This window comes from Giraffa tippelskirchi, chromosome 4 (genome assembly GCF_054371585.1).
Source record: "Giraffa tippelskirchi isolate mGirTip1 chromosome 4, T2T-mGirTip1v1.2.pri, whole genome shotgun sequence".
In the NCBI taxonomy this organism is placed as follows: Eukaryota; Metazoa; Chordata; class Mammalia; order Artiodactyla; family Giraffidae; genus Giraffa; species Giraffa tippelskirchi.
In genome coordinates, this window is record NC_137278.1 from 1,102,530 (window position 1) to 1,232,349 (window position 129,820).

The following is a 129,820-nucleotide window of genomic DNA, read 5'->3' on the forward strand; positions in this document are numbered from 1 at the left end:
GGCCCGAGCAGAGGTCTGCCGGGAGTAGCTCACGGCCCCGCCCCTCCCGGGCAGAGCGCTGCCCGGCAGTCTCACTGCCCAAGACTGCAGAGGGCACCGGGACAGCTGGGCCCCAGGACCGCACCTCTCCCCAGCACCCACCTTTGATTTCTGGGTCTGCAGCACGGCCGCCAGACCACTGAGGGGACGGGAAAGGGGGCTCGCGAAGCGGACTGGGTGTGACCCAGGGGGCTCTGTGGCCCCAGGTGTGGCGGCCTGAGGAGAGACCTGACAGCCAGGCCACAAGCGCCAGGTTTCAGGCTGGGGGCCAGACGTGGTGCTGGCAACCAGATCAAAGGGAGCAGCTTGAGAAACAGCCTGTGAAGGGCTTGTGAGGCCCAGGACCCCCTCAGCTGCAGGATTGCTCCCGAGGATCTGACCCAAGGCCTCGTGAGCTCACAGAGCAGCGCCTGCATTCAGAGAGAAGGGTCTGTGTCCCTGCCCAGGGTGGTGGCGCACATTCGGCCTGTCCAGAGAGGAGGGTCTGCGTCCCCGCCCAGGGCTGGTGGTGCACACTCGGCCGGTCCAGAGAGGAGGGTCTCCGTCCCCGCCCAGGGCTGGTGGTTCACACGCGGGCCCGTCCAAAGAGGAGGGCGTGGGGGGTGCAACAGATGTGGGGTCCAGCACACAGATCTCAGAGGGGCCGTGGGCCTGAGCCTCACCAGACCCAGACCAGATGAAGTCCACGTCCAGAGTCTAACGCACAGCTCGGCGGCTCACACAGAACTGGGGGAAAGACGCTCAGAGGTGCCGAGCGTGTCAACGTTACCAGATGGGGACTGTGGCGGCTGCCCTGACACCTGAGCGAGCATCGCACTCGTCGTGCCACGGGTGTTAAAGTAGCAACGTCTCAGCAAAAAGACAGAAACTCACTAGGCAGACTCAGCAGCAGGACGGGGAAGTCAGAGCAGAGCTGGCGAACCTGACTGAGGACAGCGAGCAGCGAGGGGACCGGGGAAAGGCGAGCGAGGGTCTGAGGGTGGTGCTGCTGGCGGCCCGAGGAGAGAAGGACGCGGTCTGAAGAAATAGCAGCTGAAAACATCCCCAGATTTGCTGGAAGATACAAACCTACAGATTCAAGAAGCTGAGCAGGACGACAGACCTGGGGACAAGCACACACATGCGGACACGTCTGATCAGAGATGAAAACTGAAGACAGGAGAAAGCTGACAGCGGAGAGGAGACGCACCTCACCCCAGGGGACGGCGTGCGGGGCTGCACGTCCCTCCCAGAGCCCTGGGGCCGCAGGGAGCAGCACTCGGGGTGGGCGCGCCTCGGCTGGACCTCCGCTTCCGACGGGGATTGAACTCGGGCCACGGCAGTAAAGAGTGGAATCCTAGCCACTGGCCCGCCAGGAAGTCCCAGAAGCAGTGAATCTTCTGAGTGCTGGGCAGGGGGCAGCACAGAACTGGGTCTCCAGCAAGGACCTGCTCTGTCGGGTCTGGTGGAGGAGCTCTCCTGACAGGAAGGAAACGTGAGCGGGAGGCGGCGGCGGCAGCAACAGGAAACCCTCTCCTGCGTTCTCCAAACACGTCTGACAACCGACTGCAGAGAAGTCAGTCACCACGTCTGACGAGGCAGCTGACTCACCAGGTAGACAGAGCCTTCCCACACGTGTGCACCTAACAGCGGAGCCTCAGACACACGCGGCAGAAAGAGACGCGGCAGAAGTGACCCTCGGAGAGACCAGGCGCTCCTCTCAGTGAGAGGGAAAGCCAGTCGGTGGAGGCGGCCCCAAGAGGCACAACTGAGCCCTCCCTGGCGGACTCCCAGGGCACTGAGCCGCACACCGGCAAGTCTGAAGCAGAATCGATCCTCTCCGAGTCCTGGAGACTCAGGTCCGAGCTCTCAGCGCTGCCCCTGGGGAGGCGCCCTCCCGGGCTCTTCCTGGGCTTGCCCGCTGTCTCCGGCGCTCTGGACGCAGACACGCCTCCGCCACCCCCCCCCGGCCTCCACGTGGCCTCCCCTCTGTGTGTCCACAGACTGCAGGCGTGCTGGATGGAGCCCAGCCTAATGCCTCACTTCAACTTCTGTAAAGGCTGTCATTCCAAACAAGGTCACATCCTGTTACTGAGAAACAGTACTTCCTAGGTTTTGGGGGACACAATTCAACCCATGACGACTATCAGCCACGCACCTGACACATACAGGATGCTCCCCTCACCCACCGCGGCAGCACAAACAGGTATGGGGTCCTGGGCACTTCCTCCAGCCAGGAGGGATCCCGCCGAAGCTGCGAACCTGTGCTCAGGGCTGGACGGGACGCAGGGCAGCAGGGACGCCCCGGCAGCCCCGGAGATGGGCGTGGGCAGGCGTGTGCCTGTGGGAGCGGACTGGGGAGGCGACAGACGGGGGCCTGGCGTTCAGACCCCCGCCGTGCTCAGCACACCAGGCTCTCCACCCTGGGGCAGCGGACGAGGCCCCGCGGGGGACCCGGTGCACACATCTCACGTGTGGGAGACCAAACAGAGAGACAGAAATTACACGCGTGGCGGAGGACCCGAACCGGCCAGGGCAGCGCCTCGGCCAGCTGAGGCAGCGCGAGGGAAAGGAAGCAGGACTCCACTCTTCTGCAACGTCTCTTTTTAATTAAAATACATACTTCAAAACGTGTGCATGTGTTAGTGAACTCTGGGCACCCAGAGCTTATTACTCTCCATGCTTTTCTGTTTAACTTCTCCAACCAGAGAAGTGAGAGGGACGACGTGGAGGACACCCACTGCGTCACGAGGTCTGTGAGGACCTGGCCCTCGCGTCTCCCAGTCCCGGTCACGAGCACAGCCAGGTGGGGACAGCCAGCGGCCAGGACCTGTGCCCGGCCGGGGGCCCCCAGGGCTGAGGCCCCAACAGGGTCCATCAGGTGCACACCGCGCTCAGGCCGCCTGGGCTCCGTCACTGTCGAGGGGACCCCAAGGGCGGGTGAAGCTGCTCCTGGGGTGACACCATGTCAGGTCCCCACCAAAGACAAAGCCACCAGCACTCTTCAGGCCTGGGGGCCCTGCTCTCCACGGCAGCCCCTGGTGAGACCTGAGGGAGGGAAGCCGCCCAGCAAGCCGTCTCCCAGGAGAACAGCAGACTTCCCTGAGGTCCACGGTGTCTGGGAGCCACAGGACACTCAGGGTGACGTCCAGGGTCACTGCCACCAGGGCCAGAGCCAGGACAGCCCTCGGCACAGAGCTCTGAGGGTTTAATAACGCCTCCCCGCGCTGCCGGGGAGGTCGACGTGTCTCTCAGCAGGGCTGGACCCACTCCCACACCGCAGGGCGGGGCACACGGCATCCCCCGCGTGCAGCCTGGTCAGGCTGGCCCAACAGGGCTCTCCTCTGAGCGGCAGCCAGGCCCGAGGCTGACCCTGCTCTCCTGGGCTCCTCACCGTGGCCACCCTGCTGCAGGCTGAGGGCTCCAGGCCTGCAGGGCACACCCACCAGGGACACACAGCCCCACAGGCCACTCCCGCTCAGGACGGGCCCCTTCAAGACTGAGCTCAGTAGGAGCCCACCCAGCACGGGGCCCCGCTGTGGCGAGAGGCGGCTAGAGCCCCGTCAGGTCCACGATGGCCTTGATGAAGATGGCGTCGTCACGCACGTAGGAGTTCTTGGCCTCCATCTTGGAGACGGGGCAGAAGAGCGGGCAGCCGCTGGCGATGTTCATGTCGCTGACCGGCCTCTGGAAGGAGGAGGAGGTCACGTCGGGCCTGAAGGCGTCGATGACGTGCTCCCGGTTGTTCTGGTCCAGCAGCATCAGGGTCACCTGGGGGAGAGCGCCGGGGGGAGTCACAGCACGCGGGTCGGCGGGTGTGTGCACCTGTGCCCGTCCCGGCCTTTCCTGCCCGCTGACAGAGGCCCGAGGCTAAAGCCGGCACGGGGCCCGTGCCCTTGGTGCTTCTCTCTGACAACACTCGTCTAACGGACCTTTCTCACCAGGAGCTCTCGGCTGCCCCGGCCGAGGAGCAGCGCTCGCCAGGGGGAAGCACCACCCCGTCCCGCGCGCGGGGACGCCACCTCCTCCGCGAGGGCCACGGGGCTCTGCGTCGCCTCACCTCCGTCCTGACCTAGACCCGGGTCCCCAGTTCAGCCCGAGAGGCCCGGCTGCTCGCGCCCCTGGGGCACAAGCTGAAGCAGCCCTCCACGCACCGCGGTGCCGAGCAGCCGTGGACCAGCGGCCTGAGCAGCGCGGCCGAGAAACCACGGACGCCACCCGCTGCCCCAGAGCCCCGCGGCCAGGAGGGCCTCACGCACCTTCTGGTTGAAGGGCCAGCGCAGGAGGGCGTCGTGCGGGCCCCGCATCAGCACGAAGAAGAGGGACAGGTGCGTCCCGCGCCCGGTGCCGTCCCCGTTGAGGTAGGCGCGCAGGCACATCTTGTAGCCGTACCTGCTGGTGTAGAAGGCTGCGGGGCGGGGCGGGGCGGGGCAGGTGAGCCCAGGGCCGGCCTCCCCACCGGCCTCCCCACAGGCGCGCGCCGCTCAGCCCGGGCTCGAGGAGGGTGTCGGCCGCTGGCGCAGACAGACACGGAGCTCTCAGAAACGGGGCCCTGAACAAGCCCACGCTGGCCCTGCCAGCCGGGACGCTCGGGCTGGATCAACGTGCAGCTCGCAGGCCTCCGGGCCGAGGGCCAAGGTCAGCCACCCCCAGTCTGGGCGAGCCTCCCGTCCAACAAGGAGTGGAGGGGTGAGCACTGCACGCAGTGGGGGGCGGCCGTATCAAGAACAAGGTGTGACCCGCAGTGAGGCTGCTGAGGAGCCGGGAGGCGGCCTGGAGCAGACCCCAGCCCGGGGGTGGGGGGACAGGAAGGCCCAGAAGAGCACCTGGGGAGAAGATGGCGGGCGTGCGGCCGGCCACGGCTTCTTGGCGCTTCCTGGAGAAGTCCGAGATCTTCCAGATGAACACGCCATCGAAGGTGGATGCCTCCATCTCGAGGACCTTCTGCTCCAGGTCGGCCATGGCCAGGTCCTTCAGGCCAATGCTCCTCTCCAGCTGCTGCACCTGTGGGTGTGGGGCCGTGAGGATGGGCCTCCGGGCCGCCAGGCCCGTGGAGACCAACTTCCGTCTGGCACGAACGAGCTTCTGACAGACCTCCACGCCCGTCTCCCCATCTCCAGGAGGACGGCCCCTTGCCCAGCGCCTCCGCCTTCCTGGGCTCAGCTGCGCGCAGGTGGGCTCCGGGCCCCCGAGACGCCCCACCCCAGGAGGAAACAAGTGTGTGGATCCACACGAGCACCAGGCGTGTTCCCCACGGCCACCTCCGCTCCCAACCGAAGAAGGGGCTCAGAGGAGCTCTGCTCAGGCTCAGGCAGAGCAGGGAGCCTGCCGGACATCCAGGCGCCACCTCCAAACCCCTGGCTCTGCCACGCCGTGGCCCCCGGCCCGTCTGAAGAGGCCTGGGCACTGTGGGCAAGCACCCCGCCCCCAGCACGAACCTTGTTGCTCAGGGCCTCGATCCTGTCTTGGTCCAGCCGGTGCTGCCGGCCACAGGCCTCCGCCGTCATGGCGACCCGCTCCACCTCCCGGTTCAGCACACAAACGATGTTCTCGAAGGTGGCCGTCTTCCGCTCCAGGGCCTCGCACCTCTGCAGCAGCTCCGCCGCCCTGGACGGTTTGCTGATCTCCCAGGTGCCCTCGCCCTGGCCGAGGAGTGGGCGGCCGTCCCCCGGGGGCCGCCCAGCCTCCAGCAGGACGCCCAGCAGCAGGGCCAGGTGCTCCCGGAGCCTCTGCGCCTCGTGCTCCTGCTGCTTCTCGGTCTCCACCTGCCGAGGACAACAGCGCGCTCAGCCCCGCCGGGCCCCGGGCCGCAGACGTAGGCAGGCGCTGGCGCCTGGAGCGCTAGGCGGCGGGAGGGCAAGTCCCGACACCGAGCTGCCAGTGCCGCGCCCGACACTGCACCCACCCTGTCCTCGAGACACAGACCTTCCTACGCGCCTCACTCGTGTTTTAGGGGTCGGAGGAACTGTTAAAGACACTGCCACACGGCTGGGGGCGGGGGCAAAGTTCACCTTCAGGTAGTCCCCCCGCACGGGTCTGACTCTGCAGCCACGTCCCTTCCACAGCTCCACAGCGTGTGGAGGGTCAAAAGGGCTAGGAAAGTCTAAAACACAAGTAAAGGAATGAAGGTCCACGTGAGGCCCAGCACCTGGGAACCTGGGACGCCTGACATGGAGCCTGTGCCGAGGCCACTGTTGGAGCCACACGGTCAACAGGACATGACCCTCAGCGGGCGGAGAAGAGGCCCTTCGTGCCCTGGGCGCCCCCGTGAGCCGCTAGCAGCCCCTGGGCCCACATGGGGAATAACTAGCACCACATTGCCCAGAAGCAGGAGGGCAAACACAGACCGAGGGGACGGAGGGGGCCCTACCCCCATTTACCCGCAGAAAAACAAAGCAGGTGCTGAGACCCAGCATCGTCAAGTCACCAGGTAACAGCACTGCCAGCAGGCCGCCCCCGCCAAGAGCAGAAGGCTGGGGTGCCCATCTCTACGGGCCAGGCCTGCACGTGCCCAGCCCCTGGGGACACAGAACAGGTGAGAGAGGAGGGCCAGGGCCACGCAGACAGGGAGCTGCCCAGGCCCGAGGGAGCCGCAGAGAAGCTGGCAGGTGCGGCTGCAGAGAGGAGGCAGGTTCAAGGTCCAGAGAAAGTCAGCATGCTGGAGAACAGCTGGGCCGGTGGTTGGAGCGAGATCACAGCAGGGCCACGCAGGCCACAGGAGTGAGGTGGGGAGGGCTAGGGGCCGTCTGGGCAGAACAGAAGCTCGTCCGGAGACTGGACGTGACACGAGAGACAGGAGGGGGATCCAAGACCACAGGGCTTTTGGTCGGAAGAGCCAGGTGAAGCGAGATGAACGGATGGGCAGGGGCGTGGCCAGACGTCGGGGGTGCAGCATGCTGGGCATCCTTTCCACTGGGTGGCCAAGGCTGGGCACCGGGGATCACCGAGAGGACAATGGACAGAGCCGGGACACCAGCGGGCCGGGCTGGAGCAAGAGTGGGGACGTGTCCAGAAGGGCCTCTGCTTGAGAACCAGAAGCCGGGCCACCCACAGACCTAGACTCACCATCTCGGGGCAGCCGACGGCATGGAATCGGCACGGGACTCGGCATCTGCCGCACGTCCGGACGTGGTCCTGAAACTGATGGGCCTGGGGTCAACATCGCTGCACCTCTGCTCCAGCCACTCACCCCTGCCGCCCCAACCAGGTGAGAGTCCGAGCAAGGGTCACTGGACCCACCTGACCAGCCTCTGAAGACTCAGGCCAGACAAGGCCCAGCAAGGTGCTCCCAAAGCTGCAGTGCACACTCGTGCACACGCACACTCACGCTCACACGCACACATACAAACTTGGCCGTGTGTGCGCTTGAAGCCAGCCCAGGATGAGGGACGTCTGAGATCACCTGCGGAGCCTCTGTTCCACGTGCAGGCCTCCGAGTCCCAGAAAGCAGCCCTGCCGGCCTCCCCCTTCACAGCCACTCTAAGGCCCCGGGGCTCTAAGGCCGGCGGTGCATTGGCGGTAGTCGCTCAGTCCTATCTGACCCTTTGGGACCCCACGGACTGTAGCCCTCCAGGCTCCTCTGTCCATGAGATTCTCCAGGCAAGAATACTGGAGTGGGATGCCATGCCCTCCTCCAGGAATCAAACTACACCCCAATATAAAAAAAGGGGGGGATGCTGGTGAAACTCAGGGCAGAAAAGCTCTTGGTCACGTTCACAACCCGAGCGTCGCCACCTGAAACAGTGGATGCAGTTCTCCCCCCGTCTGCGGCCAGGCCTGAGGGACGGAGGCTGGCAGGTCGAGGCGGGGCCCCCTCCCGGCCGGGGAGGGACTCAACCCCCGACACACCCAGACCACACTCTCCTCCCAGTCCTCGCCCTGGAGCACCGTGACGGCTCAACACACCTACGCACAAGTTCTCTCTACAGAGTGACCCCAGATGCTCAAAGAAAAAGGAGACAGACGGACACTGTCAGACGCACCGCGGCTGCCTCCCCGAGAGCAGGCCACAGGGCTCTCGCCCTCCCCCCAGAGCACAAAGGGCTGGAGAGACAACCGGCCACACCGGTCACCCCCAGCAGAGCCAGCAGGGCCGTGAGAGCGGAGCCTGTGAGACCACAGGCTGCAGGAGCAGACGCCGCCCGCCGCCCCGCCCCATCCTCAGAGACAGAGATCCCCAGGGCACAAGGAGCTCCGACACAGGTCGGAACAGCCGAAGCACCAGGTCCCCACTTCTCACGGGCCAAGGGTGCAGACACCGGGCAGTGCCATGGGAGGGGGAGGCGGGAGAGGACACGGAGCCCACCCTCCACCCCCAGAGCGCCCACCTTCTCACGGGTGATCTTCTTCTTGCCGCAGCCGTCGCATGTCAAGGGGAACTTGGGGCAGACCTGCTGGTGTGCCTGCAAGGGGCAAGGTGGACGTCAGAGTCCCAGCCGAGGCGGTGTGCGGTGGGGGGTCTGCAGGCTCAGGACCAGCCCCCGTCTGGCCACCAGGGCCCGGCCAGGAGGACGAGGGAGGGAGATGCGGCCTTGCGTGCCGCCCCTGGCGCCCTCACCTTCATGTCGGCTGGGCAGCAGGGCGCCCTGCAGTGCCGGCAGCTGAGGCTCCGCTCCGGGCACTCGTGCTCCAGGTGGTGCTCCCTCTCGCCCAGGCGCACGAGGCCTTTACATGCCGGGCACTCGGTCAGCATAAACGGGCAGTGTCCTTCGTGGGAGCTCTGGCAATAAAGGGAGCGGGTGTCGCCAGGGTGTTGGCGGGATTCTGGCCGCAGCCACAGCTCTGTCCAGGCCACGGGACCCCCGCACTCACTCCGGCGCCCCTGCTCCAGGGCAGGGATCAGGACCTGGGACCAGCTGGCTGACCCCACCTTCCAGACACAGAGGGACAGTGACGGGGCGCGGAGGCAGGGGGACAGGTTCTTAGAGGCCGAAAGGCAGAAGAGAGGCACCGCGGGCGGGGCAGCGGCCAGAGACCCTCCCCTCGTCCCTCCGGGGCTGAGGCCACGGGTGACGCGGCCGGGGACGTGGGGTCCCAGCCTGGGGCTCCGGAGGATCAGCCAGGCCCAGGCTGTCCCAGGAGAGGCGACAGCGCAGGTGGGTGAGCGGTGGCCAGGCCTTCCCCGCGAGAGCCGGGCCTGCCGGGCACTGGGGTGGCCACGGGGTGAGTGGGGAGGTGGAGGCGGCTGGAGAGGTGAGAAAGGGTGGGCCGGGGGGACAGGCAGAGACCGGGAGAGCCGTCAGGAAACCTGGCGGGACGGGGCACCGGAGGAGGCAGTAAGCAGAAAACGGACATGATGGTTTCTGTGTGACTGCAGTCAAATCCGCATCACATGAACGTGACCACTCCCAGGAGCATAGCTGGGGCCCCAGCCTCCGGGAGATGCAGGCTGACCAAGACCGGAGAGGAAGGCCTGTCCTGGCCCAACCCAGGCCCACTCCACGGCAGCCGCCCCGGGCTCAGGGTTCCAGGCCTGGGGCACGGGCACGCTCAGGGGCTGGGCCGGGGCGACTCCCTCAGCTCCCACTCCTCTCAGATGGTATGGAGAAATCAACAAACACGCCGTCAGCCAGAGTTCAAACCAAATGCTCAGGAGTTTCAGCTCTGGATGCCCCGGCAGGGGCCAGGGCTCAGCACCCCAGCTCTGCGCCCCTTTCAGCATCGACGGCCCCATAGCCTGGCTCCCCCAGGTCCACCCGGACCCTCCTCTGAAACCCCTTTCTCCCTGCTGTTCCCTCCACCGTTCCCTGCCTCTTGCTTCTGGACAGCAGCCCCCAGCCACCCCCACCTGCATTTGGCAGGCGCTCCACCATCTTCTGACTGAACTGGAACATTATCTCACTGGGTTCTTAGAAAATGCTAGACATCACTGCAAGGGAAAAGCTTATTCAAAGGCTACACAGGATTTTCCCCATCTTTCCACACTCTCAGGAGCTCAGCTACAGCCACAGCATTTCCCAGCACGGCCCCAGTTCTGAGCAACCCAGAGAGCAGATGTCTTGGCTCAGGGCTGAGGGCAGGGCCACCATGCAGCAAGGGGGCTGCCCGCACACCGAGGTGGGCCTTGCCCACGGTGGCCTCTCAAGCCAGTGACAGGTTAAGCCTGCACCAAAGGCTGCACTCAGAGACCAGACAGGCCTGCCTCCCACATGACCACCCCCTCAGGGACTTTCCTGAGCTCCCAGGCCCAGCCAGGGACTTTCCAGCCCGCGTGCCTGCAGGGCCGACGGGCCCACGGCTGGCTGTGGTCCCAGGCTCTCGGCCAGAGGCCCTCGAAGCTGCCACCTGCACTGCCCACCGGAGGCAGAAGACACCCGCAAGGACTCGGGGGCTGGGGTTACTCCCCTCCCCCGGGGACCTCTGGTCCCCTCAGAAGGCATCACGGCATCCCCCACCCTCGCAGAGGAGACCCTACCCCAAGGCCTCCTCTCTGGACAGCCCGGGGCAGCAACAGTGCAGGCCTGTCTACAGACGGGGACCCTGTTTGTGCCCCCGCCCCACGGCGGCCCATGGACCAGAGTCCCGCTCCCAGGAGGGGCACAGAGAGGCCTGTGCATCCAGGCCTGAGTGCCTAATCAGAGCAGAGCATACCTGCTGGCCACCTGACCACAGGCTCCTCCACAGACGTGGACAAGCTGTTCTGGCAAAATGCAGACCCCGAGAGCCTGAAGCCCACTAAGCTGAGTCAGGCAGGAGAACAGGAAACACCGCTGGGCGGTGGCCAGGGCCAGGAGCAGGAAGGGAGTTGCCGCTGGGGACCCAGAATCCCAACTCCAGAGCCGACGGCCCCGCCCTCAGGTGGAAACTCAGGAAGCCGGCACTCGCCCCCCGCTGGGAGGCTGCTCTGGGCAGCCCTGGGCAGAGAACAGGTGCCCTACAGACAGCCCTGCAGCCTCGCCATGGGGGCTGTGCGGGCGCCGAGGCCTCCCCCGAGGGCCCCACCTGGGGCCCCGCACACACACGAGCCCCGACTCCTTGGGCTGGGCCCGGCCACTCTGCCCTCGGTCGTGCTCACCTCCCTCAGACCCCGCGTCACAGACCCCACGGCTGAGAGTGGCCTCGGCGTGATGGCCCAAAGTCCCTCCCCGCTGCAGCCTGGCGCGGACTCCTGTTATCAGGACTAGGCCTGCGCCGGGGTATGACCAGCCACAGCGTGGGCACCCCACCCTCAGCAGGTAGTACTGCGAGAGGAGAGCCTCCAGCGGCACTCAAGCCCCAGGAAGAGCACTGGCCCGGCTCCCGAGGCGGCGGCGGGGTGGCAGGCCCAGATGCCAGAGGAAAGTTGGCACACAGGTGCCCCAACCTGCCAGATGGGCCCACAAGAGACGCACCCGGCCACTGCCCTTGTCGCTGGCACCTTGTCAAGACGCCTTCCTGTGACCCCAGGAGTGACAAGCAGGCCGCTCCTGCGTCCTCCAGTGTGAACACCGCTCAGTGGGGAGAGGCAACAATCCCAGCAGCGAGAAAGCTGGCTTCCTGCCCGCAGGGTGCTCAGGGCTGGACCAGGGCCCCGCACCCCGGACACACCAGGACACGGTCTACAGACGGCGAGCTCCCCGGCTCCCGGCCACGCGTCCGGCTCCGGGCGGCCACCCCAGCGGCAGCTGCCCCTCTTCAGTGGAGGCAGACACTGCCCTGGGGGAGGCTGAGCCAGTGCCAGGCAGCCCCTACCTCGTACTCCTTCAGGGTCCCCTTCCAGGAGCAGCCCTCGCTGGGACACATGGCCGGCAGGCTCTCCACCTCCCTGCGGGCAGCATTGTCCGGGAAAGCCTGGGGAGAGAGCGGCCCTCGGGTGAGCCCCTCGCCGCCCGCCCCAGGCCCGGGGCCGAGGCTCGGGCCAGGCTGCCTGTCCTCCGCAGCGGCTGTCCCCAGGCTCCCTCTCCTGCCACGGCCAGCGCAGCACCGACGGCTCACTCACCGAGCTGCTCTCCAGGATCGAGACGCCCTCCTCGTAAATACCCTCGTGCACGCAGGCGGCACAGTTCTGGGGCCCGGAGCTGGAGGAGGGGCTGCGCTGTGAGCCTGCCGCGGAGTGCGGGCAGCCCCCGCCGGCCACACAGACCCCCCCACGGCCCTGGCGCTCTCACGGCCACCAAGCGGGGCGGCCAGCAGGCACAGGGCAGTGTGTGCGAACACACCCCACCGATGGACGCGGGGACCAGGGCACACTGTCCTCCTGAGGACCGGCCACAGCCCCCGCCGCCCAACCCCTCGGGGGCACGGGCACCCAGCGCAAAGGGACTGGGAGCCTGCGGCCACGGTAACCTGACCGCTTCCCACTAGAGACATGGAGGAGCAGAGAGACTGCCCCCAGGAGGCGACCACCTCACCCCCCCCCGTGGGCCCCCCAGGAGGCGACCACCTCACCCCCCCCACGGGCCCCCAGGAGACGACCACCTCACCCTCCCCACGGGCCCCCAGGAGGCGACCACCTCACACCTCCCCCCGCGGGCCCCCAGGAGGCGACCACCTCACCCCCCCCCGCGGGCCCCCAGGAGGCGACCACCTCACACCCCCCCGCGGGCCCCCAGGAGACGACCACCTCACCTCCCCCCGCGGGCCCCCAGGAGACGACCACCTCACCCCCCCCGCGGGCCCCCAGGAGACGACCACCTCACCCCCCCCGCGGGCCCCCAGGAGACGACCACCTCACCCCCCCCCCGCGGGCCCCCAGCTCAGGATGATGTCTGCCCCACCCCCGCCACGGGCCCCCAGCTCAGGACGTCGGCCACCCCACCCCCGCCACGGGCCCCCACCTCAGGATGCCATCTGCCTCACCCCCACCACCTTGGGGCCCCCACCTCAGGATGCCATCTGCCTCACCCCCACCATGGGCCCCCACCTCAGAATGCTGCTCAGGCAGAAGGAGCAGTAGCGATGGCCACACTGCGCCTGGAAGGGTCTGCGCAGCACGTTCTTGCAGGCCGAGCACAGGTACTTGTCCTCTAGCTTGGTCCCCAGGAGGGTCTTGGAGAAGCCGGGCTGCAGCAGGTCCAGGGAGCCGGGAGGGGTCACACTGGCTGCAGCCATGAGCACCGCAGCCCCACCAAGCCCAAGCCCTAAGGGAGAGCACAGCGCGTCAGGCTGGGTCCGGGGACACGTGCAGCCACCAGGGGCCGAGGCCACTGGGCTGTGGGGGTCAAGCCTGAGAGGCGGGATGCTGGTCTCATGCATGCGGGGGCTGAGGCTGAGACAGTGGGCACCCCCGCCCAGGGGCGGTCCTCGTGGCCAGCCGGCCCAGGACCCCTCTCCCAGGCCAGCTGGCCCAACCTGCGTCCGACTGAGAGCACAGCCCTCAATCCTCGGGCCTGGTCACCTCCTTGAGGCAGTGATCGTTAAGTGTGTTTGGGAAACACGGGACAGCTCTTACAAACTCGTCTGCAGGAGGCGCCCCCCGGGCAGCCCAGGAGCTGGCCGCACTGACCTCCAGCCCCAAGACGGCGCGGTCTGCCTGCAGCGGCTTTCCACCCAAACGTGGCTGGCTGACCACACCTCCCGTGGCAGACTGAGCCCATTTCATTAATTCATGGACTTTTACTCCTGTTGGACGCTAAAGAACCACAAAACAGTCTGTTTTTTGAGCAATAAAGAGGGAAAAGGCCCCAACACGTTGCAGGCCTCGACCTCCCCCTCAGCGGTCACAGCTCCCTGGCCCAGAGCGACAGCGCCTGGGAGGTCTCAGTGCTTAAAGCCTTAAAAATCTCATTCCAGTCACATCTATAAACGCACTTTAACCCTTAACCATCATGGAGTGAAGAAGGAAGTGGCAGCCCACTCCACCATTCTTGCCTGGAAAAATCCATGGGCAGAGGGGCCTGGGGGCTGCAGTCCATGGGGTTCCGCGACGGAGCACAGACGCATGAGGGTGGGGAGATGGGCTGGCAGCCACAAACTGGCAGAACGAAAAGAAGAAGAGCCCCAACGGGGACACCACCGAGGCCCCGGCACTCCATCCGAACCACCTGCTGCCGCAGCGCCGCCCGCCCAGACAGCCCCGGCCCCTTCGGACCCCCGCACCCACAGGTGGGCGGCCAACGGCCTTTGTACTCAAGAGTGACAGATGTGAGGGGTCAAATGACAGGAGCCTCCAAGCAGAAGCCAAGCCCCTCCTGGGCCTTCCAAGCTTCCCGTTTATTTTCCAAATCTGACTTCTCTCGAGCAAGGTGGTAAAACACCAGGGGTGCTCCCAGGCCTCGCGCTTAACTCACCCCCCAAAATATGCTCCAAACAGGAATGCGTTACCTTTACACAACAAAGTGACGTTCTGTTAAATGGCATTTCTAGTAAACAAAAAAAATTACTTACAGAATAACTCCAGTTACAGGCAGTTGGAGGACAGGCAAAGCTAACAGGAGACGAAGGAGCTGGGAGGCGGCTGCCCTGGGCCAATTCTGAGGCACCAGGAGGGGTCATGCAAAACCTCAATTTACAGTCAGTGGGTGAGAAGCACAGGAGGCCTTGCCCGCCCACTGCCATCGGAGGTTGGGTGGGGGTAGCCATGTGGGGCCAAGCCCTGAACATGAGGGGCCTGTGCTGACTCCAGGCAGCCAGGACACCGGTCGGTGTCCATCAAGAAACGGAGGGCTCCCCTGGTGGCTCAGTGGTGAAGAGCCTGCCTGTCAATGCAGGAGACACGGATTCAGTCCCCGGTCCAGGAAGAGCCCAACGTGTCGTGCGGCAGCAAAGCCTGAGTGAGCCACAACTACGGAGCCTGCGCGCCTGGGAGCCACAAGAGAGCAGCCACTGCCCTCCGCACTAGAGAAGAGCTCCCACAGCAACAAAGACCCACACAGCCAAAAATAAGTAAATTAATTAATTTAAAAAAGAGAAAGGAATGGAGAATTGCTTGGTGTGGAAAAAAACCACACATTTGGAGTCAGAAACCTTGTGAGTAGCGGAACAGAGTTTTCCATGTAGGAGGGTCAGCGCTACGGGAGGGGAGGACTTCCAGAAGGCAAGCAGTGGCAGTGCGCGTGCACACAGGTGTGTCTGGCTGTACACTCAGGAATCTCATTTTAAAAATAGAGACGGAGCTTGTATTCCCAAAAAATCCAAAAAAGATGGTGAAATTCTTAGTTACGGCACACTCACGCACATTTATCCAGAACCCTGCTTCATCACATTAATGATGGCAGGGCAACCTTACAAATGGGTTTTAACACAAAAGAAGCCCTCAGGTGGGCTGCAACCCCCAGGAGCGGGGGGGGGGGGCACCTGGCACCTACTGCTTTTCGCCATTTCCTTCGCTGCAGGCCCCCTTTGCAAGCCCAGGCCCCACCTGCGTGCAGAGCAGGAGGGCCCGTGGAAGGGGCCGTCCCTGTGGGGAATCACCCAGACCCCAGCTGAGCCCAAGGCCACTGGGCAGCTGGCCCCCGTCTTCCCCCGGGGCGTGGATGTCAGTGAGTCGTCTCAGAAGAGTGAGCTCTGCCCAAACCAACGTCACATCAAGAGTCGAGCGCGCGGCTGCTGAGGCCACCTGTTGCCGGCAGACACCCAGGCTCAACTCAAGAGCCTCCCTCCAGGATGTGCCAAGGCAGGGACTGAACTCCCCCAAATCCCTGCTCCACTGACAGCCGCCCCTGCTGCTGGCAATGCTTGGGCTGCCACCCCCCGGGTCTAAGCTGCCTGCACAACAAACCTCCCGAGGCTAGTTAGGGACTGACATCTCCACACGGTTTGCAAGCTTGGCCCCAGGACCACAGCCCCAAGGGAGCAGTACCATTTACATGACGCCCACCTTCTTTCAAGCTCAACGTGATGCCAAGTGATAGGGCACCAACTCAGCACCCAACAACTGCTGACACTGGAGCACAGGAGTAGACAGCGCACCAGCCCTTCTCGTGGCGCCCGCTCGCAGCTGCTCGTGCTGCCAAGGCACCCAGATTCTTATTAAAAACTGAGGCCATCGATGGGGGGACGCTAGTGACGTTCAGCAATTCTGCCCCTTCGAGGCCTCAGCCCCACCTCCAATGGGTCAGGAAACCCACTAACTCTGTCCACTACCCACTTCCAGAAGCGGGACTTCCCTGGTGTCCAGTGGCTAAGGATCCACCTGCCAATGCAGGGGACACGGGTTCAACTGAGCCCCTGAGCTACAACTACTGAGCCTGAGTCTAGCAGAGGAGCCACCGCAGTGAGAAGCCCCCACCCTAGAGCCCACAGCCAGAGTACCCCTGCTGGCCGCAACTACAGAAAGCCCACTTGCAGAAATGAAGACCCAACAATCCCCCCCCCCACAAAAAAAACAGCATCTGGAACCTGACCACACTGCTACTGCTGGGCCAGGCCACCGTCCACCGCGACGTAAATTACCGCAGGGCCTCCCCAGGCCCTTAAACACGTGATGGGGAGACAGCTCCTCCCTCAGACTCCCAGGCTGCCCAAGCAGGCTCTCGGATTCCCAGAGAGCCCTCACCTGCTCTCCTTGGCACAGGGGCATCGCGGGCCTGGAGGCAAAGAGGAGGGACCCAGGCATGTGCAGGGGTATCAGTGCCCACCCTGTTCCCCAGGCTCCCGCTGGTCACCGGCTCCCACGCCTGGGTCCGGCCCTTCCTCTGTGCTGACCCCCACTAGCCCAGCCATGCCCTCTCCAAAGCAGGGCACCCCAATCCTGGAACCCGCATCGCATCACCCCTGCTACTCACCTCCCTAAACCACAGCCAGGCTACAAGAACACCTGCCCCGAACGCCTCTCCACCACCTGCTGCTCAGAGCCAGGGGAGGGCTTCTGCGGAGCCCGCCTCTGTCCCCCCCGCCGAGACACAGCCCCCTCCATGGAACAGTGACGTGCCCTCCCCCTGGACACACAGACCTTTAGCAAGAGTCCTAGCAGCCCTCGAGGACAGGGCATCGAGCCCAAGTCTGGACTCGAGGATAGACGGATTGTGTGCACCCCATTCCTGGCATGATCCATGGAGCCTGCAGGTCATTTTTTTCCTGGGTTTTCTTCTCTTCACCTTCCTCCCCTTGCCTGTGTGTGTGCCATCCTGCTGTGGAAACCCACCTGCCAGGCTGTGTGTCAGCGCGCACTGGTGCGCTGACCGTGCTGGCAGGTAGGCTGGCATTTCCCACTGCTGAGAGGTGCCCACACCGGACTCAAATAAAAAGGTCTATTCTTCCCCCAAGAAAATACTGTCCCCAGCACCTAGTGATGGCTGTAAATTCTCCGCTCCAGCCCCAGGTTACAAGCACTGCTGGAACAGCCTGCTCCTTCAGTTCCCCAGAGTGAGCGAGTCAGTGATGCACACACATGACCTTCACCTTATCCTGCCACGCACCACGCACGGCGCTGGGCACCCTGAGTGGCACCACCCCCACCGATGCAGTCGACAGGCCAGGGCCACAGGGCACAATGCAGCCTGGGACAGCAGAGGTCCAGAACGCAGGGGGATGCCCGAAGGGCCTGTGGTGCAGCCTGGGTGTCTCAGGAGGTGCCCAAGCAGCTGTCCCCCGCAACAGGACCAGAAAGCACAGAGGCTCCACTCGCAGCGCTGGCCTTCAGGGGCTGCAGCCTCAGGGTGCTGGGCTTCGGTCCCCAGGCGGGTGGGCTGAGGTGGGAGCTGGGCCAGGCTGAGGGGCCGGAATCAAAGAGTAGGACTCCCAAACATGTGAAGAGGCTACTGTCCCTCAGAAAAGGCTTCACAAAAGCACTTCTCAGGAGTTTGTTTGAAATTCAAGCAATAACGAGTTTTATGACACGCAAACTACACCGCAATAAAGCTGTTACAAAACACAAAAACAACTCAAACCACACTTTTGGGCCGGCTGGGACCTCCACCTAAAGCCAGTGACTGAGCTGCTAAAGGCTGTCGCCGGCCCCGCCGCCGGGGACATGTGGCCCCTGAGTCACGCAGGGCCAGGCGCGAGGCCCGGCACGCCCCCTGCCCCGCCAGACTCTGGATCGGCCGAGCGGCGGCCGTCAAGGGGGCAGCGGTCCCCACCGCCGGGTCCAGCGGGAGCCCGCTCGGCGTCCACTGAACCTGTGGCCCCGCACACACGGCAGAGCTGGGTCCCCGGGCTCCGCCCGCCCGGGCAGCTGCCTCCGCTCTGGACCCCCGCACCCGCCCCATCCGCCCCGGGGCCCGGGGTCACCGTCGGGCAAGGCCAGAGCGCAGCGGGGCCGGGGCAGGCGGAGGGGCCCGCGGCGGCCCCGAGGTCGGGGCGCCCGGCCGCACCCCAGGCGGGGCAGGAAGGAGTGCGGGCCGCGGCCGAGGCTCGCGGGCGGCTCGAGGCGCGGGGACCCCGCCGGACCCGGGCCCGCCCCCGCGGACGCCCCGCCGTTCGCGAACCTTCCTGCGCGGGGCCCGCTCCGACTTTCAGTTTCCGGCCCCGAGAAATCCCCTCAGGCGCGCGCCCCGCGGCGTCCGCGCCTCCCGCCGGGCCTCCCGGGTCCGCGCGCCCAGCCACCCCGCGTCCCCGCCCCTAGACCTCGACCCCCGACCCCACCGCGACCCCGACCCCGACGTCAACACTCACCAGCGGTCGCCTCGCGCCCGGAACTGCCTGCCAGCCAGCCGCCGCGGCTGCCGCCGACCCGCCCCCGAGCCCTCCTGACGGCCTAGTGTGGGGACCTACCACGAGCGCCCAGGAAGCCATAGCGAGCGCCGATTGGCTATATTTCTCCCCGCCCCCTAATTCGGACCCGCCCACCTGACGGACTGACACAAGAGCCTACCAGGGGCCTGCAGAGAGCCACAGCAGGGCCTGATTGGCCAGCCCTTTCCGCGCCCCTCCCGCCTCCTGACGGACTGACACTGGAGCCTACCAGAAGCGCGCAGGGAGCCGCAGCGGGCGCCGATTGGGCGGAGCTGCCGCGCCTTGGCTACTTAAGTCTCCCGCGGGCTTAGTCCTGGCAGAAGTCCGCGGTTTCTTATGCTGGTGGCAGTTGTTCACCCCCGAAGGGTCAACTCCAAGCCCAGGGTCCCGGCGCAGAGCTGGGCCCGAGAGTGGGTTACATTCATGAGAAAAAGTACAAACGGACCCCGCCCATCTAAAGGGTGCTGGTGATCAGTCTCAGTCGTGTCCGACTCTGCGACCCCAAAGAGTGAAGCCCACAAGGCCCCTCTGTCCATGAGATTCTGCAGGCAAGAATATTGGAGTGGGTTGCCATGCCCTCCTCCGCCTCCCTGTCTAAAGGGTAGGAGGACCTAAAGGGAGGTCTCCTTTCAGAGCAGTGAAGAGTTCTATATCTAGGTAGCGGCGACGGTTGCCAGACCTTACAAAAATACAGACACTGAAATGTAAGCTTGAAAGCGGTTTAAACGGTGAATTTTATATTAGGTGACTTTTACCACAAAACCAAACCAAATATACATACCTTTGGCATACAACACTCAAGTGGAAACATTTAGAAAGAAGCCGCAGTCTTGACCAGAACACATGACCGCGCCGGGAGGGGCAGGGCACTGCCTCTGAGTGTGCGACCCCAGAACAAGCGTTTCTTATCTGCTGAAGGAGGGTGGGGACGATTCGGATTCTCTCCCGTGGGACACAGCCTTCTAAATACCTGAGAACAGTCTCCTCTGACACCAGCACGGGGGAAAGGGGACGGCTCTCCCCATCTTGCAGGAAGAGACAGGCAAGATTCCTTTGGCAGGTCACACAGCACATTGGGCACCGCCGCTCCAGGGGGAGCATCGGAAGCCAAGCAAAGTGCTCGAGGATGGAGTGAACAAAACCAGGCAGGCTATGAAGCCATGTAATGTAAATGATCCACACGGCATCCAGAAGTACTTTCATCACTCTGCATAAATCATGACTTGTAGTCGGAATTCCCCAGTCCCAAACACCACAGCCCTGCATGCAACAGCGAGGCCACCCTGTGTCCAGCAGGAGTTCTGTGAACCTCGAGGCTGAGTTTGCCACATCCCTGGTGGCTCAGATGGCCAAGAATCTGCTCGCAATGCGGGGGACCTGGGTTCAATCCCCGGGTGGAGAAGGTCCCCTGGAAGAGGGCAGGGCAAGCCACACCAGTATTCTTACCTGGAGAATCCTATGGACAGAGGAGTCTGGTAGTCTACAGTCTGGGGGTTGCATAGAGTCGGACGGGACTGAGCAACTAACACTTGCCACAGGCATCCCTGCCCCCCGCCCCCCACCCTGTCCCCTCCTATGGGTTTCATGAGCCTTTCTCTCAAGGCTAACTTGAGAGTTCTCAGTTAACTCATGGAGCTAACTCATGGAGCTCTCAGGGGTAACGTCTCTTCTCCTAGGGTCTGGGGGGCCGAGGCTGTCATGTGAACCCACGGGCAGCAAAGGGAGGAGGTTCCCCACAGCAGAACTCCTCTTTCTTCAGGGTAAAATCTGGAAGTCGTTCACCTGCCTCTGCAGTGAGTCCCTAGGGAGGCTCAGACCTCACTCACCCTTCCAGCATTGGGACAGCACAGAGACACTGGGCTCAGGGCCCCATCAGCCCATCCTGCCTCCCGAGGAGGTTTCCTGGACGGAAGTCCTGCTTCCCCAGAAGGCAACTGCCTACAGCCCTTGGTGCTGACAGGGCTGAGCTAATCTTGAAGGTCCTGGAGAGGCCTCCAGCATGAGAACGCTTTCTTATCTTTCAGGCTGCCGGTTCAGAGGGTCTTCCTGCATACACTGATCGATACACTCAGCGTGTGTGTGTGTGTGTGTGTGTGTGTGTGTGTATGTGTGTGTGTGTGTGTGTGTGTGTGTGGTTCTGGCAGCAGGCCCTGGAGAGACCTTGGCAGGGAGGGGCTGCTGACGGAGAAGTGGCCAGCCCACACCCACCACCAGCTCGCAAGGTGACACCTCGGTCCTGGCAGGCTGGGAAGGGATGACTCACTCTGGTCATCCAGCGACACAGGGGATTCCCACACAGGTTCCTTCCTGCCAAAAAGAAAGCAAAACTCAGCCTCTGAGGCAGCCATCCGGGAGGTGGCCGGGACAGCCCCAGCAGACCCTGCCAGGGCCTGCATCATCTGCCTGCTCCCTGAGGGCTGGGGCCTGGGGCCTCTGTCCTGCACCTCAGTGCCCCCCAAAGAGGCGTGGGCCCGACTACAGAGCCAGGTCGATGCTGCCGTGGCTCCTGGCTTTGTTCAGCTCTCCCAAGCAGGCAGGACAGGCCCCATCCGCCGTTCACTGGGCCTGCAGACCCCAGGCAGGGTGCTACCTCTGCATCTCACTCTGCCCAAGGCCCCCTCCCTGGCCCCTGGTGCCTGCTTGGCCACCTGGGCTTTCCTCTCCCGGGTCCTCATCGGCACCTCAGGACACTTCCTAATGCCTGTGGCACCTCCGCTCCTCACTGGCACAGCTGGTCCCCTTGGACATCTCACCTTCTGTCCTTTACACCTGGGCCTCTGGGAGAACAGCACTCAGCCCTGAGGCAGGAGGGTCAACATGGGCCCCCACTTGGGACCCTGGACGTGGGCTGCCCCCCTGTGCCTGAAGCTGTCCCCGGAGCAGAGGCCGGAGCTGGTAGAGCCAGCCTCCCGACACAACCCACTCCCTGTCCTGAGAGCTCGGCCCTGAAGGTCACCCCGGAGCTGCAGCTTCTGAAAGGAGCCAGTTTCTCTCTCACTGTGCAGTCACCTGATGGAGGGGGTTCCAGAAAGGCCGGCCTCCAGCCCTGCCCAGAATTCCCCGCCCCAGCGCCAGCCACAAGGGGCTCCCCCGCTTCCCCGCCTGGAAGCGCACTGCCCACGCTGTCCCTCCTCCGAAAAAGGAGAAAGAAGGGGGTGGTGCGGTCCGGCAGCTGACTTCACAGCAGCCAGTCTGGGAGCAGGGCCGCCCACGCCCAGGCGCAGACAAGGTGCAGAGGGCACCGAGGTAACGGTGTGCGCAGCATCCTCCATAAACCAAGGTGGGAGAGAAGGGTCTCCATGTCCGCTTGTAGTTTGTATTCTCCGTAGACTTGGGAGGGATGCAGGAGGAAGTAATTGATATGGTGGGAGGCGGGGAGGGGCCAATTTCTCTGAACACCCACCGTTTTTAAACCACTTCATGGTGGTTTAAACCACCTATTCAAAAACATTTGGTTTTAAACAACAGAAGGTCATTTTGGAAGCTCTGGAAAACACATAAAATTACCAAGAAGTCAAAGAGCTCCCCAAATTCCCCCACTTAGAGACAAGTTCTGCCCAGATTCCCCACTCAACACCCACCTCCCTTCAGCCAGTGTTAGAAAATGGACCCCACCCCACATGCAGAACCGCAGACCTGGGAGACAACCTCACGTGCAGAATCAAAGGTGCTCTGGCTGCCCTGACCATCCCCGGCCTCCGATCACCAGGCCAATCTGGCCCCAGGGCCTTTGCACCAGCCCACAGGTGGCCGGGTGGAGCTACCTTCCTCCCCAGGTGCTGGACACAGCCTGGGTCCTCTAGGGTCTCCAGGCAGAGAGGGTCTCTCTCCTGGCGGCCCTGTGTTAAGTGGGCCCCTCCCCCACGCGTGGTGGGACTAGCCTCGTGTGCTCCTGTCCTCCCCCAGACGTGGGTCCCTGGAGGGCAGCGGCCCCTTCCGGCTCAGTGGGGAGCAGTGGTCGGTCTGCGCGCGCCCTCTGCCAGCCTCATCCGGAACTGCGGCCCCGGCCCCTTGACGCCGGTGGGACCTCCCGCCCAGGGGCCTGCACTCGCTTGCTACCTGTAGGGAACTCGCACCACTGCCTCACTTCGAACCCCGCAAACCCTAGGATGACTCTGCTCACGCTCAGACCCAGCAGCTCCATGTTGGAGAGGCTGGGGCTGGCCCTCAGGGATCTCCCAGGACCCCTCCGCAGCAGACATTTCCCGCCCCACCACGGCCACCCTCCTCCATGGGGCTCCCTCCTGTCCAGGACCCAGCAGACTACAGCCCAACTGGGACCTGAGACCCTGGTTCTGCCAGCTGTCCACCATCCCTCCTAGCTTCCACAGACCCCAGGCCCATCCCCGGCAGCCCCACTCTCTCCAGCTGGCCCCCTCCCCTCCCCGGACCTCCTGCAGAGGCCCTGCACCTGGCTCAGCCTAGGTGGGCCTACGTTCTGCAGCTGAAGGAGGTGGCCGCCAGTGCGCTGGAGAAGTTGGTGGCCTCCTCCACTCCTGGTCCAGCCACTTGCCCTCCAGAGACCACAGCCCACCCTCTCCTCCCACACACCTGGGCTTTGCAGTCCTCACTGGGGATGCCCAACGGACCTTTCAGCCCCCCTTCTCCACAGGACCGAGCGTGTTCAGTGACGACAGTGGCCTGAAAAGAAGAGCTAGTGGTGGGAATGCTGTCTTGCTGAACTTCATCTACACAGTCATGTAAGAAGTGAAAAGCAAATACACTCAATAAACAGAACAGAAAAGGGGGAAGTGATGGATCAAAACTTTCTTTACATTAACATGTTTTCTCAAAAGAGAGGGGAATGCATATTCCAACACAGTCATTTTTCACAGTAGTAAATAACATCATAGACCAGTTTCTCTTTTCGAGTCTTAATATCCACAAATTTGACAATGCTTTTGTCACAATCAACCTTTTTCGTCTTGTCATGTTCAATAGACAATCCAGCCACATTTGTCCATCTATTCTCACTCAGAGGTGACCAAAGAATGCCTTTCATGAATCTTAACAAACTTACGGTAATTTTCTTTCACTTCTCCAGTATTTTTGCTTGGAGAATTGCATGGACAGAGGAGCCTGGCAGGCTACAGTCCATGGGGTCACAAGAGTTGGAGGTGACTTAGTGACTAAACCACCGCCACCACCACCAGCCAAAGCTGGAGTGGGGACTGGCCTGTAGGAGAAGTCCTCATGCCTGTCACGTACATCAATTACCCCAAAGAGTAAGAGGCCTCCAACTACATCTTGGACAGAAGGTACCTCTTCCTAACATCAGGCAGGAGGAAGGAAACTGCCCTAGGCACCCACCCCCACAGTCCAGCCAATAAAAATAGGGGCCCGGCCAATGGGAAGCCTCCACTGGAACCCTACTTCCTCCAATCACCTTTTTGGTCATCACAGCCCCTGCCAACTCCCCCTTTTTCCTATAAAAGCAAGTTCCCCTCCTTGTCGTTCTCTGGATTTGCCTATGGTCTGTCACACTTCTAACACCCTGAATTGCAACTCCTAGGCTTTTCCACATACACTCGCTTTTGCTGGTAACTAAAGTGGACAGCAAGAACCCGTTCGAACCTTGGCTGAGTAATGTCAGTGCCTCTGAGCTAGTCAAGGAATTCATAGGTTCCATCACTCGTGTGGGGGCTTTATGTACATATGCCCCCTGCGTGCACCTTCACATGTGGAAGTTTGGAGAACGGCTATTATGCTCGGGCAGCCTCCTGTCTTGATGGTTGGAGAAGACAGGACAGTGTGCCCTGCTACATTCAATGTCCTGTTCTCCCTGCGTAACTGAAGAGAAGCCTCACATGGATCTGTCCCATTAAACCTCTGTAACGGCCTTAAGTGAGAATTTTGCAGGAGGCGTTGCGTTTCTGGCTTTGCCTCTGTAGGAAGACTCTTCCTCCCATGGATGGGAGTGAGCGCCAGGGAACCTGTGATCACCCACTTGCTGAGCAAGCAGGTGTCTGCAGTAGTAAACTCCTCTTCCGTCAATGCTTAAAAGCCTCTGGGGAAGTAGAGACCCAGTGACAGAAAATTAAAGAGCACGCACGTTGGCTACAGCACTATCGCCTGACAACCAGCTGTCTTTTTTATTTGGCTGGATACCTGCAGTTCTGGGCTCCTGGTTTGGAACCGTCTTGCAAATTGGGTTTATTGTATTTTTTTTTAATAACTTATTTATGTGTTGGTTGTGCTCGGCCTTTGTTGCTGAGGGCAGGGTTTCTCCAGCTGCGGGGAGCCAGGGCTGCTCCTGGCCGTGGTGTCCAGGCTCCTCGCTGCAGTGGCTTGTCTCCTTGCCGAGCACAGGCCCGAGGGCTCAGGAGTTGCGGTGCACCGGTTCTAGCTGCTCTGTGGCACGTGGAATCTCCGCAGACCAGGGATTGAACCTGTGTCCCCTGCACTGCAGGCAGGTGCTTCTCCACCGCACCACCAGGGAGGTCCCAGCTATGTCGTTTTTAATCCTGCTCAATATACTTGAGTTCTGCATCTATTGTTGGTTGAACCTTTATAAAAAAATGACGCTTCTAATAAGATGATGGCTTCCCTGATATTCGGAGAAGGCAATGGCACCCCACTCCAGTACTCTTGCCTGGAAAATCCCATGGACGGAGGAGCCTGGTAGGCTACAGTCCATGGGGTCGCTAAGAGTCGGACACGACTGAGCGACTTCACTTTCACTTTTCCCTTTCATGCACTGGAGAAAGAAATGGCAACCCACTCCAGTATTCTTGCCTGGAGAATCCTAGGGATGGCAGAGCCTGGTGAGCTGCCGTCTATGGGGTCGCACAGAGTCGGACACGACTGAAGCGACTTAGCATAGCGTAGCATAGCATCCCTGATAGCCCAGTTGGTAAAGAATCCACCTGCAATGCAGGAGACCCCGGTTCAATTCCTGGGTCGGGAAGATCCGCTGGCAAAGGGAAAGGCTACCCACTCCAGTATTCTTGGGCTTCTCTTGTGGCTCAGCTGGTAAAGAATCCGCCCACAATGCGGGAGACGCAGGTTTGATTCCTGGGTTGGGAAGATCCCTTGGAGAAGGGAAAGGCTACCCACTCCAGTATTCTGGCCTGGAGAAGTCCAAGGACTATATAGTCCATGGGGTCACAAAGAGTCGGACACGACTGAGCAACTTTCACTTTCAGTATGATGCTAGCTCAGCCCTTCGAGATAATTCCTAGTGCTCCTAACCTTGACTAAGCACAGACTTGCAAAAGGAAAGCTGCTCGTTCTTCCTGCGATGCTGCTCCTTACTCAAATGCTGTCTACGTCATTCGCTTACTTTCCCTCCAATATGGGAGGTGATGTGGGGCTTCCTTGGTGACTCAGTTGGTAAAGAACCCACCTGTAATGCAAGAGACGGCCTGAAATACAGGAGACCCGGGCTCAATCCCTGGGTCAGGAAATTCCCCTGGAGAAGGAAATGGCAACCCACTCGTCTTCTTGCCTGGAAAACCCCAAGGACAGAGGAGCCTGGCAGGTTCTAGTCCACAGGGTCGTGAAAGTCAGACATAACTGAGTGACTAAACCACCACCAATACGGGAGGGACATGACGACCAGGGAAGCTCCTTGGCACGGAGGGAGAAGCCACCACTATACAGAGATCCTCTTCTTTTCATTTTTTAATATTTATTTATTTGACTACACCAGGGGTTAGTTGCAGCATGAGGACTCTTAGCTGTGGCACGTAGGACCCAGTTCCCTGACCAGGGATTGAACCCGGGCTCCCCGCCTTAGAAGCACAGAGTCTTAGCCACTGGACCACCAGGGAAGTCTTCTCATCTTTCTTAAGATTAATTTCTTCGGCTGTGCTGGGTCTTAGTTGCGGCATGTGAGATCTACTTTCCTCACCAGGGATCCAACCTGGGCACTTTGTACTGGCAACTCGGAGTCTTAGCCCCTGGATGACCAGGAAGTCCCAAGATCCCAACTCTTGATCACTGATTCTATGACAAAAGATCTTGATGAAAGGGGGAAACGTGGAATTAACTACAGAAACCACACCTGAAGGTGGATTCAGGCTAGGGGGAAGCGCCCATGCCCACCAGGGGTGTCAGTTACTCTAGACAGGAAGAGGTCTCTGCCGACCTCTCCCACTGGGAAGGCGCCTCTACTTACCAGGCGGGAGGAAGGACACTCCCCTGGGTCCCCCACCCCAAGTGCAGCTCGTCCGTCAGAGGTTTCAGCAGTCCAGCCAACGGGAAGCCTCCACCAGACCCCCAGCTCCTCCTGACTCCTCCTTTTCCCTATAAAAGGAAGTTCCTCCCATGCTCTCCATTTGCCTGTGGGCTGCCACAGTGTTGTCTACACGTTTATTAGAATTTCTCTGTTGTGGAGCATAAACCTACCGGAATGCTACAAACAGAGCATGTCTATGCAAAGCCAGGAGTGCTACCCAAACCAAGGTCAACATTAACTTTGATCCAACAGGTTAAAGAAACGTCTGAACTGTTCTTTCCAGAAAACAATTCTGCAAAGTCATGATGTGGCATTCAATGAGAATACAGCCAAAAATGCAAGCAAAAGCATCAAAGAGGCATTCGTTAACTCATAAAGGTTATTTTTCTGAATTTTGTGATGCTTGTGGCACTTATCAATTTTTGACTTATTTTCTTATGATCCAAGATTACCATAAAATAACTGTAAGCATTAGTTATTGTAAAATAGCATTCATTACATTATGTATACATTCATTTTATACTGTAAAATTATGTATACATTATCCAAAATATACATGTTACACAAAAGTATTTGTGTAACTAATTTGTTTTTTTATAATTTTACGTATTTCCTTGGCGTCCTCCCACAAAACATATTTGCTTCAGGCCCCACCTAAACCGCATCCTCCCTGGCCCCCACCATGTTTTTATAGCTTGATAGTAACTCCAGAGAAACAGAACTTCAGTTGGCGCGCAAGGTGACCAAAAGAGCACGAAACAGAAGTTAATATCAACCACAGGGAAATCGGCGAGGCCACCGCTCCCCTGCATCAAGTTCGCGCGCCCACCTTGCCCGCGAGGGGCCAGGCTGCGTCCCCGACGGCGGGGCGCAAGAAGCCGGGTGTTGGCGCCTTCCTTCCCGCACCGGCGCCCCCCGCCCGCCTCTCACCCAGGAGCCCCCGCTCGCGTTCCCGCTCCCCTGAGTACTCCTCCCCACGTCCCGGCCCCCACCCGGTTTCGAGGGCCACCCTGCACCGCCTCCCCGAGCCGGGGTGCCCTTGGCCCCACCCGCCTGCTCTGGCCTCCGCGCCCGCGGCCCGGGTGCCCCTCGCCGCCCCACGCCCCCCTCAGCACCCCGGCGGCTCGCGTCCCCCCTCAGCCACCCCCGGCCCCCCAGGGCTCCCTGCCCGTCTCTTCGCCGCCCAGAGCTCCCGGGCGCGCCCTCAGCCACCCCAGCTCCCCACGCCCGCTCAGCACCCCGGCGGCTCGCGTCCCCCCTCAGCCACCCCCGGCCCCTGCAGCGCCCCCCAGCGGACACGCGCCGGGGCCGTGCCGTCTCCCGCCCCACGTCGCGCACCGCGGGGGCTTGCTTAGACGAGCCGGGCGCGGATTGGCTCCGAGCCGAGGGAAGTACCCGCCCCTCGAGTCGCCGGCCAATGGGAGGAGGGGCGGGCCCGCAGCGGGCGCCGGAAGCGGCCCAGCGAAGAGGGGACGTCGCGTCGCCGGGTCTCGAGCAGCTGCTGCGGAGCCGCCGGTCGGAGCGCCTTCCCTGCCCGCCCCGCCATGGCTGAGAGCGACTGGGACACGGTGACGGTGCTGCGCAAAAAGGGCCCCACAGCCGCCCAGGCCAAGTCCAAGCAGGTGCGGGCGCGGCGCGGGCCTCGCGACCCAAGGGAGGCCGGGGGCGGGGAGTGGGGCCGGCGCCCGACAGGGCACTGGCTGGGCACGGAGAGGGGCCCCGGGGCGGGCCGCGGGCGTCGAGGCGGTTTCGGGCAGTGACACAGGCCCGCGGGACAGGGCCTGCGGGACCCGGGTGGAGGTGGGGAGCGGGCCGAGGCTGTCAGCGAGGACGGTCAGTGGCGGGCCCTGGGAAGCGATCGGACGCGGGTAGGGTTGGCGGGCACTCCCGCCCCGGCGTGTTCTTCCCCTGTCCGCCGGCTGCCTGGTGCCCGGCCAGTCCGAGGCCGCCCGCGGAGCCCACTGAAGCACACTGCCGGCAGGAGGGAGTCCCTGGTCCCGGGCTGAGTGGCCTGGGACCCAGCATGCTGGTGACCCTGGTGTCCCCTTCTTGTCAGAGTAGCTGGCATGCCCCGAGGGGCACTTGGGGCAGACGGTTCTCCGCGAATTCATCCGGGTTCCCCTGTGAGTCGCTGTAAGGGAAGGGGGGAAGGGCAGGTCAGTCTCCAGCCCTGCCCGTTTCTACTCTGGGCAGCCTTGGGCCAGCCTTAGACACGCAGTGCCAGATCTGGGCCAGGACTGGCTTTGGCTCTGCTGACTTGCATTCATCGACCTGCCCAGGACTTTTCAGTTGGTCAAAACCAAATTCACTCTCTTTCTTTTTTTTTTTTCCTAAAGGAACCTTAATAGCCACAAGCTAGGAATCACGTGAACAGCTCTAAAAAACATCTTTGAACATGTCACACTTAGAATGTCCCACAGCCATAGTCTCTAAGGTGTCAGAAGCTTTAAGAAATACATTACATTCACATTCTACAACTGTGGATCAAGGGGTATCGCTGTCTTTGCCAGCGTTTGGGGCGAGGGCTACAGGCTTTGTGCGATGTGCTGTATTTTATTAGGAGCCAGTTTGAGTGAGGAAGGCCAAACCAGGTCCTCACTTGACGTTCCTTCTGGCTTTTGCAGGAGAGTCTTGTAGAGAAATCTATTTCAAGTGTGGGTTTCTAAACGGACTCACTTGCCCGTCTTTTTCAACAGCAAAGTTATGAGCTCTTTTTGTTTTCTTGAGCAGAAGTTTCTTGAGAGTTGCCTGGACAGTTGGATGTAGAGGGATTTGTATGACAAGCTTTGGCTTAAACCCAGCACTTGCTTGTCAGCCCTTGAAAAAGCTTCGGGTACTAGGCGTGTAGTAGGGCGCTTCAGGGCGTGAGTTCAGAGCCTGACTGCCAGGGCTCGAAAAGCATGAGGCATTATCAGTTGGCTGACAGGCTGACAGTAGCCTAAACTGGGGTTGGCCAGGTACCGGAAAGCTAATTTTGACCAAAACACACTTTCTAATTTTCCAGGCCATCTTAGCAGCTCAGAGACGAGGAGAAGATGTGGAGACTTCTAAGAAATGTAGGTACTCATATGTCCACGTGCAGAACCAGGCAGTGGCCAGGTTCCCCGGACATCGGGGCGGCTGCTGGCAATCAATGCGGCTGCAGAGCTGGGGGGTGTGAGAGTCTTGTCGGAGCAGCAGTGGTTGGCATGAGGCAGGAGGGATCCTTCCACCCACTTCCTGTCGCTGGGAGGAAATCCTGGGCTTAGTGCTCTTAGGTCTGTGAAGTTGTCTCCACTTCGGGTGGCCTGGCTGAGCCTGTCTTCCAGGCTCAGGGCGCCTGTGGGGCCTGGTTCCATTCCGAACCGGCTCCTGTGGCATTGCTGCAGACCCTCTCCTCTGCTCTTGCCTTGCACGGTCCAGGGGCCGCCGGCCAGAACAAGCAGCATTCGATCACCAAGAACACAGCCAAGCTGGACCGGGAGACTGAGGAGCTGCACCACGACCGGGTGACCCTGGAGGTGGGCAAAGTGATCCAGCAGGGCCGGCAGAGCAAGGGGCTGACACAGAAGGACCTGGCCACGGTGAGCACGCGGGCCCCTCCGCCAGGCCACGGTCGGGCAGGCGGGGGGCGTGGGCCCTGCTCACCCAGTGACTCGGGGCTTCAGTTCGCTCTTGCCCCGAGACCTCTGAGGGGCCACACGAGTCAGCTGTGACTTGCTGAGCTGCGTCTGCTCCGGCCCTGGGCCCGCGCACGGCCGCACGGAGCCTGAGGCCCTCCCCTGGCTGTGTCCGCCTCCCACCACTGCCTGGAGCTAACAGACAAACACACGTTCTCTCTAGAAAATCAATGAGAAGCCGCAAGTCATCGCGGACTACGAGAGTGGCCGGGCCATTCCCAACAACCAGGTTCTGGGCAAGATTGAGAGAGCTATCGGTAAGTGGCCTGCTGACCTTCGCTGCCTGACCAGGCGCAGGGTGGCCGCCCCTCCTGGGTGCAGTTGGTGAGGAGGGTGCAGGAAGGCCCCTGGAGCCCCAGAATTCTCCAGAGCCTGAAGAACATTTGCAGGAGCATGCAGTGTCTGGGCAACCCCCCCCCGCCCCCGTGCCGCCCACCCAGCATTGGCAGCAGCGTGGCTCCTGGAGCGGAGGCCTGGTCCTGGGAGGGGCCGTCCTCTCCCCTCGAGGAGGGGCAGGCACATGCTCTTTACAATCAGAGTGAGACCTAGTCCTGGGGTGGGTGAGAGCCCAGGGCTAGGATGGCACTCCCCGCCCCCTCCAGAGGAAGGGAGCCAGTGCCCCAGGGTCAGTGGGGGCGCTGCCGTCTGCGAGGTGGTGGGTTCGGAGGCTGAGGAGCTGCCCTGTGCCTTGAAGTCCAGAGTGGGAGCTGCAGTGGTCAGTGGGGGCCCATGGCTCTTTCAGGCCTCAAGCTCCGGGGGAAGGACATTGGGAAGCCGATTGAGAAGGGGCCAAGGGCGAAATGAACATAAAGCCTCGAAATCAGTGCGTTCCGGCTGATCTCACCCGGCTGGTCCCCTTGACCACCGGCACGGCTCTCTCCACGCGGCCGAGCGGAACACGGGCGGGAGTCCTGCCCGGGAACCCCTCTCCTCGTACCTGCTGTCTAACTACAAACAAAACCTTGCAAAGTGTTTGCTTCTGATTTTTTCCCTCCCTATCCGCAGCCCTCAGTGGGGTGCGGAACACTGCCTTCCTCTCCCCCGGGGTCCATCCCACTGCGGGTGTGGCTCCGGGGAGCTGGCGGGGGGAGGGTGGGGGGACACCACCTCGCACGGGGTGGGTGGTCACTGGGAGAGGAGCTGTTTCTCCAGCCTGGCTCGTAGAGAAGCTAATAAAGTTTGTTCCCTTCCTGCTGGTGGTGGATCCTTGCCCCCCACTCTCCGCTCTGGTGCCTGCAGCGCCCCCTCCCTCCGGCCCCAGTGCAGCAAAGGGCTGTCTTCATGAGGCACCGCGAGGGAACTTGAGCGCCTGGGACGGTGCCTCTGCAAGCTGTTTCTTGTCACCTCTGCTGGGACAGTGGGCATCGGTCAGCTTCTGGGCATCAGACCTTGGTGCCCCCGGTCACATCCTTGCCTGTGGATCCCAGTGGGCTCCGGTGGCAAGGTGGCGCCCCCTGGGCTGGAGGTGTGGCCTTCACACCCTCCAGGACGGCCATGCCTGGGGGCCTCCCCAGAGTTGGGTGGGTGGTGTCTGAGTCTCCTGTGTGTAAGATCAGAACCTGGGACTGTCCCTGGGTTAGAAAGACTCTGCTCCATTTTATTACGCGAGGGTGGCTTGTGGGTAGGGATTTTGACCGGGGAAGGGTGGACACAGGGACCTTGACCCTGGGAGGGCGGACTCGGGGATCTTTATTTGGGACTCTGGACAGATTAGAGCATTCCGCCACTAGTCCAGCTCTGGGCCACCTTGGATCCTGACAAGTGTCTGCCCGAGTCTGTCTCCTGAACCTGTGGGGGTTTCCTATTATCAGCTACAGAATCGCCCAGTGAGGTGGGGCCTGGGTGGGTCCCTCTGGCCTGGGCTGGGGCAGTGGCTTCTTGGGGCCCCACTGCATCTGCCTCCTTCTGCCTCAAGCCCCTGGCTATCTCCTGAGCCACTGAACCCCATAGGATCGGCCTCTCTGGCAGATTGGATTGGGTCTGGGGAACTGCCCTTCCTGCTGAGGGGCAGACCCCGGCCGGCGGGGGGATGTTCCTTGTGGGCTGCAGCTTTTTTTGCTGGGGTAAGGACCACACTTGGGCCTGTGGGTACAGCCCCTCTGAGGGTGATGGACGCAGGGGCTCAGTGTATTGGGGGGGACAGGTGTTGGTCCCTGGGCCGGGGTCCCTGTGGCGGGTGAGCTCGTGTGAGGAGCTGGGGTCTTCTCTGGGTCGTCTACTGGTCGTTGGTGACCAATGCTGGCAGGGTGACACGGTCCTAGGAGGAAGGGGAGGAGCTTAGTGGCTGCTGGGGCCCTGTGCACTGCCAGGCTGAGTGCGGGGCTCAGCACACAGCGACCCCGGCTCCAGCCTGCCACCCCAACCCAGGGTTCCTACCGCATTGAAGAGAATGTTGTCGAAGCCAGGGGCCACGGTGTCCATCTCACCCCAGGAGGGGCAGCCCCCCTTCTTCTGCAGCCAGCGCCGGCCCGCGACCCCGAGTAGCAGCAGCAGCACGAGGAGGAGGAGGGCGCCAGTGACCACGGCCGGCACCGGTGCGGCCACTGCCCTGTCCCCTGTGGGCCGCAGGGCGCGTGACCTGGGACCCCAGTCCTTTCTCAGCCCCGCCCAGGGTCGAGGAGGGTGCCGGCACGGCTGTCCCCACGGCCTGAGGTTTCCAGGTCCCCTCTGAAGTCACCCGTCACGGGCTGAGGCTGGGCCCTGGCAGGCAGGGGGCTGCACACCCGGGGGTCATGGCCCCAGGCTGGACGCCCCCTTTGTCATGAAGTCATAGGCATCAGTGAGTGCTCTGGCAGGAGGGTGGCTGTGGTCTCTGGCCTGACTGGGAGCAGGAGCACAGCGGGCAGAGGCCAGGGGGGCACCCCGCTCCTAGGGGGACAGCTGGGGCCCCGCAGCGAGGGTGGGGTGGTGCCAGCCAGCCCGGTGGCTCTCCTGGTCCCTCAGGCGAGGGCGTGACACCCCCCCACCCCCCGAGGTTGGCAGAGGCTCTGCCCTGGAGCAGGGCCGGCCCACTGGGCAGGGCTTACCCTGGCTGGGTGTAGGCAGCTGGCACCGCTGCCCAGCCAGATACTCAACGTCGTCCAGGGCGATGGGCCCCAGGGCTGGCTGGCCGCCCAGCGTGGCTTCAAACACGATCTGACGGGAGGGAGAGGAGGCTGCGTGGGCCGGGGAGGGGGTGGAGCTGCCCGAGGGCTCCCGGGTCTGTGCGCCGCCTCACCTGGAACTCCGCGGCGCTGGCCACGTCCACCTGGCCCTCCAGCCACTGATGCCGCCGGCGCCCGCCCGCACGCCACACGGCCAGCTGCCCCTGCGCGCTGCTCAGGAGGACCCTCAGCTCGCCTTGGTCTGGGAGCAGGGTGTCAGGGCGGTCAGGCACAGGGGGGGCACCCTTGCACCCCCCTCCACCCACACCCCCGCACCGGGGCTCCGGCCACTCACAGAAGTGGCTTGTCAGGCACAAAATGGGATGCCCGTCTCCCCGGCCTGCCCCGGGGCTCCGGCCACTCACAGAAGTGGCTTGTCAGGCACAAAATGGGGTGCCCTTCTCCCCGGCCCGCCCCGGGGCTCCGGCCACTCACAGAAGTGCTCAGGGAAGCCCATGTGGTACCAGAAGCGCAGGCAGGAGGCCGCAGTGGGGGGCAGAGGCTGGCTGACGAGCCCGGCCGCTCGGCCCCCCGGGCCCAGCACGCTGGTCTCAAAGAGCGCAAAGTGGCCTGGGAACGAGAGGGCGGGTGCCTGCGGACCTGATGGAGCCTGCGCCCCGACCTGCGGCCTCTGACCCCGCCGGGCATCTGCGCTGGCTGGGCTGGGGTGAGGCGTGCATGGCTCTGGGGCCCCTTCCCGCCTCAGACCCACCTGCCGCTGTGCCCAGGGTGTGGTCCACGGGGGGCTGGGGGTAGCGGGAGGGCGAGGCCCCGCTGCTCCAGTCCCAGCTGTACCCGCCCAGGCCGGGCCGGGGCACATGGTTCCAGCCACACAGACCAGCCTCGAAGTCACAGGAAGCTGTAAGGGGCTGGCCGTGAGGGTGCTGCCCCACGCCCTCCACCCCTGGGGCACCGCCGCCGCAGGGCGTGGAGGTCAGGCCAGCCGTCGTGGGGGCGGCAGGGAGCTGGGACCACCAGGAGCCGGGCCACGGGCTCCCACCTGGCAGAGGGCAGGGCCCGTCCTGGAGGAGCAGGTCGTCCAGCGCCAGGTAGGAGTGGTCCACGCCGGCGGCCACTGCCTCGAACACCACCTGGGGGTACCGGGCGGGGATCGTGCCTGCTGCGCCCTGCACAGCCCTTGGGGTGAGGAGGGCCCCCTACTGCACTCACCCTCCAGGCCCGCCCGGCCTGCACGTCCACGCTGCCCAGGCGCCAGGCGGCCCCTCCGCGGGAGCTGACGCTGAGCACCTGCTGCCTGCCGGCCTCCTCCACGTGGACCCTCAGGGTGCCTGTCACCAAGCAGCCAGCCCCATAAGCACGGCAGGGGGCTGCCCGCTCAGGCCCTGTGGTGGGGGGGGGTCCCAAAGGCCTCTGAGGGGACCTCACGGCCCCGGTTCCCAGCCGCCCCTCACCTGGGTTGCGGAGGCTCAGGTGATACCAGAAGGTCAGACAGGTGGGCTGCAGCAGGGGCCGGTGCTCCTCCGAGGTCAGCAAGGCCACGTGGCCACGGGGCAAGGCCTGTGGGCTCATGTCCACCACCATGTAGTGCCCTGGGGGGTGGCAGGGTCAGCCTGCCAGCTGCTGCCCCTCCCCTCCCCACCCGCACCCATGTGCTCGCCGCCCCACCCCAGCGGGCACCCTGAGCCGTCTCCGTGGTGTGGTCAGCGTGGGGGCCCCACGAGGCGTTGGCCTGGCGTGTCCAGAGGCCCCGGCCCCCCGTGGAGAAGCCGCAGGCCGAGTCCTCGAAGGAGCAGCGCCGGGGGGCCCAGCAGGGCCCAGGCCGCAGGGCCACGTCATCCAGTGCCATGCTGCCGAGGTACCCATCCCGGAGGCCCTCAAACAGCAGCTGGGGGGCAGAGAGCAGTCAGCCGGCTGGGGCCTCGCCTTGCCCAACGCGCCCACGCCCGGGGCCTCACTTGGTACTTGGCGCCCGCATCCGGCTGGTGGTGGAGGGTGGCCCAGGCCTCGTGCCAGTGGTTGCCGTGGGTGCCAGACCGTGACCACAAGGGCGTTTCTGCCGCCCCTTCTCGCCTCATCGCCAGGCGCAGAGTCCCTAGAGGCAGGGGGTTGGGAGGGGACGAGGCCCTAAACCCTGCCTCTCATCCCCTCCTGGGCCCCCCAGGGGGCAAGAGGCAGGACTTGGGGCCGCCGTGAGGCTCCCGTGAGGCCCTGTCCAGCTGGGGGCCTCACCGATCTGGGGACCGTAGAGGTGGAACCAGAAGGAGAGGCACTCCTGAGGGGCTGTGGGCGCCTGGGGCTGGGTGAGCAGGTGGGCAGCGGGGCCCCGGGCGGGGGGGTCCGTGGGGTCCAGGAGCATGAAGTGGCCTGTGGGGGCATGAGGGGCTGGGCTGCGGGCCCAGGCTGGGGGGGCTCAGCCCTGCACTCCCCTCTGCCCCCGGGAGGCAGGGTCTAGCAGCCGCCCCCAGGGCACCCCGCCTTACCTTGGCCTGTGGTGTGGTCGTACCTCGGGCCACGGCTCTCGACCCGGTTCCAGTGGGCATCTGTGAGGTGGCCGGTGTGCCAGCCACAGGTCCCCCGCTCAAAGTTACAGGAGACCTCTGGGGGTGGGCAGAGGTGGGTCAGCACCCCCGACAGCCCTCCTGAGTGCCAAGAGGGTGGGGGAGACTGGCTCCTGGAGAGGGGCTCCCGGGGGCCCCTCGAGGAGGCCTGGGTGGGGGCCGGGTTCCCGGGGAAAGCACCTGAGTCTTCCTCAGCAACCGCCGCGGGACTGCAGTCCGTCAGGGTCATGTCGTCCACCCCTGCGCTCTGCTGACCGGGGCCGTCCGGCTCCACCAGCCCGACAAACTCCAGCTTCACGGGGCACGAAGGAGGAGGCCATCAGGCCAGGGCCGGCTCCGCGGGAGCCCCTCTCTGCCCCAGGCCACGCTCCTCACCCGGAACGGCCGGCGGCGAGCCCCGAGAAGGACCCTGTCCACCTTCCAGCCCCCAGCGTTGCTGCCCGGGGCCTGCCACACCAGCTCGCGGCGGCTGCCCTCCACCACGAACAGCTCCAGGAAACCTGGCGAGGGGTCACTGTGGGCAGCCCGACCTGCCCCCATCCCTCGCCCGGGGGCTCTGACCCCCACGCCCCCCCAGGATGGGGCAGAGGGCCCAAAGGGACGGTGGTACCTTGGGGGTGACTCTGAAAATAGTAAGCCAGGTGGAGCTCACAGCGGGGGCCCGAGGGGCCCAGGGTGGGTGTGAGAACCCGGGCCTCCTCGGTCAGCTGCCCCCAGGCCCTCTGCACTGCCAGGAAGTGCCCTGGGGAGAGCAGGCCTCAGAGCCGGTTCCTCCCAGGGACCCTGACTCAGCGCCCTCCCTAGGGAGAGGGGGCAGCCCCCAGGCGAAGCCTCACCAGCAGTCCTGCGGGCATCCGGGCCGGGCCACCTCCTGTCCGGGGCCGGGAGGCGCGCCCACTGCAGCCGCCCCACGCTGTGGTCCTCCCAGCCTCCGCCCGAGGGCAACTCGAAGTCCGTGGTGCCTGCAAGGGCAGGGGGCACAGATGGGCCCAGGGCCTCGCCAGCTGCTCCCAGAGGAGAGAGCCGAAGGAAAGTGAGGCCCCCGGCCCGCTCACCGCACTCCTGCTCGTCCTCGCCCCCCGGGCACTGCTGCTGGAAGTCACACAGCTGCTCCAGGGGGACACACAGGTCCCCACAGAAGAAATGTCCGGGCTCACAGAAGTTCCGAGGCCGCAGGCTGGACGGCTGGGGCCAGGGGCCTGGGGGCCAGAGCCCCGGAGGTGGACCGGCCAGCTCTGTGGGCCGGCGCGGGGGTCAGGTGGGTTGGCGGGGGCTGTGCTTCTCCCGGGGTTGGGGGTGGGGGCGTCCAGCAGGCTCACCTGGGACCAGCTTGCAGTGGTCAGACAGGATGAGGTCGTCCAGGCCCATGACGCCCCCCGGGCCTGTCTGCCCAGCCAGGAGGATCTGGGGACGGACGGGGTCGGGGGCGCCCCAGCACCCCTCTGTGATTCCCAGGCCGGCCTGCCCCCCCCCGAGTCCTCTCCCCAGAATCCACACCTCATCCTTGCCTCCTGCAGGACACCCAGCCCTTCAGGGGCATCTCTGCAGGGAGCCCCTCCCCTCCTCTGGCCTGCCCTCCTTCTGAGACGGTGGAGGAGCCCACATGGGACTCCCCAAAGGGCCCCGGACCTCCCCGCCTCCCCCCACGATGCTGCCTTCGCCAGCCTCACCCGAAAGGGGTGCTTGCTCTGGATGTCAACTCGGTCTCGGACCCAGGCGGCCCCCAGGTCCCCATGGCGCCTGCGCAGCAGGACGGGGGTCTGGGGGGCCGCAGGGCTCCCCATCTGTAGGAACACCTGGAGGCAGCCAGCCTCAGACCCGTGCAGGTAGTGATAGAAGACGAGCTGGGAGGGGACCGCGCACAGTCAGCAGAGACGCCGCGGGGCCTGGGCAGGCAGGACGGCGCCCCGCGACCCCCACCCGCTCACCGAGCAGTTGTAGGGGGCCGAGGCCTGGAGCTCGGGGCTGGAGAGGACCGCTGGGGCGCTGGGCTCAGCCACGGACGCGAGGAAGGAGCCTGGGGAGACGGCAGGCGTGGGCTAGGGCTGCGGGCGGCGGGCGGGACGGGGCGTGGTGGCGGGTGGGCGGGCGGGGCGTGGCGGGGTCTCCAGGCCTCACCCTGAGCACTGTTGCTGGTGTGGTCACCACGCGGCCAGGCAGGGGGGCCGGGGCCGCCAGCACTGCGGTTCCGGGTCCAGCCCTCCAAATGGTTCCACAGGCCGAGGCCCATCTCAAAATCGGTGGCTATGTAGTGTCCTGGGGGGCAAGGGGGCTCCGGCTGCCGAGCAGGGCCCCCTCCCTGGCCCGCCGCCACCCAGGCCTGCGCTCACGGCCCCCGCTCCGCGGACGTCAGCTGTCTCAGCCCCTGAGGGACGGTGCCAAGGGCCAGCCCCCCGTCCCACTCACTGCAGGGGGCTGCGTCCTCATCCGAGCGGTCCCCACAGTTGTCCTCCCCATCGCACAGCTGGGGGGGCTCCACACAGGCCTCATTCCAGCAACGGTGGTGCCCCAAGGGGCAGTGCACCTGGGGGGCTGGGGGCAGGGTTAACCCCTCACCTGCCCCAAGTCTCCGGGCGGGGCCGCTGACCAGGGCCTCCTGCTGACCCCCTCCCTCCTCCAGGCGTGGGCCCACGGCCAGGGGACCTTACTGGGCAGCCCGCAGCGCCAGAAGGCCACGTCGTCCAAGGCCACGCTGCCCCTGTGGGTGGCATTTCGTGTGGCAGAGAAGGTCACCTGGAGAGAGCAAGGTCCCTGGTGTCTAAGTCGGGGCTCAGACCCGCCCCGCCATACCCACCATCCCAAGTGCCCATCTCACCCTGAAGTCACCCGGGATGCGGCCCGTGGGCACCACCAGCTCCTGCCAGTATGGGCCCCAGGGCCCTGCACTCTGCCACAGGGTCAGCGTCTCCGCACCGTGGGTCAGCTCCAGCCGTAGCTCGGCCACATCTGCAGTGAGGGGTCCCGGGGCAGCTCAGGCCCCAGGCCTCCCCCAGGCCAGTGGCTGTGCCCACCCCAGAACCTCTGCCCACCCTGGGGGCGCCTTGCCGTCTCTGCACCCCTCCCCTTGGGTCACCTGCCTCGGGTCACAGGGTACGGGGCACACACCTCCTGAGGCCGCATGGTACCAGAGCCTCAGCTCGCAGGTGGGGGCGGCCTCGTGCAGGAGGGGGGAGCGCAGGGCCGCGGTGGCCGTCTCTCTTCCACGGTGTGTGCCGACTGCCGCGTACCAGCCTGGCCAGCCGAGAGGTCAGGAGATGGGGCGGGAGGCACAGAGGGGTGGGGACAGCGTGGAGCCCCGCTCAGGCCTCACCGAGGTCAGTGCCCAGAGTGTGGTCCGCGCGCGGCCCCGGCCCCTCCGGCGAGGCCCCCGCCCGGTCCCGGAGCCAGCGGTAGCCTGCGGTGCTGATGTCCTGCCAGCCACAGGAGTCCTGCTCGAAGTCGCAGGTGAAGGGGGTGCCCAGGCTGGGCGAGACCCCGTGGTAACCTGGGAGGCAGGGCGTCAGGCGGGGTGGCCACGAGGGCCGGCCCCGCCGCTGCCCCTCTGCCCCGGCTCACCACACTGTGCCTCGTCGGGGCAGCCCCTACAGTCACACACGAAGTTGCACACGGCCTCGTGGGGGGTCCTGCAGTGGTTGGGGACCCAGGCCCAGCCGGGGCACCCTGCTGCCAGCAGAGACAGCCAGGTGGCCCGGGATAGTGAGGCCCCGCTGTTCCCCAGCCCAGAGACCCCTCAGAGTGGGGCATCCTGGGACATTTGGGGGTCAGGCCAGGAGGTCATGCAGGGAGGGGGCCAGAAACCCATGGAGAACTGCCCCGGGGGGAGGGGTCCCTGTCAGGGCCCAGGAGGGCATGTCTGGCCCTAGAGAGGCCGGCTGTGTCAGGACGGGGTGCGTGGGTGTGCGAGGGACTGGGGATCCCTGACGTGGGTCCCTCCCTGGGGAGGAGAACCGGAGTCCAGTACGACTCCACAGGGGCTGCGGCAGGGCGGCCCAGGCCCCCTCAGGCTCCACCCAGGTGGAGCAGCCAATGAGGGTCTGTCTTCAGGGACCTCTTGCCTTAGAGCCTGGGTGGAGACTGGGCCAGGGCGGGCTGGACTCCGGCCCCGACCCCAGCGGGGCCATCCCCAGGACCCCAAGGGCTTGCCCGGCGTCCCCACGGCAGCCGTCCTGGGCCCGCGTCCCTCCTTCCTTGCAGACCCAGCAGCCGGGCCCCGGACAGTCCTGCTTCAGGAGCCGGGCCCGGCGACTCACCCAGCAGCAGGACCACGGCAGGCAGGAGGTGGCCATGCAGAGGCATGGTCAGTCCCGAGGCAGGGAGGCCTGGGGCCATGTGTACCCTGGCCAGCTGGTGGGGACTCTGCCTGGTTATCAGCCCGAGGCCCCGCAGGCCGATTCTGCTCTGACTTCGACCCGGCTAAGCCCTTTCTGTATCTGCAGCCCCTCCCCTGGCCCCACCCCGTGCTGACAAGGACAAACATCTGGCTGTAAATGCACCCAGGAAGAGAGGCCCCCGCCCAGGGGGGCTCCCACCTGCCTGGCCCCTTTTGGCCGAAGGTCGGGCCTCGGCCACGGTGCCTGCTGCTGCCCAGCCCCGTCTGGTGGCGGCCCCGCTGGAGACGGCACTGAGTGACACAGGCCTCGGCCGCTACTTCTGGGGTCTCTGGTTCCGCAGAGTTCAACTCAGCCGGGCAGGTGCCCAGCTTGTGGAAACCTTGCACCTGGCTTGAGTTCTCTGCACGGGGAGGGGGCAACCCTAGCAACCAGGGGCATCGTCCCCCCCCGTAACTCAGCCTGTGGGTTCCTCTTCACTTGCTCACTTAAAAACGATGACTTTTCTCGTCGACAAGTCTCCGAGCAGTGTGGTGTGGGCTGGGCGCAGCCAGGCACAGGCGCCAGAGGAGCCGAGGGGCTCTGGGCCGTGTGGCACTGACCCCAGCGGAGGATCTGGAGCCAGGTGCTGCCCAGTTTATCACCGTCCAGCCTTGGGAGCTTGCCTAACCTGAGCCTCAGTTTCCTCATCTTTAAAAGCGTGACAATGGCTCCTGCCTGGAGAGGCTTCTGTGAGGGCCCTGGAGCCCAGAGGAGGAGGGCACAGCGAGATGGATGCCTCTGCTCCCCACAGCACCAGGAGGAGGGTCCTGGGAGAGGGGCTCCAAGTGTGACGCCTGGTTTACTTGAAGCAGGAGCCTGTGGCAGTGGGGCCTGATTCTGGAGTCGAGGGGCTGTAGACCACCCTACTTGTGACCTCAGTCAGCAGTGGCCAAGATGGGGGTTGCTGGTCCCCCCCCCCATACTGGGAGGGGCCCCCGCCTCCTCAGGCTGGAGGGACTCGGCCCTAGCTCCTTGCGTAAGGGCTTGTCAGGCCTCTTCCCAGATGACCGTGAGGACAGCAGGTGCATGGAGAAGCAATCAGGCCATAAACGGGGGCAGCGGCCAGGGCCCCCTTATCAGACCCCAAAGGGCTGAGTGTGCACCGCCGCTCCCTGGGCTCCCGGGGTAGATCTGGGTGAGGGGCAGCCTCCAGCTCTCGGCCACCCACCCACTGTAGCTGCAAGTACTGAGAGGCGAGCTGAGAACAGAGATGCCAAGACACAGTGCTCAGGGAGCAGCGGAGCTGACGATGCTTTTAATTCTGAGAGGGAACCCCAGGCACCGAGGCCCGGCCAGGGTGGCAAAGTGCCAGGGGGTGCAGTCCAGCCCCTTGGGAGGGGTCTTGAGGGCAGAGTTCTGCGTGGGCTGCGGGACGGAGCGGGCCTCGAGTAGGCCTCAGTAGCCGTCGTCAGCCCACGTGACCTCGTAGTCCGGATACTTGGCTTTGATCTTCTCAGTGGAGACAGAGTGCTGGGCCCGACCGTAACCCTGAAGGAAGAAGGTGGCTCTCACATGCCTGGTCCTGGCTCTGGGGCCCCCCAGGCAGCAGGGACACCAGGAGCCAGCTGGGGAGGAGGCTGTCATCCCCCTAGCCACCTGAGCCACTCTCCTGGGGAAGTGTGACCTCCAGGGTGAGCCAACCTTGAGGCAGGGCCCTCCAGCCAGAGGCCGAGCCAGCTCTGGGTGCCCCATGACCCCGCAGGTAACGTGGTGAAGGCAGAGGCAGGTACCCGAGCTCCAATGCAGCACTGGCAGCCTTGAAGCGCTGGAGGACAGCAGCTTGGCCAGGCCTTCGGGGCCGTAACAGCATGCAGCCCATGGGGGCTTGGGGGGGCAGTGGCTCCCTCCCACCCCAAGTGTTTCCTGTGTCATGCCGCATGGAGACAGGGAGGCTGCGGACCCCGGAGGTAGGGCTCTGTGGCTGAGAAGGGCCCGGTGTTCCCCAGCCAGGACCGCGGCACTCAGCTGTGGGCTCACCATGGAGTAGCCGTACACGTGGATCTTCCGGTCCTGGCTCTGGTGGGAGATGCGCCCGCCCCCCAGGCACTCGCAGTCATAGCCCTTCTTCTGCATCTCGCCTGATACCTTGTCGTAGATGTCGGCTGGAATGGGGAGGGTGGCTCAGCACTAGCCAGGGTGGAGGGGGTCTGAGGCCCCCCTGGGCTCCCCCAGCTCTAAGCAGCCCCTACCCCCAGGAGAGGAGACCCTCTGAGATGGGAGGAATGGGAGGAGGGGGTGCTCCCGGCCAGGAGCACAGGGACTAGGAGGGAGGGGTCGGGCTACGACAGCCCCTCCTCTCCAGGACAGTCTGGATGCCTCCTGACCCAAGCCAGCCGGTGAGGAGAACCCGGCACAGGATGCACCCCGGCCCCGCTGCGGCCCCGCTGCGGCCCCGCTGCGGCCCCGCTGCGGCCCCGCTGCGGCCCCGCTGCGGCCCCGCTGCGGCCCCGCTGCGGCCCCGCTGCGGCCCCGCTGCGGCCCCGCTGCGGCCCCGCTGCGGCCCCGCTGCGGCCCCGCAACGCCGACCCGCCCACAGAGCCCTGAGGCCCCGCCCCTGGCCCGCAGCCCCGCCCTCACCGTGGTACTCGGCCCACTTGTAGCCGCGCACGATCTCTTTGGTCTCCCGGGCCGGGGCCCCGGAGGGCGGCGCCGCGTGGACTCGAATCAGCACATACTTGAAGACGCCGTCGGAGTCGATGTCCACGTCGGGGATCTGAGCGAGGCCCGCCGCCGCCATGTTCCCGGAGCGCGCTCGCCCTGCGGCCCGCGGCCCTGCCCCACGCGACCCCGGGCTGCGCGGACCGCGCGGGGGGGCGGGGCCTGGAGGCCGCTGGCCAATCCCGCGGGGGCATGCTGCCCGGGCCGAGCGCCTCAGCCAACCGTACGGCCAGCCGGCGGCACAGACAGGCCAATCGCGGCCCAGCTCCTTGCAGCGTGGTGACCGCGCCGGCTCCCCTTAAAGGGGACCGAGGAGCTGGGAGTGGGTGCCGATTCCTTTCAGCCCACGGAGAAGGCCCTTCCCGAAGGTCGGGGGCGGCTGACGGGCCCCTCTGGGGGGGTCTGGGCGGCCCACGAGGCCCGAGGGGCGCGCACTGGCCCTGACTCCCCCCACAGACCACGCGCACTGCCCTCGGCTTCCCCGGGTCCCCGCAGCGTATCTGAGGGCCTCCCGCCCGGGTACTCTACCTGCCGTCCCGCGGCTTCCCGCCCCCGCACCCCACCGACTCCCACGGCCTCCCGCCCCGAGTCCCCACCGACTCCCACGGCCTCCCGCCCCGAGTCCCCACCGACTCCCACGGCCTCCCGCCCCGAGTCCCCACCGGCTCCCACGGCCTCCCGCCCCGAGTCCCCACCGGCTCCCACGGCCTCCCGCCCCGAGTCCCCACCGGCTCCCACGGCCTCCCGCCCCGAGTCCCCACCGGCTCCCACGGCCTCCCGCCCCGAGTCCCCACCGGCTCCCACGGCCTCCCGCCCCGAGTCCCCACCGGCTCCCACGGCCTCCCGCCCCGAGTCCCCACCGGCTCCCACGGCCTCCCGCCCCCGAGTCCCCACCGGCTCCCACGGCCTCCCGCCCCCGAGTCCCCACCGGCTCCCACGGCCTCCCGCCCCGAGCCCCCACCGGCTCCCACGGCCTCCCGCCCCGAGCCCCCACCGACTCCCACGGCCTCCCGCCCCGAGCCCCCACCGACTCCCACGGCCTCCCGCCCCGAGTCCCCACCGACTCCCACGGCCTCCCGCCCCGAGTCCCCACCGAGTCCGAGCCCGCCTCTCTCCGGCCTCCCACTCCACGTTGTTCAGTGGTTTCCCACCCGTTTCCGAAGGCCCGCCCCCCCACGCCTCCGAAAATCTCTAGCGTCGCACCCACTCTTCTGAACGAAAAAACGAGGCAGCGGTGGCTACATTCGAGTTATATTTTCCTTGGTTCGAAAGCGCTACCCCTCTGGAAGTAACCCCAGTCCAGGGTCTTCCCTGGACGGCGCGTGGGGCCGAAGGCGGAGGCCCCTGGGCGAGGGGCGCTGCGGCCGGTTTGTGAGGCCGCGAAGGCGGGAGGGGCTAAGCGGGGCGCGTGGCCGGTGCGAATGCGCGGAGCCGAGGCAGGCGCGCAGGCAGGTGGAGGAAATGGATCCTGGGGAGATGGGCGCAGGTGCACAGTCGGGGGTGAGGACCGCGATCGGAGGTGGGGGGTGGGGGCCCCACAATTTAATTGAATCGATGCCCCACCCCCACCTGGCCCTGACGGGGGGCTGGGGCTTCAGGGGGGCCCTTCCGGGCGTCGGGCCTCGCCCTCTCGGTCCAGGGCCAGCGGGTAACCCACTACGAGAGCGGGGATAATGGACACTGGAGCGTGCACTCCCGGGGGCCGGAGCCCGGCCGCCAGCCTCAAGCGTCCAGCCCGCCCCACAAGGGGCGGCCAGAGCGAGCTAGCGCGCGGGCGTTCGCGCAATTGCGCCCCCCACGCCTCTGACAGACCGCCGCCCTGTGAAAGTAGCTCGCTCCCGTCCCTGCTCCCATCCACGTGTTCCCTGCCCTGCTCGACTGGAGACGAACCTCCTCCTCGGTCCTCCCTAGGGCTACGGATCGGGCCCCAGCTGGAGGGCCTCCTGGGCCGCTCGCGCTCACCCAGCCTCTGCACCTGCTCCCGCCTACCTGTGCGGTCAGGGCCGCTCTGGCGCACGCCTGGGGCCATCTGCCAGGTGAGAGCAGGTAGCCCGACCTACGCCCTGCCGGGTCTGAGCTCTGGCCAGCGCCCCTCCCCTCTGCTTCCCCGGCCCAGGACCCCCTCCCCTCTGGCTGGGTGTCTTGTGCCTCGGTTGAGGACCCTCCCCCAAGCACCCCTTCACTGCTGCTTGCCCTAACCCCTGCAGCTGGGCGGGCAGCGCTGTCAGTGAACCGAGGTCCGACCCAGTAGGGGCGGGGGCCCCACGCAGGTCCCCGCCGGCCCTGTCTGCCCACCAGGCCAGGACGTGCTCGGGATGCGGACACACCGAGACCAGTCATCGTGTCTGTCCTCCAGAGAGGAAAAGCCTCTAAGCAGAGTGCATCCCAGACCACAGGAAGCGGGTGGGGGGTGTGTTTAAAGGGACAGGACTAGGCTTTGGTCAACTCGGGCTCCTGGACCACGGCGAGCCGCGGTTGGAGAGGCTCCAGGGAGGCCCTGCAGATGGGCAGGGGACGGACGAGTCGGATACACGCGGTCGGGTCTGCAGTAGTGACCCCTCCGCGCAAAGGCAGGGCGGGCTGGTCCTCAGACCCACCCCGCCTCCCAGCGGGGAGCACCAAGCGGCCGAGGACCTGCCTCTAAGGAGGCCCGAGGGCGAACTGGGGAAGAGGGAGCCCGGCGGGACTGGGAGGGTTGTCGCCGGAAGAGCGCGACGGGGCAGAGCTTGCGGCGATGTGGGCGGGGCCTGAGGGGACCGGGCGGGGCTTGGGTGGACCTGACGGAGTTCAGGGTGGGCCCTGGGTGGACTGGGCGGGGCCTGGTGGACCTGACGGGGTTCAGGGTGGGCCCTGGGTGGACTGGGCGGGGCCTGGTGGACCTGACGGGGTTCAGGGTGGGCCCTGGGTGGACTGGGCGGGGCCTGGTGGACCTGACGGGGTTCAGGGTGGGCCCTGGGTGGACTGGGCGGGGCCTGGTGGACCTGACGGGGTTCAGGGTGGGCCCTGGGTGGACTGGGCGGGGCCGGACGCTCCCCCGCGGCTCACATGATGTCATCCAAGAGGTTCGCACTGGCCACCCAGTCGAGCGCGCGCGGCTCGGACGCAGCCATGATCATGCACATGAAGGGGCGGCCGGTGCGCCGGTCCGTGGGGTAGATGGTGGTGGGCGTGAAGCGCCGGTTGGCTTCCACAAACTCGCAGAGCTGCTCGTAGACGCGCGGGAACTCGTGGCGCAGGAAGACGCCGCGCAGCCGCAGCTCTCGCTGGATGTGAATGAAGGCCACCTCGCGTGCTCGCCGGCCCGCCTCGCCGTCCTGGTCTAGGCCCGCAGTGCCGGGCGGCGGCGTCAAGATCAACGTCTCCATGTCGGGTTCGCGGCCCCGCGCGGGGGGCGGCCGTGCTGGGCTGCCAGCCGCCAGCGCCACTTTGGCGAATTTGCGCACCGTGGGTCCCGGGCTGCGAGGCGCGGGCGCTGGCCTGGCAGGGGCTCCGGGCGGGGTGGCGCCGGGGCCCACAGCCACCGACACGCTGAGCAGGAAGCACTCGGCTGGTTCGTAGAGGCGCCCAGCGGCCGCCAGCTCCCGAGCATAGCTGCCCAGTGGGGCTGCGTGCGTGGCCAGCTCGCGCAGCGACAGGTAGGTGGGCGACAGCAGCAACCCCTCGAGGCCAAAGCGCAGGAAGTTGTCGGCGGAGCCGGGGCTCGGGAAGCCCAGGAAGAGCACCCCGCGGCCGCGAGACAAGAAACCGACACGCGCGATGCGCGAGAAGGCGCGGTGCACCGGGCCGCTGTCGCGGCAGAACTGCAGCACGTGGCGGCACACGCTGCCCACGCGGCCGTACACACAGCGTGCCTTGTGCGCGTCCCAGTCCTCGCGGCGGCACAGGCGCGAGCAGTAGTAGGTGTAGCAGCTGTGGCAGGACTTGAAGTAGAGGCAGGCATTGAACATGGTCTCAGTGCGCCCGCAGCGCGCGTTGGAGCACGTCATCAGGTCGTCCTCGTCGGCGCTGGGCTCAGGGGAGGCGTCGGCCCCCTGCCCCTGGCCCGCGGGCTCCTCGGCGCTGCCGGCGGACGCAGGTGGCGAGCGCGGCGCCAGCGCCGGGCCCCTGGGCCCCGAGGGCCGCGAGTCGAGCAGGCGCCGCAGCTGGCGGCCCAGGCCGTCGGACGCGGGCTCGAGCGCCTGGCCGGCTGGGGACCGTGAGTCGATGACCAGGTCAGTGATGAGCTCGTCCAGCTGTTCGAGGCTGCGCTGGCGGCCAGAGGCAGGGCCGTCGGGGGCTGCAGGCTGAGACTGGCGGGGGCGGCTCCCCGGCATCTCCCAGGTCCTGGCGGCCGGGCGCTCGGTGGCGCGCAGGTCGTTGTCGGTGATGGTGATCTCCGGTGTGACGTACCAGTTTCGGCCCAGGCCCTCCCCCACACGGCCCTTCTCGGACAGCGACGTCTCCGACAAGGACAGCGCCGCGTAGCGTCTGGGCGAGGTGGACAGGTTCACGACGACGGGCGGGCGCCGGCCTTCGGGGGACGTGCCCCGCGGCTCCCGCGCCTCCTGGCCCAGCAGGTTCTCGTAGCTGCGGCCACGGCCCAAGGGGTCTTCGCGGCGCGGCCCTGGTGCCAGGATGTTGTCCCAGGAGCGCGAGTAGTGGCGGCTGTCGGTCGCTAGCCGTGGTGGACTGGTGCCCGTGCCGCCATGCCACGAGGCGAGCAGCGGGCCGGGGTCCGGCGGGGGCGCCACCTGCAGGGTGCGATAAGGCCGCGGGCCCCAGTCGCCCCAGGCCGGGCTGCCTCGCGGGTGTGGGTAAGTCCGCGTCAGGGCTTCTCGATTGCGGTACCGTCCGAAGTCCTCAGTGTAAAACGCGCGGGCGGCGGGGCGGGCTCGAGGCTCCTCGGGGGCATAACGTGGGCCGCAGAGCGGGCCGTAGGCGCGGGGGGCCTCCCCGTAGTAGGAGCGGGAGGGTGGTTCCTGGACCGGGAAGGTGCGAACTTCCCCCGCATAGTAGCCGCTCCCCCGTCTCGGGCTGGGCCCCAGGGGCTCTTCGGGCAGAAAGGGCCTGGGATAGTAGCCGTCGAAGGGCGGCCCAGGGCTGGCCATGAAGCCCCCAGGGTGGCCCTCGGGTTCCTCCGTGTAGAAGAACTGGGTGGGCCCCGGGGGGGTGGTGAAGGGCACACTCTGACGTTCCGCGTAGTCCCGGGGCCCAGGGAGCGGCCCGTCGCAGTACAGCACCCTGGGGTCGGTGCAATACGAGTCGCTGGGGGTGGGGGTGCGCGAGAGGGCCACGTGGCGAGGTCCAGGCACCGTGAGGCCGTGGAGCTGTGGGGCGGCGCGGGGCCAGGGCGCGGTCTCAGGGGGCCCGCAGGGCCGAGAGCCCCGGGCAGCGTGCTGCAGCACCGCTTCGTCGGGCTTTATGTCCAGGCGGCAGCGGACGTGGGGAGCGGGCCCCGCGGGTGGCTCGGCTGGCGCGCAGCGGTTGGCGGCAGCGCAAAGGGGCGCGATGCGGCCGGGGCCGCCCCGCTGCGGCTGTAGCTTGATGGGGTGCAGCTCGTTGGCGAGCGCGCGCAGCGCGGGGTACGCGGGCTCCCGGCGGGGCGACGCGTCGGCCCGCGCTGCTCGCTGCGCTTCTCGGCCTCGGCGCGGCAGCACGGGTGGGGAGGCGGGCGCGGGCGCCAGGCTCGGGGGCGCGCGGGGGGCGCTCTTGGAGCGGGCGCGGCGCCGGGTCTCGCCGTCGCGGGATCGGGCGCGCGGCGCGGCGGGCTCCGGGGGCGGCGCCTCCGGGCGGGCCTCCATGGCCGCCCCGTCCAGCGCCTCCAGGAAATCGAAGCTTCGACAGTGGCGCTTGTTGAAAGGCGCGGGCGCCGCAGGCCGGGCCATGGGGCGGTCACATGGCGGGGGCCTCGACACGGGCCCCGGGGCCGCCACCTTGATGTCCTGGTACACGGTCGACACCAGCAGATCCGGCGGGTCGGTGCGGGTCATCTTAAAAGAAGTCTCCAGGCGTCAGCTCACTTGGCCTTTCGGGGCTTTCGCCCTGAGGGGAGACGCGGGTCAGGGCAGCCCCTCTGCAGCCCAGGGCCCGCTAACCCCCAGCGCTGGCCCGGCTTACCTGGGGCACAGCCCGGGAGGCAGCCAAGGCCTGTGGCCACAGGCACGTGTTCCATGCCGGCGTCAGACGCACCTGCAGGGGGAACCCAGCTGTCCAGCCACTTGGGTCCTGCCCCCTCCTCCAGACCATCCTTTCCAGGCCACTTTCTGCTGGGAGGAGGTGGGTGACCAGAAAGGGGATGTCATCGCAGCGGTCCCCGATCTCCTGTGCTCACTAGTGACCACTGGGAGGCTTGGGTAGACCCCCTTTTCGGGGACAGGCCAGCAGCGGGGTAGGCAGAGTGAGGGTGTGACCCCAGGACCACCCCACTGGTGCCCACTGTTGGAACAACTGTGCGGTCACTGGGGGCCTTCACAGACTGCTTTAAGGTGCTGGCTCCTGTAGAGCAGGTGATGAAGCCCCCTCCTAATGCCTAGTGCAGGGCAAGCCCCCCATGCTGCAGTCTGAAGCCCCTGGCCCCAGCTTTAAGCAACCTTAACCAGCCTCCTCACCCCCTGCCCCCCCAACTGGCGCGGCTGGACACGCAGCCCTCCTCCAGCACTGCGTCAAGGCCCAGGCGTGGCATGGAGGCTCATGGGCTTGCTGCCCTGCCTTCAGTCTCCGTGTGGCCCTGGCCACAGCAGTGCTTCCGGAGATCATACCTGGGCCCTAAAGCTCCCTTTGCTTTGCAGGAACCGCCTCTGATTCTCCCCCTTCTTGGGGTGGTTGAAACCCACCAAGCTCTTTGGGGCTCTCATGACAAGGCCGGGAGAGCGACCCCCCATCTTTGCAGCGAGTGCACTGCAGCCGGAAACCGGGCCCTGGCTGCTGGACCACGTGGGGGTGTGTGAGCTCAAGGAGCTCAAGGCAGCCCCCAGTCCTTGAGCGGCGCACCAGGCCAGGAGGCTGCCGGCAGGGGAGGCAGGGCAGTGGGTGAATCAAGCCCCTGCCACCCGCGATTCTCAGGCAGGCCCTCCCCACAGCATCACGGGAGAGCTCCATGGAAACCTGAGGTTCCATGCCCCCGCATGCAGGCTGAGCTGGGGTCCACCCCTCTGTACCAGGCACACCTGCAGACTTGGGCCAGCGGGTTGTCTGGGTGCCCAAAGTCTGGACAGGCTGGGGGTGGAGCGGGGGTGGCTCAGACAGTGGTACGGGGTCTCCACCTCCTCACAGGCTGTGGGAGCATGCTCCAAGGGGAGCTCAGAAAAGCGGGGAGCTGGGCGCTCACCTGGCAGGACCTCTGATCTGGCTGACCCTCTGTGTCCGCAGTGTGCCAGGGCTTTCCTGCCAGCAGAGCCGCCCCCCCTGGGTCAGGGCCACCCAGGCCCAGTGCTTGTCCCCATCTCAGCCTCAGGCCCATCCCCCTCCCACCCTGAAGCCAGGCCAGGACTGGGGGCTGGATGACAGGGTATGAGGCTCCGCCCCAGGGAGGTGACAGCCCGGCCTTGGCGCTGCCGCGGCCCCGAGGAACCAACTGGGCGACACCCCTTCCCTTGGGGATGGGACGGTCCACCCCCGCCGGGGTCCGAGGCCTAAGGAGCCCGGCGGGTGGCCCTCCCCGGCGCGCAGCCCGGCCCAGCCTCGAGCCCCCGGGGGTAGGGACCGCCGTCCTCCGAGGGCGCCGCGTCCCCGTCTTCGTGGGCGCCGCACTCACGGAAGATTCGCGGGGCAGCGGCCTGGACCCCTTACCTGGGCGGTGCTCCTGCACCGCGCCCGGCGGTCTGCGCAGGCCCGCGCGCGCTCCGCCGTCCCCCGCGCCGCCGCGGCCCCGGCCCCGGCAGAAGCTTCGAGGCAGCGGCGCGAGGCGGCCGGGCCGCTCGGTGCTGCCCCCGATGGCGGCCGGCGGGACTGCACTTAAAGGGACCGCGCGGTGGGCCGGGAACCTGTCGGGCGCGCTCGCTCCTGCTTGGGGCAGAGCTGGGCGCGCGGTGACGGGTTCTCTGCACCCTCAAGGTACAGACCTGGGATCCAGCGAGAAGACTTAGGGCCGGGGAGCACCTGGCCCACCCTGCCCGGCCCCGCCTCCCGGACACCTGCTTGAGGGCAGCTGGCGGCCTGGCCGGCCTTTGAGCAGGGGCCTTGGAGGCGGCCCAAGCCACGGCCGCGCCGCGAACAGCTCCCGGAATTCAAGCCTGCGGCCCGCCTGGGCAGGAGCAGATGGGCAGTCGAACGCCCTGCTGGCCTCTGTGCTGCCGGCCTGTCCGCGCCAAGCCCTCCCCGGGCACGTGGGCACCACCGGGGGCCTGCTGCCTCCTGTCCCCCCGCTGCATGGCCTCCCCGAGAGGACAGGCTCCTCTGCCCCCCGCGTCCAGTGTCCAGGCAGGTGGAGGCCCCACTGTGCTGGTCAGGTGTGCACACCCCTGAACCGCTTGGTGACACCCGCTCCAGCCCCTCACACGAGGCTGAGCCAGCAAACAGTCCAGGCTGGCAGATGGACAGGGCGCTGCTGCCTGCGGCTCCCAAGGGCGGGGTCGGCCATGTTCCGGGCCTGTTAGCTGAGGGGCCCTTGGGCCAGTTCCAGGTCAGTCTGGTCCTCACGCTAGTGGGCACTACAAGCATAGCTAGCCTCACCAGCTGGGCTACAGAGATCCCTTACGGGTCAGTGTGGTGCCCGGCCTCCAGCACCTGCCCAGTCATCGCTGGCCATCTGCGTCCTGGGTGTGGAGCTCTCTAGGCACCGGAGTTGGGGAGAGGGCAGCCTGCCCACCAGCCCCTCTTCGGCCTTAGAAGGCAGTCTGTACGCCCTTGGAGGGGGCAGTCTCTGGTGGCTGTGGGTGGTGGGTGGGGCAGGGCCCTGCTGACAACTGGAGGGGCCTGCAGGGCTGAGGTCAGTGCCAGGTGGGAGCAGGCGCGCGGATGGCAGCTGCGCTGGCCTGCCCTTACGGGGCACGGCGCGAGTGGGGCTGGGCCTGTTTGAGGCTTCCTCCCCCCGAAAGCAGTCACCTGGTGGGGAGAAGGGCCATGGCCTGTCGGCAGAGAGTTCAGGACCTTCCTGCCCACCCACGCTGACCCGGCAGGGCCCCTCAGCAGGAGCAGCAGACACAGACGCGCAGTAAAACAGGAGAGCTTTATGGTCCGAGTGGTGTGGAAGGACAGTGAAGGACACGAGAGTGTTGAGGGCCTCCTGCTCGGCCCGTGCATGCCCCAAGCTCAGGTGCAAAGCCGGACGCTGTGGCTGGGAGAGCCGCCCCCGCAGAGGCGCCAGTCAGTGCCTCGGCACACGGGGGTCCCGGGGTCCGGGGACGGAGGCCTGCAGTACCGGCTGAGCCGCAGCAGGAAGCAGGGACGGCCCGCATGCAGCAGGCCAGGTGAGCGCGTGCGGCGAGCCGGGGGCGAGCAGGGGACGGCACCCCCCCCCCTGTAAACAGCCTCACGGGCCTCCTCGGCCTGTCCCATCCCTGAGAAGCGCTGGGGGCCGGCTGCCCGTCGCCCCTCCCTGCAGGCAGGCCTAGACCCCAGCGCACGCGGAGCGCCCAAGGTCCGCGGGCCGGGGCCTAGAGCGCCTCGTAGTCGCCGCCGCCGCGGAGGGGGCCGCTGGGCGCTCCGCCGCCCAGGAAGGCCTCCAGCTCATCCAGGGCCGTCCTCTGCGGGCCCCGAGGCCGCCGCCGCGCGTCCCTGCCCTTGTCGTCCGGCCGCTCCCGGCTCTTCTTATGCTTGCTCCTCTTCCTTGCCGCCTTGTCTTCCTCCTGGAGGGGAACAGCGCGGTGTCAGGGGGCCGGGCGGGCAGAGCCGCCCAGGGCACTCGGGGCTGGGGGTGCGAGTACCTCTCTGCTCTTCTTTTTCTTCTTCTTCTCCTTTGCGGGGGGCCTGCCCTCCTTACCTGCAGGTGAGAGGCGGTGTCAGCGCCCCGGGCCCGACCCACCCTGGGCCTCCAGGCCTGGCAGGAGAGGTCAGCCTGGGTTAAGCCGGGGGTGGGCAGGTCTTGTCTGAGCTGGGGTTCCCGGGTCCCCAGCGTGAGCACAGCCCAGAGCCAGCAACCAGCCCTTCAGCCTCTGCCCTGGGTCTGGGCGGGGCCCGGGCTGCTCCTGCAGACAGACGTCCTTTCCTCTCCGCTCTGGGGACGGGGAAGGCCCGGGGAGGCCCCAGGCGAGCTTCTAGGCTCGACTGGCCCAGATGAGGCTGGGACAACGCTGGGAGCCGGCGAGCCAGGGACCAGGCCCTCTTTCCACGGAGGGCCAGAAAGGCAGGGCGGGACCGAGGCCCGGAAGCGTTCCTGCCCACTGCCCACGGGCCTCCCGTGTGGCCGCAGGTCACGTGCCTGAGAAGCTGGGAGGCAGTCAGAACACAGCGGGGCCGTGCAGAGCAGGGCTGGGCACGGGGCTTCTGGCCTGTCGGGGGCCGCAGCCAGGCCCCCTCACCCTGCTCTGGAGCCCCAGGGTTCAGGGCGAGGGCGAGGTCAGCAGGCGCCTGGCAGGAGGGGTAGGGCATGCCGGCGTGGCTACCTTCCTCGCTGCTGTCCTTGCGGCCCGGCTCTTCCAGCCCCAGCCCGAAGAGGTCGCAGTCGTCCTTCAGTCTGAAGGAGGGGGCCAGCGGCTTGCGGGGCACGGGGGGCTGCACGGGGCCAGCTTCCTCATCGGTCAGGTCAGAGAGGTCCTCTCGCACGGGGAACTCACCCTGGACGGGGAGCAGGCGGGTCAGCCGCAGAACCGCCCCAGCTGTCACGTGACCCTCGGGTGCTCCCGTTACCTCTTCCCCCCGGGGCTCCCCCAATGACAACGGCCCGCATGTGGCGGCTGTGACGCGGCAGCCCCATGCTGTCTCACGAACAGGGTCAGCCGGGCCTGGCATACACGGCGCCCCGTGGGGCAGCCCTGCAGTCCCCAGCTGGCCTGACCAGGCCCTGGGACCCCTGCATCTCGGGTGGCGCGTCCACTGTCCCCCCCCGCAGCTGCCCTGGGCTCACAGGCGGCACGGGGGCCAGGTTGGTCCTCACCGCTCTCCGCTGAGCGTCGGAGTCGCTCTCAAAGTCCGGGTCGTCCATGACGAAGGACAGCATCTGGGCGGCGATGGGCCCCTCAGGGTCGCTCTCGGACGATGCTGGCTTGTCCGTGCTCTCCTCCAGCCCGCGAGAGGGGCCCTCGGGGTGAGGCTTGGCGCCGCGTGGCCGGCGGGGCTCTGCCGCTCTGGGAGCTGCGTCCCGGGGCGGCTCCGAGGCCTTCGTGGAGGACCTGAGGACACCGAGGAGCGTCAGGGAGCCGAGGCCGCCTCCCCTCCTCCCGTGCCTCCGGGACTTCTTCTCTTCCCGCCCCACCATACCGTCTGGTCTCTGGCTCCGGGCACTTCTGGGGGGCCAGGACTGTGGCCTTGGGGTGCCCTGCCCCCTCCTCGCTGGACAGAGTGATGTCCTCCCTGGAGATGGAGCCCGTGGGTGGCAGGGGCCTGCTGGGTGGCTTATCTTCAAGGTCCACGTCGTCCTGGAAACCTGCCACCATTGGGTTCCCTCCCAGGGTCTCCCCGTCGCTGCAGGGAGGGCGGGGCAGTCAGAGGTCACTAGGGTACAGAGTGGCCACTCTGGCCTCCAGGCCTGGGCCTGTGGGGCTGCTCCACCCTGCGTGGACGCAGCCAAGGGGCACCGGCTGCAAGGGCAGCCTGGGGGCGGTTCTGTGGAAGGACCGCCATGCCTGTGACTGTGGCAGAGCTCGGGGGCGGGTCTGATGTTGGCGGGGCGCTGGGAAGGGGCATGTGCAAGGAGGGGCTGCGGACGGCCACCACCCCTGGAGAGAAGCGCTCGGCGGCTCTCTGGCCCTGGGCTCCTTCCACCCGGCCTGCACTCCTAACGGCACCAGCCCAAGGTCACTGACGAAGATGCAGCCGGCAGCCAGGGGGAGGACACCGAGGAGTCAGGCTATGGCCTGAAGCTGGGCTCCCTTCCTCCTCTGCACGCCTCTGCTCTGTCCCCAGCGCCCAGATGCGGAGGGGCATGTGTTCCTGGAGTCCACACCCGTCAGGCGGAGGGCCAGGCTGAAGACAGCCCCAGCTGCCCGCATGCCTCCAGGCCCTGCCCTCACCTGTCGCTGTCTGAGGGGCCCCTGGCTCCCAGTCTCTCCTCGTCCTTGGAGGGGGCTGTGTCCTCCAGGAAGCTGCGATCCAGGCTGTCTTCAGGAATGAAATCCTCTACATTCTGGACTTTCACTGAGGCCTCTGCAGCTGGGGCTGGCTCTGTGGACAGTGGGTGCCAGCTCGTGCTCAGCAACCCCCCCCGCCCCCCACCCCGGGCTGGGCCGTGAGTGGGTGGTGTGGCCGGGCTGCGGGGCTGTCTGCCCAGGAGGAAGGAGGACCTTGTCCCTTCCGGGGCCAGGGAGACAGGGCTGCTCTTTGGGCCTCCCTGGGAGTGGGGGCCTACCTGGGGGTGGGGGCCTACCTGGGGGTGGGGGCCTACCTGGGGGTGGGGGCCTACCTGGGGGTGGGGGCCTACCTGGGGGTGGGGGGGCCGCCTCGGTTGTAGATGCAGCCCCAAACAGCCGCGCGATGATGCTGCGTCGGGGAGGTGCGGCCTCAGAGGGGGCAGGGGGCGCCGGGGGGGCCTGGAGGGGCGGCTGCGGAGCTGGCTGGGGCGTGCTGGGGCTGGAGCTCCCCGTGGACACTGCGCTTGGAGGCACGACTGGGGACTGGGAGCCAGAGGACGGGCTCTGCCCGTTGGTGGTCAGCGGGGACGCGTGGCCGCGGCTGCGCGCTTCCATCATCTCCAGGAAGCTGCGGGAAACCGGGCCGTGTGAGCACACCACCCTCCCCGCGTGAGGTCCCTGCCCCGGGGTCCTGGGCACCACCTCCCCCTGGGTGAGGACACTGGCATCACGGAAGCCTGAGCAGGGCCTTCCTCTGGGGGGGCCGGGCTTTCAAACAGAAGGAAGGTGTGCAACGGAGAGCCGGCGTCCTTGCCTCTAGGCTGGTGTGTGGAGACGGGACGGGTCTTGGCAGGGGCTGGACCCCCAGACCGCATCGGTCCCCCAGCTGCTCAGGGCAGGTCGCAGGGACACCACTGCCGAGCCCCCAGGGCGCTGCCTTCTCCAGGGACCCTCCTGGGGGCTGGCGGGAGGTGGGCACCACGGGGGGCTCCAGCTGCCACCTCCCCAGGGAACCTGGTGCCCAAGATCAGTTAGAGACCTGGCAGGAGCTGGTCAGCCTTGGGGGGGCGGGCATCTGCAGCAAGGCCAGCCTGACAGAGTGGCTGAAAATGCCCCCACCCCAATGACCCCTGCCACCCGCCTCTCGCTGTTTCAGAAGCAGTAGCTGGATCTGTCTCCGGGGAGGCACAAAAGCCCTTCCCTGAGGCCCCTGGCAGGGTGAGGAGACGTGAGGGTCCTGCCTGAGCTACAACCCCTGAGCGCAGGTGGGAAAGAGGCTGCCCCGCCCCCAGAACACCCAACAGAGCACAGGACACATTTTAGGGGGGAGTTCGGGGCCAGGCCTTCCCCGGAGAACACTTGCCCACCCCAGGAGATGACCCTGATCCTCAGGCAGACAGGGCTGCCATGTGGTCTGGGCGCCCAGAACCCTCCCTGTCGCGGGTCAGAGGAGTGCCGGCAGGGGCTGCTCCCCACAGATCAGCCATCCCACTGGACACCTCGGACAACACTCCTCCCTCTGCTCTCAGGAGCCAGGAGGTTTGGGTCCACCCCCGTGCCCTGCCAGGGGCAAGGAGCTGTCTCCACAGGAGTCAGCCGGGAACACTGAGGTCAAAACGGGGATGGGGCCTCAGCCGGCAAACAGGGCCGCCAGGCGTGCAGGGGCCTGGGGTGGGCACGTGGCCGGTCAGCGGCGCCCCGGGCTGCACACCAGGTGGCCAGCAGCTGGGGCGGTCTGGGCAGAGGCATGGGGGGGGCGATGCCACCAGGCAGCCGGGGTGCCCACAGCTGCACCAGGCCTGAGCAACCCCACCGCCACGACAGACAGCTGTCTGGGGAGCAGCTGCGGAGGCAGCTCGAGGGGACTGAAGCCACTCTGTGTGCCCATCACACCAATCGAGGCAGGCCGGGCCAGAAGTGCGCAGCGGGCAGGGGTGGCAGAGCTCGCGTGTCCGACCTCCCATGCCAAGGAGGCTGGGGAAGAGCCTGTTATCTCATCTGCTTCCCAGGAAGGGCTGAGGCCTGACTGCAGCAAGGCCCAGGGCCTGGACCACACTCAGAACTGACGTGACTTGGTTTCTGAGCAGCAGCTCCTCGCGCAGACACATCTTCACGGGGCGGGAGGCACGCGCACGCTGCCCGCCAAGCACAGTGCCAAGCTGGGGGCATGGCCTGGCCCAGCGTGCACCAGCGGCCCTGCAGAGCCCGCCTGCGGGCCTGAGCGCGAGCCTGGCCCAGCCGACACGTACATGTCGTAGTTCTGGTCCTCGGTCTCCTGCTGCACAGACAGCTCCTCCAGCGTGGCGTCGATGTCCAACTGGTTCGTCTCCAGCTGCCGCAGCAGCGTCTCCCTCTGCAGACAGGAAGCAGGAGGCTGAGCCGGGGGCGTCACTGGGGTGATCGCCCCTTCGCTTGGTGGCCCCCGATGGACAAGGCCGCCACAGAGCCGAGAGCCCGCAGGGCCGCGCCCAGGGGCCAGTGAGATGCTTCGGTGGCTCCGTGGGGCTCCAGGAGCGGAGGTCGCAACGTGTGCAAAGCACCCGGAGACAGCTCCCCATTCACACAGGTGCCCTGAGATTCGAGAAGCTCCAGCACTTGCTGAAACACGTGCCTCTTGCCAGCCCGGTGCTCTGCGTCAGGACGGTTTCCACCTTCCACTCCACCCTTCAACCCACGCTGGGGGTGTTTTCTTGTGACCATGTGCACGCTGTGCTTGGACAGGAAGCTAAAGGCATCCCTGAGGGTGAAGCAGATCAACCCCCAGAGTCCCCAGGGAAAGGGCAGGTGAAGGGCGAGTGCCCGCATCCTGGCCTTCAGGGGCCTTGTCTCTTCAGAAGGCAGGAGGGGAGGACGGACGCTCTCACTAGTGAGCTCCGCACCCTTTCAGAGGAAGCAGCGAGGCCTCCGCGGCGGCAGGAGCCACAGGCCAACATCCCAGGGACGAACCGTGAGGTGATGTGCGTCTGTGCTCCATGAGGAGCAGGGCTGTCACCTCTAGGGTCTCGCCTTGAAAGCCCATCGCTCGTCTAAGGTCAGAGTCCGAGCCAGATACGTCTGAGGAGCCATCGCAGCCTACAGAGCTGTGACCGCGACGTGTGGGGCTATCGCTGGGGCGGGGCGGGGGTGAGCTGGGCCAGGGCACAGGAAGCCTCTGCCTTTTCTGTAAACCTAAGAGCATCCCCCAACAAAAGGGCGAGCGAGACTCCTGCGGAGGATGGCCCACCAGGTGGAGGAGGGTGGGGGCTTCTCAGCCCCTGCAGCTGTGGGCAGAGTGCCCAGGCCCACAGCACCAGGCCCACGGCAGGGACACAGCGGCACGGCCACAAGGGCGGGTGGCTGCCGTGAGCCATGGTGCCAAGGACGACGTGCGCGGACACGTGGGGGCCCCAAAGCTGGGCCCGTGGTTCCAGAAGGGCCCAGCTCCCCGACCAGCCTGGGGCACCCCGACTGGTGGCTCCAAGCCCTGCCCCCTGCTGGAGGGGCTCACCTGGAGCTGCAGGAAGGGGATGTTAAAGAACCTGTGCAGGTACTTGAGGCCGAAGCTGTTCTTCATGGAGGACTCGGCGTACCGGAAGTAAGAGGATCCCGGGGGCCTGTTCGCAGAAGAGCAAAGACAGGAGAGACTGAGGCGGCCGGGGCATCGGGCCGCAGGCCCTCTGGGCCAAGGATGCACCCGGGCCAGGCTGTCCTGGGGACAGTGCCCACCGGGGCGCTGAGTCGATCAGCAGGTGATGGGCCCACAGTCCTAGGTGCAGACCTGAGGTTCAGACGGCTTTGGTCAGCTGGGCGCCCTCCGGTGGACGCCCAGACCAGGCCCCTGGGGCCCGTCTGCCCCTGTAGGACCTCCCTGCCCCCGGGGACCACGGCCTGGGGACGGACATTCCCCGCCTCACACTGGGGCTGCTTGGTCCTGACCCCGCCCAGGTCTGTCTCCAGGAGGGTCCACGGCCCTGCAGCTGGGTGGGCGGCCACGGCTCGGGAAGGGCTGCTGTGCCAGGTACGTTGGGGGGGGGGCAGGCGCACGGGGAGGGGGGGGCAGGGGTACGGGGGGGGCAGGCGCACGGGGAGGGGGGCAGGGGTACGGGGGGGCAGGCGCACGGGGAGGGGGGCAGGGGTACAGGGGGGGGCAGGCGCACGGGGAGGGGGGCAGGGGTACGGGGGAGGGGGGCAGGCACACGGGGGGGCAGGCGCACGGGGAGGGGGGGAGGCGCACGGGGGGGCAGGTGCACGGGGAGGGGGGGGCAGGCGCACGGCGGGGGGGTGGGGTGGCGCACGACAGGCACGCCCAGGGCACGAGTGTGCCTGGGGGCAGGCGGGCCCACCTGTCCAGGTGGTCAAGGACGTCACGCACGTCGTCGGGCAGGACGACGCGGTGCTCGCCCATGTCGCGGTAGTTCCCCAGCACACACACAGGCACGTGCGTCGGCACCTTGGGCAGCTCCCGCAGGATGTAGTTGAAGGTCCTCAGGGGGCACATGGGGGAGAGACCTGCCTGAGCTTCCACCCGAGGAGGGCGTGGGTGCGGCGTCAGAGGACCCTGGGGGCGCATGCCATGCACCCTGCAAGACAGCCTGAGGGGTCACCCTGTACCCGCGTGTCCCCAGACCCATCTGCACCCCCTGTGGGCACCATGCGCCCAGGCTGCTTTCAGTGGTGGTGGGGGGCCCTGGCTGGCCTGGCATGGTCTCTCCTGAGTGCGCCCCCCCTGCCCCCAATCCAGGATGGCCGCTGTGCTCTAACCTGGAGCCAGCCCGCCTCTGGCCGCTGCGTGCATGCTCTACGCACACTGAGCCACCGGACCGGAAACCCCGGGCGGGGGGGGGTCCCCAGCACCCTCTTCTGCGTGATGGGGACAGCGCCTGCCGCCACCACCCCGGAGCTGCGGGAGCCGAGCCGAGCCCCCTGGTGCTCTGTGGCCCTCGGTCCACGAACCCCCATCACGGGGCCTCCTGGATGGGCCTCAGCCTCCCTGCCGCTCCCCCCACCTCTGCCAGCAGCCTGAGGCGCAGGGACACCCGTCCTGCTCGCCCACGCGGCTCCCACGGGGCCCCCCGGCCTCCAGGTTACAGCTCATCCAGCCTAGGCCACGCACTTCAGCCGTGCTGACGGGCACACAAGGCCATCGGGGCCGTGCCAGCACCTGTGCTGGTCCCAGGATGGGACGGCAGCCCTGGCCCCCGGGGCGGGGCCCCCCAGCCCAGCTGTGCCCAGAGGCAGAGCTGCTACTGCTGCAGGGGGTCCGGCCTTGAGCTCCGGGCCAAGCGGCGACCCCTCCTGCTGAGCGCCCAGCTGTGGATGGGTGCCCCGTCCTCAGTGGGCACTGAGGCGTCCGTCCCTGCAGCTGGGAGGGTGGGTCCTGAGAGCATTGGCTGAGGTGCTAGCCCAGGCACCCGAGTCACACGGGCACCCCGGCTGAGCGGGTGAAGCCCGGGAGACTGAGTCCAGCCGTGACGCGGGGCCTGGGTAAAGGAGCGCCCACACCGGGAGTGGCCACGTCCCGGCAGGTCCCAGCGGCGGCCTGGGGTGTGGGTGCGGCAGCTCCGGGGAAGGCTGGACATGCCCTTCGGAGCTGGTGGAGGCTGTCCCTGCACCTCTGCATGTCCCTCTCTGCCTCTCTTGCTCCTGAGCCTTGGCTGTGACGAGCCACAGCGGGGTGCCCTCCCAGCGAGCCCAGGAATGTGGGATCAGAGGACCCCAACACAAGTGACCACTCGACGCTGTGCATCCCAGATGGTGTCTTCAGCAAGGGCTGCACAGCTGGGGGGCGTGTGCCTCCCCTACCCCGGCCTGCCGTCCGGCGCACATGTGAGCACCCCACCTGGCCCCACTTCCAGCCCCACTCCCAGACTCGAGTGCTGAGGCCCCCAGGCCGGCGGCTCCCAGAGGCTGAACGGCTGGGGCACTCCCAGCCCAAGGCCGGCCCTGGAGCCACACGGGGCATAGTCTCGGGAGGTGCGATGCTCTCGCAAGCCAGGGCCCTTACCACTGCTTGGTGATGTCAAACATCATGACCACCCCGTTGCAGTTCTTGTACACGTCCAGGAACTCGGCATCCAGCGCCATCTCCGACTCCGCCTACGGACGGGGAACCAAACCTCAGAGATGGGCCACGTCCCACATGTGAGCACCCGCCTCCTGGGGAAGGCTGAATATGTCTTTTAAACTGAAAAGACATCAGCTCTTTTTGTTTTAGGGGAAGAAAATAAGTCAACGCAAGGTTAACTGGCGCGGCCACAAGGGGCCTGCCCTCAGGTGAGGGTCCCCCACACGCTGCTGGCGGCGTCCTGCAAGCGGGGCTCACAGAGGCGCCACCGTGGGGACTAGTGGGCTGAAGTACGTCCCAGACTCAAGAACGTAGCCCCAGAGAACCTTCCAGAACCCACACCAGGGAGGCTTGTGGTGCTGGGGGCAATGCAACGTGCCCACGAAGGTCAGAGACCTGGGCCAGGGGTCATGGAACCTTCGGGTCCACTGTCAGGAGGCCGTGCGTGGACAGGAGGACATGAACAGAAGGCCCTCGAAGCTGGCAGACAGTCACGGGTCAGGAGGACTGCCATTCGTGGGAGAGTCCTCATGGAGCCACAGGTGGGCCACGAATGCCTGGGCCTCACCCGCAGGCACGCCAGGCCTCTGCCAGGAGTGAAATGTGACCTCTCCACCTGAACACCTCCCAGGTCACTGCAGCCCCAAGTGGGGTGCGGCAGGGGTCACGGACGTGAGCAGCAGCTCGGGTCAGTCCGCCACCCCACGCGACCCCAGGCCGCAAGGAATGGCTGCTGCGTCCCTCCAGCGCCAGCACAGATGCGGTCCTCAGGAGGGCCACGCCAGGCGGGCAGAGGGGCTGAAGCGCAGATGCCTACTCATGACTGCCCCCCGAAGTCGGGGCCACATAGAACAGACCAGCTCACCTCCTGGGGGTCGTTCTCCATCTTCAGGCCTTCGCCTCGCTTCTTGCATTTTCCTTAGGGAAAGACGGACAGAGTCACGGGGCGGAAACGCCGTGCCCAAGGGTGGTGTGAGCGGGGGTGGCCACTCCCCGTGCCCCCACCCTCTCCAGCAGGGCCTCACACATGCTGGGCAGCAAAGGTCACGGCGCCTGAGCGCTCAGCACTGGGCGCTCACCCCTTACCGCAGACCCAGGAGCCGACACGACAGCCGGCACGGAGCCCGGCCTCTGGCCAGCCCGCCTGCTGCTGGAGCGGACAGTGAGCCTGCCCGGGGGGCCGGGTGGAGGGAACAGGGCTTGAGGGGGCAGCAGAGGAGCCGCTCAGAGGGAGGGAGCACAGCTGCAGGAGGGAGAGAGCCCGAAAGAGAAAGAGCGTGCTCATGATGGACACAACTCACCTTTGTCAACTACATCCCAGACTTCAACTTTCACGATATCATCAGTGGCTAAAACGGGGGGAGAACAGTAGGATCAGCACCCAGTGTCAACCTGCGGTTTCAGAGACGGGCCTCCAGGGGCTGTGCAGACGTCACGTCCCCCGGGCGCCTCCCCCAGGGCTCCTGCACAGGCGCAGGGGCAGCGTCCGGGACGCTCCTTCCCGGGAAGGCGGGGAGCAATCTGGATGCGTGCGCAGGTGACAGGACCCCGTGTCCTAAAGGCGCCCCTGGGGCAGGCTCGTGCCCAGCCAGTGCCCTGCACCCCGGCTGCTGCGGGAAGGCCTGGTCCCAGCGGCTCCACAGCTGCTCTTTGGCAGCGGTGCCTAGGGGTCGCCAGTCTGGGGTGAGGTAAGGGCTCGTCCCCAGGCAGTCGGGGGGCTACCCACCTCCCCAAGATACCGAGGGGAAGGGGAGAGAGACGCGTGCCACCCAGAGGAGGGACAGAGCTTCGCCCCGAACAGAGAAGTGGCACCCTGGGGGTGAGGCCCCGGTGCAGCCGGCGGGCAGGGTGACACCGAGCCCACGTGGCTGCCGTCGCTGGGAGGGTCAGCTCTGTCAAGGCCCGGGTGTCCTGTTGTCGGCTCACGGGACTTGGTTTTTCGATGACAAGGAATATTTAAAACGTCTCAAAGGCCTTTTACTGTCATGACTCCTGAGCACGCAGAGCGGCTTCTCTGCCTCACCGCAGGGTCCCAGCGGTCACCAACCCCCGCGAGGGGAGAGGAGGGCCCACCATCCTGGTCATGCCCTGGTGGCCACCAGGTCTGCTCTGCCCACCAGGTGACCCTGCCAACAAACCCCTCCCAGGACCCTGCGGGGATGGGGCTTCAGAAGGCTGCTGAGAGCAGGACCGAGGAGCCTGTCTGCTGAGGCCAGCGTGTGCCGCGGCTGGAACCGTCCCGGCCCGGATGGTCTGCCCCCCGGCACTAACCCCCAGGTGGAGCGAGCCTCCTGCAGGAGCAGGGACTTCAGGGCGTGTGGGCCCAGGAGAGCCCCTCCCCCGCAGGCCGGGCCCCTCACTTTTGTAGCTCCAGTGGATGCTGGTGACCTGGATCTCCTGCGTGGGGATGTACTCCTCCACGAACTTCCTGCCCTGCAGCCGGTGCCACAGTGCCGTCTTGCCCGTGTTCCTGTCCCCGCGGATCACGATCTTCACTGGGAGAGAGCACAGGTCAGGCAAACAATCAAAGCAGGGCAAACTCGCTCCCCTGCGAGCGTCCCCGCCCAGCTTCTGCACACAAGTGCCTGTGTGCCCGCAGCAGGGAGCCCTGGGGGAAGAGGCAGTGGGCACAGGCTGCAGAGCGGGCAGCTCTGCCCTCCCCCAGGCCCCCAGGGCAGCTGACCGACACCCGGAGTCCGCACTCGGGAAGGCAGCCTCCGCAGTGCGCTCACCTCCACAGCCCCGAGTGTCCCATGTCTGCCCTTAACCTCCTTTCCCGCAGCCCTGGCGTCTTGGGTGCAGGACTCTGCGGGACGCAGGGCTCCTCACGACCACACGTGGGGTGACGGCAGGAAGCCTGGATTCTACTTTGCTGCCCAGCCACTGTTTAGGAGGTGCACTCACGCAGACGCCCGAGGACAGGGCGGGCTGGGGACAAGGTGGGGACATGTCCAGGTGGCAAGTTCCCAAGGTGCCGCCGAGGAACGGACTTCCTGCCGCCTGCAGAAAAGGCAGGGGCTCGGCCTAAGAGTGTTCCAGAGAGCTGGGCAGTGGGCAGAACCAGTGGGTCAGGGTGGAGTGGATGGCCTTGGGTGGGCGGCTGGACCTCTGGGGAGGGAAGCTGGGCGGCCTGCAGGGAGGCGCTCCGGAGGCCACAGGCCGGGCGGGTGTGACGGGTGGGCGGCTGGACCTCTGGGGAGGGAAGCTCCGGAGGCCACAGGCCGGGCGGGTGTGACGGGTGGGCGGCTGGACCTCTGGGGAGGGAAGCTCCGGAGGCCACAGGCCGGGCTGGGAGCACAGACGCTGTGTTTCTCACCCGGCCACTCTTCTAAGTTTTCAGCAGAGGGACACGAAGTCGCCCGAAACACTTCATGTTCCAGGGCTGCGTGGCTGCAGGTGTGAGCTCTTTTTTTTTTTTTTTAGTTAGTTTATTTTCTATTTTTTAACTTTACAATATTGTATTTGTTTTGCAAGAAATATTCTTTGTTAAAGAGCAGATTAATAACACGTTTTCCATGTTCTTATAAAAAACAAGATCCTGATATGCATAATGAATCTAAATCAAAAATCCACACATGGTAGCGGAAATTCTGTCAACTTTCAGCCTGATACAACATAAATCCACAGTTATTTTGCATAAACAATTCAAAATTTAAGTTTATAATGGAAATGTCAACAAGTCTTAACTACAACATTACTGCTGATGGGCTCCACTATAGTTCACCCAGGCACAGCAGATGTGCACATCTGATAGACAGACTGCGTAGAAAATTAAAGCTATCAGAGCTATAAATTAGGAATACATAAATATGAACCCAGCAATGCCAAAGCATTAGAGCGGTTAAAGAAAAAAAAAAAAAAAGATGTGATGTAAACACAGCTGATAGTTTTCTCTGTAAGCCACTTTCCACTGATTTATAAAGCTATGGTTTTATAATTCTTTTAAAAAGGACAATGCTTCCACATTGCTACATGCAGTGATGTCATTGTATGTTCGTGACTACAATGCAATATTCAATCTTCTTACACAGCTTCATATAGCCCATCAGGATTTCTTCAGAAAGTCAGCCTGTCGTATTTTCAGTAGCCTTTAAGGCTTCTGTGGCCCTTGCGAAGTTCCTTAATAACTGATGGTAAAGCTTCTGGGTTAATCCCTTGTTCACAAAGCCGCACACATATAGACAGAGTTTCCATATCTAATCCAGTATTCAAAATTCTTGAAATCTCAAGTAGGACGCATTCAGATTCGTCGCCGCTGCCGCCGACCCGGCGCCACTGCTGCTCGCCATGGCGGAGGCCGAGGGAGGGGTGTGAACTCTTTATCCTTCATGATACTTGTTCTGTTTTTTTAATTAATCTCGCCAGGGGTTCATCAACGTAAACCATCACGTGCACACAGCCTGTTTGTTTGGTTGGACGCCTCTGTTGATTCTTCTTAAAAATCACTTGCTTCTGTTTTTTTCCTTGTCACTTACTTCCCTTTCCTTCCTTGGGGTTTATCCTGCTCGTTCCTGGGTTTTCAAGTTGTACCCCCAGGTCGAAGACCACCGTGCATGTGGGACATTCGTTATCAGGGAATCACAGACACTTCTGCGACCCGTAAATTACTTAGAGATGTTTTCAAGTTTCCCCTCAGGCCTGTACTTTTTGCTGTTCCTTCCTAACCAGTTCTACTCACTGCGGCCACAGACGTGGTCTTTATGGTACACGCTCCCGGCTGTCTGTGGGGACTGCCGGCGTTAGGAGCGCGCCTCGGTTTGGGTGGGGCTGGGTGCAGATGCCTGCGGTTCCGCCGGGTCTGCTGCCCGCCTGGCTGGTTGTGGGACCTGCACCCAGTCTCAGTGCCCGCGGCTCGGCATCCCCGAGGCTGATGCTTACCCAGTGCTCAGTTCCACATCCCCACTTCCAACCTTTCTACGCCCCTGTGAGCTGGACGCCTCTCTTACACATCACACACCAGAAGAAAATCAAATCGCAGTCTTTTTTTGCTGGTGAGTCTGCATGTTCATCTTCCCTGGCTGCTCACAGTTTCCAGTCCCTGCAGAGGTTCCCTCCCCTTTTGTCTGCCTTTTCATGATGGGCAAGATTTTGTAAATTCCTCTTTTTGCCTGGTATTTACTTGGAAGATTTGCAATTTATTTCTGTTCTTAGATTTTTGACACACACCTTTGCCACAGTCAAGTCTGAAGCTAATGTCCTTGGCTTCCACTCACACATCACCCATCACCGCTCAGCTCTGGGTTCTGTGCGGATGGCGGGCATTCTGGCCTCTCCTTCTGCGCTCCCCACGGGAGCCGTAAGGCTTGTTCACCCATCTCTGTGCCCTGCAGACCGCCTGCATCTCCCAAGCTCGCCGTCCATCTGCCTGGGGTGCACAGCCCAGGATTCATCTCGGTAGGAGCCTTGGCACAGCCTGGCCCCTGCAGACTGGAGGGCTGGCTGGGTGCTTTTCTAGGCCGACGGGGCCTCCCCTCAGCGCCCTCGCTGCCAGCGTGCGGGTTCCCAGCTGCCCTCTGAAGGCACTCTGTTCGCTCTGTTGTGTCTACGATCTGCCTCTTCAATTTTGCTGTCCTGAGATTCCCACGATGCATCCAGCTCTGGGGGGGGTGAAGGCCCCAGCCTCAGGCTTCTTGGCATTCCGAGTGCTCTGGGAGCTCCAGGAAACCCAGGCCTGCATTCCTCCAGTGCCTGCCTCTTCTGCATCCTGCTCTTTCCTTCTGAGACTCCAGTCACCCATGTGCAGGCCTGGCTCAGTTCTGAGCCTGCGGCTCCCCGCCCGGGGCAAACTCCATCTCCAGGTGAGATGTTCTGCTGTGTCACGTATCGGCCGGCTTCTTGTCTTAGTGATCGCGCCTTTTCATTTCTGGGGCCTCTTTGGTTCTTTTTCAACTTTTCTGTTCAGATTCTTGATATAATCTTACAACCATTTCCTTCTTTTATATGTTTCCGGTCCTATCACTTCGTGGCAAACAAATGGGGAAACAGTGGAAACAGGGAGAGACTTTACTTTTTGGGCTCCAAAATCACTGCAGATGGTGACTGCAGCCATGAAATTAAAAGATGCTTGCTCCTTGGGAGAAAAGCTTTGACCGACCTAGATAGCATTTAAAAAGCAAGAGACATTACTTTGCTGACAAAGGTCGTCTAGTCAAAGCTATAGCTTTTCCAATAGTCATGTATGGATGAGAGAGTTGGACTATAAAGAAAGCTGAGCGCCGAAGAATTGATGCTTTTGAACTGTGGTGTTGGAGAAGACTCTTGAGAGTCCCTTGGACTGCAAGGAGATCCAACCAGTCCATCCTATGGGAAATCAGTCCTGAATATTCATTGGAAGGACTGATGCTGAAGCTGAAGCTCCAATACTTTGACCACCTGATGCAAAGAACGGACTTATTGAAAAAGACCCTGATGCTGGGAAAGATTGAAGGCAGGAGGAGAAGGGGATGACGGAGGATGAGATGGTTGGATGGCATCACTGACTCGATGGACATGAGTTTGAGTAAGCTCTGGGAGTTGGTGATGGACAGGGAGGCCTGGCGTGCTGCAGTCCACGGGGTCGCGAAGAGTCGGACACAACTGAGCGATGGAACTGAACTGAACAACTTTAACATATATTTGTTTTCTATTCTGTTTTGGGAATGAAAAGTCTTAATTTTCTCTCCAACTGAAATCTTTTTAAAATTTGAAATGTATTCTTCAAAAAGCTAATTAGAAGAAACTGTATAATGCCAGAAATAAACAAAAAGACCTGATTTCATCCGGTTAAAAAAAGTAGCTGATCTCTACTTCCAAGTTAAAAAGTCAAATCAATCTTAGAAATTTAGACATCACTCAGATAAACCAAGTGATTCACTGAAAAACTTTTGATTAAGATTCACCCAAGAAGTGACAAGAAGCCCTTACTTGAGAAGTGTGTGGACGTTTTCCTGAACAGAACAGCTCCATTTCTATCCCATGCCTTTTATTCTAAGGAAGGAACACCACCGCAGACACAGAGGTCGGCTGAGGACCCCAGAGTCTCTTTTACTCCCTGATTCAACAGTAATTCACTCAGACTGCCACACACTGCAATCGAAACAGGGAACCTTTTTTTTTTTTAATGCTAAAGAAAGCTTCCTGTTTATCCTGGGTGGGAATGATGCATTCCCTCTGCAGCAGGCAGGACTGAAACCCAACCATGCCCTTTGCTGGTGCCACCGGCAGGGGTCGCTGGACAGCCGGCCCCCTCCTTCAGAGCAGCGCCTCCCAGCACAGCCTCTAGGGTCTCCCTTCAGAGCCCCTGGGACCGGGCGTCACCCGCACTTCCTCGGCTTGGCCCCACGCTTCTCTCCTGACGTCACTCCACTGCGATCCGCCCTGGGCTCTTCTCCGTGAGGCCGGCTCTGACCTTCCACTGAAAAGCCCCAATCTCAGCCCTGACCCTGCGCGGCTTCCCGACCCTTCAGTCGGGCCACGTGGTTAATGCCTCACCATGTTTTGTGCCCACTGTCTGCCTTCCACTCCCCCCTAAAATGTAAGCGCTGTAACACAAGAGACTGTGGTCTGGGTTTTCACTGGTGAACGCTCGGTAAATATTCGCTAAGCAGATGAGTGCCAGGGAAGGAAAACCTATAAAGGAGAACGTGGCACACATCGCAGGCAGCAAAGGCTCAGGAATTTGCACGTCAGCCCTGCTGGGGCAGGTCAAACAGTCTGCCAAACACAGCTGTTTCTTTCCGGAAGGAAAAGCTCTCCTGCCTGGTGAGCAGCCTTTCAAAGCTTTCTTGGGTTCTAGCACTGAAATCCGACCGGCCAGGACTCTGGCTGTCCCAACACCTGGAGGTTTTCTTGGTGAGGAATGCAGCACCAAGCAAGGGCACGGCATCCCCAAGACCAGCGCGTCCTCACTCCACCAAACTCAGCGGACCACCCGGGTCCAGCAGGAGCAGAGAGGGCAGACAACCCAGGGAGCGCCCTGCCACCTCACAGGCGGGTGGCTTCTGATCCACAGACACGCTCCGACGTCTCACGTGGGTTCTGATTCTAAATGTAACGTGTATTCTGTGCATGTGAGTCACTTCTCACCATCACAGCGATTTACATGAAAGCGACGTACCTGCTGCAGGAGAACAAAGTTCTAAAGGAGCTCTTACCCATAAAAACCCTGACCCCATAGTTATCATACAGCTGGTGTGCTCCCTTAAGTAAGATGTTTTGGAAAATAAATACTAGAAATATTCTTTTCTACTGACTAATAAAGGAAATAAAACACTTTGGGAAGTGTGTGTTAGCCCCTGACGGGGGCAGCCTGTCACACAGGCACACGGCTCCGTCTCTCAGCCGCACCGCGTCTCACTCACTTCGTTCCACATCACAATCTGCTGCCATGCACCTCCCAATACCTGAAGTGGGGTCTCTTCTCTGGAAGGACTCCAGTGCCCTTTCTGCTTCTGACCAACCCCTCAACCACAACCAGGGGGCATGTCCACCAGGGAGGGCTTTTCAGAAGGTGAACACTTTCCAGGCCAATTTCCAAAAGAGTAAGATTAAGTTTTAACAAATAGTACCATAACTAATAAAATTAAGCAGAGACGTTACTTTGCCAGTAAAGGTCCGTCTAGTCAAGGCTATGGTTTTTCCAGTAGTCGTGTATGGATGTGAGAGTTGGACCATAAAGAAAGCTGAGTGCTGAAGAATTGATGCTTTTGAACTGTGGTGTTGGAGAAGACTCTTGAGAGTCCCTTGGACTGCAAGGAGATCCAACCAGTCCATCCTAAAGGAGATCAGTCCTGGGTGTTCATTGGAAGGACTGATGTTGAAGCTGAAACTCCAATACTTTGGCCACCTGATGCGAAGAGATGACTTATTTGAAAAGACCCTGATGCTGGGAAGGATTGAAGGCGGGAGGAGACGGGGACGACAGAGGATGAGATGGCTGGATGGCATCACTGACTCAATGGACACGAGTTTGAGTAAGCTCTGGGAGTTGGTGAAGGACAGGGAGGCCTGGCGTGCTGCAGTCCATGGGGTCGTGAAGAGTCAGACACGACTGAGCGACTGACATGAACTGAATAAAATTAAATAACGGGAACCAAATGTGAATTGTAAAGACTTGTGAAAATGAATATTTTTTTAAGAAATATTTATTTACTTTTGGCTGTGTCGGGTCCTAACTGTGGCCCACAGACTGTTTTTTGTGGCACAAGGCTTCTCTCTAGTTGTGGTGAGCGGGCTCAGTGGTTGTCGCCCATGGGCTTAGTTTAGTTGCTCCTGGGCATGTGGGATCTTAGTTCCCCGACCAGGGATCGAACCCGTGTCCCCTGTACTGGAAGGTGGATGCTTAATCCACTGAGCCACCAGGGAAGTCCCTGAACATGAGTATTGTGACTTTCTATTCTCTTCTGGGAATGTGAGAGAATCACACACAAAACTGGGTAGAATACATGCAAAACAATTCCTCTTTTAAACTCAGTCTTTCCAATCAGTTTCTTAATATGGCACATTGTTAACTGAAATACAGGGGTCATCACAGAGACTGGCAGGCTCCCTTGAAAGTCAGAAATGGGGGAATGTCTCATATCTTGTAGCAACATATGGAAATACTTAAGAGGGAAACGATTTAGAAGCAGAGAACACATTCAAACAAACAAACAACTTCAAATACCTCTACCGAAAAGCCAGCAAGATAGAAAAACTTTAAAGAGGTCAAGAGGGCAGTCAGCGTCTAGGAGCTAAACAATTTTACATAATTTATAGCTGAGGACTGGAAACGATCTGGGCTTTCAGGGCATCGGGTAAATAACCCTTCCTTCCCGCAGAAGAAGAGAAGTCTCTGCAGTATCAAGAGTCTGTTCCTTCTGGAACTCTTCTAAATATATCTCTTACAAATGCTTCTCTTTAAAAAAAAGGGAGCAAGAACGAGCGGCGCAGCTGACATTCTCTCTTCAAACTGAATGAATACCAAGTGTACAAAGAAAAACCCCGTAGGTCCAACCAGCAGGCCACGCGAGTCCCCCGCTCCGTCTTCTCGCGGGTGGGGACACGGCTCGCGGGTGAAGAGCCCGCCACCCCTTTAAGACCGAGTCGCAGACCACAGACTCGCCCGCGTTATTTAAGAGCCCCTCTCAAACGGGGTCACCTGGGCCAGCCAGGGTGCCGCAGACGCACCCGGAGCTGCCTGGACGAACCACCCCGTGCACACGGGACGCACGACTGTCCCTCCGGGCCAGCATTCCTCGGGAATGACCCACAGCTCAGACGGGAGAGCCGCGGGCCGAGGGGCCCGACCCCCGGCCCTGGGGGCCTCTGGGCCCTCCTTGCCGGCCCGCATCACCTCCCGACCCCAAGGGAGCGCCCCGGGGCCCCCGCCAACTGCGCAGGCACAGGCAAGGGCTCAGCTCGCCGGAACGCAGAGTGCAAGGCCCTCGGGGTGCGACGAGTCCCCGAGCGCTTCCCGGGCCGGACGCTACCCGGATTCGGCGCGCCCTGGGCCCCCACCCTCCCCACACGCCCCGCACTCACTGTTGTACTGCACCCCCTTGGCGAAGCGCCTCTGCAGCGCCTGGTTCATGGACTGCAGCCCGGCCGGGATGTTCCTGTCGCGGCCCGGCGCCTGCTCCGACCCCACCAGCTTCTTGAGCGCGGAGAACATCTTCCCGCTCCCACGTCCGAGCCCGGTACGGCCCGCGAGCTCAGCGGCGGCGGCGGCGCGGCGCTAGTCGCACCATGTCCCGGGCTTCGGCGGGCGGACGCCGGCCTAGGACGGCCCGGGGACTCAGCCGCGGAGGCTCCGCTCCGGCCCCCACGGCCCCCGGCGCGGCCGCTCAGTGTTCGTCAGCGCCGCCATCTTGGCGCCGGCTCAGCAGGGCGCGCAGCTACGGGGCGCCGCGAGGGCCACGGGAGTTCGGCGCGAGAGCGGCGCGCGTGCGCAGAGCGCTGCGGGCGCGAGGCGTGCGGATACGGGTCGCCGCGAGGGTCATGGGAGGGCGGTGCGCGAGGTGCGCCTGCGCAGAGCGCTGCGGCCGCGGGGCGTGCGGGTACTGGCGCCGCGAGGGTCACGGGAGGGCGGTGCGGTGCGGTGCAGGCGAAGGGCCTTGGACTCTGGAGTCCCGAGTTACGAGTTGTCCCCCGGATTTCAGCTCAGTCTGGATCCCAGTCCGCGCCCTCGCCTGGAACCCCTTACTCACCCTCGCCCCTGAACCCCAGGGCCCAGATCCACACCGAGCATCCCAGTTGCCTGCAGACTTCCCAACGCCCCCCATCCGCGTCCCTCGGCGCCCCCAAGTCCTGGAAAAATGTTTATTTGTGTAACCAATGCAAGCGTGGGGGCGGGGTGTGGGGCAGGGCGGCCTCCTCCTCCGGTCACTTCTTCTTCTTCTTGGCCACCTTGAGCTTCCCCTCGATCAGCCACTGACCCTGCCTCTTGATCTCGGCCCGCGAGGGCACGTAACTGTGGTCCACGTCGGCGAACTGGAAGGTCTCTGCAAGGGAGGACGGGGAGGGCAGCCGCACCCGCAGTCCCTCTGCCCCGCCTGCGTCCCCAGATCCTGGGCTGTCCTCTGGCGTCCTTTCACGGCAGGGCCCATTGTACCAACGACGTGTATTTCTTACTCTCTGTCTGGCGTTTGGGGTCTCGCACACCCCGGGAGAGAGACAGCCCAGGGTTCACCCGGTCCTTCCAAAGCCCACACTCGACCGCTAATATCTACTCTATAATGCCAAGCCTGAATCCCTCAGGGCCAGGTGCCAGACAAGAGGGGGACAGCCCCGAGGCTGTCAGAATTATTAGAATGGGGGGTCTTAAGCTGTGTGCCCTGCCCTGCCCTTCCCACACAGACCCCCATAGGGTTCCTGGCCTAGGCCTCGCCCTGCCTGCCTACTGGCACTGGTGCCTTCCCATCACCTCCATCCGTTAAAATCCCGTGGGTACAGCTGACACAGCCTCCCCATTGCTTTAGCCCCCACTGTCCCTCCAGGCCACCCTGGTCAGATACAGCAAGCGCCACCCCTAGCCCCTGCCTCTGCACAGCTCAGGCCGGCCGCCTGCCCCGCCTCCCCCCAGCTGCCGGGCCGCCTGTACCTATGACGTCCTCCTCCATCTCCTCAGAGCTGATCCTGATGTTCTGCTTCTCCTTCAGGGTGGAGGACTCCAGCGCATCCCTCACCTTGCTGTTGACCTGCAGGGCATGGGCCCGGTGAGCCCCAGGGCAGGTGGGGCGTGCAGGCACCCCCGGCCCAGGGCTACCTCCTCCGTCCTGGCCAGCATCTGCACTCGGTCAGCCAGGTACAGCAGCCTCCGCTCGCAGTATGCCAGCTTGCTGTACATGTCCAGGGTGTTGGAGGGCGCTGCTTCTTTCTGTAGCGGGGAGGAGCCAGGTGTCTCGTTCTGGCCCCTCCCAGGGACCCTCTGTGCTGGGGGCTCCTCCCGGCTCCGCTGGTACCTGGCCTGTGGGCAGGGGGATGCCGATCAGGCGGATGTAGAGGTTGTCGATGCCGGTCTGGATGGTCAGCAGCAGCTTCTGACTCTTGGTCATGTTGCTGTGGGCCAGCTGCCGCCGGTCTTCCTCCTCCTTCAGCATATTCTTCATTTTCTTCTCAACAGACTTAAAGCTGTTGGGGATGAGGATGGGAGGTGGCAGACCGAGGGCGTGGCGGCGGGGTCCTGAGCGAGTTCTGTGCTACTTCAGGCTCAAGAGCCAAGACGTGGGAGCCGGGGGCGCCCCTGCCAGGCCCCGAGGCAGTGGGTCTGCTCAGCTCCAAGCCTGGCGCCAGCCACCAGACTGTCAGTGAGGAGAGAGGCGGGCCCCCCCGGGTACCTGATGGAGCTGGGCGTCTGGCGGAACTTGAGCATGGCCTCCTCTATCTCCAGCTTCTTCACCAAGGCCTCCAGCTGTGCCTGCCTCTCCTCACAGTCCTCCATCTGCAGCTCCAGGTTCTCCTCCGTGCTATTCTGCGCCAGGAACCGGCCGGCAATGTCCTGGCAGGGCCAGTGGGGTGAGCAGCAGCTGTGAGCCAGGAGGCAGCTGGTTCTCCTGGCTCCCAGTGGTCAGTAACATCAACCATGGCTGTGTGTTGAGGGCCTGTGAGGCCCTCTGTGTGTGTTCTTGCACGCCACCCTCACGACAGGCAGAGCGGGCAGACGACCCCAGCGAAGAGCCAAAAAGACCACCGCCAAGAGACCGAGTGGCTCTGAGTCGCTTGTCCAAGGGTGGACAAGCTTATGTCAGGACCATGGACGGGAGCTCAAGGTTTACTAATAATAATCCCAAAGCGGATTAAAGTAAAAGGAGGGTTAGGCGGAGAGGCAGCTGCTGTTAATTTGGGAAGGAGAAGGAGTCGGAGGTGGAGACCACCCCCTCGGGGGTTTGATCCTCAGATTCCCGCAGACTCGGTGCTACCCTGGACCACGGCTCGCATTTGCCGGCTGCATCCCGGGAGGCCCTCCCCTCTGATCTGCGGCTCGCTGCTTTGGGTGTCTGTTCACGCAAAGGTGTCTGCAGAGCCTGGCTGGGCTCAGCTGGGCCTCTCCCTGCCCCTCTGCCCACACCCAGGAGTCAGGGAGTAGTACCCAGAGGTGGGAGCAGTGCACGGCAGTCTTGACCTTCTCCACCAGAGCAGTCACGTTCGTCTGGTATTCGACGTCAGCCTTGGAGGTCTCTCTCCTCCTCACTGGGCGCAGCAGAGGGGAAGGGTGGCCAGTGGGCAGGGAGGATGTGGGAGCTCTGTGGGGGCCGTCAGATCCTCCTCCACGTCCTCAGGGGAGGCCACCCAAGAGCTGGGTGCCCTTCAGAGTTGCCTCTATCTTAACTGGCTCCCTCCTCGGCCAGCCCTTGAGGGGTGCCCCGAGGCAGCTCCATCCAGAGGAGGACCAGAAGCGGCTGGTGCAGCGGGGCTTAGTGGAGCTTCTCAGAGGGGCTCAGGGGCTCCGGGGGGCTCAGTGAGCTTCTCAGGGGCTCAGGGGCTCCGGCAGGGTACGGGGGTGGGGGTTAGCCACCCCTGGCCGAGAGCCCAGAGCCCAGTCGCAGCACCCTGAAGTGAGTGCTGTGGCCACTGGTGCGCACCTGTGCAGGTCCCGCCAGGGAGGGGTCAGGGGTTCATCGGTCTCCCTCACCCTGCCCACTGCAGGTGACACCCAGCCTCGTGACCGACCTCTCTGGACCTTGGCTGGGGTGGTGGGAGCTGAGCACTTACCTTTCAGAGTTTCCGGACCCATCAGGTTGGAAGGGAAGTCCAGGTCCCGCCGGCCCTGGAGAGAGGGAGGAGGAGGCGTGGTGAGGGGTGTCCTCTGTGGGGCCGAGGGGCGCTGGGGGTCCTGGAGGGCAGTGCCCGGGCGGGCTGCCTCACCCGGCGGTACTTCTCGCTGGTCTCCTTGGTGTGGATCTTGTCGATCAGCTTCTTCTGCTGGTTCAGCCGGTTCTCTCGTGCCCGGCGCTCTGCGATGAAGGTGGTCTCCCCTTGCCTCATGTTCATCTGGGGACATGGGGAAGGGGTGGGGGTCTGTCCCACTAAGGCCGTGTGGGCTGCTAAGCCAGTGTCTTCCTCATCTGGGATGCTGCACCTGTGTCCCCTCTCCTGGCCTCTGAGCCCTCCCTTGCATTACATTTCTCTGCCTGGGGTCATTCTGCCACCTCCCCTTCAGATCAGTTCAGTCCTCAGTTGTGTCTGACTCTCTGCGACCCCATGAACTGCAGGATGCCAGGCTTCCCTGTCCATCATCAACTTCTGGAGCTTGCTCAGATTCATGTCCATCAAGTTGGTGATGCCATCCAATCATCTCATCCTCTGTCATCCCTTTCTCCTCCCACCTTCAATCTTTCCCAGCATCAGGGTCTTTCCCAATGAGTCAGTTCTTCACATCCGGTGGCCAAAGTATTGGAGCTTCAGCTTCAGCATCAGTCCTTCCACTGAATATTCAGGACTGACTTCCATTAGGATGGACTAGTTTGATCTCCTTGCAGTCCAAGGGACTCTCAAGAGTCTTCTCCAACACTACAGTTCAAAAGCATCAATTCTTCGGCGCTCAGCTTTCTTTATGGTCCAACACTCACATCCATACATGACTACTGGAAAAGCCATTGCTTTGACTAGATGGACCTTTGGTGCATGTCCTTCTACTCCACCATCTTGTAGGCCTTGCCAGCTCCCCTTAGAACCCACTAAAGTGGATTTCACGTGTCTAAACAAAAGCTCATCATCTTTCCCCAAACTGCCTCTCTCCCAGCATGTCCGGCTTTGGTGGCTAAATCTACTGTCCTTCCGTCCACATCTGCTCACACGTCCTGGACACTGCGCTCTCCCTTGACTCACACAGCTAACTCGCCCTACCCTTCATCAGGGCGACTTCTTAAAGGCCTTGAGTTCATCTCCATCACGTGGAGTCTGGCCCACGTGACTAGAATCTTGGTCCTGGTCCTCTCCAATCTCTGCAGTCAGAGCGCACCCGTTTGGGAAACTTGAATCTGATCCTTTGTCCCCTCCATCTCCTCGCAGGGCTCCAGGTTCCCCGGGGGCCACCTGCTGCCCCCACAGGCTCCAGCCCCCATGGCTCCTTTTGGCCCTGTTATACCCCAAGACCCTGTTGTCCAGTCTCTACCCCCAGAACCCACTTGTGCACTGCCCCCCTGATCAGGTCTACACCCCAGGGCGGCCCTGCTTCATGAAGAGGGGTATACTGGCCTTTCAGGGGCCTCACTAGAGACTGGGTGAAGGGGTGACACCTGCCCTGGCCAGGCCAAATCTCTGCCTCCTCCGTCTACTTCCTGGATGCTGTGTCTGGTGGGACCTCCTCTGCCCAGACTCATGGGGGACGAGGAAAGCAGGCTGGCAGGGCAGCCACTGGACTCCTCCAGTGATGGCAGGGTATGGGCAGGGGTGTCCAGGTGGGCCCTGGGCCAGACAGGCTTGCCAGATAGCCCTGCAGGGCCCCAGCCTGGGAGCTCACCTTGACTTCATCCGTAATCATCATGGCATCCTGGGACATGACTGTCATGTCCGACAGCTCCGAGCAGTAGTCGGCCACGAGATTCTGCAGCTTGTCCAGCTCTGTGGGGTATCCTGCCAGCTTCTGCAGCACAAGGGCAAGGGCAGGTGGGCACAGCGCCTGACGCTCCAGGAGCCACGGGCCCGTCCCGGGTTGGCTCCCCGGCCCCTCTCTCATTCTCCTCTGTCCCCCAGAGTGGACTGTGCCTGCTCTCCACTCCTCACCCCAGACTGTGTGAGCCCAGGGGACAAGTAGGGCCTGGCCTTTGGCCTCAGCCGGGCCCAAAGCAGATTGAAGGAAGGTTTGAGAGGGGAAACAGCCTCCTGCTGGTGGACTTTCTCTCTTCCCAGGGCCAGAACCCAGAGACACTTCCTAAGAAGTTGTGATGGGGAGTCCGGCCACCTGAGAGGTGGCCCTGGAGCCCTGGGAGGCTGAGTGCTCTCTGAAGTGAAGTAGGGGGTGTGGAGTCAGACTCAGGACTCAGGGCCAAGGCTAACCTGACCGGCTAACGCGGGACCATAGGAAAGCCACTTAACCTGAGCTTCCCCGTGTCTAACAAGGTAATAATTGCTCTTTCAAGGGGTTGCTGTCAGGATGGATTGAGACGGTAGAATGATGTGTTATTTAACACAGGGTCAGGTTTACAAATGTCCAAGACATCTTAGCTTTTAGTATTTGGTTGTTGATACCTACTATGTAGACTCTCCACTGTTTTTAAAAATTTATTTTTAAAGAATAAAAATAAGAATTAAAAATTTATTTTTAATGTTCACTTTTTTTTTTTTTTGGCTGTGCCATGTGGCATGTGGGATCTTAGTTCCCTGACCAGGGATCGAACAGGTGCCCCTGCATTGGGAGTGCAGAGTCTTAACCACTGGACTCCCAGAAAGTTCTTTTTTTTTTTTAATGGACATGGGAACTACCCTGGTAGTCCAGTGGTTGAGACTCCAGGCTTCCACTGGAGGAGGCATGTGTTTGATCCCTAGTCAAGGAACTAAGATCGCACATGCTGTGCCATGCAACCAACAAAAACTGCAGGTGACCACAGGAGTTATTGTTTTTAATGCATATGTTCTAAAAAGGCAAGAAGGGACCATTGGGAGGATAGAATGCATCCAGATGACAGAGGGGTCCTATCCTCCTCCCATTTTCCGGCCATCTGGCCTGTGGCAGGTGCCTGCGCTCTGCTCTATGGGGGCCTTAGGGGGCCTCCTGTGAAGGGGTGTTGCCTCTCAGAGGGCTCAAAGCCCCTGGGGCTTCCCCCTGTCTCCTCGGCAGGGAGCCTGGGGGCTGGCTTGGAAGAAGTGGGCAGCAAGCCCAGGCTACTGGCCTGCGCAGAGGCGGCTAGCCCTGGATGATGTTAGGGGACTTCCTAAGGGTGCTGGATCCGTCTCTTGCCCCCAGAAACTGGGCAATGAAAAATGATGGGGCAAAGTAAAAATTCTGACATAGCACATGACACGCGTTTTTGGAGTAGAAAATAACAAATTATTTCCCACCTACAAGGTGCCACTGCTCAGCTGACGCCCAAAGCAGGGCTCACTCTTTCTAGGGGTCACTCAGCATGGAGGAGAGGTGTAAGGCTGGGGGGGTGCGGTGCCTTGCCCTGGAGGACCCCGCCCCCACCAAGATTCCAGTCCTGCACACAGCCTGGGGCCTGAGATTCCCGCCCTTCAAACCCGGTTAGGCTCCCTGGAACCAGGATGCGGTAGCAGGTGTCTGGATGCGGGGTGAGGGGGGACCTCACCTTTTTCAGGTGGTCCAGCAGGTCCATGTACAGGAAGTGGATATTTTGGCTTGTGGTGATCTTGATCATCGTCTTTTCTATGTTGTTCTCCAACTGACGGATGACCTGTGGTGGGGGGTGGAGGGCACATTGAGAGAGTGCCTTGGGGACCGGCCACCTGGAGGCCCAGAGGCTCACGAGGGCGGGGCTGGTCTCTCTTCCAAGGGGGAGGAGTCTCAGCTGGCCCCGCCCCCACTCGCCCCCGCCCAGCGACCGCACCGGAGCCCTGCCTCTCCGGGGCCCCGCCCGGAGGCCCCGCCCCCGCGTCTCGAGGCCCGGCCCCGAGGCCTCGCCCCCGAGCTGCCCCGCCCCTCGGCCTCACCTGAGCCCCGCCCCGCAGCCCGGAGACCCCGCCCGTCGCCGCACCTGCCGCAGGTGCAGCTCCTCCTTGGTGGCATCGGACTGGCTCTTCAGGCCGGCCAGCTCCAGCTGCATGCTCTCCAGCTTCTGCCCGCGCCGCCGCACCAAGTGGATCAGCACGTTGTGCACATTCACGCGGTCGAAAACGTACTTGCGCAGCTTCTCCCGCGCCACCTGCGTCGGGGAGGGCACGACCCGCGAGTGGGTGCGCGGGGGGCCACGGAGCCCGTCGGGAGGGGCCCGCGGCAGCCCCTCAGGGACCCTGGGGCTGGGCGCTCGCTCTGCTCCCCACCGGCTCCACCTCGCAGCGTAGTTGGGGGTGCCCCGGCCGGGCGGGGCGGAGGGGACGTCCCCCGCCTACCTCCATGGTGCAGCGGCTGTGCGCCAGCCTGAGGGGCACGTCCTTCCCGCAAGCCCTGGAGATGGTCCACTGGTCGTACTGTGGAGCGGCGGCGGCTGAGCTGGGGGCCCGTCCCCTCTGCGTTTACCCAGCCACCAGCCCCTCCAGGCCCTCTCCCCGGGCCCCTTCTGCGCAGCAAGACCCCAGCTCCTGGGGCCACAAGGGGCAGAGCGCTGCAAGTCCCATCGGGTCATCCCTGCTCGAACGTGATGGGGTCCAGAGAGGAGGGGTCCCGTGTCCCCTCGGTGGCTGCCACAGGCGGTAGCCCCAGAAAGGGCCCCGAGTTGGGTCCCGGCCCCACCCCCTGAGGTGGGTGGTGAGGTCAGCGTGGGGAAAGCAGGGGCCGGCTGTCCACCTGTATTGGGGGGAGGGGCTGTTTCAGCGCGCGCCCCCCGCCCCCAGCCAGCGGGCAGCAGGAGGGGCCCCGAGTCCACCTTCTTGGCCAGAGCCCACTCTTGGGACCTGCGGCGGATGTTGCTGCGCAGGAGAGCCAGCGTGGCCTTGTTCTTGGCTGTCTTCTCCTTCACCGACTGGATCTGCAGCGCCCGACATTGCTCTGTGGGCGGGGCAGGGGCAGGGCAGCGGGATGTGGGCCGAGGGCTGGGCTGGATTCCCGGGTGGTCCGGAGTGCAGGCATGAGTTCGCTGCCTCCAAGCCCATGCGCCTTCCTCCCAGCCTTCATGGGGGCCCGCTCCACTGCTCAGCGGCGCTCATCCAGACAGCGTTCAGGGGACAGTGTTGCTGAGTGGTAGGGAGGGGAGGGCGGGTGGAAGCCAGGGGTGGGCAGGCCTGTTATCACTCCCCTCTGGCTTTGGGCCCACTATACTCACAAATCTCTTTGAAGCCCCCAGCTTCTCCCGCCCCTCCCCATGGCAGACCCTTTTCATCCATTCTCCCAGCTCTGTCTGGGGGTGAGCAGTGGCCTGGCCCGGAGCCAGTTTGCCCTGAGCCGTCTCTGCGTTAGGACCGACAGTCCTGGTCACCCGGCGGCAGGCGCACCCTGGAGCCGAGTGATGGTCTTCAGCTCCTGGATCTGCTCCTCCATCTCTGCCTCATTGTGGATCTTCATGGCGGCCCTAGGGGTCCTCCAGGGCCCCTCCGCGCTTCCCACCCTCTCTGTGCTGAGCCTGCTCTGCAGAACCACGGTTCAGATTGTCCCTGGAATCCCGGCCCATTGTGATGGGGACCAAGGTTCTTAATGCCCAGGGAACCTGGGAATTCCCAGGTCTCCCTGGTGACCCCACCCTCTGCCCCCAGCCAGCCTCAGGGTTGTTCCCCCAGACACGAGTTTCCGTGCTGCTCTCTGCTCGGCGGTGCTGCCCTGGTTAAGGTCGCTGTCTTCCGCAGGGTCACTTGTGGTGGTTTCACACTGCACCCCGCCACTGGCCCCGCACCCCAACGGTCCTCCACGGAGCCTCAAAAAACCACCAACCTCTCACTGCCTAAAGGGTCTCCATTCTCTCACCCCACCCCAAGTTCAAACCACACCCTGGGGACCCGGCTTGTGAGGCCCCCAACATCAGCCCTCACTACCCCACATCTCTCAATGACCTTTCCTGCTTGACCCCCACTTCCCTGGCGAAGTCCTGGATCTGGCTTTAGGTGTCACTTACTCCAGAAATAAATTTGGCCTCCCGGGTGGCTCAGATGGTAAAGAATCCGCCTGCAATGCGGGAGACTTGGGTTCGATCCCTGGGTCGGGATGATCCCCTGGAGGAGGGCATGACAACCCACCCCAGTATTCTTGCCTGGAGAATCCCCATGGACAGAGGAGCCTGGAGGGCTACAGTCCATGGGCTCACAAAGAGTTGGACACAGCTGAGTGATTTTCAACAACTTCAGCTTACTACAAGAGGGGCCAGTCCCCTCTCTCTGTACCCCCAGCCCAAGCCTGCCTTACAGCCACGCGGCTCAAGCCTGGGGTTCCAGGGGGTGCGCACCAGCTGGGGTACTTTTCCCAACCTGCATGAGTTTGCTAGGGCTGCCAAACAAAGCACCACAGACCCGGCAGCTAAAACAACAGAAATTTATTGTTGTGCAATGTGGAGGCTGGCAGTCTGAAATCAGGTGTCCTAGGGCTGGCTTCTCCTGAGGCCTCTCCCCCAGGCTGGTAGATGCCGCCTGCCTGCTGTGTCCTCATGGGGTCCTTACCCTGGACTCTCTGGGTCCTAATCTGCTCTGATAAGCACACCAGTCTGACAGGATGAGGGCCTGTTCCCGTTTAATCTAGTTACCCCTTTAAAGAAGACTGAGCGCCAAAGAAAGTTTTCGAACTGTGGTGTTGGAGAAAACTCTTGAGAGTCCCTTGGACAGCAAGGAGATCAAACCAGTCGATCCTAAAAGAAATCAGTCCTGAATGTTCATTGGAAGGACTGATGGTGAAGCTGAAACTCCAATACTTAGGCCACCTTATGCGAAGAACCGACTCTTTGGAAAAGACCCTGATGCTGGGAAAGATTGAAGGCAGGAGGAGAAAGGGGTGACAGAGGATGAGATGGGTGGATGGCATCACCGACTCATTGAACCTGAGTTTGAGCAAACTCGGAGATGAAGGACAGGGAGGCCTGGCGTGCTGCCGTCCATGGGGTTGCAAAGATTCGGACACGACTGAGCGACGGAACAACAACAACCCCACCAAAGTCCCGGTCTCTAGATGCAGCCACATCCTGAGGTCCTGGGGGTTAGGGCTGCACACGTGAACTTGGGGGAGACCGCTCAGCCATGGCCATGGCCTCCCCCACGCGACGTTACAGCGCGCATCTTGTTCTGCGGCCTCACACAGACCCCTTTCCTTCCACTCACTCTCGGTTTTCAGCCCCATCTGAACGCTCTGCCCTCCCTCAGAGCGCAGGTCTTACCCTCAGGAAGGCCCTGCCGCGGGGACGGTCTACTCCTTCGCTGCCCGTTTTCCCAGGTGCAATGCAGAGCCTGTTCCCAATACTGGTTCTCCTCTCCTCAGATAGAGAACCTGAGTTTTGGGGGGACACATGGCTGCCTGGAGCAAGGCTGCCCTCCTAGGTGCCTTTGCACTGAGTGTCCCCCCTGACTTAGTTCTAGCCAACGGAGTGAACGCAGGAGTGGTGAGTGAATCGCTCTCCTCCTCTCCCTTTCTCCTTCCTCTTCACAGGGATGAAGACCTGATGGCTGGAGCTGGCACAGCAGCCTGGCACCATGAGGTAGATTTGGAATGGGGGCCCTTACAGCATAGAGCAGTAAAAGGAGCCTGGGTTCCTGACTCCCTGTTGGCCCCAGGCCACCCACTTGGACTTCTACATGAAAGAAAACGCAAACTCTAGCTGACTTATGCCATGGTTACCATTTTGCCTTCCTCCACACAGATTCCTTGGTGCACATAAGTGTGCAATAGATGTTCTTTTGAGTGATGGGCCAGGCCAGCAGGGCGGGGCTGGGCCTAGGGCAGCGAGGCCCTGGGAGGTGCACCTTCAGTGTTCCCGAGGAGTCTGCTGGAAAGGACAACGGCTCGCCCAGGTTTCGGGTCCTCTCTTCCGCTCCCTCTCCCTCTGTGGGCCGTGGCTGAGGTGGACAGGCCTGCCCACTCAGGAGCCTTCCTCCGTGTGGACAGAGCTCCAGTCAGCTGGCTCTGGTCCCCTGCCCCCCTCACTTCCTCCTCCCCCAGAGAGAAGGGACATAATCTGACAGGTGGGTTGGAATGGTAGGCAGGTGGGCGTGGCCACTTCCGGCCCTCCTCTCCCGAGAGCCAGGTGCTGTTTGGCTGCACACATCTGCTCTGCGCCTCCCCCGCCTCCACCCCGTGTGGAGAGCTCATGGGGGCCTGCCAGATGTCTAATTCTAGGGTTCAGATTCAGAACTGCCCCGGTGCCTCCTCCCGTCAGCGGTGTGGTTCCAAGGAGACGTTTCTCTCACCTGCTTACTGCTCCGACTTGTTTCCTGACTGCTTTAGAACTTAGGTGGGAAACCGGACAAGGTGTTTATTAGTTCCCCAGCCCCCAGCGGAACTGTCGTCTCTGACTGGGGTGGGTGCGGGATGCAGGGGCCAGAACAGGAGTGCTGGCAGCAGAGTGCAGAAGCCCCCTCCCTGCTCCAGGGCTGCCGCCCTCAAACATGCATGAGGCCTGCTGGTCCTCTCCGGCGCTGTGTCCACCTGCAGGAGGACAGCCACCCCAGGAATGGAGTCTCCTGGCTGGAGCTCCCGGGCGGCCAGGCTGGACAGGAACAGTCTGCACAGGTTCAACAGACCTGGTCATGCCTGTGTGTGGGGGCCACGGGTGTGGGGAGGGCCAACCTGGGGTGCAGAGGTGCTGAGGGCTGTGTTCTAGAACTGTCTGGCCCCAGGTCTTCTGTGCCGCGGCTGGAGCTCTCCTAGGTGCGCTGATCTGTAGGAGGCAGAGAAGACAGCTAGAACCACAACGCAAAGCTTTTCCCAGTCCCTCTGCCCGTTTCCTGGAGGCAAAACTGAGACTTGGAACAGGAGGGGTGCAGGCAGTGGAGGCCAGACCCGAGATCAGCCAGCCTGGTGTCCGATGCAGGGCCTTTCAATCCAGCCGCTCTTCTTGGGGTGTCTGCCCTCCTCCCTCTGCACTCACTCCCCCAGGGCCACCCACCCCGTCCTGCGTCTTCCTCCTGCACACGGGCCCTCTCTCTCCCGCTCCCGCCCCTGGTGTGCATGTCAAGAGAACAGGCCTGTGCAGCCTACACCTTGGGCCCGGGCTTGCTGCCTCCAACTCTGGGCAGTGGAGCCTCGGTTCTGCGTCCTGCTGCCCTGGGGACTCTTACCTGTGCCCATGTCTTTGGGGAGCTGCCCTGTCTCCAGGAAGAGCCAGAGGTTGCTGCATTTCTGCGACTCCACTCGGGTCACCCAGTAGCTGGCCACTGAGCCTGCGACTGGGGAGCAGGGGGCAGGGGTCAGTGGGATGGGCATGCCCAGAACCACAGCCACCCACCCACCCTTAGTGGGAACCCACTTCTGCTGAAGAGCCAGCGGCAACTAGGGTGTATTTCAGGGGTCCCAGGCTGGAGTACCCACCCACAGCCACGAGCACCTTCCACTGAAAGGGGTACGGAAGCCTCCTCTGGACCAGCATCTGCAGGCCAAAGGTCGCGCCGGTGCCTGCCAAGAGCCACGGTCCCCATCAGCCAGCTTGTCCTTGGGGCTGGCCAGGGGACCACCGCGGCAGAGCCCGCGTGCCCGCAGGACCTACCAGGCTCCCAGCACTGCAGGCTGGTGACCTGGCGCCACTTGCTGGGGAGTCAAGGTGTGACCTCCTCACACTCCGGACCCAGCCTACCTGTGACAAAGGTGCAAACGCCCTTCACGAAAGCGTTTGACTGGCACGCGGCGTACTCGCCTAGTCCCTGGGATGGGGAAGGGGTTGAAGGCTCAGTTCCCCGCCCCTCCTGTCCCTCCCTAGGGCGCACCCCGGCCCCGGGGGAGGGGACCACTCATCGTGAGGCCCTGGGGGCCCGGACACACCCCACCTGCCCCCGTGCCCACCCAGGCAGGAGGCCTCCACCGTCACCGCAAGAGGGTCCCACACCTCAGTCCCTCTTCGCTTCCCTGATGAGGGTACTCCCACCAAGGCCCCCGCCCCGCCCTGGTCGGGGCCCGCGTCCAGGCCGGCCTTCTCACCGGGTGCTTGCTGGCCACGGCGTCGTCCACCCGGGACAGGCCCAGGTTCACCATGGCTGGCGCGGCGCGGGGAGCCGGCGGGCTGACCTACACCGGGCCGGCGGGGGCGGGGCCGGATGGGGAGGGGCGGAGCCTGTGCGGGCCTGTGCGGGCCGGCCCGAGGGGGGAGGGCCGGCGCGGAGGGGGCGGGACCGGATGGAGAGGGGCGGGACCTGCTCCGGCCGCAGCGGGGGGCGGGGCCGGCGCGGAGGGGGCGGGTCTGCGCGCGCTCCGGGCGCCTGGCTCTGACATGCGGGCGGACGCAGGCGGGGCCGCGCGCTCCTCGCCGCGAGCCTGGCCTGGACCGCCTGCGTTATCTCCAAGCTCTCAGAGACCTGATTCCTGTTAGTAATTTGTTGGGGTGGGCTTTCTTAAAGGATTACCTGTACTGAAGACGACCACGGAATATGGGGTGGCATATCTAAAGATGGTTTAGTGAGTTAACTCCCCAAATACTGTGAGCCCATAAGTTCAGTGCAGACCCCGTGGACTGCAGCACGCCAGGCCTCCCTGTCCATCACCAACTCCAGAAGCTTGCTCAAACTCATGTCCATCGAGTCGGTGATGCCATCCAACCATCTCATCCTCCGTCGTCCCCTTCTCCTCCCACCTTCAATCTTTCCCAGCATCAGGGTCTTTTCCAATGAGTCAGTTCTTCACATCAGGTGGCCAGCGTATTGGAGCTCCAGCTTCAGCATCAGTCCTTCCAATGAATATTCAGGACTGATCTCCTTTAGGATGGAATGATTGGATCTCCTTGCAGTCCAAGGGACTCTCAAGAGGCTTCTGCAACACCACAGTTCAAAAGCATCAATTCTTCGGCGCTCAGCTTTCTTTATAGTCCAACTCTCATAGCCATACATGACTACTGGAAAAACCATAGCCTTGACTAGATGGACCTTTGTTGGCCAAGTAATGTCTCTGCTTTTCAATATGCTGTCTACGTTGGTCATAGCTTTCCTGTCAAGGAGTAAGTGTCTTTTAATTTCATGGCTGCAGTCACCATCTGCAGTGATTTTGGAGCCCCCCCCAAAATAAAGTCTGTCACTGTTTCCACTGTTTCCCCATCTACTTGCCATGAAGTGATGGGGCCAGATGACCTGATCTTAGTTTTCTGAATGTTGAGTTTTAAGTCCATACTTGGTGTTAGTGAATGTGAGCCCACACTTGGTGTTAGTTCTGTGCTAGGAGCCGGGGGTCCCACGGAGGAGTCAGAGCCCCTACCCCTCATAGAGCAGACAAGTAAGCAGACTTGAGGGGAGGCAGGGAAACTGTGGGGACGGGGATGGAGAGGGTCAGGCAGAGGACCCTCAGCCACGTGGGACTGAGCTGCGGCCTATTTGATAAGCTTCACGAGGCCCACGTGGCTGAATCTGAGGGTCAGGCAAGCGTTGGGCTGTGAGTTAGGGTCTCTGGCCACAGCCTACTGTGCCTTGAAGCCTGTTGAGAGCTTCAGTTCTTCTGATTGCGCTGAGAGGGCCCAGGCAAGGATGTCAGCGTGGTGGACACCCGGCCAGTCCTGCTTGGTGGGGAGCCAGCCTTCCAGGAGAGCATCTGCTAAGGTTTACAGGGTGTTTCAGCGATGGAGCAGGCAGGGGTGCTGTGGGCTGCATTTGGAGGCTGCACTGATAGGCTTTGGCGCTGGGATGGAGGTGCCAGTGAAAGGTTGCAGTTGCGAGCCGTGTGATACACCAGGATCTGCGACCTCCAGAGGAGGGGATTTTGATCCAGGGCCAGAGACAAGGCTTGACTACTCGGAGGTTTTTGTGTAGCGAAGTTTTATTACAGTGTAATAGAGATAGGGAAAGCTTCTGACATAGACATCAGAAGCCCGCTTGCTAGTTTTTAGCAAGGCGTTTTATGTCTGTTAGCGAGCCCCTAATCAGATAAGAGACACCTCAGGGCTGAGGGAGTCTCACCAGGCCCCTGTCCCACAAAATGCATTTTTGAGATAGAATGGCCACCGCGTGGCCTTAGGGGTCTGGCCTCTCACTCAGCACCGTGTCTTCAAGGTTCACCGTGTTCTTACAGGGACAGTCTTCCGATGTGTGGATAGACCACGTTTGTTTATCTATTCATTGGTAGCAGTTTTGAAGCTTGGCAGCCGTTCAGCGGAATGCACGAGTGCTAACTCGCTTCAGTTGTGCCCAACTCTGTGCAACCGTGCGGACTGTAGCCCACCAGGCTCCTCTGTCCATGGGGATTCCCAGGCAAGAATACTGGAGTAGGTTGCCATGCCTTCCTCCAGGGGATCTTCCAGACGCAGGGATCAAATCCGCGTCTCTTACGTCTCCTTACTGGCAGGCGTGTTCTTTACCGCTGGCGCCACCTGGGAAGCCCTGCCCTTCAGCAGACCTCACCTCGTGTAAGGCAGCTTTCCTTCTGGGGGACCCCTCCCCAGGGGACCCCTCCCCAGCCCCAGTGAATGGGCAGGCCCCATCTAAGCTCTTCCACCAGCCCTGCGAGCGGCGTCTCTTTGCTACCGCCCTGTGGCCACTTCTGGGACTGCACCTTCTTGGGTCCAGGGCCTTGCCAGCTCGAGTCTGCCCACCGCCCACCAAGGCACTTCTCCTGCCGATGCCCGCGTCCTCGTCCTGAGCCCCCACAAACCCCCTTTGCACACAGCAGAGTGTGTGCCAGGCCCTTAGGGCCACCTCAGGCCAGATGTGGCCACGCAGACCCTGCCCGGAGACAAATGCCTGCTGTGAAGTTTCCAGTTGGAAGACCTGCGGGTCGCAGCGACTTGGGCCTGTCCCTCGTTCACTCGCCAGTGTCAGCGGGCAGCTTCCACCGCCAGGCCCCGCGCTCTGGGCTTGGGAGGCAGAGGCCGACAGGCGACCTGCAGGCTGGAGCAGCTCCCGTTGGCTCAGAGTTCACAGGGTGTGTGGGAGAGCAGAGAGCAAATAAACGGCAGAGACCTGGGATGGTGCGAAGCAGACGGGTGGTGGGCTGGGTTTGAGCAAGGCTGCTGAGCAGGCAGAGGGTGCGAAATAACCCGAGAAGCGGGGGCTCCGGTGAGGGGCTGGACAGGACCAGAGAGCCGCTGGGCCGGAGGGTATGAGGCCCCGGCCAGGGCGGGGGCGGGCTGGGCTGACTGCTGGGTGCTGGTTTGCGCTCGGCTTGGGTTTGTGCTGGATGCGACTTTGCACTCAGTGACTCAGGAGCGTCTCACGCAGGGACGCACCAGACCGAGGCTTTACAAGCTTTGCTCAGGCCGCTGCGTGGAGAGTGGCCTTCGGAGATGAGGGGGACTGGGGAGGCAGGAGGTGCCCGGGCATCGAGAAGTCACGATGGAGGGTCTCCAGACCCCAGTGGGGAGCGTGCTGGTGGTGGGCGCGTTCTCTGTGGCCTTGGAAGCTGCCCCACACCTCTGAGGCTCAAGGGGGTCCTTGGGGGGTCTGCAGTGACCTGTCACTTGATCCCTGCTTGCTCTCACCCCATAGTTCTGTGGTTAGAGGTCTGACCTCTGCCTGCCCCACTCAGATCTTACTCGGGTGCTGCGGACACATTGCCTCCCTGCCCCTCATCCCAAGAGCTGGCATTTGGGAGAAGAGTTCATACAGTCTACCTATCTACACTATGTAAGTATAAATATATACTCTAGTTCACACTTAAAAGTTTCTTCACTTGGCTGCACCGGACCTTTAGTTGCGGCATGTGGGAGCTAGTTCCCTGACCAGGAATCGAACCTGGACCCCTGCATTGGGAGCACAGAGTCTTAGCCACTCGACCTCCAGGGAAGTCTCCAGTTTACACTTTCTAAAAGTTGAGGTATAATTTACACGCTATGGAATTCACCCTCTTTGGTTCTGTAAGTTTAGACAAACGCACCACAGTCCATCACCCCAGAGTCTCCGCAAGCCGCTCTGTCCTCAGCCAGGCCCGTCCGTCCTCCAGCCATGCCTTCTGTCTCTGAGGATTTCCGTGCTCTGGAGCCACAGTCTGTAGCCCCTCCTGACTGGCTTCTGTCACTCAGTGTAAGGCGTTTGGAGTTTACCCGAGTGTCCCCGAGTCAGGGTGTCTGGAGAGGTCTCATGCCTGGAGGGTGGCTCGTCCTGCCCCCTGGCGTTCGGTTGTTTCCGTTTTTTAGGGATTGTCAAGAAGATCTCATGACCAGCCACCAGCAGGTTTTGGCTGAAGTGTGTCTCATTCCTCTTGGGTAAGTATCTGGGCTTGTGATTGGCGAACCGCATGGTGTTTGAACGTTTGCCTTCATAAGAATCTCCAGACCATTTCCCAGGGTGTTGCGCCCTCTCGGTCTCCCACCCTGGCGGTGACCGTTCAGGGTCCTTGGCTGGGAGCAGTGGCCAGCCTCCCGGTCTGGGCGGCGTCTCCGCACAGTGAACAAACGCCCACGAGTCTCTCTGCACGGCTTTACTTTCTGACTGGGAATCTTTTCAAATATTTTGCCTGTTTTTAACAATTTTTTTTTTTTTTGAGTCTTGAGAGTTCTCTGTCGATTCAGGATTTAAGTCCTTTATCAGGTGTGTGCTTTGTAAATATTTGCACAGGAAGGCTTACACCGCCTTCTGTCGCCGGACTCTGGGATCTGGTTGAGAGCTGGCGCCTCCTGGACGCCGTGGAGGCAGTGACGTGGAGCCCTCCGCCCTGACCCCCTGCTGTCCCCGCCCCGCTGGCCGATGAGGGTCCTTCTCCGACCCTGAACGCACTCCCACTTGGAGAGCAGTGCTGGCCCTCCCTGGGGAGGCCTGCCTCTGATCGGGAGCTCTGCATGCCCAGGCCACGTGCTGCTCCTCAAATGGCGTCCCTGGGGTCCCCTGAGAGGACAGAAGAGGCCCCCTGGAGAGAGGCCCTGCCAGCCCAAGCCCCCACTAGCCTGCGGCGCCTCCCCGGCGACATGCGGTCCGCACACTTATGCAACCAGTGATAAGGTGGCCGTGACCCCATAATCCACCCCAGGGGGTGGGTGGCCCAGCCCCGCCCTTCACACGGGCTTCCTGGAGGCCCAGCCAGGGGTCTGGCGGGAGGGGTGCTCAGGCCTCTGACGTCACCTCTGTCCCCCTGAGACGAGGTCCCCAGGCCCAGGTGTTGGTGACTCCACTCCTGTGCAGGGAAGTGAGGGGGTGAGGGCTCTGGGGGACCTGGGCCCCAAGGGGGAGACTCCTGGCTGGAGCAACCTGACTGTGGGTGCTTCCCAGCGGCACCCCCAAGGGCCCCGGGCTCCAGCCGCGGTGCCCAGAGGTGAGGAAGCCCAGGTCAAGTGAGAGCCCTCCGGAGCCCTCCTGGAAATGACCCCTGGAGCCGTTGGAGACACTTCAAGAGATTGTGGCAAACAATGAACAAAGAGGGGCTGGCGTTTCCCGAGCCAAGACGCCATCCGCTGCCCAGGTGGCTCACTGGCCCAGTCCCGCTGCAGGCAGGGCTATAAAGCTGCCCACAGGGTGCTGGTACACTGGGCGCTGGGGCCAGGGAACGCGGCTGGGGATGGGGGCAGCACTGCTGAGTTGCGTCCTGCTGCTGCTTTGGCCGTCCTTGGCACGGGCTGACGTCCTGGTGCAGCCAGATTTTGATGCCAACAAGGTATGAGAGGCCCCTGTGCTGTGCCACGTGGGTGGTGGTCCGGGCTGAGCTGCCACTGGAAACAGGAGTGATTGTGTTCTAGTGGAGCCTGTCGCCTCCATGGGATGCTTGCTTGGTGTCCTGGGACTGCACACCCTTTAGAGTCCCTTCCATTTAACCCTGAAACAACCCTGTTTGTGGGTAGTTACTCACCCACTTCACAACTGGGAGAACTGAGGCTCCCAGTGGCCAGGAGCCCTGCCCCAGGTGAGTGGTAGCACAGGGGCTTGGACACTCCGGGGACCCCCGGCCAAGTAGCTTCAGACAAATCTGTGGGCCTTGTGGCCCATGGTCCGGGTGCCAGGAGGGTCCGGCCTCGGGTCACTGAGCTGTCTTGCAGTTCTCAGGCCTCTGGTACGTGGTCTCCTTGGTCTCTGACTGCAAGGTCTTCTTGGGCAAGAAGGACCACCTGCTGATGTCCACCAGGGACATCAAGGCCTCGGCGGGGGGCAACCTCAGCGTCCACATGGAGTTCCCTCGGTGAGCGCACGTGGGTGACCGCCCGGGGGTGAGCGTGCTGGGGTGAGCGCGCGGGGTGTGCATGGGCGGGGCTGGGTGGGTGGGGGCCGAGAGTGAGCGGGCATGCACCCCCAGGGTGGACGGCTGTAACCAAGCGGATGCGGAGTACCTGAGAGTGGGTTCCCAGGGGCACTTCCGAGTCCCAGGTAGGTGACCCCCACCCCCTTCTCTATGGGTGACCCTCCTCCATGCCCCTTCCCTCCCGGGGCCCTCCCCTGCCTCTGCTTGGGCCCCGCTGCCTTTCCTGTGTGGGTGGGGTGGATGCTCGGCCGTGCCCTTGTCCACAGCCGGCCACCTCCTCTGCAGCCTTGGGCTACCTGGACGTGCGCGTCGTGGACACAGATTACAGCTCCTTCGCCGTGGTCTACATCTACAAGGAGCTGGAGGGCGCGCTCAGCACCATGGTGCAGCTCTATAGTGAGGGCCCCCCTCGACCCCGCCCACTGTCCCCCTTGGACCCCCCACCCACTGGGGCGCCTCTTCAGGCCCTGCCCACCCCATCACACACTCCCAAGTCTGGACCAGGTCTGGCTGGGGGCTGGCGGAACCCCCCAGCGCTGCCGATGGGTAGGGGTGAACTGAACGGGCCTCTGAGGGCTGGGCACTCAAGCCAAAGCTCTGACCTGTCTCTGGCTGTGGACCCTTCCTCTCCTGCTTGGCCTACGGCCTGACACCCTGAGCAGGGGCTGCGATACCATTCTGCTTTAATTTCTTGTGGGCTTGGCCGAGTGAACCAGGGGAGTTCCCCAAGGGGAGAGGCCGGGGTGAGGGCTGGAAGCTGGCTTTGGGAGCTGCAGGTGAAGGTGTCTGAAGGGGTAGGGCTCCCGGGCACAGGGTCTGGGAGAGCAGCCAGGCACCCCAACCTGCCAGGTATGAATTGGGAACGGCTACCCCTCGGGCGGCTCCCAGTCCCCACTGCCCCCTCAGCCAGGCAGGCACTTTCATCCGCGCACAAGCTGCCCAACCTCAGGTGCAGACCCACCGCCAGCCTTCAGGAGAGGGCAGCGAGGCGGGGGGGCCCCATCTGCCTGTCTCTCTCACCTCTGTGAACCACAGGGGTTCACAGGGGCCCCTGCTCTGCCCCAGGCCGGACCCGAGAAGCGAGTCCCCAGGCCCTGAAGGCCTTCCAGGACTTCTACCCAACGGTGGGGCTGCCGGCGGACATGGTGGCCACGCTGCCCAAGTCAGGTACCCCCGAGCCCCGCCAGAGCCCCGCCCCCGCCAAAGCCCCGCCCCCCCACCCTGTTCTGGAGTCCTGGGAGGTGCAGGCGGGAGGTAGCCCTGTCTTCCAAGGCTGTGATGGCCGGGCCGGGGGTTGTGGCCGCCCCCAGCAGATCCCTTGGCAGTGGGGAGGGGCTGCAGGAGGCAAGGGGCAGTCTCAGCCAGCCCAGCCTCTCGCAGCCTCTGTCTTTCTACAGATGCGTGCTCTCCGGGGGACAGGGACACACCCTGAGGGCGCTGGAGACCCAACGTGGCCCTTCCCAGGTAGGGGCCAGGGTAGCACCTCCCTCCCGTTCTCCAGGGCTCGTGGGCCCAGACCTCCTGCCCTCTCACCTCCTGAGGTTTGCAGGCCCAGGTCCCCCAGCACCCCTTGTTCTCCCTGGATACTTGCTCGTGTGCCTGCAGCCTCCACTTACACATCACCTCTTCCAGGGAGCCTCTCCTGATTACCTAGGGCTGCCGTAACAAACTACCACAAACTGGGTAGCTTAAAACCACAGAAATGTACTCTCTCATAGCCTAGAGGCCAGAGGTGCAGTCAAGGACCGGGCAGGGCTGTTCCCGCTGGATGCTCTGGGGAGAATCCTTGCCTCTTCCAGTGGCCGGTGGTGCTGGCGATCTTTGGCCTGTCAACCCACTGCTCCCATCTCTGCCGCACTTGTTAAGAGGCCAGATTGCTCTCTATAAGGACACCCTAAATCCAGGGTGACCTCCTCTCAAGACCTTATTTCCACAAAAGGTCGCTTTCGGAGGTTCAGGGGGTCGTGGACTTGAGGGACATGATCCGGCCCAGTGCATCCTATGTCCCCGTAGCCCCGGCTCGCCCAGAGCACAGGGCGCTGCCTTGGAATTCCCAAGTCCTCACCCTCTCCCGAGGCCCCACGAGGTGGAAGCCACAGCCTTCTGATTTGCTGCCATCCCAGGGCTGAGTCCCCGGGATCCCCTGGGACACGGATGCAGGTGGGCTCTTGGGGACACCTTCTCCCAAACTGGACAGGAGACCATCGGGCCCCTCACCCCCCTTCCCTGTGAAGAACTTGGGAGCCTACGTGAACAGCAAACCTCGGACACGACGTGACAGTCGCCGGCACCCCTGCAGGAGGCACCCCTGTAGCCTCTCCTGGCGTGGTTAGGTTAGGTGCGGGCTTCCAGAGTGGCCTGCAGGCAGCGTCCCTCTGGCCTTCACTTCATTCCGCTCCCGGGCCAGGCCGAGTTTGCCCAGGGCTGCGCTGGGGACCCTGGGCCGCTGCAGCTTTCAGTGGGTCTCAGTGACTCGGCCCAGGGTCCCGGCTCCGCCCCTGCCTCAGCAACGTCAGGGACTGGGTCATGTGCCATCAGGAAGGTTCACGCTGCAGAGAGCATGAGCCTGTCTTCCTGCTCTGTGCCCCACCCCCAGATTATGTTACAAAAAGCACCTATTAGGGGAAAGTGCACACCTGCACGGACGCCCCCCCCAGGCCTGAGTCTGTAGGTTCCTCAGGGTTAAGTGCCTGTTCTGCCAGCCAGGGAGGTGGTGAGGTCCTGGGCAGAGCGACTGGGCCCCCGGGGAGCCCGGTGAGGGGCAGCGCTGGGGCTGCGGCCTCGGGGGGAGGGGGCCGCCTTGGGGAGCGTTTCCACGGTGGCAGAAGCTTCGGTGGCAGGATCCGCGCGTCCTGGCCTTTCAGGGGATGAGTAGATGGGGGCACCCTTCTGTGTGAGGGGGCTGCTCGGGGGTCCCAGGAGTGACCAGACATTTGCTGTCTGCAGGGGGAGCTGGAGCAGCGGGCCCTGTCACCCCGAGTCGTCCTGACCCACGGCCCTCCGGCCCTGCACCTCCCTGTCCCCCACCCTCCGCGGGCATCTCCTGGGGCCTCCCCCTTCCGCTCAATAAACAGATTCTGCAGTTTCGAGGCCCCTGGATTCTTTGGTGAGGCCGCCGGGGAGGGCCCTAGGGCCCTGCTGTGACCCAGGCTCCTGGAGCCGCTGAGGCCGGGCGGCTCGGGGCTGAGGATGGGCACTCTAGCTCAGAGGGAAGAGGCGCTGGCCACGGGTAGCCCCTGTAGGGGCTGCACCCACAGGCAGCATCCGGGCCCCCTGGCCCAGCCCCCGTGGGTTCACGGCCCCTGTGGGGACGCCAAGGTGCCCTGGGCAGCCCGGGCCTGCGTCTGGGCCTCCGTCAGGTGCACAGAACCCACAGAAGCAGAGCAGCCGCAGGGCAGCTTCGCAGTGCAGCTTGTCGGGGTTTCCTTCCTGCTGTTGCTGTGACCTTGACCTTGGGCTTGTTGGTGAGCCTCCGTGAGGCTTGGGAACAGGGCATGGTCATGGCCAGAGCACCCTGAGCCCATTCCTGTGGCCCAGCCTGAGCACCCCTGGATGGACCCTCAGGCCTGCCGGGCGCCTTGTCTGTTCACGAGGAAATGGAGGCGCAGAGAGTTTGGCAACGTGCCCAGCCAGCGGCTCGGCTGGGGTCCTGTGTCTGGGCTCCGGGGCCTGGGCTCCCTGCTGACCCTCGATGAGGTGGGGGGCTGGAGCGCCCCACACCCGGGGCCCCCTGAAGCTCCTGCCCCGACACCGCGCCCCGCGGAGCTCAGAGCGCCCAGTTCTGCTTGACGCGCACACTTCAAAGGGCCGGGCCTGTGGCGGGGCAGGAAGGCGCTGGACGCCCTGCTTCACTGCTCGTGGGTGTCCTGCAGGCCTGGCGGTGGGGCAGGAAGCCGTCAGCTCTGAGCGTGCCCTTCCTCGTCTTGGCCTGGTCACCCCGAGACAGGGGGCGGCCCGGGGCTTCCTGTCCTCTCTCCTCTGGCTGCTCAAGCCCCTGGGGGCCTGGCTTGCGAGCCCAGCTCCGGGCTTAGCCCGGGCCCAGGCCAGCCTCCCCAGGTGCCCGGCCCCGCTCCTTCCCTTTGGGCGGGCCCCCTGGGTCTCGGGGCTGCCTGATCCTGGTGTGACCCGTTACCACAGCTTTGCTGCGGGGTCAAGGTGGCAGTCTCCCTGGCTCGGGTGAGCGGGCCTCCCCTTTAGCTGGCCAGGCCTGGTGAGACTTTGAGGCCTTGGAGGGGGGGAGGCCACCCTCTGTTGGCCAGAGGCCGGGACTGCGACCTGGGTCGCGGCTGCCTTGGGTACCCTGGGACCCTCCTGGGCACCTGGTCCCTGCCGCTCTGCTCGCTGTCCTGATGGGTGGGGAGACTGAGGCAGGGCGGCTCCGTTGGGTGACGTGGCTGGAGGCCCTGGTGCCCAGGTAGTGTGGCTCTACCTTCACCCTGACCTGCTTGCCGTCTGATCCCGGGCTTGGGGGACTGGGCACGGTGGGAAGGGGTGGGCACTGGCGGCCCACAGCCCGTGGAGCATAAGAAGGACAGGGGTCCCTGAGGCCGGGCCTCTGGGCTGCGGGCCCCGCCTGGCCATGCAGGGTGGGTGTCAGGGTGGGGAGGGTCCCATCTGGCGGAGAAGCTGCGAGCACAGGGAGCGTGTGGGTGGCTGGCCGCTCCCTGGAGGGGCAGGGCCCCGGGCGACCTCAGCGCCGCCTCCTTCGGGGCATCTGTCTCTCTCCTGCGGGTCCCTCTGCAGGCAACGACCTTTCCCGCCCACACCCCGCAGCCCCTCCAACACTCCCCCCATCCAGAAGCTTCCCTCACCTGCATCTGTGGTCCAGGCCTGTGGGGCGTTCACCTACTTGTCCTGAGACCCATTAGAAAGAGCTTGAAATCCGCTGTGAGCCCTGGGAGGGGGGTCTGGCCGTGTGTGCAGGCCTGGGCTGGCGAATTCATCCTGGCAGCCCTTCCCTGGGGGGAGACGTGGTCCTGGCAGCCCTGCCTGGGGGGGTTCTGTCCCTCCCTCAGGCCCCCGGGTGGGCCCCGCCACGGTGCCCACCGTCGTCCCTAGACCAGGAGGGGGGTGGCGCGGGCTGCTCTGGCCCAGGTCACCCCGCCCCGTGGCTGTGGGTGTCCTGGGACCCGGATGCACGCCCTTGAGTGGCTGGAGGCCAAGTTGGCTGTGGTCCTCTCGGGGTTGCACCCCCGCCCACCCTCCATCCTGCTATAGCCCTGCCCAGGGCTCAGGGCGCAGAGCAGAGGCTCAATGGGGGCCGGGCTGCTGAGCACCCTCCTGGGCCTCACGCTGGCCCAGGTGCAGATGACCCCGCAGGGCCTGGACCTGCAGAAGGTGCTTGCTGGTCTTCCTCGGGGCGGCGGGCCTGGGCCCGGGGGTCCCTGAGGGTCCAGCTCTTCCAGCTCTCCTCTCCAGGACCCCCTGGGTCTGAGCTCAGCCCAGCCCGGGGTCCCCACTCCTGGCTGGTGGGGATACAGCGAGTACCCAGGGCCGGTGGGGGCGGCCCCCTCTCGGGGCCTCCTCTGGGTGACCGTGTCCTCGGCCTGGCTGGCCGGTCCCCCGGGGTCTCCGGGGTGTGGGGCTCAGTGTGGCCGTCTCCTGCTCCCGGGTTGGCGGGCTTCCTGCTCTGACCTCTGACCCCGCAGGCGGTGGGAGCCGAGGAGGAGGCCTTCCCGGGGCGGGGACCTCGGCGGGGGCATTCCGTCTCCTTCTGTAGGCTTCTTTGTCTGAGCTCCTTCTTTGCCAGGCCTGGGTCGGCAGGCTCAGAAACAGCCGGTGTTGGACATGTATTTATTTCTCTTGCAAAAAATAATCAGTTTTTAAAAGCTTCAGAGGGAAGGTCTGGGCCCCGGGGGTGGTTTCTGAGGAGGGCGCTCGGTTCTCCAGCAGGGGCCTTCACGTCCAGCCGGCCCGCTCCCCACCCCATCTCTTGGGCTCTGACCACTGCTGCCTCTGCCCAGGGGCAGGTGCCGCAGGCTGGATCTCCTTGGACAGGACACCAGCCTTGCGGCAGCTACACAAATGAGGGGACCCCACAGAAGGCCTGCTGCCTGCTGCTTTGCTGACCTTTCAGAGCCTGCCGACTCCCTGCCTGGGATGTCTAGGGAGAGGGGTCTGCCTCCCGAGGTCTGGTTCGGCTGCCCGAATGGGCTTGGCTCCGGTCCTTTCTCTAGATGGTAGGATTCTGGTGGGAAGTTGGCGTGGCCTCCAGAGAAAACCTGGCGCTGAAGACCCCAAAGAGGCTGGAGGCCTTGTTCCTGACCTTGAGTGGGGAGACGCTGACCGTGAAGGTTGCCTACAACAAGTAAGCAGCCTGGGCTCCTGGGAGCTTGGGGGGTCAGGCATGTGCGTCAGGGAGCAGCTGGGCCGTCCCAGCTGCAGCTGTGGGTGTGGCATGTGGACGCTACTGTCCCCTGGGTGGACCAGTCCTCCCGCTGTCCTCCTCAACCCCAGGCCCCAAAGCTGCATCCTCTCCCAGATGAAGCACGGCGTCTTGTTGAGGCCCCGTAGGTTTACGATTAAGGAAGGAGGACTTGGCTGCGGGTGGCTCTCTGAAGGGCACGGAGCCCTTGGGCGAGAGGCCAGCATGGCCCCCCTGCTCCAGGCACTCCTGGGGACAGCACGCCTGCCCCCTTGCCAGGAGTGTGCCCAGGGAAGGAATGCAGGCGGGCATTTTCTTAGTGACCGCTCTGTTGCCTTTCAGCTCAGGAAGTTGTGAGACTGAAGAAATAGTGAGCTCAGAAATGAATGTTTTGGGGACATTTGTGTTTCCTGGTAAGAGCTGCTTCCTCGGGCCCCACCCGCCAGTTCCTCTTGGCCTGGCTGTTCCTCATGCTGTTCCCTGCGCTCCTCCTCGCTCCCCAGACTCCTGTCCTCCCCCCCAAAGGACCGGTCATCCGGCCAGGGCTGCTCTGGTCCCCCCGAGAGGGTCCCGGCTGGGGGGGGAGAGTGGAGCCAGGCGCTGTCGACCCTGACCTCCCAGGCCGCCCCGCCCCGACGGGTGCCCGTCCACGCAGGCCGCCGGGAGATCCGCGTGGTGGACACGGACTATGCGCAGTACACCATCCTGCGGGTGTCCCTCCAGTGGCAGAACAAGGAGTTTTACGTGTTCAAGTATTTCAGTAAGCCGCCCTGGGGCAGGGACTGGGCTGCCGCGGCCCCCGGGGACCCCCTGGCTCAGGCCCCCGTCCACCCACAGCTCGGAGCCTGGGCGGCGACTGTGAGCCCGGGTTCCTAAAGTTCCGGGAGCTGACCACAGACATGGGGCTGTACCTAGCGGCCCGGCACGGTGAGCTGCAGGCCTTGGGGCGGGCTCTGGGCTAGGGGGCCTGCGATGGGGGGTGGGGGCCGGCACGCATCCCACGTGTGGCCCCTCACGCTCTCCCGTCCTGCAGGGACGTGCGCCAGGCTCCTGATGGAGGTGAGTCTCCGCCCGGGCTGAGTCCCGGCCTGATGGGAGTCCCAGCTCACTCTAGATCCCGGGGTCTCCAGGGTGCTGAGGTCAGGCTGCCAGGAGGGGGCCCTGGAGGCTGGGGCGGGCAGGGAGGGGCAGGCTGGCCTCATCAGGGTTTCCATCCGGCAGGGTCCTGCCTGGAGGGCACAGGCCTTGTGGACCCCGTGTCGGGCTCCCGGGTCCCCTACTTGCTAATCCTTCAGCTGCACGGCCCCCAACCCCCATCTCAACAGCCCCGAGAGACGGGACTGTGACCCCACTTTGCAGGTAGAGAAACTGAGGCCCAGGCCACTCAGCTAGGACACCCGCTCCTGCCTGGTGCCCTTGGGTTCGGACCGTGCCCTGAGGCCTTGCCCTTCTGTGTTGCAGGAGCTGACCTAGGGGAGCCCATGCTCCCACGGGGATGCTTGGAGCCCTGCCCACCCAGCCTCCCTGGGCCCCCAGCCCTGGGGGGCCACTGGCAGCTGCTCCAAATAAACTCTACTGCTGAGCCCACAGCCCCAAGTCTTTCCTGGGGGGCGAGGGGTGACGGGTAGGGCTGGTGGGGTCAAGAAACATTCAGCAGCTGCCCGGGAGCCTCTGCCGTGAGCGGCAGCCGAACTGAGACCGTGAGGCCGTGCTCTGTCTGCGGGCCCCAGGCACTCAGCTCCCCTGGGAGCTGGGACCCCCGCGTCCCTCTGGCACTCCGTGGGTGTCTCTCTCCCCCTGCCCTCTCCCTGCTCTTGCCTTCTGTCTCTTTCTCTGCCTCCCTTTGTCCCTGCCGTGCCCCCGGCCCTCCGGCCTGGCTGCTGGCAGCCACCGGCAGGAAGCCCACACCCATTGTCTCTGCTGGGCGGACGGCTGACCCTTGGAGGTGGGGTGCGGTCAAGGTGCCCGTGAGGGAGGCTGGGGTGACGGGGCGGCTGCCCACCTGCCGGGTGGACCTGGACAAGTACCTGTGCCCCTGCTCGTGAAGCTCTTCACCCGTGAGATGGAGAGACACTGTCCCCCCTCGGGGAACAGTTCCGTGGGTGAAGGGCCAGGGGAGCTGCCTCGGGGGCTGCTGATCAGCCTTCAGGGCTGGCGGGGTCGGGACGTCCCGGCTCACTCCTCACTGCCCACAGCCGGCGGTGGGGGGTGGGGGGTGCCGGGCTCCAGAGTCAGTGTCGCGTGGGCGCCCATGTTCTTGGTCCTGCCCCATTGACCCGGGCCCCTGCCTGTGCAGCTAGTGGGCCCTCAAGGGCACACGCCCATGTCTGGAGGTCTGCTGGGGATCCCAGGCAGGCCGCAGGCAGGGTGCTGGGGCGTCAGGCCGCCCTAGGTGCTGCTGAGGGCTCCTGCTGGAGCCCCGTGGGCAGCGGTTGGGTCCTGGTGCCGCGAGGGGCCCCGACCGCCATCCGCCCCCTGCACGTGCGTCCCTGAAGTGCAGGGCATGCCGCCTCCAGTCCTGCCCCCTCGCCGTGGAGCCCCATGCTGCCTTCTGGCCTCCCATAGGTGGTCTGAGGGCCCTGGGCACTGGCCCCCGGGGGCCTGGAACCCAGCCTGCAGGGCAGCAGATTGGCTATCCAGCACAGGAGGGAGCCGGGGCGACACCGCGCTCCGGGGGCGGATGCCCCTCAGGCCTGGCCCGGCCGATGGGTGGGCGGTCTGCTTAATGAAGCCAGCCTGTGCCTTTGCTGACGCCCACAGGGAGGGTATAAGCCCGCGTGAGGCCCGCGGACCATGTCCTGTGGCTTTGGGGAGCCGGCCCCAGCCCCTGCCGGCCAGACATGAAGGGCAAGTTGCTCGCGGCCCTGCTGGGGCTGCTCGTGGTGCTGGCGGCTGGCAAGGAGGACTCGGGCCTGAGGAACTTCAATGTGACCCAGGTGGCTGCGTCAGGGTGCCCGCCATGGTGGATGGCCGGGCCGCCCGGAGCGAGCCTGGGGCCCCTGGGGACATGCTCCCTCTAGAGCCCCTGCCAGCTCCAAGTGTGCGGGGCCCTGGGATTCCCCAGACCACTGTCCTGCTGGGCTGGGGGAGGCCCTGATCCCGGCGGCGGGTCCCCCCCAAGGCAGCCCCCCTCCAGCGTGCTTTCCCCCAGTTTTCAGGCATGTGGTACGAGATTGCTGTGGCCTCCAACCTGGAGCACCAGAGCTCGTCCCCAGGACGGAAGGTGGGGGCCGTGATAGTGGAACAGGACGGGCCCCACCTCGGCCTGACCTCTGTGTCTGACCAGTGAGTGGCGCCGGCCTTCCGGGTGTTACGCGGCCCCCCTGGCGGGACGAGGATGGGGTGCGGGGTAGGAGGGTGCTGGGGCCCCCAGGGCAGAGCGAAGTCGCGGGGCTTTCGTTCTCTAAGGCGGCTTCCTGAGGACCAGTGCCGGACGTGGAGCGGGGGCCCGCTGGTCTGGGGGGCTCCCTGGTGGTCTCAGAGCTGCCCCTTGTCCAGGGCAAGGCGTGGTGGGGGTGGGCGAGGCTGGGCTGAAAGCGTCTGCCCTCTCCAGCATGAACCTGTGCGTGAAGGAGAAGAACCAGGCCGTGAAGGGGGACGCCCCCGGGAAGTTCAAGCTTCCTTTAGACTCTGGTGAGGAATGCAGCCCGCGATTGCCCCTTCCTCACTCCCTGCCCGATACCCCACTCAGCCCAGAGGCCAGGGCGGTGCCCAGCAGCCCGGAGTCCTCAGCCCTGCCCTCCGCGCAGAGGGGAGCCGATGGGGACTCTTCGTCCCACCACACGTGGCCCCTGCTCGGCCAGCCTGACCCTGAGGGTCTTCCAGTAGGGACGTGGTCGCCCACAGCCCTCGGCCTGAGCTCAGTGCCCAGCCTGGGAGGAAGCCGCCCGCACCTCCTCTCTGCAACCTCTGATGAGACTGATCGGGTGTCCTCTGTCCTGGCCAGTGGGGCTCCCTGCCCACCCTCTTCAGGAAGCTCCCCCGGGGAGTCCAGAAGGCCTGCTGTAGCCCCCCGTGTGTGCAGCACCTGTGTGTGTACTTTGGGAGGTGGGGGTACGGCCCACTGGAGGCACCCCTCCAACAGCTTGAAAGTCCTGCGTTTGGTTTGTCCCAAGGAGGCAAAGAGGTCATCGTAGTGGCCACGGACTATAAGACCTACGCCATCATGAACATCGTCCTGCACAGAGGAGGGAAGCCCAGCAGCGTGCTGAAGCTCTACAGTGAGCCCATGGCCTCCCACTCCAGCCCCCGCCCTGCGGGCAGGGGGCAGGAGCGGCCCAGGGGGCGGACGGGTGGGGGCACGGGGCAGGCGGGGCGGAGCGAGGACTGGCTGGGCAGGAGAGGGCCCAGGGCCTCCGGGGAGGGCCCAGGACCTGCAGGAGAGGGCCCAGGACCTTCAGAGAGGGCATCCCTGGGGGCCCAGCCAGCCACGCCCCTTCCTTGCAGGCCGGACCTTGGATCACAACGAGAAGGCCATAGAAAAGTTCCTGGAGAAGGTCATGGAGCAGGGGCTGTCAGCCTCAGACCTGCAGCTGCTCACCAAGGACTGTGAGTGTCGGGCCGGGGGGCGGGGGGGCTGGGGGTCCTCCTTCCTGGGGACCGTCTCCCCGCTTCCCCACCGTCTCTCCCCCACAGTGACCTGTGTGAACCTGCTGCCCTAGGTGGTGAGTCCCCTTCCCCGCCCCGAGGCTGGTCACAGCTGGAAGAGCAATTTGGGGTCCCCTGGGCGGGGGGCTGACTCTGGGGCAGGTGGAGCTGGGGTCCCGGCAGGGGGCCAGGCTGTGCGGGGCTTCCTGAGGGTCAAAGCCGAAGCGGGTGAGGATGCCGCGAGCATCTCCTGTCCTGGGCGGAGAGGGGCCCAGGCGCCCATCCCCCGCACAGCCCTGCACACCGCCCGGCCCGCGGGAGGCGCTTCAGGTTCCTGAAGGAGGCAAGTCTCCTCCCCGGCTGAGTCCCGGCCTGACGGGAGTCCCAGCTCACTCTAGCTGCCGGGGCCTCCACGGTGCTGAGGCCAGGCTGCCAGGAGGGGGCCCTGGAGGCTGGGGCGGGCAGGCAGGGGCAGGCCGGCCCCATCCGGGTTTCCATCCAGCAGGGTCCTGCCTGGGGGGCACAGGCCCTGTGGACCCTGTGTTGGGCTCCCGGGTCCCCCACTGTGCTAACCTTTCAGCTGCACGGCCCCCTCTGTCTCAACAGCCCCGAGACATGGGACTGTGACCCCACTTTGCAGGTAGAGAAACTGAGGCCCAGACCCCTCAGCCAGGACGCCCACTCCTGGCCGGGGCCCTCGGATGAGGGCGGCACCCTGAGGCCCTGCCCTTCTGTATTGTAGGATCTGACCTTGGGGGGCCCCTGCCCCCCACCAGGGTGCTTGGAGCCCTGCCCACCCAGCTTCCCTGGGCCCCCAGCCCCAGGGGCCACATGCATCTGCTCCACGCGAATAAACTCTATAGTTGAACCTGTGGTCCCGAGGCTTTCTTAGGGGTTGAGGGGTGGCGGGCGGGCTGCTGGGGTGTGTGTCCCGAGACTGCCCTCCACGTCGCAGCAGACCTGAGTCTCGGGAGGTCTGGGTCACCGTGACCGCGAGGACCGCCCCTGGGTGGACTCCTCCCTCCGTGGCCGAGACAGCTGCTCCCGCTGGTCCCCGTCCCCTTCCGCAGGCCCTGCTGCTCAGCGCCTGCAGGCTGGGCTGCCCCGGGCCCTTCTGGTCTCTCCTCTGGTCCCTGAGAGCCCGCGGCAGCCCCAGGGCAGCCCTGAGACGAGCTCCTCTCAACTGGAAGGTGACCCCAGCTACCACTTTCTGTTCCCTGCTGCCCTGAGCTCAAATCCATGGGCGTTAGGTCCAAGGCCCTCGGGCCACAGCTGCCCCGGCCGTGGCCCCTGCTGGCTGCCTCCCGATCGAGCCGGCCCTCCTCAGTGCCTGGGGGCACCCCCACAGCGCTGCCATGTGTGACCGCACCCTCCTTCCTGCTGGGGCAGGGCAGAGAATGTGGGTGGGCGCCCGCTCCCTGCCCACGTGCCAGGCAGGGTCACTGGCCTTCTGAGCCCCTTCCCAGCTGAGGGGCTGGTGGGCCCATCCGGCCAGAGAAGAGAGACCCTGCTGACCCCAGCGGGCCACCAGGAAGCCCACAGGAATAAGGACCACCCTTGAGGGGAGGGCCTGCCCGGGATGCACAGGGACAAATCCTGAAGCGGGTCCGGAAAGAGGCACAGGGGGTGTATGGAGGCTGCCCTCTGACACATGTGAGGTGCTTGGGGAGCGCCTGGCCTTTCCCCCAGACCTGTCCGGCCAGAGCTGGGGGGAGCAGGGCTGTCTGCCTCAGCTGGACCTCCCGATAGAAGGTTCTAGGACGTCTGCTTGGGCTGTTGAGTGTGGTACAGAAGCAACAGGAGTTTCTTCTCTGGAGGCTGGAAGTCTGAGGTCAGGGTGCTAAGAGCCTGGTGTCTGGCGAGGCCCCGGGACGGCCTGTGGACAGCAGCGGTCCCATCGCACCCTCCTCCCTGCACACGTGGGGACAGGTCTCTGGTGTCCTGCGCTCTCCTAAGGGGCCCAGCCCCGCTGGGTTGGAGTCCTACCCTTAGACCCCACTTCACTTCCACCCCCTGCAAGGCCCCAAAGTGACGCGAAAGTGAAGTTGCTCAGTCGTGTCCGACTGTTTGTGACCACGTGGACTGTAGTCCACCAGGCTCCTCCGTCCATGGGATTTTCCAGGCAAGAATACTGGAGTGGGGTGCCATTTCTTTCTCCAGGAGATCTTCCTGACCCAGGGATTGAACCCGGGTCTCCTGCATTGTAGGCAGATGCTTTACATTCTGAGCCACCAGGGAAGTCCATTGGAAGGTTGGTATAACTCCAGACAGGGTTTCTGCCATAAGCCGCATGAGGTCACCACGTTAGCCGAATACATCCGTGTCCAGCACAAGGGCTTCAGCACAGGCGTCTGCGGGGGGCGGGGGCGGGGGCGGGGGGCGGCGGGGACAATTCAGAGGGCGATGACGGAGACCAGGGCTCCCACCACGTGTCATCACTGCTGGCCAGCACAGCAGGTACTGCACAGACAGAGAAACGGGAAAATGCAATCGATGGTTTAAAACAAGGAGTTAGTAAAAAGTGGGGCTTCCCTGGTGGCTCAGACGGTAAAGAATCTGCCTGCAACACGGAGACCCAGGTTCAGTCCCTGGGTCGGGAAGATCTCCTGGAGAAGGGAATAACAACCCACTCCACTATTCTTGCCTGGAGAATTCCGTGGGTGGAGGAGCCTGGCAGGCTACAGTCCATGTGGTCGCAAAGAGTCGGACATAACTGAGTGACTAATTAAAAGTGATGCCGAGAAGAGCCAGGGCTGGGTTTGGAAGCGGAGGCTCCGACACCGGCTTCGCACTCGGAGCTTTCCCTCCGTCCCCGCGGGCACCTTTTCCACCATCCGCAGTCTAGTGCCTCCTCCTAGCCTCTCTTCATCAGTCAGTCAGTTGGGCTGCTTGTCAGCCTGTCCATTTCTCTGTTTACCTATCAGTTGCCACCTGTTGTCACAGATATTTCTTCCTGGGTGCGTGCACGCTCAGTTGCTCAGCCGTGACTCTTTGTGACCCCATGGTCTGTAGCCCCCCAGGCTCCTCTGTCCTGGGATTTCCCAGGCAAGAATCCTGGAGGGGGCTGCCATTTCCTTCTCCAGGGGATCTTCCTGACCCAGGGATCGAACCCTCGTCTCCTGCATTGGCAGGCGGATTCTTTACCGCTGAGCCAGTGAGGAAGCCCATCTTTCTTTCTAACAGGGTAATTTCAGGCAAACTGAATTCTGTAAATCCATCTCATTGATGATTTTGGAGTTATTTGCTTAGAAGCGAGCAAAGCACTTTCTGTTGATGAAACATTTTTTTATCCTTTTGTCCCAAAGGTTATTTTTCCCACCCTTTCGTCATTTCTTACTTCATGTATTTATAATCTCTCCATTTTTTCTTATCTATGTTAGTTAATTCTATTATTTTTTAAAAATAATACTAATGATTCGGTTAATAATCCTGTAAATTAATGGAAAAATTCTGTTCATCTTTTCAAGGACGAGGACTTTTTTTTTTTACTATTCGGGCTCCCAGGCGCAGGGTCCTCGCCACCCCGGGCGCCGATCCAGGGGTTGGGCGCGCCGCACAGACCCGAGGGTGGGCTGGGCGGCTGGGTGGCCCTCCTCCTGCGCTGCTCCTGCTCAGAGGCAGCGGCGGTGGCCCGGCTTCCCTTTACCGGGGTCGTGTACAAGTTCCTTCCTACTGTGCCCAGTCCTGCTGGCCGGTCCCCTGGGTGAGGGCTTTGATCCATTAGTTATATCCGCTGGTCTCTAGTCTCTACTTATTTCCTTCTCCGTGAAGTCCTGTGGTTTATATTGCTGTCTTTTTTTATTTTTAAATTTTATTTTTTCGCTCAGTCGTGTCCAACTCTTTGCAACCCCATGGACTATACAGTCCATGGAGTTCCCCAGACCAGAATACTGGAGTGGGTAGCCTTTCCCTTCTCCAGGGGATCTTCCCAACCCAGGGATCGAACCCAGATCTCCTAGATTCTTTATTAGCTGAGCCACAAGGGAAGCCCCTGTTGTCCTTTTTCAAAAGGACTATTTATTTATTTGTTAGGCGCTGACCCCGCTGCGTGGGGTTCTCCATCGCAGTGATGGGCTTCCTTGCTGTGCACGCTCAGTTGTGTCCAACTCTTCATGACCCCATGGACTTTAGCCCGCCAGGCTCCTCTGTCCATGGAATTCTCCAGGCAAGTATACTGAAGTGGGTTGTCATTCCCTTCTCCAGGGGATCTTCCCGACCCGGGGATCAAACCGGTGTCTCTGGCATCTCCTACATTGGCAGGCAGGTTCTTGACCCTGAGCCACCTGGAAGCTGCTCCACTGTAGATGGGATCTTAGTTCTCTGACCAGGGATGGAAGCTACATCCCCTGCATTGGAAGGTGGATTCTCAACCCCTGGAGCACAGGGAATTCACAGTCCAGCTGTTAGAATTGAGGCTTAATACGTTACTTTCATTCTTTTATTTTTAACGGTGGGTTTAAGATTTTGACGTTTCCCCTGACCCTGTTTCATGTGATATTTTAATAATATTTATTATAAATAAATTCTGCGATTTCACTTTGCATTTTTCTTTCATCTAAGAGTATTTTTTAAAACAGAAAATTTTTAAAAATCCTTGTTTTATTGTCGTTTGGTCAGATAAGTTTGCAATATTTCTACTTTGCGGAGCTCACTGATGCTACCTTGTGGCTAGACAGTCAGTTCTGTGCATGGTTTCCTCTCTGTTATCAAGACATACAATTCCGTGTGCATGTGTGTGAATTTGCTTCAGTTGTGTCTGACTCTTTGTGACCCTATGGACCGTAGCTCACCAGGCTCATCTGTCCATGGGATTTTCCAGGCAAGAGTACTGGAGTGGGTCGCCATGCCCTCCTTCAGGAGGTCTTCCCCACCCAGGGATTGAACCCATGTCTCTTACATCTCCTGCATTGGTAGGCGGGTTCTTCACCATTAGCGCCACCTGTGAAGCCTGTAAAATTAATATATAAACCCTCAAGATCTGCCTTGGACACTTTAGGACTTCTTTATCCACATCAGGGGCTTCCCTGGTGGCTCAGATGGTAAGGAATCTGCCTGCAGTGCGGGAAACCCAGGTTCGATGGGGTCGCAAAGAGTCAGACACGACTAAATGAGTCACACTTTCGCTTTATCCTCACCCACAGTGAGTCCTTAGGCCGACCTTTACTGAGAGGGTGTGTGCTTCTCTCCTGCTACAGCAGCATTTCTGTTTATCTTGCCTTGTACTTTGCCTTTGGCAGTTTGGTGCCAGCTTGTTTTCACCCTTGGAAGTAATTTGATCATTTGCCTGGAGACCCTGAAGAATTTTCCTTTATCGATAAAGTCTGACAGTCAATTTGTTTCCTGAGAACAATTAGCTCTTACTGAATTCTCTCCTGTTTTTGTTCATTTCTGCTCTTAATTAAAAAAAAATATTTCAAGATGTTCTTCTAATGTCCTTCAATGCTTTGGCATATTTACTTCAATTTGGAGTTTCATGTTGTAGTTATTGCTTTCCACATACCTTCCTCTCCTCATGGTGGGATTTCCATTAGCAGAAACGTTTTCATTCTTTTCTTGATTTCTTCTTCGAAGAGCAAAGTATAAAGACTCTTTTAACTCTTTCATTTCCTGAATGGGATTGGCAGTTTTTATGACTTTCAAGATTCCTAATTCATATGCATCCACATGCAGAGGACTTTCAGTTCAGTTCAGTTCAGTTGCTCAGTCGTGTCTGACTCTGTGACCCCATAGACTGCAGCACGTCAGGCTTCCTTGTCCATCACCAACTCCCAGAACTTGCTCAAGTTCATGTCCATCGAGTTGGTGATGCCATCCAACCATCTCATCCTCTGCTGTCACCTTCCCCTCCTGCTTTCAATCTTTCCCAGCATCAGGGTCTTTTCCAGTGAGTCAGTTCTTCATATCAGGTGGCCGAAGTATAGGAGCTTCAACTTTAGCATCAGTCCTTCCAATGAATATTCAGGGTTGATTTCCTTTAGGATTGACTAGTTGGATCTCCTTGCAGTCTAAGGGACTCTCAAGAGTCTTCTCCAACACCACAGTTCAAAAGCATCAATTCTTCGGTGCTCAGCTTTCTTTATGGTCCAACTCTCACATCCATACGTGACCACTGGAAAAACCATAGCTTTGACTAGATGGACCTTTGTCTGCAAAGTAATGTCTCTGCTTTTTAATATGCTGTCTAGGTTGGTCATAGCTTCTCTTCCAAGGAGCAAGCATCTTTTAATTTCATGGCTGCATTCACCATCTGCAGTGATTTTGGAGCCCAAGAAAATAAAGTCTATCACTGTTTCCCCATCTATTTCCCATGAAGTGATGGGACCGGATACCATGATCTTCATTTTTTGAATGCTGAGTTTTAAGCCAGCTTTTTCACTTTCCTCTTTCACTTTCATCAAGAGGCTCTTTAGTTCCTTTTTGCTTTCTGCCATAAAGGTGGTGTCATCTGCATATCTGCGGTTAGTGATATTTCTCCTGGCAATCTTGATTCCAGCTTGTGCTTCATTGAGCCCAGCATTTCGCATGATGTACTCTGCATATAAATTAAATAAGCAGGGTGACAATATACAGCCTTAATATACTCCTTTCCTTCATGACCCAGATAATCATGATGGTGTGATCACTCACCTAGAGCCAGACATCCTGGAATGTGAAGTCAAGTGGGCCTTAGAAAGCATCACTACGAACAAAGCTAGTGGAGGTGATGGAATTCCAGTTGAGCTATTTCAAATCCTCAAAGTTGATGCTGTGAAAGTGCTGCACTCCATATGCCAGCAAATATGGAAAACTCAGCAGTGGCCACAGGACTGGAAAAGGTCAGTTTTCATTCCAATCCCAAAGAAAGGCAGTGCCAAAGAATGCTCAAACTACTGCACAATTGCACTCATCTCACGCGCTAGTAAAGTAATGCTCAAAATTCTCCAAGCCAGGCTTCAGCAATACATGAACCGTGAATGTTCAGATGTTCAAGCTGGTTTTAGAAAAGACAGAGGAACCAGAGACCAAATTGCCGACATCCGCTGGATCATCAAAAAAGCAAGAGAGTTCTAGAAAAACATCTATTTCTGCTTTATTGACTATGCCAAAGCCTTTGACTGTATGGATCACTACAAACTGTGGAAAATTCTGAAAGAGATGGGAATACCAGACCACCTGACCTGTCTCTTGAGAAACCTGTATGCAGGTCAGGAAGCAACAGTTAGAACTGGACATGGAAAAACAGACTGGTTCCAAATAGGAAAAGGAGTACGTCAAGGCTGTATATTGTCACCCTGCTTATTTAACTTATATGCAGAGCACATCATGAAAAACGCTGGGCGGGAGGAAGCACAAGCTGGAATCAAGATTGCTGGGAGAAATATCAATAACCTCAGATATGCAGATGACACCACCCTTATGGCAGAGAGTGAAGAAGAACTAAAGAGCCTCTTGATGAAAGTGAAAGAGGAGAATGAAAAAGTTGGCTTAAAGCTCAACGTTCAGAAAACTAAGATCATGGCATCTGGTCCCATCACTTCATGGGAAATAGATGGGGAAACAGCGGAAACAGTGTCAGATTTTATTTTGGGGGGCTCCAAAATCACTGCTGATGGTGATTGCAGCCATGAAATTAAAAGACGCTTACTCCTTCAAAGGAAGGTTATGACCAGCCTAGATAGCATATTTAAAAGCAGAGACATTACTTTGCCGAAGGTCCATCTAGTCAAGGCTATGGTTTTTCCAGTGGTCACGTCTGGATGTGAGAGTTGGACGCTGAAGAAAGCTGAGCACCAAAGAATTGATGCTTTTGAACTGTGGTGTCAGAGAAGACTCTTGAGAGTCCCTTGGACTGCAAGGAGATCCAACCAGTCCATCCTAAAGGAGATCAGTCCTGGGTGTTCATCGGAAGGACTGATGTTGAAGCTGAAACTCCAATACTTTGGCCACCTCATGTGAAGAGTTGACTCACTGGAAAAGACCCTAATGCTGGGAAGGATTGGGGGCAGGAGGAGAAGGGGACGACAGAGGATGAGATGGTTGGATGGCATCACTGACTTGATGGACATGGGTTTGGGTAGACTCCGGGAGTTGGTGATGGACAGGGAGGCCTGGCATGCTGTAATTCATGGGGTCGCAAAGAGTCGGACATGACTCAGCAACTGAACTGAACTGAACAGAACTGTTGTTCCATATCTGATTCTAACTGTTGCTTCTTGACCTGCATACAGAATTCTCAGGAGGCAGGTAAGGCAGTCTGGTATTCCCATCTCTTGAAGAATTTTCCACAGTTTGTTGTGATCCACACAGTCAAAGGCTTTGGTGTAGTCAATAAAGCAGAAGTAGATGCTTTCCTGGAATTCTCTTGCTTTTTCTGTGATCCAACGGATGTTTTCAAGTTGATCTCTGGTTCCTCTGCCTTTTCTAAATTCAGCATGAACATCTGAAAGTTCTCATTTCACATATGTTGAAGCCTGGCTTGGAGAATTTTGAGCATTATTTTGCTAGTGTGCGAGATGAGTGCAGTTGTGCAGTAGTTTGAACATTCTTTGGCATTCCCTTTCTTTGAGATTGGAATGAAAACTGACCTTTCCAGTCCTGTGGCCACTGCTGAGTTTTCCAACTGTGTTTTCATATTGAGTGCAGCACTTTCACAGCATCATCTTTTAGGATTTGAAATAGCTCAACTGGAATTCCATCACCTCCACTAGCTTTGTTCGTAGTGATGTTTCCTAAGGCCTGCTTGACTTTGCATTCCAGGATGTCTGGCTCTAGATGAGTGATCACACCATTGTGATTACCTGGGTCGTGAAGATCTTTTTTGTACAGTTCTTCTGTGTATTCTTGCCACCTCTTCTTAATCTCTTCTGCTTCTGTTAGGTCCATACCATGTCTGTCCTTTATCGAGCCTATCTTTGCATGAAATGTTCCCTTGGTATCTCTAATTTTCTTGAAGAGATCTCTAGTCTTTCCCAATCTGTTGTTTTCCTCTATTTCTTTCCATTGATGACTGAGGAAGGCTTTCTTGTCCCTCCTTGCTATTCTTTGGAACTCTGCATTCAGATGGGAATATCTTTCCTTTTCTCCTTTGCCTTTCACTTCTCTTCTTTTCTCAGTTATTTGTAAGGCCTCCTCAGACAACCATTTTGCCTTTTCTCATTTGTTTTTCTTGGGGGTGGTCTTGACACTGCCTCTTGTAGGATGTCATGAAGTTTCATTCATAGTTCTTCAGGCATCTGTCTGTCAGATTTATTCCCTTGAACCTATTTGTCATTTCCACTGTACAACCATAAGGGATTTGACTTAGGTCATACCTGAATGGTCTAGTGGTTTTCCCTAGTTTATTCAGTTCAAGCCTGAATTGGCAATTAGGAGTTCATGATCTGAGCCACAGTCTGCTCCCGGTCTTGTTTTTGCTGACTGTATAAGCGTCTCCTCAATGGACGCTCTCTAATGGGTGGCATTTGGGTGCTGGTGTGTGTGTGAAGTTTGGCTGTCTGTTGTCTTGAAGGATCCTACATTTACAGGTGTTTATTTTACTCCACTACCCAGTGTGGAAAAGCACTCTTGCCCTTTCTAATGCTCCCCCTCCCCCAAAGTGATGCCTTTCTGAAGTTGCCACGGAGCCCCGAGGTGCCCCTGTGGGCCCATCCTGGCGGCTGCTCTGCGTCCCTCGTCCAAGTTCTGGACCTGTTTCAGCTCAATCTTCGGGCACTTGTCCATCTCCTCTCCTCTCCAGTCTTTCTTAGTTCTCCAGGAAGTCTTAAGACGAGGCTCGAGAGAGATCTTTGGTGGACTTTGGGGTTTTTTACTTACAAGATACGTGAGGTTTCTATTTTTCATGATTTGTGTGGTTGCTTTTTTTCTTTTTTTGCAGGACTGCAGAGATTGAGTTTTAATAATGGTCACTATCTTGTGTTACACAGATGTTCTTTAACTGCCTTTTTTATAGTTTCATCTTTAGAGTTTATAATGTTTTGTGAAAATGCAATACAGTTTCAAATATGGTTCTCACCTCATTAAGCAGAGTAATCTTAGCTGTTTTCACAGCCTATGCTGCCGTCTGAGTTGTCTGAGTACACTCCCCCCAACTAAAGTCCTGTGCGGACAATAACCAACAAGGTCCTGCTGCGAATGCAGCACAGGGAACTCTGCTCCGCGTCATGCGGCCGCCTGCAAGGGGCGGGGTTTGGGGAGCATGGTACGCGTATGCGTGAGGCTGAGTCCCCCTGTTCACCTGAAACCATCGCGATATTGTTAATTGGCTATACCCCAGCGGAAAATAAAAAGTTTAAATAAAAAAAAAGAATGTGTGTGTGTGTGTGTATATATATAAAAGAAGCTCTAATTCTTTGGCCACCTGTTGTGAAAAACTGACTCATTGGAAAAGACCCTGATGCTGGGAAAGATTGAAGGCGGGAGGAGAAGTGGACGACAGAGGATGAGATGGCCGGATGGCATCGCTGACTCAATGGACATGAGTTTGGGAGTCGGTGACGGACAGGGAGGCCTAGTGTGCTGTGGTCCATGGGGTCGCAAAGAGTCGGACCGACTGAGCGACTGAACTGAACTGATACATACACATATATGTAAAACTGAATCACTTTCCGTATAGCAGTAATTAACATAACACCGTAAATCAACTATATTTCAATAAAATAATTAAAATAAAAAAATAAAAAGTCATAAAATGAAAGTAACTCAGTCTTGTCCGACTCCGTGACCCCGTGGACTGTAGCCCACCAGGCTCCTCTGCCCATGGGATTTTCCAGACAAGAATACTGGAGTGGGTTATCATTTCCTTCTCCAGGGGATCTTCCCAACACAGAGGTTGAACCTAGGTCTTCTGCTTTGCAGGCGGTCTCTTTACCGACTAAGCCACTAGGGAAGCCCAATGGGTCTGCTTCTAGCATCTGCTTTTTTCTGCTGTCCCGCTCACCTAGTCTTCATCTCCCAGGTGTTTTTTCAGGAAACTCTACTTGAAAAAATAATGAACAAGGTTAACGTGAAGGTTGGGATGATGTTTTTGTCTTTCACTGTTGTTTTCTCCCGTCAGGCGTCTGGGAGGCTGGTGGTCAGGTGGGGACCACCCCATCCGAGCTTAGGCTGATGTCCTCCGGGCCTGGGGGCAGGGCGACGCTTCGCTGCAGGTCTGTGTGTGATGGGCTCTCTTTGGTCCCCTTTCCTGCAGAGCGCGTCCTATCTCCAAGCAGGGGTGGGGCACTGGCTTATCTGAGCCCCTTCCTGGGAAGGCCCAGCAGGACAGATGGCTTCATCTTTCGTCACCTTCCAAGCTGCCTGTCCTGTGTCCATAGCACCCTGGAAGCCAGCCAGCAGAGGATTCTGGGAGCTGTGGTTTGCAGGGCCCCCCTCCCTGGGAGGGTATCCTCCCAGCGACTTCCGCTTGGGTTTTGGGGCCTCAGACAGATCCTGCCGAACCCTCTGACCTCTGCTCCCAGGCAGGGTCTCCAGTGACCCAGAGTGGGCAGCCCAGGTCCAGGGAAAGCTCTCATGTGGCCTTGGGGGCCCGGCCAGGCTCATGGTGAGCAGAGGTGGGAGGCATCAGAGTGAGGCTGCCCAGAGAGTGGGCAGGTCCGGATGGGTGGGTGGGCAGCGGAAGGCACAGGGCATTCCAGTTAGGTGCTTGGCCGTGCGGGGCAGGAGACAAGGGCCAGCCGGGCAGGAAGGTGGGTGGACCGGGAGTGGGTGGGAGCTTTCAAAAAAAATGGGGGTGGGAATTTTTGTATTTTCAATGCTTAAAACAACAGATACCCCAAACCGCAGCTTCTGGAGGAACTGTTTGTTCTTGCCTCTCTTCTCAGACGTGACCTTGGCCTGGGCTCAAGAGCAGGGTCTCTGGCCCTCCTAGACTGAGCGAGAGAGGGTTGGCTCCCTGGAAGGGAGGGGATGGTGCAGCCAGGGGCAGGATGCACATTCTGGAAACTTCCAAGTGAAGGGCAGCTGGAGAAGCCAGGGTGGCATGAAGGTGTCCATGTGGAAGGGGCCCCGCACACGCTCCCGACCCCTACCTGCTCTCTGGTGTGGCTGGAGGCTGAGGAGAGTGGCAAGAGGCAGCCCGGCGGTGAGCGGCCGCCCACAGCACTGCGTTCAGAGCCATATAAATGGGCTTCCCGAGGCGGGAGGGCTGCTCACCTGGGCCCGGGCAGGTCGCTGGCGTGTGGACCTCGGGAGGATGAGTGCTGTGCTGCTGGCCACCCTGCTGGCTTTGGTCTCGGCGCCCCGGGCCCAAGCTGTGTGGCTGGGGAGGCTGGACCCTCAGCAGGTGACGGCTTCCCCGCACCGGCACGGGTCCTCAGGCCTTTGTGATCTCTGGGCTCCCCCAGGGCTCCCCATACCATGTGGGCTGCAGGAGGCTGGGCTGGGGCTGGAGGGACTGGCCCCTCACCTGTGCCCCCTCCCTCAGCTCATGGGGTCCTGGTACGTCCTTGCCGTGGCCTCGGGGGAGAAGGACTTCGCGCTGGAGAAGGCCACAAAGAGCGTCGAGGGGGTCGAGGTGATGCTGACGTCCCAGAACACCCTGAAGATGCGGGCTTCCCGGCACAGGTGGGGGGGGTGGGGGGCAGGCTGGGTGGCCAGCCCACTCTCCCCTCCCTCCGCACCGGGGTCTGCTCTGAGCTCCACCCTCCGCCGGGTCTCCGGGGTCTGGTTCTGGGGCTTCCGGCCGGGGGCGGGGCCCTGGGTGGGACTCACGCCTTCTCCAGCGAAGCCAGCACAGCCTCTGACCGCCCCTCTGCCCCGGCCCTTGGGCAACTTGCAAGTGGGTCTGGTCAGCGGGAGAGGCCGCTTCTTTGTTCAAGGCCCTCCTGAGCGGCGCCCACATGGTCCGGGGGGCCCTGGGGGAGCCCGGAGATCACAAAGCCCCGAGGACCTGCGTCACCTAAGTGTCCAGGCCCCCTCCTGTCGCTTGGGATGGCTGGTGGGGCGCCATCCCAGCCCTGGGGTCATTACGCAGCCTGAGCGGACAGGCAGCCCCGTCCCGAGAGGAGGCTGTCTGCCCTGCTCCCCAGGTGCCCTGATCCTTCCCGCAGCCGAGTCTGCTGGGGCTGCCGCCCAGCCAGGCTGGCCTGGCCGTGGACAAGCCAGGACAGAGGACATCGGGCTTGGGGCGGGGGCCCTGCCGTTCTGGGTGAGCCCAGGGTCACACGCATCGTGGGCTGTAGCCCCAGAGCCACGTGGCTCAGAGAGTCCTAACTAAGCTGGCAAAAAGCCATCCAAACACGGAAACTTGGCATCCGGAAGGCCAGGGCCCCGTGGGACAGCCGTGGACAGTGAGGGGACGCGGGCGCTTGTGGGGCGGGGGTCTCCCGGCCCTTTCTGGGGTCCGCTTGTGGGTGTCATCGGTCAGCGGCCTCGCTCCCTGCTGCGTGGAGGCGCGTGTGCCTGAGGACCTCGGCCACGCCGGGGCGGAGGGCGGCGGGGCCCAGGGCCCAGCTGTAGGACGCACACTGACAGCAGGGCTGAAGGACAGGCTAGAGGGCGCTTCTCTTTGTTATTTAAGGTGAATTTCACGTGTTGGTCTTCGAATAGGAAACACATTTACCTGATTCAAAAATCCGAGTCCCATGGCAATTTCCCGGGAGTCCAAGGCTTAGGACTCTGTGCCCTCAGTGCCAAGGGCCGCAGTTCGATCCCTAGCCAGGGAACAAAGATCCCACAAACTGTGCCGTGCAGACAAAGGAGAATGGGAGGTGGACAGCAGGGGTCTTTCCTCCCCCTCCTTAGCCAGGACCCCTCCCAACAGGCAGCCCTTGGCTTTGATCTGTGGTGGCTCCTCGGAGATGTTCAGGAACGTGCAACCACATGCAAGTCTGTTAAATACGCAGGCAAGCCACAGTTTGGTGTCAGCCCCCCGGGGTCTCTGCCCTCTTTTGAAACATTTAAGATTTTTATTCTCTTGTGCCTTTCTTAAAGTTTTAAAAGCTGTGGTAAGATAAACATAGCATAAAATTCACCGTCTTAACCATTTTAAGCACACAGTTCAAGGGCATCGAACACATTCACGCTGTGCAAACCTCGCCACCGTCTCCGTGACTTGTCACCTTCTGGAACTGACCCCCTGTCCCCGCCAGACACTCACTCCCCGTCCCCTCCCGCAGCCCCGGGCAGCACCATCTACTTCCGTCTCTGCGGGTTTGATTCCTCTAGGGCCTCACACGAGTGGATCCTGCACTAGTCTTTTTTTTAAAGAAAAAATTTTGTTGATGTCTCTGCGTTCGCTCGGGCTCTGCTGGGCCTCTGTTGCTGGTGGGCTTTCTCTGGTGGCGGAGGGTGGGGGCTCCTCTCAGCTGCACAGGCCTCTCTTCTGTTTGGGAACGTGGGCACTAGGGCATGCACTCAGTCGCGCTGCGGCATGTGGGATCCTCCCAGACCGGGGACCGAGCCCTTGTCTCCCGCACTGGCAGCCAGACTCTTTACCACTGAGGTGAGGAAGTGGTAGGAGGCCCCTACGTTTGTCTCATGTCTGGTTTATTTCACAGAACATAGTGTCCTCCAGGTTCACCCGTGTTGCAGCCTGTGTCGGGATTTCCTTCTTGAGGGCTGAGTAATATTCCACTTCAGGGATGGTCCACATCTAGCTCCCTTTCATCCATTGATTGATGTCTGGATTGCTTCCAGCTTTTGGGCTTTGTAAACACAGGTGTGCGAATGTCTCTTTGAGACCCTGTTTTCAATTCTTTTGGAGACACACCCAGATTGTGGGAATTTTGGGTCATCTGCTGACTCTATGTGACCTTTTTTTGAGAAACTCGTTTTTTCACAGCCAAGTAATACTCCCCTGGGCTGCCTTCCAGGGCTCTGCTGACGGACAGACAGTGGTCTCCAGTCTTTCGTAACTGGAAACACTTTGGGGTGTGGACGCTGGTGCACTGGCCTGGGAGGGACAAATCCCTAGGAGCTGAAGTGCGTCTGTCCTTTCTCCATGTCACATGAGGCGGGCGCCCCGAGCTGGTGTGGGACTGGGTGTCTGCTTGCCCTGCGTTCTTGGCCATCTGATAGGTGACAGCTGGGCCCCAGGTTGTTTTTGCTGCCTCTTCTGATCACAGGGGAGCAGGCATCTCGGGGCCTGTTCCTTCTGGGGCTCCTCCCCAGCCCAGTCTGTTCATATCTTTTGCATATTTTTCCCCAGGGTAGGTTTTTATTGACTCACGAGAATGCTTGGGTATCGGTGGTTTTGGCCATTGTCTGTAACAAAGGTTAGCTGCAAATTTATTTCCCAGTCTGTCATTCTTACACCTCCGAGCAGTTTTTGGTAGGAAGACTTCTTTCTGTGTTTGTGTAGCTGTAACACTAGCTTCTTTTTAGGGCCTCTGGGTCTTGTGATGTAGCTGTTAGGAGCTCTTTCCACCTCCCTGGAGCTGAGAGGCCTCTGATCTCTGACCTGCTCGGGGCTACGCCCTGGGGACCTGCGAGGTGTGACCGCTGGTGGGCGCCCAGCTGCCCCGCACCCCTTGCCGGGGCCCCTCTTCCTCCACCGGCCGGAGATGGTCACTTCGTGGCGCACTAACCTCCTGGGCATTTCGCTTCATTTCTGGCCTCTCTGCTCTGTTCCTTCCATCAGTCTGCTTTTGCGCCAGTGGGTCCGGTTGCTTTCCCTCTCGTGGCTCCGCAGTCCACATTGTTCGGTGATCGGCTGGTTCTTGCTGGTGATGCTCCTTTCGGGCTTTTCCTCGTGACTCCTGGGTCTTGCAGGGAACTTGGACGTGAGCTCACCTTGCAGCGCTCACAGAAGGCAGTCTGCTCATTGTACGGGTTGACGGCTTAGGGACACTGGCCCCTTTAGAGGTGAAGTCGCTTTACCCCAAACTGCAGACCCTGTTTGTCTCAGGCTCCTTGCATGCCCTCGGCAGCGCTCCCAAGGTTTCTGCATGTGGATCTGGCAAAACAGGTCCCTCGGGAGGTAACAGAGCCAGTTCTGCATTCTGCAGGTCCCTGGCAAGCCTGCGGCCCCAACGGGTCACCTGCGGTTGAGAGCAGGGTTTCTGGGTAACTGCGGCCCCCGAGGGGGAGGCAGAGCCCTGCCGCAGCCATGTTGGCCGGGTCTGGGCGGCCAAGCCTGTCTCCTGGTCTGCACCTGGACCTGGGTGACGATGGGTCCTTCTCTGCTCCAGGCTGGAGAGATGCCATCTGCAGGCTGTGGAGTTGCGGAGACAAACCCCCGGATGGGCCTTCGGGAATCCCTGTGAGGGTGACGGCCACCGCGGTCCTGCCGGGCAGCGTGGGGGCTCCTCCAGCCCCCTGACCGCTGCCCGGCTGCCTTCTGCCCCCAGCTGCATCCCCAGGCCTCTGTGCACGGGGTCAGCCCCTCGGGATGGGGAGGGGCCGCCCCATCCCAGCTCCAGGGGCGCTCCTCCGGGAACTGGGAGGTCCTCGGTGCCAGTCCTGAGGACAGAGGGCCTGACCTCGGCTGGAAGCTCAGCGGGACCCCAGCCCCCCAGCTATGCTGTCTGGGGAGAGTGGGCGTGGGTGGGGGTGTACTCTGCCCCCGTGGGGACTGGATCTGAGGAGGGTGACCCGGGGTAAGCTGGGGCTCACCTGCCATCCCTCGACCACCTGGAGACCCCGTATGCCGGGGCTGGGTGGGGGCGGGAGACCGAGGGGACAGAGCCTGGGGGCTCTTGGTCTGCTGAGGTCTGACGCCCCCACTGGGGGCACCTGTCTCTAGCCCTTGGCGTGCTGGAGTACCGGGTGCTGGGCACCAACTTCAGGGACTACGCCATAGTGTTCACGCAGCTGGAGGTCCAGGAGGAGGCCTTCAGCACGGTGGAGCTGTACAGTGAGTGCACGGGCCTTGAGCGCCCGCTCCGCCCCCCTCCCACCAGCCCACCGGCCCTGCGCCTGCCTCCCGGGCGCCCCCTCCCCACGCACAGCCCCTCCCTGCTTGAGTCCCCCGGCGGCAGGAGTGAGCCTGCCTGGAGGGGGCGAGCAGGGGGCTGCACGTGGCCACGAGCCTTGGCTCAGAGGGAGCACAGTCCCGCCATCTGTCGGCTTCTCGGGGTGGCCCCTCCTCTCCCCCACTCCTGCTCGGCTCTCCCCCAACCCCACAGGCCGGACGGCCCTGGCCAGTCAGGAGGCCCTGGGCCGCTTCGCCAGGTGGAGCCGGAGCCTGGGCTTCCTGTCGCAGCAGCAGGCTGAGCTCCAGAGGGACCGTGAGTGTCGTCAGATGCCAGGGGGCCGTTTGCCAGCTTGGGGACCTTCTTGGCCTCGGGGAGTCAGGCCGAGCTCAGGGGGGCTCCGAGGGGTCCGCTGTTCCCCGCCCAGCATCAGGCCTGCGGGGTGGATGGGGCAGGCGGTGCGTGGGGCCCTGGGCGCCGGTGGGCGAGGGGCCGGCCATCCTCACCGCGGCCCCTTTCCCCCCCAGTCACCTGCGCACACAAGGTCTTCCCGGTAAGCGGCCTCCCCGCGCCCCCTCCCCTCCGTGCGGCAGGAGGGGCCTGGGGGCCCCGGGCTCCTCTCATCCAGAGGCTCCACCGAGGGCGGGGCTGGGGGCCCCGGGGCAGCAGACGCCTCTGCGGGTGAGTCCAGGGTGCCGTTGCCCTTCTTGGTTCCCAGTGAACGCTGCAGCCCCCAGGGGCCCGGAGGAGGCTGGCCGGATGCTGCCCTTCCTGCCCACCCGCCCAGGGGCCGGTGGGGGCCGCCTGCCCCCAGGGGCTCTCGCTGTGGGTTCGAATAAACCAGCTCCGCAAACCCTCCCGGGGCGTCTGGCGTGTGTCCAAGCAGGGCCCTGGGCCAGAGGCTGCTGCTCCTCCCGGGGGTCACCTGGGCCCTGGGCCGACAGGAGGCCGGTACGCCTGAACTGGAGCCAGACCCTGCGGTCTGGGTGACGTGTGGGCAGGGCGCTGGGCTGGGGCACCCAGGGCGTGAGAGCTTGGCTTTTCCTGGCCTGGGGCCCCAGAGAGCCAGAGTCTGTCTGTCGTCCTGTGTCCTGAAGTCCTGCAGGAGCAGGCTGGGGGCCACCTCTTGCTCGTGGTGATATCAGGTGCATACAGACACAGACATATGTGAGCATACACGCGCGTGTGTGCACACACATCAGGACCTGCCGAGGGCATCACGCAGGCGGCCCTAGTGTCAGCACCAGCACTGTCTGAGCCCCGTCCGCACAGAGACCCCACTTTCTGCGTGCACGCCCCGTGCAGTGACTCAGTGCCCGTCCAGCCTTTCTCCCCCCAGGGGTGGGGGGGCTAGGACAGGAGACCAACAACCTCCCTGCCAGGTGCCACTGCTCCAGGGGACACTCGGTGACCTCGGGATCATCGAGGCCTCTGTCTTCTGGGGTGTCTTGAGCTGGCTCTGAGGGCCAAGGGTGGGGCTGGCCCTGCCTGTGCTGGGGAGGGCCCAAGACCCCGCCCCGTTGGCCCCTCAGGCTGGCTCACGGCTGCGGTCGGCTGACGCCCACGGCAGGGCCGGCAGCCTGGGCATTTAAGCGCGGTGCCGAGGTGGGCAGCTGAGGCGGTGAGGATGGGGCTGGGCTGGCGGCCGGCCTTGCTGGCCCTGCTGCTGGGGCTGGGCGGGGGCTCCCGGGCACAGGAGCAGCTCCCCCAGGAGTCTCACAACCTCAACTGGCGCAAGGTGAGCCTCGTGGCTCAGCCCCTCACCAGGTGCCGGGGCCAGGGTAGGCGCGGGCAGTGGGCAGAGGGCCCCTGAAGCCCAGGACGGGCTGGCGAGGGGCTGGGCGCTGGCGTCTGCTGTCCCCGAGGGCCTCTTCTGGGGACAGGCTGGGGCTTCAAAGCTCAACTGCCGACCATGGGCCACAAGCCAGGAGCTCTGAGACGGGCACTGCCGAGTCACCCGGAGGAGCCCATGGGTGGAGGGGAGGCGGAGTGAGCAGGCGGGCCCTGGAATAAGGAGACCGCAGCAGGCGGAAGGTCCCGGTGGGGGCGGCCATGGGCACAGGCTGAGCAGACGCGGGGGAGCCAGACAGCGGGCTTCCTTGTGGGGGGGCCGGTGGGATGGGGGACAGCTGGAGGAGAAGGCCCCGAGGTCCACGCAGGCAGGACGCTCTGACCCCTGTGCCCCGGGCCCTGCGCCGCGCCGCCTCAGGTCCCAGAGCAGCTGGATATCCGCCTCCACGGCCAGGGAGGCAGCGGGGCACCCAGGCTGTGGGTCCCGTGGGTCCCGTGGGTCCTGGGAGACCAGGGCTGGGCGGGCCCGTGCGGCAGGCCCCGCACTCTCTCCGCAGTTCTCAGGCTTCTGGTACGTCCTGGCCGTGGCCTCCGATGCCCAGGGGATGCTGCCGCGCAGGGGCCAGAGGAAGCTGGGCGCCTCCGTTGTGCAGGTTCAGGAGGTGGGCCAGCTGAAGGTGGTGCTCGCCTTGAACAGGTGTGCAGGCCAGGGTGGGGGGGCCGGTGGGGGGACCAGGGTGGGGGCTGAGCCCGGGGAAGGGGAGGGGGCCGGTGGGGGGACCAGGGTGGGGGCTGAGCCCGGGGAAGGGGAGGGGGCCGGTGGGGGGACCAGGGTGGGGGCTGAGCCCGGGGAAGGGGAGGGGCCGGTGGGGGGACCAGGGTGGGGGCTGAGCACAGGGAAGGGAAGGAGGCTGGTGAGGGGACCAGGGTGGGGGGACCAAGGTGGGGGGACCAGGGTGGGGGCTGAGCCCAGGGAAGGGGAGGGGCCGGTGGGGGACCAGGGTGGGGGGACCAAGGTGGGGGGACCAGGGTGGGGGGACCAGGGTGGGGGCTGAGCCCAGGGAAGGGGAGGGGGCCGGTGGGGGGACCAGGGTGGGGGCTGAGCCCAGGGAAGGGGAGGGGGCCGGTGGGGGGACCAGGGTGGGGGCTGAGCCCAGGGAAGGGGAGGGGGCCGGTGGGGGGACCAGGGTGGGGGCTGAGCACAGGGAAGGGGAGGGGGCCGGTGGGGGGACCAGGGTGGGGGCTGAGCCCAGGGAAGGGGAGGGGGCCGGTGGGGGGACCAGGGTGGGGGCTGAGCACAGGGAAAGGAAGGAGGCTGGTGAGGGGACCAGGATGGGGGGACCAAGGTGGGGGGACCAGGGTGGGGGCTGAGCACAGGGAAGGGGAGGGGGCCGGTGGGGGGACCAGGGTGGGGGCTGAGCCCAGGGAAGGGGAGGGGGCCGGTGGGGGGACCAGGGTGGGGGCTGAGCCCAGGGAAGGGGAGGGAGCCGGTGGGGGGACCAGGGTGGGGGCTGAGCACAGGGAAGGGAAGGAGGCTGGTGAGGGGACCAGGGTGGGGGGACCAAGGTGGGGGGACCAGGGTGGGGGCTGAGCCCAGGGAAGGGGAGGGGGCCGGTGGGGGGACCAGGGTGGGGGGACCTGGGTGGAGGCTGAGCCCAGGGAAGGGGAGGGGGCCGGTGGGGGACCAGGGTGGGGGGACCAAGGTGGGGGGACCAGGGTGGGGGCTGAGCCCAGGGAAGGGGAGGGGGCCGGTGGGGGGACCAGGGTGGGGGCTGAGCCCAGGGAAGGGGAGGGAGCCGGTGGGGGGACCAGGGTGGGGGCTGAGCACAGGGAAGGGAAGGAGGCTGGTGAGGGGACCAGGGTGGGGGGACCAAGGTGGGGGGACCAGGGTGGGGGCTGAGCCCAGGGAAGGGGAGGGGGCCGGTGGGGGGACCAGGGTGGGGGGACCTGGGTGGAGGCTGAGCCCAGGGAAGGGGAGGGGGCCGGTGGGGGACCAGGGTGGGGGGACCAAGGTGGGGGGACCAGGGTGGGGGCTGAGCCCAGGGAAGGGGAGGGGGCCAGCGGGGGGACCAGACCCATGGTCAGCTTGTAAATCCCACAAGGACCGTCCCCAAACCCCCAGTGCCCATCACTTCCTGCTCTAAAACTCAAGTGGCGGCCTTTGCGAGAAGTCCCCACAGCCCATGCGGGGCTCGGGGGCAGGGGTGCTTGGAGCACCTCCCCTGAGCGGTGGGGCCGGCCTGGGTCCCGGCTGGAAAGTCCAAGGACGGTAGAGCCCTGAGAGGCCTCCCAGGCCCCCAGCTCACAGCCCGCTCCCCCTCCCAGGCCCCCAGCTCACAGCCCGCTCCCCCCTCCCAGGCCCCCAGCTCACAGCCCGCTCCCCGACCCAGGCCCCCAGCTCACAGCCCGCTCCCCCACCCAGGCCCCCAGCTCACAGCCCGCTCCCCCCTCCCAGGCCCCCAGCTCACAGCCCGCTCCCCGACCCAGGCCCCCAGCTCACAGCCCGCTCCCCCTCCCAGGCCCCCAGCTCACAGCCCGCTCCCCCTCCCAGGCCCCCAGCTCACAGCCCGCTCCCCCTCCCAGGCCCCCAGCTCACAGCCCGCTCCCCGACCCAGGCCCCCAGCTCACAGCCCGCTCCCTGACCCAGGCCCCCAGCTCACAGCCCGCTGCCCCATCCAGGTCCCGGGGGTGCCAGACACACTCCCTAGTCCTGCGGAGAGACAGGAAGAAGCCGGTGTTCAGGAACACCTGTGCGTACCCAGTGGGCCCCGGGGGGTCTGGGGAAGGGCCGTCCAGGGCTGCCTGAGCCCCCAGGACCCTGGATGGGACCCCTGAGCTCACGGTCCCCAGCAGTCCTCCCCGAGAACTTGCGCCGGTGGGGACAGGCGCCGGGACACGCGGTCAGCCCACGGGGGCCCAGGGTTGACTCAGCCGGCGCGTGCCCGGGGGCCCGGGCCTGGGGGTGGGGGGCTTTGCTGCCCTTCCAGGCGGTCCCCCATGCGGGTGGTAGGGGCCCGGGGGCCTCTGGAAGGGCGAGAGCGGGCGACGCTGTGCCCCCTCCCGTCCAGTGAGGGGAGTGGAGGGCTTCCGCGTGATGGTCACCGACTACAGCGCCAGCGTGGTCTCCCTGCGCCTGGGCCGGGCCGGCCGGGCCGCCAGGGTCCTGCTGCTCCTCAGTGAGTCCAGGGGCCGCAGCCCCACGGGCCCCGCGGGGTGGCCCCTCCCGAGCCTGTCCAGGGACCCCCACTCCCGGCTGACGCTTCCCGTCTCCCACCAGTGACTGTGTTTCTCTGACCCGGAGCCCGGGGGTGCCCTGGGGGTGGTGGTGCCGGGGGCCCGGGCACCCCTCGACGGGAGGCTCTGATGCTGCGGCTCTGGTCGCCACCCCGCCCCCCGCAGGCAGACAGCCCACGTGCAGCTTCCTGAGCATGAAAAAGTTCGTGGATGCGTGCGAGGCCCTGGGGCTCAGCAGCCGTGTGGCTGTTCTCCCGAAAGACGGTGAGGTGGGGGCGGCACTGCTCCGGAGCCACCCCGAGCCGCCGGGGAGCTGGCCCCCGTGGGGACGGAGGGACAGAGGGCGACAGGGGCGCTTTTAAACAAAGTCACAGCCGTGTGCACGTGACCATCCTATCTTCCCAGGGCCCCTCGAGCACAAGGCGGTCTGAGCCGGGTCCCTGCGGGGCGGCTGGGGGCCAGGGCTGCTCAGCTTTGCCTTCTGCAGGGCCCGAGGCCCCAGGGAGAGCTGCCGCGCGTGCCCTGCAGACGTGGGCTCCCTCGGAGACGCCCAGCCCGCTCATGAACTCTTCCTTCTCCTGCAGCCTCCTGCGCTCACACCATCCTGCCGTGAGAGCCGGACTCCTACCTGGTCCTCCCCGGGAGGCTCGGCTTGTGGTCCTCCTAGACCCCGGGAGCGAGTTCCAGACTGCAAGCTTCATACCCCGCTGCTTGCTGACCTGGGTCTGGAGACCCCAGGCCACTGATGGTGTGGAACTCGGGCCGGGGCTTGGGCCCAGCAGAGTCCTTTAGGGTCTCCGAGGGGTGGGGGTGGGGGTGCATACTGACTGGGGGGGGACCCTGGGGCTGGGTCCTCTGGACGGCGCAGCCAGCCCTCATATGCCGGGAAATAGACGGGGCTGGTCCAGTGTGACGTGCCATGTACCTTCTCTGCCACCGCCCGCCACGTTCCGTGACACTTCCCGGGAAGCTGGGGAGAGGGCCTTGAGCAAAGAGGTGTGACCTCTCATCGAGGAGGCAGACGCCAACACGGTCACCGGGCTCAGTCGTGGGCCCTGAGGACTGTGTCCAGAGGTGCCAAGTGCAAACCGCGGCAGGTCGGGGAGGAGGCGTCAGGGAGAGCTTCTTGGAGGACGTGACGTTTGAGCTGAGAAAGTTTTGGTGGTGCTGGAGCCTTCCCGGAAGAGGAGAGAGCCTGAAAACCCCCAGAGCAGCGGAGACAGCGGGGGAGGGCGGTGCGGGTAGGGCGGTGCGGGCAGGGTGGTGCAGGGCCGCTTGGAAGGGGAGGGCAGTTCGGGGAGGGCGGTGCGGGCAGGGTGGTGCAGGGCTGCTTGGAAGGGGAGGGCGGTGCGGGGAGGGTGGTGCAGGGCCGCTTGGAAGGGGAGGGCGGTGTGGGCAGGGTGGTTCGGGGAGGGCGGTGCAGGGCCGCTTGGAAGGGGAGGAGGTGGGCGGGGCTGCCGGTGTCCTGGGAGAGATGGGCTCCAGAGCGGAGGTCGGGGTGGGGGACGGATGTCTTAGAGCGACAGGTTTATTTAGTGGTGAGGGTTGTCATTGTGGACATGAGGGCGCCTACAGAGAAGAGAAACAGGAATGAATCGGTCAGCTACTGCTGCGTAACAACCATGCATGTGTATTTCTGTTTGTTACCATTTCGGCTGCTCCTCGACTTGCAGGATCTTAGTTCCCTGACTAGGGATTGGACCCAAGGCCAGGGCAGTGGAAGCACCCGAGTCCTACCCACTGGACTGCCAGGGAATTCCCCCCGACAAATGTGTTTAGTGCCCCCCTGGGGCTCAGCTCGAGATTGGGGGGGCGCAGGCGGGCTGAGCTGTGGACTCTGCCAAGGGTGCTCTGCCGGCTCTGGGGGGCGGGAGGTGGGCTAATTTGGGCCGGCTCAGCCCCGGGGGCTCGGGGGCCCTCGCCCTCCAGCTGCTGGGCCAACCACGGGGTGCGTGTCTCGTGGCCGCAACGAGGGCACACGGGGTGCGGGCAGCGAGCAGGAGTCCCCTGAAGGCTCAGGCCCGCCCGGTGTTGCTGGCCTCCGCCCTCCAAGTCACCGCCTGGCCCCACCCTCCACTGCAGTAGCTCTCTTGGGGGTCTTCCCTCCGCCGACCTCTCCGCTCCCAGGGCTCCCATCGCACCGGCATGGTCTGAGCCCTGCAGGGCCTCCTCTACACCACGTACCTCCCGGCCCAGCGCTCGGCCTCCCTGGTGGACGGAGAGAGGAGGGCCGTCTGGGCACTCCCGTCCAGGGAGGAGGAAGGGTGGCCCCCTGGGGGTGGGGTCCCCGGAGCGCGGTTCTGAGGCCCCAGTGCTTGGTCCTTGGAGATGCTTCTTTTTCACGTGCTCACGTGCTTGGCCACTTCTGAAGGAGGCGTGGGCACACGCGCCAGTGGGCGCAGCCCTCAGCCCATCTCCGGCCTGGGGGGTTGGCCCAAGGCCACCCGGCTCCAGGCTCAGCTGCGAGATGCTTGCAAGGCTTGGAGGGTTTTCCATGCATTTGCCTCCAGCGTTCTCCAGGTGCCCAGGGCCACACCCATGGGTCCTCAGGAAACCCGCCTTTCCCCAGGCCTGATGGTTAGAGTCTGGGAGCTCTCAGTCTCAAACATCCGAGGGGCCCTTATGTGAGCCTCGAAGGCTCCCTGGAGCCTTAGTACTTCCCACTGTCCAGCAAGAGCGTTGCCCCAGGATCTTGGTCTGCTCTGCACCCTGAGGCTGGGTCTCATCGTGGCGCTGGGATTGGGTTTTGTTCCCTGTATTTTAACAGCCACCTCCTAGATTTGGTCCCAGCTGGCCTCAACCCTCCTGCGGGGGTTACTCTGACATGAGAGCCCCTCAGGTCCTGGAGGACCCTGCCCACCCCTCCCATGAGGGGCCGATTCCTCTGGGCGTCCCCACGAGGGCACAGGTACACGCGTGCACACACACACTCACACTCACTGGCTGTCCTGCTGGGGGTCAGAGGGGTGCGCACACAGGGAGAGAGGAGAGGGGTGAGAAGGAGGAGGCTGGGGATGGAGATAATGACCCCCCAGCGATGTGCCCGGCCCATAGCGTGGGAAGGGGGTCGCCAGGGTGCCCACTGGGCCACCCCTAGAGAGGCCTGGGGAAGACAGGGTCTGGGGTCCTGTGTCCACCACTCCGGGCCCCGGGAACTAGGAGGAGGCCCCTCCCCAGTGTGGAGGGGCCACAGGAGAGGAGGCCTCAGCTGACTCCCCTGTAGAGGGGGTGCTTAGACGGGGTAGTCCCCGAGGTCCCATAAGACTGCAGGAGAGTCTGTTGGCCTTGCTCCCCCATCCGTGACCCACTGTGCTCCGAGTCCTTGGAAAAAGCTTTGTGCTTCCTGAGGTCCTTCTGAGCAGAGGGCAGCCTGGGGACGTGGGGGGCTGGGGACCTGGGGTGCAGAAGGGGGCAGGGACTGGACCACTCGTCAGGGACCAGGGACGAGACCCTCCTTGTTGGCACCTAGGGGTCCTCACTTGGACGTGGGTGGCGTCCCTGCCCTGGTTGAGGTGAGGAGGCCTCCGGGGTGACCTGGGCACGGGGACAGTGGCGGGAGGAGGGGCCGAGAGAGGCGCTGAGGTCCCTCTCGCCCAGGAGGCAGCAGGCCCTGCTCCTTTGGGGGTGGGCCCTGGGGGAACCGCTGCCTTGCTGAGTTGCTGTCATGTCCTGCCAGGCTCCTCCATCCATGGGGCTTTTCAGGTAAGAATGTTGAGGGGGCTGCCTTTTGCCTTCTCCAGGGAATCTTCCCAGTGTGTCTCCTGCGTTGCAAGCGGATTCTTTACCCGCTGAGCTGTCGGGGAAGCACTGCCCGGAGGACCCCAAACAAGGGATTTGGTCTCTGCTTTTCCTGCCTGGGGCTGCAGTGCTGGAGATGAACACGAGGGGGGGCAGTGCCCACTCTGCTCCGTGGAGGATAGCCCAGGGTCATTCTGGGCATCCCCCTGCCTCTGAACCAACAGGCACCTTTTGTTCTTAGCCTCCAGGCCCACAGCGTCAGCTGCTCAGAGGCGGGAGGGGGCTCTGAGACCCTCTGTTGATAGTTCAGCTACTGTGCCCCCGGCACGAAGAACAGGGGCCATGTGAGGCCTGGGGGTGGTGCTAACAAGGCAGATGGTCCCTGCCCTGCAGGAGCTCACGGCCTGGAGGGGCGGATGGACGAGAGAGAAGAGCCCGCTCTCCAGGGAACTGAGTCAGGGTCATGGGGGAGGGCCGGGAGCCCGGGGGCGTCTACAAGGCTCCACGGGACACTGATGCTGTGACCAGGAAGACAAGGGCGGCCAGCCCTGCGGCTCTGAGCAGTGAGAGGGGTGGGGGCGAGTCAGAGACTCAGAGAAGGGAGAGACTTCTGCCAGAGGGCAGGTGAGGTGGGAGGCGGGGTGGCCGGAAAGAGCCGGGGAGGGGAGCAGGTGGGAGGAGGGGGAGTGCAGAGCCGGCTCCGGACCGACGGACGGACGGAAGTCTTGGTGTCGAGTGGCTGCAGGGAGAACCGGCTCGGGAGCTGCCCTCAGCGCCGGTCCCGACCCACACCGTTGACCTGCTCCCCGGCCCCAGAACTTTCCTTCCCTTCCCCCGCTTTTAAAAAAAATTTTATTCTCTCGCATTTTGTATAGTGTTTTATATTTTAGGCTCTAAATTAAAACTAATAAAATGTCACCTTGCATCATTTAAACTGAGCCGTGGATGAGCGTTAAGTCTATTCCCAATTATGTGCAGCCTTCGCTCCGCAGAGGGAGACCCCGACCCAGAGCGCTGGGTTCCCGGCCCCTCCCCCAGCCCCTGACAACCTCTGGTCTGCTTTCTGCCCGTCTTCACTGTTCTGGACGTTTCCTAGGAATGAACTCATACAAGGTCGCTTCTTGTGTTGGCCACATTTTTAAGAGGGGAGTAGTTAATTTTTGTTTTCTTTTTTTTTGAAATAGCATTTCTGTTATTTGCAAAGGAAATCCCAGATGGATTAAAGATGACAGGTACAAAATGAAGTCCTTCGAGTAAATACGTGTGTGTGGTCCATGGGCAGACACTGCTGTCCTCGGTGTCACACCAGAGACAGAAGGGCTGGTTTTTGCCTTGGCCAAAATGAAAATAGGACAAATGTAGAAAGCAGGAAAGACAGACCATAAACTGGAACCACATCCCTTACATCCCAGGGCCAGAGAAAGATTTGACATCCCTGAGGTAGACGTGGGTTCGATCCTTTGGTCGGGAAGATCCCCTGGAGGAGGACACGGCAACCCACTCCAGCACTCTTGCCTGGAGAATCCCACGGGCAGAGGAGCCTGGCGGGCTGCAGTCCACGGGGTCACGGAGTCAGACACGACTGCGCATGCACGTCTATGTGGTCCTCAAACTCTCTAAAGATAACATTTAGAAAAGAAAGAACGAACAAACGTTCCGAGAGGCAACACCCGTGGCCAGTGCCCGTGAGGTGCTACGCGCTGTGTCAGGCCCTCTACCTGAACCGTCCAGAATAGGGAG

The 129,820-nt window shown here is 63.0% G+C and overlaps 13 protein-coding genes, 1 long non-coding RNA gene and 1 pseudogene across 36 annotated transcripts; 7 read left to right on the forward strand and 8 right to left on the reverse strand.

Annotated features, from left to right (window-relative positions):
- Positions 1-2,607: 2,607 nt before the first annotated feature.
- On the reverse strand, positions 2,608-18,558 carry TRAF2 (TNF receptor associated factor 2). Of its 9 annotated transcripts, none has more exons than XM_081593465.1 (11): positions 18,493-18,558; positions 12,860-13,076; positions 11,936-12,014; positions 11,689-11,787; positions 8,576-8,737; positions 8,346-8,420; positions 7,084-7,158; positions 5,457-5,783; positions 4,845-5,022; positions 4,278-4,426; positions 2,608-3,789 (listed from the first exon to the last, which is right to left on the reverse strand). In XM_081593465.1, the coding sequence occupies exons 2-11, from the start codon at positions 13,045-13,047 to the stop codon at positions 3,571-3,573; spliced, it is 1,551 nt and encodes a 516-aa protein (XP_081449591.1). In that variant the 5' UTR covers positions 13,048-13,076; positions 18,493-18,558; the 3' UTR covers positions 2,608-3,570. The 9 variants fall into 9 exon arrangements, with proteins under 9 accessions (XP_081449591.1, XP_081449598.1, XP_081449594.1 ...); XM_081593472.1 differs by having other exon boundaries at positions 4,845-5,016; positions 5,453-5,783; XM_081593468.1 differs by having other exon boundaries at positions 5,453-5,783.
- Positions 18,559-28,199: 9,641 nt separating this feature from the next.
- On the forward strand, positions 28,200-31,581 carry EDF1 (endothelial differentiation related factor 1). 3 transcript variants are annotated; one of them, XM_081593495.1, is made up of 5 exons: positions 28,200-28,353; positions 29,736-29,787; positions 30,134-30,294; positions 30,554-30,647; positions 31,133-31,581. In XM_081593495.1, exons 1-5 carry the CDS (start codon positions 28,276-28,278, stop codon positions 31,192-31,194), a joined length of 447 nt encoding a protein of 148 aa, XP_081449621.1. In that variant the 5' UTR covers positions 28,200-28,275; the 3' UTR covers positions 31,195-31,581. The 3 variants fall into 3 exon arrangements, with proteins under 3 accessions (XP_081449621.1, XP_081449623.1, XP_081449622.1); XM_081593497.1 differs by having other exon boundaries at positions 30,134-30,240; XM_081593496.1 differs by having other exon boundaries at positions 30,134-30,231.
- Positions 31,582-32,605: 1,024 nt separating this feature from the next.
- Positions 32,606-40,348, reverse strand: MAMDC4 (MAM domain containing 4). The gene is made up of 27 exons (XM_081593498.1): positions 40,303-40,348; positions 39,608-39,715; positions 39,363-39,536; positions 39,158-39,283; positions 38,868-38,998; positions 38,701-38,785; positions 38,459-38,584; positions 38,171-38,308; positions 37,981-38,069; positions 37,723-37,896; positions 37,372-37,456; positions 37,108-37,287; positions 36,889-37,014; positions 36,663-36,794; positions 35,975-36,091; positions 35,724-35,858; positions 35,450-35,586; positions 35,172-35,379; positions 34,946-35,083; positions 34,704-34,822; positions 34,534-34,624; positions 34,246-34,392; positions 33,969-34,103; positions 33,608-33,735; positions 33,417-33,525; positions 32,767-32,945; positions 32,606-32,647 (listed from the first exon to the last, which is right to left on the reverse strand). The coding sequence occupies exons 1-27, from the start codon at positions 40,346-40,348 to the stop codon at positions 32,606-32,608; spliced, it is 3,405 nt and encodes a 1,134-aa protein (XP_081449624.1).
- A 1,303-nt stretch (positions 40,349-41,651) lies between these two features.
- Positions 41,652-43,806, reverse strand: PHPT1 (phosphohistidine phosphatase 1). 3 transcript variants are annotated; one of them, XM_081593505.1, is made up of 4 exons: positions 43,589-43,806; positions 43,000-43,438; positions 42,400-42,524; positions 41,652-41,910 (listed from the first exon to the last, which is right to left on the reverse strand). In XM_081593505.1, the coding sequence occupies exons 2-4, from the start codon at positions 43,157-43,159 to the stop codon at positions 41,818-41,820; spliced, it is 378 nt and encodes a 125-aa protein (XP_081449631.1). In that variant the 5' UTR covers positions 43,160-43,438; positions 43,589-43,806; the 3' UTR covers positions 41,652-41,817. The 3 variants fall into 3 exon arrangements, with proteins under 3 accessions (XP_081449631.1, XP_081449630.1, XP_081449629.1); XM_081593504.1 differs by having other exon boundaries at positions 43,000-43,633; XM_081593503.1 differs by lacking the exon at positions 43,589-43,806 and having other exon boundaries at positions 42,994-43,252.
- Positions 43,807-44,315: 509 nt separating this feature from the next.
- On the reverse strand, positions 44,316-50,957 carry AJM1 (apical junction component 1 homolog). 5 transcript variants are annotated; one of them, XR_014082964.1, is made up of 4 exons: positions 50,848-50,957; positions 49,177-49,322; positions 45,838-49,101; positions 44,316-44,736 (listed from the first exon to the last, which is right to left on the reverse strand). XR_014082964.1 is itself a non-coding variant. In XM_081593499.1 (3 exons), the coding sequence occupies exon 3, from the start codon at positions 49,047-49,049 to the stop codon at positions 46,122-46,124; it is 2,928 nt and encodes a 975-aa protein (XP_081449625.1). In that variant the 5' UTR covers positions 49,050-49,101; positions 49,177-49,322; positions 50,848-50,957; the 3' UTR covers positions 44,316-46,121. The 5 variants fall into 5 exon arrangements, 3 of the variants coding, with proteins under 3 accessions (XP_081449625.1, XP_081449627.1, XP_081449628.1); XR_014082963.1 differs by having other exon boundaries at positions 49,177-49,325; positions 50,848-50,934; XM_081593499.1 differs by having other exon boundaries at positions 44,316-49,101.
- Positions 50,958-52,206: 1,249 nt separating this feature from the next.
- On the reverse strand, positions 52,207-72,115 carry RABL6 (RAB, member RAS oncogene family like 6). 3 transcript variants are annotated; one of them, XM_081593506.1, is made up of 15 exons: positions 71,767-72,115; positions 63,627-63,761; positions 62,568-62,615; positions 62,132-62,184; positions 61,207-61,298; positions 59,546-59,686; positions 58,711-58,816; positions 57,473-57,576; positions 55,574-55,851; positions 55,167-55,317; positions 54,415-54,618; positions 54,092-54,326; positions 53,601-53,772; positions 52,923-52,978; positions 52,207-52,844 (listed from the first exon to the last, which is right to left on the reverse strand). In XM_081593506.1, exons 1-15 carry the CDS (start codon positions 71,894-71,896, stop codon positions 52,653-52,655), a joined length of 2,097 nt encoding a protein of 698 aa, XP_081449632.1. In that variant the 5' UTR covers positions 71,897-72,115; the 3' UTR covers positions 52,207-52,652. The 3 variants fall into 3 exon arrangements, with proteins under 3 accessions (XP_081449632.1, XP_081449634.1, XP_081449633.1); XM_081593508.1 differs by having other exon boundaries at positions 61,207-61,358; positions 62,084-62,184; XM_081593507.1 differs by lacking the exon at positions 52,923-52,978.
- On the forward strand, positions 63,190-70,354 carry LOC145546489 (uncharacterized). Its single transcript, XR_014082970.1, has 2 exons — positions 63,190-64,662; positions 67,252-70,354. It is a non-coding gene; the product is annotated as an uncharacterized LOC145546489 (long non-coding RNA).
- LOC145546488 (mitotic-spindle organizing protein 1 pseudogene) lies at positions 65,228-65,555 on the reverse strand (annotated as a pseudogene).
- Positions 72,116-72,529: 414 nt separating the features above from the next.
- CCDC183 (coiled-coil domain containing 183) lies at positions 72,530-80,904 on the reverse strand. Its single transcript, XM_081593509.1, has 14 exons — positions 80,770-80,904; positions 80,205-80,326; positions 79,732-79,809; positions 79,377-79,544; positions 78,972-79,076; positions 77,186-77,308; positions 75,589-75,714; positions 75,436-75,490; positions 74,813-74,913; positions 74,061-74,221; positions 73,686-73,854; positions 73,490-73,600; positions 73,325-73,421; positions 72,530-72,725 (listed from the first exon to the last, which is right to left on the reverse strand). Exons 1-14 carry the CDS (start codon positions 80,837-80,839, stop codon positions 72,607-72,609), a joined length of 1,605 nt encoding a protein of 534 aa, XP_081449635.1. The 5' UTR covers positions 80,840-80,904; the 3' UTR covers positions 72,530-72,606.
- An 878-nt stretch (positions 80,905-81,782) lies between these two features.
- Positions 81,783-85,486, reverse strand: TMEM141 (transmembrane protein 141). Of its 4 annotated transcripts, XR_014082968.1 has the most exons (7): positions 85,379-85,486; positions 85,038-85,104; positions 84,776-84,859; positions 84,526-84,633; positions 84,035-84,125; positions 83,656-83,694; positions 81,783-83,335 (listed from the first exon to the last, which is right to left on the reverse strand). XR_014082968.1 is itself a non-coding variant. In XM_081593510.1 (5 exons), exons 1-5 carry the CDS (start codon positions 85,430-85,432, stop codon positions 84,112-84,114), a joined length of 327 nt encoding a protein of 108 aa, XP_081449636.1. In that variant the 5' UTR covers positions 85,433-85,486; the 3' UTR covers positions 83,702-84,111. The 4 variants fall into 4 exon arrangements, 1 of the variants encoding a protein (XP_081449636.1); XR_014082966.1 differs by lacking the exons at positions 81,783-83,335; positions 83,656-83,694 and adding an exon at positions 83,702-83,893; XR_014082967.1 differs by lacking the exons at positions 81,783-83,335; positions 83,656-83,694 and adding an exon at positions 83,702-83,893 and having other exon boundaries at positions 83,989-84,125.
- A 4,360-nt stretch (positions 85,487-89,846) lies between these two features.
- On the forward strand, positions 89,847-94,622 carry LCN15 (lipocalin 15). The gene is made up of 7 exons (XM_081593513.1): positions 89,847-90,958; positions 91,338-91,477; positions 91,592-91,662; positions 91,823-91,933; positions 92,603-92,704; positions 92,935-93,001; positions 94,484-94,622. The coding sequence occupies exons 1-6, from the start codon at positions 90,863-90,865 to the stop codon at positions 92,967-92,969; spliced, it is 555 nt and encodes a 184-aa protein (XP_081449639.1). The 5' UTR covers positions 89,847-90,862; the 3' UTR covers positions 92,970-93,001; positions 94,484-94,622.
- Positions 94,623-96,790: 2,168 nt separating this feature from the next.
- LCN8 (lipocalin 8) lies at positions 96,791-100,682 on the forward strand. Its single transcript, XM_081587502.1, has 9 exons — positions 96,791-96,874; positions 97,714-97,844; positions 98,244-98,314; positions 98,557-98,661; positions 98,739-98,828; positions 98,935-98,960; positions 99,949-100,102; positions 100,198-100,382; positions 100,662-100,682. Exons 1-9 carry the CDS (start codon positions 96,791-96,793, stop codon positions 100,680-100,682), a joined length of 867 nt encoding a protein of 288 aa, XP_081443628.1.
- On the forward strand, positions 99,341-103,356 carry LOC145546490 (epididymal-specific lipocalin-5-like). 2 transcript variants are annotated; one of them, XM_081593512.1, is made up of 6 exons: positions 99,341-100,837; positions 101,053-101,186; positions 101,455-101,534; positions 102,017-102,121; positions 102,348-102,449; positions 102,537-103,356. In XM_081593512.1, the coding sequence occupies exons 1-6, from the start codon at positions 100,742-100,744 to the stop codon at positions 102,560-102,562; spliced, it is 543 nt and encodes a 180-aa protein (XP_081449638.1). In that variant the 5' UTR covers positions 99,341-100,741; the 3' UTR covers positions 102,563-103,356. The 2 variants fall into 2 exon arrangements, with proteins under 2 accessions (XP_081449638.1, XP_081449637.1); XM_081593511.1 differs by having other exon boundaries at positions 99,363-100,837; positions 102,348-103,356.
- An 11,301-nt stretch (positions 103,357-114,657) lies between these two features.
- LOC145544636 (epididymal-specific lipocalin-6-like) lies at positions 114,658-120,934 on the forward strand. Its single transcript, XM_081587504.1, has 8 exons — positions 114,658-114,747; positions 114,889-115,028; positions 118,595-118,665; positions 119,149-119,259; positions 119,531-119,632; positions 119,845-119,870; positions 120,105-120,268; positions 120,850-120,934. Exons 1-8 carry the CDS (start codon positions 114,658-114,660, stop codon positions 120,932-120,934), a joined length of 789 nt encoding a protein of 262 aa, XP_081443630.1.
- A 10-nt stretch (positions 120,935-120,944) lies between these two features.
- On the forward strand, positions 120,945-124,955 carry LCN10 (lipocalin 10). Its single transcript, XM_081588275.1, has 6 exons — positions 120,945-121,055; positions 121,666-121,805; positions 123,788-123,858; positions 124,177-124,284; positions 124,508-124,606; positions 124,927-124,955. Exons 1-6 carry the CDS (start codon positions 120,945-120,947, stop codon positions 124,953-124,955), a joined length of 558 nt encoding a protein of 185 aa, XP_081444401.1.
- Positions 124,956-129,820: the final 4,865 nt, after the last annotated feature.

Bases quoted from the DNA above. Each gene is read 5' to 3' on its own strand.
- RABL6 (XM_081593506.1), bottom strand. From the start codon at position 71,896: ATGTTCTCCGCGCTCAAGAAGCTGGTGGGGTCGGAGCAGGCGCCGGGC. The intron at 58,817-59,545 runs GTGGGCCCGCCT...TTCTGCGAACAG, and splicing joins GTCCTTGACCACCTGGACAG to GCCCCCGGGATCCTCTTACT. The intron at 53,773-54,091 runs GTGAGGACCAAC...CTCCCCGTCCAG, and splicing joins CCGACGCTCAGCGGAGAGCG to GGTGAGTTCCCCGTGCGAGA.
- TRAF2 (XM_081593465.1), bottom strand. From the start codon at position 13,047: ATGGCTGCAGCCAGTGTGACCCCTCCCGGCTCCCTGGACCTGCTGCAG. The intron at 8,738-11,688 runs GTAGGGGCTGCC...CTTTATTGCCAG, and splicing joins GGACCCTGAAGGAGTACGAG to AGCTCCCACGAAGGACACTG. The intron at 8,421-8,575 runs GTGAGGGCGCCA...TGCCCCTTGCAG, and splicing joins GCTGCCCAGCCGACATGAAG to GCACACCAGCAGGTCTGCCC.
- LOC145544636 (XM_081587504.1), top strand. From the start codon at position 114,658: ATGAGTGCTGTGCTGCTGGCCACCCTGCTGGCTTTGGTCTCGGCGCCC. The intron at 119,633-119,844 runs GTGAGTGTCGTC...TTTCCCCCCCAG, and splicing joins GGCTGAGCTCCAGAGGGACC to TCACCTGCGCACACAAGGTC. The intron at 120,269-120,849 runs GTACGCCTGAAC...TTGGCCCCTCAG, and splicing joins CCTGGGCCGACAGGAGGCCG to GCTGGCTCACGGCTGCGGTC.
- CCDC183 (XM_081593509.1), bottom strand. From the start codon at position 80,839: ATGAAGATCCACAATGAGGCAGAGATGGAGGAGCAGATCCAGGAGCTG. The intron at 73,855-74,060 runs GTACCCGGGGGG...CATCCCCAACAG, and splicing joins CAGACGCCCAGCTCCATCAG to CTTTAAGTCTGTTGAGAAGA. The intron at 72,726-73,324 runs GTACAGGCGGCC...CCTCCCTTGCAG, and splicing joins GATGGAGGAGGACGTCATAG to AGACCTTCCAGTTCGCCGAC.
- EDF1 (XM_081593495.1), top strand. From the start codon at position 28,276: ATGGCTGAGAGCGACTGGGACACGGTGACGGTGCTGCGCAAAAAGGGC. The intron at 29,788-30,133 runs GTAGGTACTCAT...TGCACGGTCCAG, and splicing joins TGTGGAGACTTCTAAGAAAT to GGGCCGCCGGCCAGAACAAG. The intron at 30,648-31,132 runs GTAAGTGGCCTG...TGGCTCTTTCAG, and splicing joins CAAGATTGAGAGAGCTATCG to GCCTCAAGCTCCGGGGGAAG.
- PHPT1 (XM_081593503.1), bottom strand. From the start codon at position 43,159: ATGGCGGCGGCGGGCCTCGCTCAGATCCCCGACGTGGACATCGACTCC. The intron at 42,525-42,993 runs GCGGGGCTGCGG...TCCCCATTCCAG, and splicing joins GGCCGAGTACCACGGTGAGG to CCGACATCTACGACAAGGTA. The intron at 41,911-42,399 runs GTGAGCCCACAG...TTCTTCCTTCAG, and splicing joins ACGTGTACGGCTACTCCATG to GGTTACGGTCGGGCCCAGCA.
- LCN8 (XM_081587502.1), top strand. From the start codon at position 96,791: ATGGGGGCCGGGCTGCTGAGCACCCTCCTGGGCCTCACGCTGGCCCAG. The intron at 97,845-98,243 runs GTAAGCAGCCTG...GTTGCCTTTCAG, and splicing joins GTGAAGGTTGCCTACAACAA to CTCAGGAAGTTGTGAGACTG. The intron at 98,961-99,948 runs GTGAGTCTCCGC...CTGCTCGTGAAG, and splicing joins GCGCCAGGCTCCTGATGGAG to CTCTTCACCCGTGAGATGGA.
- TMEM141 (XM_081593510.1), bottom strand. From the start codon at position 85,432: ATGGTGAACCTGGGCCTGTCCCGGGTGGACGACGCCGTGGCCAGCAAG. The intron at 84,860-85,037 runs GTAGGCTGGGTC...GGCTCTTGGCAG, and splicing joins CGTTTGCACCTTTGTCACAG to GCACCGGCGCGACCTTTGGC. The intron at 84,634-84,775 runs GTGGGTACTCCA...CCTGCTCCCCAG, and splicing joins GAAGGTGCTCGTGGCTGTGG to TCGCAGGCTCAGTGGCCAGC.
- LOC145546490 (XM_081593511.1), top strand. From the start codon at position 100,742: ATGAAGGGCAAGTTGCTCGCGGCCCTGCTGGGGCTGCTCGTGGTGCTG. The intron at 100,838-101,052 runs GTGGCTGCGTCA...GCTTTCCCCCAG, and splicing joins GGAACTTCAATGTGACCCAG to TTTTCAGGCATGTGGTACGA. The intron at 102,122-102,347 runs GTGAGCCCATGG...CCTTCCTTGCAG, and splicing joins CAGCGTGCTGAAGCTCTACA to GCCGGACCTTGGATCACAAC.
- MAMDC4 (XM_081593498.1), bottom strand. From the start codon at position 40,348: ATGCCTCTGCATGGCCACCTCCTGCCTGCCGTGGTCCTGCTGCTGG. The intron at 38,999-39,157 runs GTGTGTGCCCCG...CCCTCACTGCAG, and splicing joins GTACCATGCGGCCTCAGGAG to ATGTGGCCGAGCTACGGCTG. The intron at 32,946-33,416 runs GTAAGCCCTGCC...TGCGGCCCACAG, and splicing joins GCTGCCTACACCCAGCCAGG to GGGACAGGGCAGTGGCCGCA.
- AJM1 (XM_081593499.1), bottom strand. From the start codon at position 49,049: ATGACCCGCACCGACCCGCCGGATCTGCTGGTGTCGACCGTGTACCAG.
- LCN15 (XM_081593513.1), top strand. From the start codon at position 90,863: ATGGGGGCAGCACTGCTGAGTTGCGTCCTGCTGCTGCTTTGGCCGTCC. The intron at 90,959-91,337 runs GTATGAGAGGCC...GCTGTCTTGCAG, and splicing joins CAGATTTTGATGCCAACAAG to TTCTCAGGCCTCTGGTACGT. The intron at 91,934-92,602 runs GTGAGGGCCCCC...GCTCTGCCCCAG, and splicing joins CACCATGGTGCAGCTCTATA to GCCGGACCCGAGAAGCGAGT.
- LCN10 (XM_081588275.1), top strand. From the start codon at position 120,945: ATGGGGCTGGGCTGGCGGCCGGCCTTGCTGGCCCTGCTGCTGGGGCTG. The intron at 124,285-124,507 runs GTGAGTCCAGGG...CGCCCCCCGCAG, and splicing joins CAGGGTCCTGCTGCTCCTCA to GCAGACAGCCCACGTGCAGC. The intron at 124,607-124,926 runs GTGAGGTGGGGG...CTTCTCCTGCAG, and splicing joins GGCTGTTCTCCCGAAAGACG to CCTCCTGCGCTCACACCATC.